This window comes from Castor canadensis, chromosome X, assembly GCF_047511655.1.
Source record: "Castor canadensis chromosome X, mCasCan1.hap1v2, whole genome shotgun sequence".
Classification (NCBI taxonomy): domain Eukaryota; kingdom Metazoa; phylum Chordata; class Mammalia; order Rodentia; family Castoridae; genus Castor; species Castor canadensis.
In genome coordinates, this window is record NC_133405.1 from 87,763,264 (window position 1) to 87,907,442 (window position 144,179).

A 144,179-nucleotide genomic window follows, 5' to 3' on the forward strand; every position below is an offset into this window, starting at 1 on the left:
TTAGTATGTGTTAAAAAATTTCAGAATACACATTACCTTATATGTTGTGTGTTTCATTTAACTCTGCTGTACTGTATATATTGTGTAATACTGGACAAATGAGTCCTAATTTTATAATATTTAGTCTCTAGATATTAAAGAGGCTGTCAATGTATGATTTATGTGTCCTTTTCAACCACTGATCTCTATAACTGGAAACAACAAAATCCGTCTTTTTCTAACAAGCCCCAGGGGCTTATCTCTCTTCTTGAGACTGTGTTTTTCACTCACCAGCCTACTTGGGATGATTGCCAACAGCTCTTACAGACTCTCTTCACAGCTGAAGAGCGAGACCACATTCAGCAGGAAGAAAAATGTCCTGGGCCCGGATGGGACCCCTACAGGGAATCAGGACATTCTAGGGACTGTTTTTCCCTTGGTCCGTCCTAACTGGGATCCAAATTCTTATGCAGGTAAGGAGGCTTTCACCAACTATCGCTGGATCCTTCTTAAAGGAGTCTGAGCTGCAGCCCAGAAACCCACAAATTTGTCTAAGGTGAGTGAGGTTATACAAAGCCCAGATGAGTCCCCTGCAGCATTCCTGGAGTGCCTCCTGGAGGCATATAGGACATACACTCCTATAAACCTAGAGGCAGCAGAAAATAGAAGGGCAATAAATATTACTTTTACTTCCCAGTCGGCCCTGGACATTAAAAAGAAATTACAAAAGCAGGAGGGATTTGAAGGAAAATTATTATCAGAATTAGTAAAAATAACACAACATGTCTATAATAATAGAGACATGCCAGAAGATAAACAGGCCAAAAGCCTTTCAAAGGTGATGGTGGCAGCTCTGCAAACTCCTGCCTCCAGGCCCTCAAGAAGTTCTGGGCCTCCTGCCAACAGGCAACTTGCAAGAAACTCAGAGCCCCACTGGAAAAAGACCAATATGCTTATTATAAGAAAAAGGGACACTGAAAAAATGAATGCCCTAAGAAAAAAGGGGGAACCAAAAGGTCCTCCAACTGCAGTGATGGGGACAGGGCTCCTTGCCACCACCCCCTCCGGAGCCTATGGTTACCCTTCAACTGGGGGGCAAGTCCGTCAAATTCTTATGTGATACTGGAGCAGTCTATTCAGTTATTACAAAACCAGAGGGCCCCTTATCTAAAGCAAAATTGTCTATTCAAGGGGCCACAGGAACTCAACAAAACTACCACTGGTCAGAAAGCCGAATTATTAACCTAGAAGGAGGGCCTATAACTTATTCTTTTCTGGTGATTCCTGACTGTCCCTACCCCTTGCTGGGCCGCAACCTCTTACACAAGTTACAAGCCACTATCTCCTTCCAAGAGGAGGGAACTTATTTGGACACCAAAGGCCAACCTCCTATCAAATTGTTATTGACTCATCCCTTAAGTGAAGATTATCTTCTGTCTATAACAGAACAAAACCCTCTAGAGACCCCCTACTTGTCTGAACTCAGAGAAAGGATTCCCCATGTATGGGCAGAATCTAACCCACTGGGGCTAGCTAATCATCATGCCCCAGTAGTGGTCCAACTCACGTCACAGGCAATGCCTATTCCAGTTAAACAGCACCCTATTAATGTAGAGGCATTGCCATCCACCTCAAAAGAGAAGTGGGAATCTTGGTTCCATGTCACTCACCATGGAACACACCTCATCCTGTGGTTTCCGATCCCTGTACTCTCCTCAGCCTCTTACCTCCTAGCCACCAAGTGTACATTGTCTTGGACTTAAAGGATGCCTTCTTCAGTCTCCTGCTCGCAGAGGTGAATCAACCCATTTTTACCCTTGAATGGACTGATCCAGAGGAGGGATTTTCTGGCCAATTAACCTGGACAAGACTGCCACATGGGTTCAAGAACTCCCCTACCCTGTTTGATGAAGCCCTCAGCCGATCTTACAGCATTCAGAGCAGAACACTCAGAGTTTTCGACCAGACCTTACTGATATTCCCTGGGATGAGCCAGATGAGGTACTGTTCACCAATGGCTCCAACTTTGTAACCAATGGAATAAGGTATGCAGGGGCAACAGTAGTCACCCTGGACTGGACCATCTAGGCCCAGGCACTTGGACATGGAACCTCAGCCCAAAAGGCTGAACTAATCGCCCTGACCCAAAGTCTAAGGTATGGACAAGATAAAGTTATTAATGTATATACAGACAGCCAGTATGCATTTGCAATGGCCCAGATATATGGAGCCCTATACAGGGAGAGAGGCTTCCTTACCTCCGAGGGTAAAAATATTAAAAATGCCCAGGAAATCCTAGCCCTCCTAGAGGCCCTCTGGCTTTGTAAAAAGATGGCCATCATTCACTGCCGGGGTCACCAAAAAGGGGACCATCCTGAGGCAAGGGGAAACCAAACAGCCAATCAAGCCACAAGGGCAATTGCCACAAAAGCAGTGGGGCCTCTCAAGATTTTGCTAAAATTAGGAGGGACCCTCCAACTAAAGACAAGCCCCTCTGGATGAAAAAAAACATTGCCAGATGGAAGGATATTTCTCCCCCAGTCTCTGGGACACACACATATAAAGGACCTTCATGACACCACTCACTTAGCTGGCTCGAGATCTCACTACAAGGTACAGTGTGTACCAACAGGTTAACCAAAAGGGACCACCCTTGACTGAGCCAGGAATGAAAATGTGAGGTTCCTTCCCTGTAGAACAATGGGAGATCGATTTCACCGAGATCAAGCCTGGCTTGTATGGATATAAATATTTGCTGGTAATGATCAAAACCTTCTCTGGATGGACTGAGGCTTTCCCTACAAAAACTGAAACAACTCAGATTACTATAAAAAACTCTTACAGGAGATGGTTCCCCGATTTGGCCTCCCCTTAATACTGGGGTCCAACAATGGCCCAGCTTTCACAGCTAAAATATCTAAATTAATAGCCAAAACATTACAGATCAAATGAAAGTTATACTGTGCTTATAGGCCTCAGAGTTCAGGACAGGTAGAAAGGATGAACCGGACTCTAAAAGAGCTGTTTACTAAGCTCTCCTTGGAAATGGGTGATGGCTGGGTGAACCTCCTTCCTGCAGCCCTATTAAGAGTTAGATATACCCCTTATAGACAGGGTTTCACTTCATTTGAGATCCTCTAAGGGCGACCACCTCGTATAATGCCCAGATTGGGGGAGGAAACCCTAACAAAAATTTCTAATCCTGATCTCCAGTCTCTCCAGACTCTTCAACAGACTCTCAAACAAATTCACTCAGCTGTCCAGCAAGCCCAAGAAACGGCAAAACCTGATGTCCCCCTTGGGACTCCTTATGAGCCAGGAGACCTAATGTGGGTAAAAAGACACCACCCTGACAACCTTGAGCTACACTGTGATCCTGTCCACTCCCATGGCCATCAAGGTAGCTGGAAAATGCCCATGGATTCATCATACTCAGCTTAAGAGAGCCTTCATGGAAAATTCTGACCAGCATTGGACAATTGCCAGACCTGAGGCTAATCAAGACCCCCTCAAGATAAGACCTAAACGTGTTCCTATTTAGTTGTCCTTTTTGTTCCTCAAATTGTTACTCCAGTATCTGTTTTTAACGGCCTTGCCCTTAAAATTACTCAGTACAATCTTTTCATTTTTTAATTCAAACTGTTTTGTTCAAAATAGGCTAACGTGTTAAATTACATTCTTAGGTAATATCCCCTTACCCCTAACATCTACATTCCCCTCATGTCTTTGTTAAATTGTATTTTAAGTGATGTCATAGACAGGATTGTTCAAATTTAGTTAACTCTCCATGATCTTCAGACTGTAATATTATGTAATTGTCTATTCTGCTCTGGTTTGTGTGAACTGGGATGTTGGGGATATTTATAGTTATCTTACCTGGGAAAGTTCTTATGTTTATCTTGCTTCTCATGTGTCTTTCTATAGACATATCTAAAGAAATGGATTAAGGGTGCTTCCAAGTGCTATTGTCACAGATAAAATTAACAGTATTAACCTTATACTAAAAGGACAAAGATAAAAACCATCACAATGTCACAATGCTTAGTTACAACTGTTAATATGTGACCTGCTGTTAGTGTACATATAAATACAAGGTGTCTTTAATTCCAACCAGATAAAATATAATATCAATACTGCTAAATCTACATTTCTTCTGTAACACTAATGGTCTTGAGAACTAAATTTGATCCTATCCAGTCAGAAGAGTCTAAGATTTGACTCTGTAAGTAAAAGCAGTGGGGAATGAAATGGTTAACAATTTAGCTGGAGGAAAGCCATTAATCAGGTGTAGAGGGGCGCTATTAATCAGGTGCTGCTTTTAATTTCCTTACTGAGGGAGGTTTAGGAGGGAGTCTGGTTCTCATAAAGTTAAAAGAACAGAAGGAACCAAACTAGGATATGGTCAAATGATTGTGTGGAGTGTGTTGATTGTGTTCATTCATACTCATAGATAATAACCATTGTCTCATTTCTGTACCTTAGCAAATAGCCATTGTCTTGCTTCTGTACCCAGGCTTGCTTGCTTCTCAAAGATTGCCAGGGATTTTTGCCTTATAAATCCTGCTAAATTTTGGAAGGGGGCTGCTCTCTGATACTGAACAACCTGTTGGTCAGAGCAGTCGCCAGCTGGCAAATAAAGACTCTCCTTTAAAATCTTTCTTGAGTTGTCAGGCTTCAGTTGACTCATAACACACCAACAACATGTGTTGGTGAGGATGTGAGGAAAAAGGGACCCTGGTACACTGCTGGTGGGAATGCAAGCTGGTGCAACCACTCTGGAAAAAAATTTGGAGGCTTCTTAAAAATCTAAACACAGACCTGCTATATGATCCAGCAATCTCACTCCTGGGCATATACCCAAAGGAATGCAACACAGGTTACTCCAGAGGCACCTGTACACCCATGTTTATTGCAGTGCTATTCACAATAGCCAAGTTATGGAAACAACCAAGATGTCCCACTACTGACGGATGGATCAAGAAAATGTGGTACTTGTACTCAGCCATGAAGAAGAATGAAATCTTATCATTTGCAGGTAAATGGATGGAACTGGAGAACATCATTCTGAGCAAGGTTAGCCAGGCTCAGAAGACCAAAAATCATATGTTCTCCCTCATATGCAGACTTTAGATCTAGGGCAAATGCAGCAACATGGTTGGACTTGGATCACATGACAAGGGGAGAGAACATATGAGAGATATAGGAATAGGTAGAAAACCCAAAACACGAAAGCGTTTGATGTCCCCACTGAGGAACTAATACAGAAACCTTAAATTGACAAAGGTTAACATGAGAAGGGGGTCAGGAACCAGTGTAAAAATAAGTTAGAGATGAATCAACTTGGGGTGTAATACATTTGTACACAAAAGCAATGCTAGGAATCTTTCTGTATAGCTATCCTTAACTCAACTAGCAAAAATGGTTTGTCTTCCTTATTATGCCTATGTCTTTTCTTCAACAAAATTAGAGATAAGGGCAGAAGAGGTTCTGCCTGGAAGTGAGGAGGAGAAGGGGAGAGAGGGTGGGGATAGGGGGTAAGGGGGAGAAATGACCCAAAATGCACATGTGCATTTATGCACATGTGAATAAATGAATAATTAAAAAAAAAAAGAATGCACCCCCTCAAAAAATACATGGAATAAAATAAAATAAAATAATATCTTAGCTGTATTGAGTTAAATAAGACATATTCCTAAAGTTAAGCTCACTTGTTTCTTTTTCTTCTTTTTCAATGTGTCTAATAGAATATTTAAAATTACATATGTAACCGGCAGTAAATGGAACAGAACTGCTATGGAGATTTTGACTCTGATTTTTACAAGCTGTTGAGGGGTATGTGTGTGTGTTTGTGTGTGTGTGTGTGTGAGAGAGAGAGAGATCGAGAAAGATAGCAGGGCCCTGGTGACTCACACCAGTAATCCTAGCTTCTCAGGAGGATTACAGTTGGAAGCTAGCCCGGGTAAATATTTCTTGAGACCCTATCTTGAAAAAACCTTCACAAAAATAGGACTGGTGGAGTGACTCAAGGTGAAGGCCCTGAGTTCAAGCCCTAGTACCAGAGAGAGAGAGAAAGAGAGATGGTATCCTGTTATTAACATAGTAGAGGGTTCACTATAATCCCTTCTCGTGGGGACTGGTCATAGGAGGGTCAGATAATCACTACAGCCTATTACTTGACCTCATCTTTATCACTTCTGCTTTTTCTCTCTCCAGATACCCCAGAGCTGCTAGTCATAAGCCAGATTGATGGTTACTTTTTTCAATTCTCTGCTTATCTCCTGCTCATCCATGCTTCCACTGACCAATAAAAAGATAAATGGTCAGAAAATTGAGCAACACCAGAAGGAAGAGGGGACAAGTATGTCTGCACCAATCACATTAGTCCCCTTATGTTTGTACCAATCATAGTCCAGTGCATTATGCAAATGAAAGATTGTGCTTGAACCAATCACAGGCCTTCTGTTGGGCTAAAACACTTCCTTCCTGCCCCCAGGGGCAGTTAGGGCAGTTGGTCTTCTGTTGTGCCAAAGAACCTCTTAAAAGGTGGTTGCAACAGCACCCAGCAAAAAAGTCTTATCACTAACAGTACTTTATCAATACTAAAAAAAAAAAGTGTGAAAAAAAAATGAGCTACAAATTGAAAAAAGAAAAAGCACCCTGAGGCATCCATACCCTGCAAAATCCCCACTCTGGAAATTCAATTTCTGCCTGATAAGTGAAACCAATTCCACTGGCAGAGCCCCATTCTGGAATCCCAGGAAGGCAACAGAAAAGTAAAAGACATTGTCCTCTAGGAGATTATAATCAAGTTGGGAAATACAACTAACATGTATGTAAAAATTTAGAAAAGAACACAGACTAGTTATATGAAATGTTGGACAGGATGTGATTAAATGTCAAGGAAATGGCTTAGACTGTCGTGCTTTAGGAGTTCAAATCAGGGATAACCTGAAGTATTGAGGCAGACAGAGAAAGCTTCCTGGAGGAGGTGGTACTTGAGTTGGTCCCGAATGATGTGTGTGACATTACAAAACTCTTGATTTTCAGAGCTTGAAGGACCCTGAAAGATATAGTGTAATTGTCATTGAACAGATAAGAAAACAGATCCAGAAAGAGCATGATTACTGGAAAAAGATGGGATTAAAGCCAAGATTTTATAGTTCCTAGTCCAATACATTCTTTACCAGGGGCTGAGAAGGGAGGGATGGTATTCCAGGTATAAAAAATGTAAAAAGAAAACAAGGCTAGATGTAGAGACTGTAGTCCCAGCTACTCAGAAGGTGGAGATTACGAAGATCATGATTCAAGACCAGCCCAAGCAAACAGCTAACTCTATCTGAAAAATAACCTAAAGCAAAAGGGCTGGAGACATGGCTCAGATGGTAAACTGTTTGCCTAGCAAGTACTAGGCCCTGAGGTCAAACTCTATAACCACCTAAAACAAAAAAGGAAACACCCTGCCCTGCAATAAAACCAAAAGCCTAGATGCCCAAATGCCTGAAGGAACTACTGGCTCTCTACAGTCTCCCCCCAGCCCTGCAATGTATACATCCCTTCTAACCTAGTCTGAGATCTCTTTTTTTTACTCAAGGACATGTTAATTTAGCACACAAAACACTGAATTCAAATTACAGGTCAAATACCAACTTGTTTTTATTTAGTTAGAAATGGGCCATGTGTTGAAGAATGGCCTCTCTAATGTAACCTGCCATCTCAAAAGCCTTGAGATTGAGAGGTCCACCTTCCGTTCCTTTCTGTCCCATGACCACAAGATACACAGACTCAACTTGAATTACTGTCACTGCCTGGCTGGCTCGACTCTGGCCTTTGGTGCGCAGATCCATGGTGTTGTTGCCCTTAGTGTACAGGTTGTCTCGAATCAACAAGCATTTGGTTCCAGCAAGGGTGATTCCCTGGAGAAAAAACTTCTCCCTCTCCTCCCGACTCAGTAAAGTCTGGATTTCTTCCTGGGTCAGCTGGAACAAGTTGCCTTGAGGATAAGAAGCCAATATCCGAGGTGGGGAATTGGTGATAATTGCTGCATCACAGCACATCTCAGTCTGCAGGAAGAGGGTGATACAGTCCTGCCAGACCTCTTTACTGATAACCCCCACGTGCTGCATGATTCAAGTGAGTTGTCTCTATAAGATGAATAAAGTCCTTTGTAGCAGGTTGGTCTTCAAAAAAAGCTTGTTGACAGTTGGCTCAAGAAGTCTGATCAACTGGGACTGAAATAAGGTAAAAATCCAGTCTTTTTATAGCACTCTCTCCAGCAGTAAGGTGGAGGAGGTCTTGGTGGCGTATGAAGTTATGCCCTAGCTGTGATTAAGTTACTTCTGAAGCAGGCATGAAGTCACAAAGGCCCTGTAGTTTTTATAATAGTCATCATCAACTACATCACTACTGACCTCTGACAGTAGCTTTCTAGGGCTGTGTCTATAGCTAGCAAGACAGTGAGGCAAAGGACATCTACTTACTTCCTTGGTTACCATGGGAAGAATACCAACCTCCAATAGGAAAGCACTAGAACATAAGCGTGCAATAATTGAGTTAGAAGCTTGATTGTAAAACAAGACAAGTGAGATTACTGTAACTAGTATCTCATATGTTTGCTAATCCTTTCTTTTTTCCTGGTTTCATTTTTTTCTTTCACTATCACAGATAATTCCCTTAATGTGCTTTGCGTCTAATGGGAAAAATAAACTTTAATGATTTCTAACTTAAAAAGTACTATGAAGGAGAAAAAGTGATAGGAGAATTTACAATGAAATGATCTAATCTTCCTGTTAGGCTTCTCTAAGAAAGTATTCCTTAGTCTGGAACCTGGAAGATAAATAACAGCTAGCAAAGAGTGCTCAAAGGAAGAAGAACAACAAAAAAGTTGAACTCCATACTTAGCTTAGAGAAAAGAGGCTTTTTTGGCAATCAAAGAGGAATTAGTTGTATTCTTGTATTTGTGTTAGTCAGTTTTTTATTGCCATGACAAATAGCTGAGAGAAACTAAAGCCTGATTTTTTTCCAGGCTCACAGTTTTAGAGGTTTCAGTCCATTATAATGGGGAAGGCAGTAGCAGAGCGGAGCAGCTCCCATCATGACAGGCAGAAAGCAGAGAGAGAATGCTAGTGTTCCATTGACTAGTTGTACTGAGCCCTGAGCTCCAGGTACAAAGTAAAAAAACAAAACAAAACAACTATCTCACCAGTTTACACCTTCTTTTGGGACAACCACAATAGCCTCCTAACTGGTTTCCTTGACTTCAAACTCCTTCTCTCTAATTTATCTTCTGGCCCACACTAACTTTGAATGTTCTCACTCATTTAATCATTCAGCAAATATCAAGCATTCACTATGCCAAGTGCTTTCCTAAGCACCTAGGTACAGTAGTGAAAAAAAGCAGAGACAAACCACTGCCCTCATGAAGCAGTTATTTTAATGGGGAGAGACAAATGATAGCTAAGTAATAATACCTTTTCACCCAAAATATTTTATGAGCCTAATACTTTCTTCTTCCAGATTTTCTTATTCATTCCCATGCTTTGCTACTTCTATGGGGGTTCATATTGTCTCATGACTCTTCTGTAACCTTTGATAACTCACTGTCTGTGTCTCAATTTCTTTTGAAATAACATCAGCCTGCCTTAATGAGGGAATGTTGCTAGGAATGACTAATGTTTATGGCGGGAAAATCTGAGATAGCTCTGAAAATTCATTTATTCAACAACTATTGGGTACCTACTGTGTGCCAGGCCTCTTCTAGATTTAGGAGATCTAGCAATGAGCAAAAATTCCCTGCCTTCGTGAAGTTGAGAAGTAGAAGGGAAAATAAATAACAGATGACAAATACATTTATAATATATCAAGTAGTATTGATAACTGACAAAAAAGGGTTAGGGAAGTTGAGAATGTTCGAGAAATGGTGATGGTTTTATTTTATATAAGGTGCTCAGGTAAGGATATCTGATACATTGACATTTGATCTGAGATCTGACAGAGAGGAAGGAGTGAATATGTAGTTATCTGGAAGAATAGCATTCTAGGCAAATGGGATAACTGAATAAACACCCTAGGCAGGAGCATGTCTGGTGTATTTAAGAAATAGCAAGGAGGTCAGTATGACTTGAGCAGAGAGAAAAGATCGATAGAAGATGTAGTCAGAGAGGTACTGGGGTTTGGCTTTTACTTTGAGAAAGGCAACCATTATAATGTTTTAAACAAGGCTGACATTGATTTAGAGTCTGGAAGATATTATATAGAGAATAAGTTCTAGGAAGACCAGGGACAAAACATGGAGACCAGTTAGGAGTCTGTGGCAATATCCAGGCAAAAAGATTAAAGGCTTGGACCAAGATACAAGATTGAAAAATGGTTAGATTCAGAGAATATTTCAGAGGAACAGCTGATAGGATTTGATGAATCAGGTATGAGATATAAGTGAAAGGGATTGCCTCCAAGGCTTTTGGCCTGAATAACTGTGCTATGGTTTAAATGTTTGTGTCCCTTCCAAAGTTCATGTTGAACCTCAATCTCAAATTCAACAATGTTAAAAGCAAGGCACGGTGGTTCATGCCTCTACTCCCAGAACGTCTAAGAAAGAAGGATTGTGAGTTTGAGGCCAGCCTGGGCTACATAGCAAGACTCTGTCTCAAAAAAAAAAAAAAGAAATTCAGAGGTGGGGCCCATAGGAGGTTATTAGGCTGACTATCATGAGGACTCTACTATCATGTATTGGCTTAATGCCTATCAAAGGGCTGAAGGGAACTAATTAGATATTTTTTCTTTTTCTATCCATTCAACCACATGAGGACACAATAGTCAAGATCCTATCTCGAAGCAGAGTGATCAGCCTTCACTGAACATGGAATCTGCTGGCACCGTGATCTTGGACTTCTAACCTCTAGAACAGTGATAAATAAACTGCTGGTCTTCATAAATTATTCAGTCTTGGGTATTTTGTTATAGCAATACAAACTAAGACAAATCAGAAGAATGGAGTTACTATTTCCTGATATGAGAAATACAGTGGAAAGTGCAGATGTGAGGAAGTGTGGCAGGAAGGCAGGGAAGGGGAAGAGAGATTAATGAGTGCTACAGTAAAACAAAGGAAAACCGGAGTTGGGGAATGTTACCCGGAGACCAGAGGAGGGGCACCTTTCTCCAGAGGTTAAAACAACCAATGAAATAACATGTGATTATGTATAAGACAACTGTACTTCCCCATTTCTGTAACCTGCTCTAAATGGTATATAAGGAAAGCCCCCTTTGTTCTTGGAGCTCAGACTTGGGATATGAGTCCACTGAGTCGCTGCTGGCTTGCTTAATAAACTTGCTTCCCGAAAGCTTTGGGGCCCTCTCAGTCTCTGTCTGAGCCTTCCTGCGACAGAAGCAGGTAAAAAAATCAAAAGTTCTATTTAGGACATGGTAAGTTTGAGTACTTCTAAGACATCTAATTAGACATGTCAGTAGTGATTTGGATAGTATGTAAATTTAGAGTTCAAAGGACAGATTGGGACTGGACATAAAACTTGGAGCGTTTTCCACAAATGGATGCTATTTAAAGCCACAGAACTGGATGAGAGTATCCAGGTAATAAGTGTACTTGTTGAAGAGAACCAAGGTCTGAGCCCTGTCAGTATCCCAACATGTAGAAATAGGTGAGGTGAGGGGAATGAGCAAAGGAGATTGGGAAAGAGAAGTAAGAGAAATAGGAGAGAGGTTGTATTCCTGAAGCCAAGTGAAGAAAATTTATAAAAGGAAAGGGAGTGATCAAATACTGCTAAGAGGACAAGAAGAGATTTGAGGATTAACTAATGGATATTTCAATGGGGAGATTACTGGCAACTTTGACAAGAGCAGTTTGATGGAATGATGGAGGCAAAGTCTGATTAAAATGGCTTCTAAGAGAGAATGGGGGGGCGGGGAGAAAAAGAAGTAGGGACATAGAATAATTAATTTAAGTAATTCTTTTGAGGAGTTTTGCTATAAAGTGAAACACAGAAATGGAGGGATGGTATGTGGAGACAGGAATGTGAGTCAAGAAAGAGCTTTTGTTAAGATTGGAAATATAGCATGTGTTTACACTAATCAAAGTGATCTGGTGAATTGGGAACATTTAATAATAAAGGAAAGGGAATGTGTTATTTCTAACTATTGCTACCATGACCAAATGCCTGAGAAAACCAACTTCAAAGTGGAAGGATTTATTTTGCTCTTGGGGTTTCAAGCCATCATGGTGGGGAGACGGTGGCAGAGGCAGAACATTTCACATCATGGCAGCAAGAAAGAAGAAAGCAAGAATGCCTGCCTGTGTTGCTGGCTTTCTCCTTTCCCCCTTTTATTTCATCCAGGCCCCCAACCTATGGCTACCCATACTCGGTGGGGGGGGAGTAGGGGAGAAGGAGAGAGAGAGAGAGAGAGAGAGAGAGAGAGAGATGCTTTACTAATCTTTTAGATGTTTCTCAATCCAATCAAGTTGGCAATCAAGATTAACCAGGGATAACTAAGCAAACTGGTGAGAGAGAATGAAACAAGTGGAAGAGTTGCCTTAGGATGGCTCAGGAACAGTTCCTTCGTTGAAGCAGATTATATGAGTTTATATTCAGGGCAGCAAGCAGATTTGGTTATGGGAGGACAAGGAAGTTCCCTTCTGATGGCATTTGTTTTATCAGTAAAATAGGAAGCAATATAATAATAGGAGAGACAGGAGAACAGAAGTATTAAATGATTGAGTTGAGGAGAGGAAGGTAACCACCGATATTCATTGTGCCTATGTCATGTTACTGGCATCTTACAATAACTTTATGGGAATGGGTTCACATGTGAGAACACTAAGACCCACAGAGATTATGTAATTTGCCCAGTGTCATGTATCACTAAGAAATAGCAGAGCCAAAATCAGAACATGGTCTGAGTCCACACATCCTTTTGACTATCCCAAACACCATGGAAATGATGTTTTGACTCAGAATAACCATGTATATGGTGGTAGGAATAGGGAAAAACTTGACAAACAGCAGCTGCCAGAAGTAAGAGAATGAAAAGGGCAGGAGAAGGATGTGAAGGGCAAGCAGTTTGTTTGGGGCCATAATGCCTTTAATGTGCATACATACATACTCTCAGGAACATACATACTCTCAGGAACTTACTCTCAGGGAGCAGTAAGTCTAAATTTGAGCTCTGGAGAAAAGTCACAGGATTTGAGATGTAAGGTTGGGAGTTCCCTACTAGGGGTTAAAAGTAAAACCTGTGGAAGAGTCAGTATTACCAAGGCAAAGGCAATAAAGAGAAAAATAATGAGAGGGCATCTGGCTGGGAAATGGCTTTACAAAAAGAACTAAGAGGAACTGAGGGAGAGAAGCAGAGAAGGAATAGTTAGGGATGCAGGCAATGAGTTTGCTCTATGACAGAGGCCAAAGGAAGAAAGAATGTTGAAAAGGAGTATCAATCAACAGTTTCAAATGTTGCAAAACACAGAACTAGTACTGAGAAGAGCTGCTGGATCCAGCAATCTGAGTTGAGAATGATGTAAAAGAGCCAACTGAAGGGAGTGGTCAGGAAGGAACAAGTTTGTTATGAAGAAGTAGAGATGATGATTAAGTAGATGGCTTTTTTTCAGATGTTTGGCATTCAAAGGACTGAAAGTGATAGAATGACAAATCAAGGGAAAACAGGGCATGTATTGAGGGAAAGACTTTTGAAGAAGGCAGAATTTGATGAATAATTTAATCAGCAAAAGTTATGGGCACTCAAAGAAAAAAGAAATCGCTTTGTAGGGGTAGAGAGATTCCAAACCATTGTTTACCATAACACTGTAATAAAATAACTAGAAACAACTCTAGAGATAATGGCCACTTTCCTCACTGTAACTTTTAGGTTATAACTTGAGGCCTAGAGAGGTGACATGATATGCCCAAGGTCACATAACAAGTTGGTGACAGTCCTGAGAGGAATAAAATCCAGGTTTTTCAACTCCCTGACTGTTCTTTTTTCCATAACAAATCTGATTCAGAGCATACCACTGAGGGCCTACATTTAATCTGCACCTTATCTTGAGAGCTGGTTCAGTGGATCCTTGATCCTCTTCCCACATGTATGATGACAAAAGTTATGAGGCTACTGCAGTAGTACAAGACTTAACTAGATTGATGGCAGTAACGGATGGAGAAGAATATACCTCTCTGTGTTTCCAAAAAAATTCTGCAAGGCCTCAGAGCTAGAAAGCGCTTCAGAAACCCAGCATGAGGCAGCCTCTGTAGGGGAGGTACCTTCTCTGTAACATTACAGTAGTGAAGTAATATCGGTGCTTAGAGCCCTTACAGCATCAAGGAATATAGAAAGTTGGCAAGGGTTGGCAATACTCTTCTCCGGGCCTTAACAACTGGGCCAAACCTGGAATCCGAACCCGGATAAACAACTACCGGAAGAAAAGGGCATTTGCCAGAAAGGAAGATGGCGAGAGTGGGCATGAGCGAAGTGTCGCGATAGTAGCCTCTGCGACGATTAGGTAACGAGAGTTTGATCCAGGACTAGGAGGGCGGGGGGAAAGAGCCATTGGGGCAGGCGGCGGCAGGAGTGGCGGTGGTAGTAGCGGCGGCAGTGGCAGTAGCCGGAGTAGCACTGAGAGATTCGGCTAGTGGGAGCTGCAGTCATGGACCATATCACTGTGCCCAAGGTAAAGAGGAGTTAGGCGAGACCGGGAGCCGCGGACTCCCTCTTGGTGTTCAGCTGGGAGTTCAGGCACAACCCCGCCTTCTCAAGATGCTCTTTGACGCCCCCTTCCCGCGTTGGGATCGTCGTTCGCTTTCTCAGTTCACACCCCCTTTCAACCAAACTGGAGCTCTCCACTTTAGGACCCAGCTGGGGGCGGCAGTGGAGCGGGGAAGGGTGATCTATGTTGCTACTCCCCACGCATCACCGTCTCAGCTCCCGGTATGAGTCTGTGAGTTCTTTCCTGCTTGGCTCTCCAACCCCAGCTCCTTCCCGCACCCCAGCACGTACTTCTCACTCATCTTTTCATCAGCGTCTTACACTCCTTGCACTCTCCAACCGCCTATCCTGAATACTCTCCTGGCATCGCCCCCTGGAGAGTTACTATCTTTATCCAATCTTTCCCCACCCTCCTGTCGGTGACTCCAACCCCTAACCTGCCTCGCCACAGCTTGCTTCTCCTTCCACCCCCCACCCCATGGTGTTTTCGGTGAGACCACATCTCTCCAGTCCTAGCCAAGCAATGAAAAAGGAAAGGGAGTGGGGGTGGCGGTGGGGGAAGGATAGAGCAGAGTAGACCTAGCCTAGTCGGCCTAGGAGAAGAAACCCCGAAGGTGGCATTACCAGGCCAGTTGCCACCTGTTTATAGCTGGCCCGCAGGTAGAGCTGCTTTTGCTTCATTTTCTCTCAGCTTTCCAGACCCTACTGTCTTCCTTCCCAAGGCCAGCCCCTTTACATTGCATCTTCCTACTGTTTTCTTCTCTTATTTGGGGTTGAGGAACAGTGAAGAGTTCACAACTAGTCTGTGGTTAAATTTTTCTATTGATTATAACAGATGTGGCCCAGGCTAACTGAAGTCCATGTAAAAGTCTAGCGTGTTTTAATGGAAAGAGCACGGATTTTGAAGTCAGGAGACTTTAGAGTGCTAGGCCCCACAAATATGAGCTGATGTCTTTGGACAAATTAACCTCTCTGAGCTTTGGTTTTTCTCACCTACCAAATAAGGATAATGAAACTTGCCCTGCTCATTTCATGGGGTGGTTGTGAGAATTAAATAAAAGGATGTGTGTGCAAGGTTTTGGTAACTAATAGTGTTTCTGCCCACTTGTTGGCTTCAGACCTTGATGTGCAAAGCAAGAACTCCGACCTTTAAACCTGTCTTTTCCTGACTGTCCCTCCTCAGGGCCTTGTAGCATCCAGCCTTATCTTTTTCTGCGTCCCCTCATTTCCAGGTCATATCATATATACCTGGTTACCCATCATGGTATGGAATGGTGGCACTATTAAAGCAAAGGCCTACTGCTATCCTGACTCCCTCTTCTCCCAACCCACCTAAGGCTGGGCTATTTTTTACTTGCCCAGGTCAAAACCAAGTAACCTGAATTCTTTTTTTGTTTTTTTGATACTAGGGTTTGAACTCAGGGCCTACACCTTGAGCCACTCCACCAGTCCTTTTTTGTGATTTTTTTTTTCTAAATAGGGGCTTGAGAACTATTTCCCTGGGCTGGCTTTGAACTGCAGTCCTCCTGATCTCTCCCTCCTGAGTAGCTAGGATTACAAGCCTGAGCCACCAGCACCCAGCTTTTTTTTTTTTTTTTTTTTTCATTTGACCTGGAAAGGGGGAGAGGCAAACTGACCTTGTCCTTGAGTGTAAAAAATATTAAAATTCACTTGTGGGGATTAAAGCTATAAACTAGTCTGACTGTATGGTAATTGGAAGGGAGAATAAACCACAGAAAAATAATAATACTAGGTTACACATATTGAATGTGGCAGGCACTGTGCAAAACCTGATGGAGATTCTACTATTATTCCCATAATTAAGATGAGGAAACTGAGACCCATTGAAGTAGAGTGACTTGCTTACTAATAAAGATGGGAATGCTAAGTTTCAGACTGGTGTGAGGATGGGAATTCATGTTCAAGAAAACTTAAACTGCCATTATGGCCAGACTCTAATTGTACTGCATTGCTGGTGTTGTGAGTGTTGAAATATGAATAAAAGCTCCAAATGAAGACTTAGTTCTTTAAAGAAAATTGACATTTCTTTTGGTGCCTGGCAGGATTGCGAGTGTCCGAAGGTAGTATACTGCTATCGATTTTTTTTTCTAAATTTCTGGGAAGGATTAGGCTTACACTAGTGGCTAGGTTAATCCCATTTTAATCAGTGACCTCCTGTTAACTCACTGTTTCCACAAAAGGGATAATTTTGAGTTTGTCAGTCATTAATTCTGCATGTCAAGTGCAAAAATGACTTATTTTTGGCTGTTGCTTGAGTCTTTCTTTTCAGGCAGACTATTTTTTTTTTAAATGTATTGAAGTGCAGTACACACATATATAATATATGACATGATATTCATAGATTATAAGTTTATGGCTCAGTGAATATTTACAAACTGGATATACTGAGGTAGCTAGCACCAAGATCAAGAAACACATACCCCCTTCCAGTCAAGTTCAGATTGTCTGAATTCAGATCCTAACTCTGCTACTTAATTAGCTTTGTAATCTTGGCAAGTATGTAACCTCTCAGTGCCTCAGTATTTTCTTCTGTAAATTGGTGGTAATAATCATACCTATCATATAGAGTTGTTATAAGGATTAAATGATTTAATGTTGAATTAATAATGAAAGACAGGACTATAAAATAGGTACAGTGGGAGGGACTTGTGGGAGGGGAGAGAGTGACTGGAGGAGATGAAGGTGAGGGAATATAGTTGATGGGCTTCATATATGAAATATAACAATGAAACCTTTTTCAATTGCTTTAAGTGGGGTGGGGAGGAGGGTTTGTGGGGGGAGATGGTGGGGGCAATCTAACCAATGTACAATGTAAGGCTATTTGAAATTGTCACAATGAATCCCCTCTGTACAATGAATTTATTCTAATAAAAGTGAAAAAAATGAGTTAATATTTATAAAAGTGCTTAGAACAGTGCCTGGCACAAAGTAGATGCTTAATTTAGCTATCAGTTACTATCATTGTCATTATTAGTTGTTATTATTTTCAGAATCTGCATTGAAAGTTGTTGAGGATACAAAGGTGGCTTAGATACAGCATCTGCCCTCTCATTCTCTGTCTCTCCTCTTAAAAAAATTTTATTTTATCATTTTTACATTTACTTATATGTGTGTCCATTATTTGGGCCACCTTCCCTTCCCCCTGCCCCAGTCTCTTAATTGAAGGGATGCAAGCATGAGATCTAAGAATGAAAGTAAGAACTTTCATGAGCAGGGCAAATGAGTTACCATTGGAATTTAAAGGCAAGTAATAAGGTCCAGTTCCAGATGAATATGAGGAGTGTGAAATGAGGCAAGCTTTATGGAGGGATGAGATTTAAACTGAATCTAAATAATAGATAAGATTTGATTGTTCAGGAACTTCAAGGACCTAAACTCACAGGATGGTAACTCATTAATGCAAGGTTGAAGGTACTTAGAAGTGGAATTGAATTGGAGAAAGAGGTTTTGTAGTCTGTAAAGGATCTTGAATGTTATACTGAGGATAAAGTAATGAAGAGCTCCTAAAGATTTGTAAGTCTAACTCCAGTACTGCAAAAAATGTCTAGAAATGTGGAAGTTACAAAGGATCTTTTAAAATATTATCTAAGTGAAGAATGAGAATGAGGTTTCTTTCTGTAGTGATAGAAATGTTCTAAAATTATATTATGTCAATGCTTGTGCTCTTGTAAATTTACTAAAAATCATTGACTTACACACTTCAAATGAGTGAAACTTAGCATATGTAAGTTATACTTGAATGGAGCTGCAAATAAATATGTAAAGATCATCTACTGGTAATAGAAGCCTCTTATTTCACAATGTGAATGCTGAGGCCCAGAGAACTAAAGTTTCTTGTCCAAGGTCAAACATTTAGCAAAGAGCAGAGCCAGCATTGTCTTTTAGTTATTTAGTATGCATGGCTGGTTCAGACTATGATAAACTGTGTGGAGTTATTATAGAAACCACAATAATTGGAATGTCAGTTGGGAATAGAATGCTATTCTAGATAGTAATTTTAAAAATAACACTTTGTAGTACTTTACAAAGTGCTTTTTCAGTCTACCCTACAAGCTCTCAAGGAGATTATACTTTATTCAAATCTTTCCTAAAAACAGATAAGTTTTGGCTTGACTTCTGGGAAGCTAAGACCAGATTTAATGTTCTTTCTTATTAACCACATTAGCCCTTGTATTTGCTTTCTTCTTTTCATGGCTTTGATTTTCTATTCTAATAACCTAATTGTAGTTCTGCCTTTTAGTATAAACCACCCCAAATTCATTTAGGAAAGAGGCAGGATCAAAATAAATATTAAGCTGGATGAAGAAGTGTTTTTCGTTTTCAAGGTGGGAATTGTACTCCCCTTCCAGTTCTCTCCCATGCTTTCTTTCTTTTTCCTTTCTCTTTTTTTTCTTTCTTTTCTTTTTTTTTTTTTTTTTGGTGTCACTGGGGTTGAACTCAGGGCCTCACACTTGCTAGGCAGATGCTCTTAGGGCTTGAGTCACTCTGCCAGCCCCCTTCCGGTTCTCAAAAGTCTAAATCCACTTGGCTTCACTTTGATTGTTTCATTCTAGGGAGTAGTGTGATGGAGTGGAAAAGAAGGAACAGCCAGCTGGATTTGAATTCTAGGTGTATTATTTATTAACTCTGGCTTCTTGGACAAATCACTGAAGTTCTCTTGAGTATTCATTTTCTTACTCATAAAGTGGGAATATTATCTACCTTTTGGGACTATGATGATTAAAATAAGGTATGATAAAGGCCTGGCATATATTAAGTATGGAATAACTATGTATTTCCTTCTCATTACATCAGGGACAAACAATGGTAGAGGCTTTAGTATATAATAATCCTGAGGGATCTGAAAATATAGCTTGTCTCAGAGGAAGATTTGCCTCTACAGTAATCTAGAAAGGCTTTTGCAAGGAAAGAAGCTACCCAGGAAACTCTGGTGGCAGTGGTCTTTGTTTTTGTCCTCTATTTTAGATATTGGAATAGTTTTCCTCACCACCAAAACCTCCTTTGATTTCAGCTTGTATTTTGGAAACCCCAATTAAACAGTTATTCCTAGAAATTATTAGGATTTGTTTTAGTGTTGTGTCTTTTCAGATATCATTTATGGTTTTGTGGTATAATACCTAAGTGTTTTAGAAAGATTTTTTGATAAATTCTAAAGAAATTCTCATTATTTGAAACTAATATTGGACAGCGAGTCAAGAGACCTGAGTTATAGCCTCAGTTTTCACTTTCCATGTGGTTAAAATAATATCTAGCATTTATAGAGCCTGTGTATGCCAGATATAATTCTAAGTGCTTTTCATACATACTACATATTTATGTACTTATTTAATCCTCATAACAATACTGTTATACTCATTTTAAAGATTAAAGAAATCACCCAGAAAACTTAAGCAATATGAAGCTAGTGGGCTGGCAGAGTGGCTCAAGTGGTATGAAGTGTGAGGCCCTGAGTTCAAATCCCAGTAACCACCCAGAAAAGAAGAGGTTATCAAGTGGTATGAGTGCCTGCCTAGCAAACATGAGCCCCTGAGTTCAAATCTCAGTGTCGTTAAAAAAAAATGAAGCTAGACTGTGACTCAAAAGTATGTGCTCTTAACACCTTCGTTATACTGCTTCAATAAAATGAACAGATTGGATTATAACAGCATATCCTAAACTATGTTCCTGATCAACACTAGTCCCACAAAATAATTTGTTTAAAAATGAAAAGGATTCTAAGGTAAAATATACTATACTACAAACACTAAAAACACTGTGCAGATTCATAATAAATGTTAAACCTCAAACATTTTGGTCTGAGGACCCCTTCTTACCCTTAAAAGATAAAAACAGTTCAAACTCAGTTTCTTCTGTATTCTCACAATGTACTTCTGACACCAGATAATTGTGGATTTATCATTTTGCAGTGGACATCAGCAACTGGATGTCCTCTAATTCTACCTAGTTCCTACACAGTTTACCTTGAGATAGCCTCAGATCCCACAGGTTGAAGACTCTACCCCCAAGATCATTTCAGATGCCAGTCACAAGCCCCATGACCAACTGACTATAAATCAGGGTTCCCATAACCTCTCCTCAGGCTCTATTATTTTGCTTGAGCAGCTCACAGGGAAGCACTTATGTTAACTGGTTTATTACAAAGGATATTAGCAAAATATATTGACAAAAAGATACATAGGTCAAGGCATGTGGGAAAAGGCATGGAGCTTCCAGGCCATCTCTGGCAAGCCATCTATCTGCCAGGAAACTCCATGTGTTTGGCTGTCTGGAAGCTGCTGAACCCTGTCCTGTTGAGGTTTTCTGAGGATTTCATTATATAAACATGATTAAAGCATGAACCTCCATATAGAAATGTAATTGGACAAAAAGGCTAACAGTCTGAGTGGGGAGACCCAGCAAGACCTGTCTGTGTAGATTCTTCCTGGTTTGTCTGTGCAGCACTCTGTTGTCAAGTATGGTGGAGAACTCTCCTGAAATGGGGGAGGGGTATCTTATGATCTACTGTTAGACAAGGTAGGTCAGAGAATTTTTTTTATGGCTAGTTCCAAGACAGAAAAGCAGGAACAGATCAGAGTTTCTAGGACCCTTTGCCTTGGGGAGGGAGTTATAAGTCTGGAACCCTGGACAACCCCCCCCATAATCTATCTCATAATACTACAAGAATTTTAAGAGTTTTGTAGGAGTTTTTTGGTGGTATCAGAACTCAGGGCCTTACACTTGTTAGGCAGGTGCTCTATTACTTGAGCCCCTCTGCCGGCCCTACAAGAGCTTTTATTTATGTGAGTTATATCTACTGATTTTTGTTACAATAGAGATTAAAATTGAGAAATGCAAAAATTTTCATTAATTCATTTAGAATATCAATAAACACATTAATAGAAATTACACATTTTTACAGAATATAATTTTATTTTCCACCATGTGCTTCTGAAAAATATGTAGTTGATAATCCAGGATAGTATATGTTTAGGAAATGTTTTCTGAATAAATATTTCAATTTTTTAAAATGGTAAAAAAAAAATAATAAATGTTAAACCTATTAAAGGTTCTGAGCTGGGTGCCAGTGGCTCATGCCTGTAAACCTAGTTACCCAGGAAGCAGAGATCAGGAAGATCACGGTTCGAAGCCAGCCTGGGCAAATAGTTCATGAGATCCTATCTCGAAAAAACCCATTAAAAAAAAAAAAGGACTTGGTGGAGTGGCTCAAGCTGTAGGTCCTGAGTTCAAGCCCCAGTACTGCAAAAAAATAAAAGGTTCTGAGAAGTCCTTCAATAAAGAAACCTGCTTTTATTTCTTTTACCCAGCATTTCCTTACCCAGACACAAATCTTTTTGTGTTGTGTGTATGTGTGTTTGTGTTTACATCTTAATAGTCTGTGGAACTAGGGTTTATAGAACATACTTTGAGAAATGCTGGTGTCAATCTGCAAGGCTCATTCTAACTCTTTTCACTTAATAATGATAGATGTGGAGAGTGTGAGATGCAGAATTCCTTTCCAAGTTTCAAATATGCTTTAATTGGAAGAGAACTGAAAAGTAAGATGTGGGGAGGCACAAGTTCAAGGCTAGTCTAGTTTTTAATAGTTGCTTCAAATGATCTTTGCATATATTAACACAAAAGACTTTATTTGCCCTCTACCTTTCCCTTTCTTTTCTCCCTCCCAATTTTATATTTTCTCAATTACTTTAAAAAATAGACCTAAACTAGATATGTTTGCCCTGAAAGCAAGAGAGAGCCTTGTTAGTAGGGCACAGGAGTTGTTTTCATAACAAATGCTATCTGCTATTGGAGGTGATGCCAATAGGGTCAGGACTTGCTTTGAACATGTGCAGCTGACGGGTATCATTGCACAATTGGTTCTCCAGAGCCAGATGTCTCATCTTTTATTTATTTTTGCAGTCTATCCAAGTTATTACTAATGATTATGGCAAATTAGGATAGTAAATGAATTCAGAGTCCTCAGAAGTATACTCGATTTCCTTTCTTCCTGGAAATAGAAAAAAAAAAAACAAAACAAAACACTGTTTATGGTCCATAGCTTTTCCAAGAGCAAAGATCTTATAAATGTCAGAGCACTGTATCTACAGCCCAGAACTACAAAACTAAGAAAACAGTTGGGTGGCCTGCATGGGACTTTACTCACCCTTTATTCTCTTCTTTCTACCTCATTTCTCTCCTCTTTACTCTTTTCCCTCTCTTCTCTTCTTTCCCTTTTTCACCCTTTTCCTTCTCTCTTCCCTTCTCCCTTTTCTTTCCTCTCCTCTAGTCTGTTCTTTCTCTTTCCTTCAATCACTTTTTTTTCCTTTCCTTCTCACTACACACACATGCACATAAAATAGAACCCAGGTTTCTTTTTTGGCAGTACTGGAGTTTGAACTCAGGGCTTTGGGCTTGCTAGGCAGGCACTCTACCACTTGAGCCACGTCTCCAGTCTAGGACCCAGGTTTCTGCTGGTCAAATTAGCACACCAGGTAGAGGAACACTCTTACCACAGTGTCTCAGAACCAGAGAGGGTTCCGGTTCCCATAAGTATAGAAAGAGAAGAAGGTCTGAGTAATTACAGGTCTTCTAGAAAGTTCTATCTGCTAATAGGCACATGTTCCCTCTCACATGGAACCCTATGGGAAGTCCAACGTGGACATCAACAGTTTCCCCTTCTGAGGCTTCCTCAACAACTAAGAACCTCCCTTGGCACACAGCACCCCTTGTACTTGGATAGTATAGCCTTTTGGTAGCTAGCTCCCTGGGCTTTAGCAGGAACTTCTGAGTGGCCAATTTCTGCCCTTGTTGATTATCTCAAGGATCTCTGGGACATGCAGGAGAGAGTTAAGATGCTTTACTATTTCAATTCCTATTTCCTACCTCTTGCCCATTGTCCTCAATTGTGACTTCTTTTCCTGACTGTGAGTGACCTCCTGCTCAGTTGACACTGATTTCTTTTATTAACCTAATTATAATATTCCTCTAGCAAGGACAAGTTTATTTTTCGTTTTAACTTTAAAGTCCTCATATGCTTTGACCAGACTACTCCCACCAAGTTTACAGATACTTCTGTATTCAAATTAGCACAGTGCCTCCCTGGGAAATATTTTTGCCTCCATGTTTCTCTTGCAGCAGGGCTTCGCAGGCTTTTGTAAGTGTTTTCTTTTCTGAGTATCTCCTGTCCTTTGTCTAAAGACTAGTGTTGATTCTTTTTTTCCCCCTTTCTCCATCTGGGTTTCTAGCCCTTAAGTGTCTCTTGGATTCTGAGAGTTTTCTTTAACTTACATTAGACCTTTGGGTTTTTTGATTAACTCTTTCTGATCTGGTCCCTCCTTCCTCCCTTCCTTTGTACTTAGCCACTTGTTGTTAACTTAATTCTCTCTTTTTTTTTACTTCAGCTACCTTAGAAATCATTGAAAGATAAAATTACAACAGATATAGCTATGGATCTAATTGGTTTCTATTTGCAGTTTATGAATGGAAGCAACTCAATGAGAGTTCCCACTGAGAAATACCATAACAGTAACTTTTGTATAATGGGAACAAGGAAACAGAATAAAAGAAAAAAAAGTGATTGGTTAACATAAGATTACTTAAAGTTGCTATTTTGGAAGAATTGAAGTAGAAGGGACTTCCATATTATTCTGACCCATGGTAACTGGAATATCCTGTTTTCAGGAAAAACTAGTCTGTTTTGGGGTCTATCAGCTTCCTTGAAGTTTCAGTTTAAGTGGTGTTTAGCATGAGAGACTCTGCTTTGGTTTAGTCAAGTCTGTTGGACCCTAGTGCAAGAGCTTAGTCCAAAATAGTGGCCTCCTATAACTGGACTCTGAGGTTTGTGCTGTTTGCCACTCTACAGAGTATCTGGGAGACAAATTGGTGGAAGGGAACAAGCAAGTTTATTCAAAGCTGGCCCTGAAAAAGACAAGAGATGCTCTATTTCATCTCTGTCTCTGGAGGTTTCAGGGCAAAAAGAGATATCATTGGACAAAACAAAGGGCTGGTACAATGTGACAATAGATAGGAAAAATATGCACCAGGTGGTGTCTTCATCATCCAGAGAGAACTGTTCTGCTTTTTTTCTGGCTAGAACATCACAATGGCCTTTGACCTCCTGCAGCTAGTTAGGTAAAACCTAAAGAAGGGTTTCTTTTTAGCAAAAAGGATTAGGCAGGGTAGAAGGCAAAATGGAAGGGAAGGGGAACAAGGGACCTTTTCAAATGAACCTTTGTTATACTTGCACAGTTTTGTTTAACAGTATATACTCCTGTAGCAAGGGCAGCTTTGTGCTGGAAATAAATGTTTCCTTAGCCTGTACAAGAAAATAAGATGTGTATTTCTTGGGATTGGAAAACAGTCCTAAGGATGACTTTGCAGGACAGAATCCATCAAAAGAGATCTTGTTTTCTCACTAACCTAACTACAGTAGTCTATAAGAAGAGTTAAAATGACATGTAAAGCTAATACTTGGTGCATAGCAATGTCTCTATTTTGTTATTGTAGTTGTTATTCTTGTATTTAGATGTGAACCTTGGAACCTATTCCTGGAAAATAAGGATAAATTTGTTATTCTAAGTCTCTGGTTCTCAACCTTGGCAGCATACTAGAATCACTTGAGGAACTTTTTCAAACTCTCATGATCACTAACATTAACATCAGAATAGAGGTGCAGACCCAGGCTTTAGTAATTTTATTTTTATTTTCAGTTGACACATAATAATTGTACATATTTATGGGGTACATTGTGATAATTTGATACACACACAATGTGTATGATCAAGTCAGGGTAATTAGCATTTCATTTAGTAAGTTCCCGATTCCAGTATTCAGCTAAGCACGAGAGCCATTGCCCTGCAGTTCTATTTTTCTTTTTAATGATTCTAGATTCCATGGGTTTTTCCAAGGAAAAAGTCTAGTTTTTCTTGACTCCAAATTTCATTTAGATATGATTCCTGGATTAATTTAGTACTTGTCAAAGATGGCTACACATTAGACTCCCCTTTAATAACTCACAATGCCCCACCTCAGACCAATTAAGTCTGTCTTTGGGGTGAGGCCCCAAGTGCCCATTGTGCTTTTTTTTCCCTTAAACTTCCCCTGGCATATAGTTTAGGTAGGACCACTGGTTTACATGAAAGGAGATTTGTGTTTATGAGGCTAAGCTACTGCAGAGTTTAATTGCTATAGGTGTAACATAATTCTTTAGTGAAAATTTTCGGTCACACTGTCCTATAACAATCACCTCTTGTGCTTTTACAAAGTGCAGTTAGATACATATGCATTTGATATCTGCAGTAATCTCATGTAACAGGCATAATTTCCTCAATTTTACTGATTAGAAAACTGTGGCAATGAAAAGTTGTATAAGTTCCCTAAGGTGGCAGAGTTGGAATTTATATCTAAGCCTTTTATGGCATAGTGTTGCCATGTAATTTCTTTCTATCTATCTATCTATCTATCTATCTATCTATCTATATAATGTTATATTTAACATTAAAGCTGCTGGGAGCTTTATCAGGACCTTCTTTGAACCATGGCTACAATAGCCTCTGAGCAATTGATGGCTGAGCACAGGGAAATGAATCCTGGGGAAACAATTCCCTAGGCAGCCCTGTGGGCTGGGCACACCAGGCTCTTCTCAAATGAAATCCTTGGAAAGAATTTAATAGGTTTGTATGTGTGTGTGTGTGTATCACATATTCTCCTTCTAATGTGAGTACATATTCTCTTTCAATCTTTCAACCAGTATAAGTAATCACCCAATTTGAGTAGAATCTTCTTCATTTTAGTGTTAATTGTTTTTTTTTTTGATAATGTCTTGCATTTTTGCCTGGGCTGGCCTCAGACCATGTTTCTTCTATGTATTCCTCCCAAGTGCTTGGGATTATAGATATATACCACCATGCGCAACTTATTTATTGAGATGGGGTCTTGCCAACTTTTTTTTTGCCTTGAACACCAATCCTCCTGATCTCTGCCTCTCAAGTAGTTCGGATTATAGGCGTGTGCCTCTATGCCCTGAGAGTAGAATTTTTTTGAGATTGCTTTTTTTTGTATATTCATTCACTTTATAATTCCCATTGATAATCTTTCTCATCTAAGAACAGGAAGAACATGGAAAAACAAGTTACAGAGTTGGCCCTGCTGTTAACTACCTGTGTGACTTTAGATAAGTCACCATCTTGTTGGGCCTCTCTACTACCATCTTTCCAATGAACAGGAGTCACCAGTGCATTCTGAGGAATCCAGAAGGGTGGAGTGCCGGAATCACAGAGGTCCTTGACCCACAAGGGCTCAGGGAAGGAATGCACAGACAAGACACATATCAAGAGGGCCATAAGGCTGATGACCAACTGGCAAATTTTTTTTAAGCAAGCTTTATACAAAAGAGGAAGAGACTTAAACATCAAAAACACTCTGACCTAGTTACAACCTTTCTGTTTTGGCCACCCTGCATTCTTACTGCCAGTGTCCTTAACTAAGTATAAACTTCTTTTTAGTCAAGGGGAACCGTTTAGTGTTCCTTCCCACTGTGATAGAGACATGGTACACCTGCAGATTCTGACCTTGTTGGAATGCTGCTAAGCCACAATGACCTTGGATTGCGGCTCATGGCTCCCAACAGTGGAGTGTCCTGGAAGTAAAATCTTAAAAATGGACTTCATAGAGGAAGGATTAATAACTTTGCCAAATGTTGCCAGTAGGTCCAAGTAGGGTGAGGACTGAGAAGTCAGTCCCTCCTTCCATTTTTTAAAAATTAATAGCCATTTGTTTTCTTTTTCAGTAATATTTTATTTCCATACTTTAATTTTGAAATCAGTTATCATACATTTCTACCAATTTTTTTTATTTCATTGTTCATATATCAGGAAATACTCAAAGTGAGATTAATTGGATGAAACATTTTCAGCAAATTTAGAACATAGTACTTCATCTTCAAATTCATCAAGTCCTCTAATAAGTTATTTCTTATTCATTGTTTTATAGCATTTATGCAATGATGGCTGGGCATGGTGGCACATACCCCTAATCCCAGCAACGTGGGAGGTAGAGGTAGGAGGGTTGTGAGTTTTATGCCAGCCTGGGCTACATTATGAGACCTTGTCTCCAAAAAGAAAAAAATAATTAAAAAAGACAGCATCACATGGATGAGGCCAGAGTCTGCTGTTGGTGTGAGCTTTACTAGGGCTCTCTTGGACAATGACTACAGTGGCCTCTAAGTATCTTGATGGCTGAACACAGGGAAATGAATCCTGGGGGAACAATTCCCTAGGCAGCTTGTGCAAGCAGGGCATCCTGGACTCTTAAGTGAAATCATGAGAAACAAGTTGATACTTTTCCACTTTTGAAGCATAACAGGTGGTGTTTTGCTGATTTTTGAGATACCCTGAAGGTATCTTTCCTGTTGTCCTGGTACAATACATATGGCCTCTTTTTTTTTTAATTTTTGAAACATTTTTATTAGTATATGATAGGTACACAGGGGGTTTCATTGTGACATTTCCATATGTACATGTATTATATCCTGGTTTGGTTCATCCCCTCCATTATTCTCCCTCCTATCCCCTTTCACTTCTTAAGGTGTGTTCAACAGGTTTCAATGTTCCATGCTTATGTTTGTATAGAAATTACGTCAACTATATTCACTTCCTTTACCCTCTTTATTTATCCTCCTCCTCCCAGTAGTACCTCCCCTTAACATGACCTCCTGTCATTCATTGTTTGTGTCTGTTCGCTGTTCAGCAGGGTTTTGCCTTAATGTTTTTACTTGTAAATATATCGTACTTTAATCGATCTAACATCCTCTATTACTCTTCCTTATCCTTTTCCCCCTACCCTATATTGTTCAACAGTTTTCAGTGTGTTTTGTTGTGTCTTGTTCCTACACAGATGTGATGTTATTTCATTATTATTCACTTTTTATCATTCTTTTCCTCTTCCCTTAGTCTTCTCTAACAGCCCCACTTTTAGAAACATGTTTTGTACATATTTACATGTATATATGATAATACTTCTATTTGTATTGGGTCTACCACATATGAGCAAAAACATGCAACCTTTGTCTTTCTGAACCTATTGGCCTCTTTTTAATGTCACTAATCTCTTTAGCAACTGCATGGTCTTTGGCAGCACCTTTAAATGTGCTCCTTTTCTGTTCAAACTACAAGTTTTACAATTTTTTTCCTCTGTTTTTCTTTGCTCCTGCTTCTCACTGTAGATCTGCCCAAACCAGCCAGTAATACCACTGCCTGAATGCTGTGCTGTCTTGACATTTCCTCTGCCATATAAACCAGCCTGTCACCTTTAACTCAGTTTTACACAGTCTTAGGACATGAGCAAAAAATGTAGCCAAGTTCTTTGCCAGAGTGTGTCACAGGTAGCCTCTAGTCCAGTTCCCAGAAGAGACCTTATTTCCATGTGGATGTTCGTCAGCATAGCCTTTACTATCTGCATTGCTATTAGCATCCTGGTCTTTGGCGCTACCGCCAGAATTTCCCATTAAACTCCAATTATTGCATTTTAGACTTTTTCTAGCCTATTCCTCCAAACATTTCCAAATCCTTCTGCAAACCAATTCCAAAAACTTATGAACCACATTGTCAGGTGTAGTCACAGTAACAAACTCACTTCTTAGTACTAATTTTCTGAAATTTATGGGAAGTTAGCTTTCCATACTGCGACAAAATACCAGAGATAATCAATTTAAAAGAAGGAAAGATTTATTTTGGCTCATAGTTTCAGTTAATATTGCCTGGTCCTGTTTTGGGCCTGTGGTAGCATAAGTGCATCATGGCAAGAACACATAGGAAAGGAGGCCTGTTTACCTCATGGCAGCCAGGAGACAGAGAGAGAGGGGAAGGGGCCCCAGTCCCCGGATCACCTTCAAAGGCACACTACCACTGACCTAACTTCTTCTAGACCTCAGCTCCTAAAGGTTCTACCATCTCCCAGTGGCACCACCACACACTGGGGACCAACCCTTCAACACATGAACCTTTGGAGAGCATTTCATGTTCATATTATAGCAATGGTCTTGATTATCTTTCCATATTGCTTTCTAAATGGGAAATAACATTATATTCATCAACAGTACCACAACTGTGCTAGCGTTGGGTGTATGGCAAATTTAACGAGGGTGAAATAGTGGCTCCATGTCATTTAAAATTTGCATTTGTCATTACCAGTGAAATTGAGCTTTTCATATTTTTATTTACCCTTGTGTGAATTATCTGTTCATGTTTCATTTGTATTGAGGTTGTGATGCTTTTCTTATAAATGTGAAGAAGTGACATGTGTATTAAAATATATAATAACTTATATTTATGATAATTGTTTTTATTGGAACACATTTAAAGTTGTAACAAAAAGCATCAGTAGATTAAATGAGACCTCTTTTCTTAAATGTTTCCAGGAAAAGAAATGATAGTATTTTTGTAATCTTTTTTAGCTATGTGTAATTTGCCTATGTAGTAATTTGTCACACTGACAGACTCCTGGATGTGAACATGTGAATATGTGAAATGAAAAGAGCATTGAACTGAGGATTTTATGTTCATTTGTGTTCAATGTGATCTCATATACTCTCTTTTACTCCCTTCGTAAATGAGAATCATGACACCTAAGAATGTTAGAACTGTGAGTTTAAATATGAGTCCAGATGAGTTAAAGAGACCAACATAATAGAATACCTTTTAAATATCTAAGATTATTTTCCATATTTTTAAAAAAGATGTTCAGGATTGAGTTCATTACATATGCCTCAATTCCTGGTACATTATTATCATTGGTCCATGCAAGTTAGCTCCCCGCCAACACCCCCGTACTGGGGCTTGAACTCAGGGACTTCACCTTGAGCCACTCCACCAGCCCAATTTTTTTGTGAGGATTTTTCAAGGTAGGGTATCGTGAACTATTTGCCCAGCTTGGCTTTGAACAGTGATCCTCCTGATCTCTGCCTCCTGAGTCGCTAGGATTACAGGCGTGAGCCACCGGCACCCAGCTAAGTTAGCTCTTATTTTTATTTAGTTAGCTCCCATCCCTTATGCTACTCTCCTATCATAGGAAAGTATTCTAATATAATTAATATGATATTTATATTTGAAAGTGGCCTTGAAAATATAATGGTTGTTTATATATATGCATCTTAATTTATGTGTATAGTTATGTCTTCAGTATATTGTTTGCACCAAGGCATATGTGTTTTCTTTTAGTCATACATGTTAGTATGTATATTTCTAATACATTGTTTCTAATAGTTGCATAATATTCCACCACTATTCTCAAAGTGATAAACATGTTCATCCTTGCATGTGTCTTCTTATGGACCTATATGAACTTAATTGCAGGGTCTTAGGGTATATGTTTTTTACTTTGAGTAGTACCAGATTGCCCTCTTGTGTGGCCCCACCTCAGTTGTAATGGATGAGGATTCCTATGTGCCTCCAACCCTACCAACTCATGGCATTTTTAGTTTTTTTTTTTGCCAGTCTCACATTGGGAAAGAAGGTTTTGAGCATCTTTTTATGGCTGTATGTATATGGGATTTTCTCTTAGTGACTTGCTTTGTCTATTTTTGTATTTGGACTTCTTTTTCCTATTGAGTTGTGGGAGTCCTTTGTATAATCTAAATAATTTCTTGTTAGTTTTAGACATTGCACACACTTTTTCCCATTCTGTTATCAGCCTTTAAAGTCTTTCTGTTCCTAGATCTAAGGTATTCTGTTATTTTTCTTAGTAACCTTATAGCTTTATGTTTTACATGCAGCTACATCTAGAGTCTACTTTTATGTGTGGTATTAGGTAGGTATATGGTTTTAACTTTCTCCATGTACTGGTATTGTTCCCCACAACACATTTAATAAATAACCGTATCTTTTGTCTATCAATTTATGCTATATTGGGTTTCTACTTATATATGAGAGCACCATTGATCCTCAGTCCTTTTCTACTAGTCAGTTTTTTTGTTGTAGTACTATAGGTTTTTTCTTACAGCTTTTAATGTGTTTTACACCCATTAGAGCAAATATTTCCCTGTGTATTCTTTTTTTAAACTTGGATTTAGTTATTTGTGGGGCTTATTCTTTCTTGTGAATTTACAATAAGTTTGTTGGAGAATACATGTTGAAATTTGATTGAAACTGCATTGAATTTATAGGTTAATTTGAGGGATAATTGCCATCTTTGGAATATGAAGTTGTCCCATCAAAGAGCACAGATATCTTTTCATTTCTTAGTCTATTTCTGTTGCTGTAACACAATACCTGAGACTATGTAATTTATTTAAAAAATTTATTACAGTTAGGGAGACTGGGAAGTCCAAGAACATGGTACTGATATCTGTTCAGTATCTGCTGAGGGCCTTCCTGCTTGGCCATGGCATTGCAGATGGTATCACATGGCAAAAACAGAGGAATATAGCCAGAGAAAGCTTGATGTCAAAGCTTTCTCAATAATTTATTAATCCATCAATCTGTGAATGAATTAATCCATTCATGAAAACAGAGCTGTCACGATCCTATCACCTCCCAAAGGTTCCACCTCTTAAACACCACTAACAGGAGCAGCCTGTCTGGAGATCCCTCAGATCTGTGCCTTCAACAGTGTTTGGATGCAACAAACCTGGCAATTCTCTCCTTTTAACCTTCAAATCTTCTGTACAGTCATAACCTCCAGGACCATCTTCTCACCCATCTCCTGCTTCCGGGACCAGCCAACACTGTTTCTGGTGGTTAATTTTGTTTCAAGGACCAGCCATGACCTCCCAGATTTGTCAGAATTGTTCCACAGAGGTGGAGGGTGCTGTCAATTGGTCAGTACTACGCAATGTGGCTCTGGAAGCATGGGCCACTTCTTCCACAAGTTGGCCAAAGAGAAGCACTAGGGCACTGAGCAACCAGTGCAGTGTCTATGTGCCCTTCCAGGATATGCAGCCTTCTCAAGATAATGGGATCAAACCCTGGACACCATGGAAGCCACTATGGCCCTGGGGAACTAAGGCAAGTTCTTTTGGATCTTCATGCCTTGGGTTCCTCCTGCACAGACCTCTGTCTTCCTGGAGAACTGTTTTCTAGGTGAAGAGGTAAAGATCATCAAGAAGATGGGTGACCACCTGACTAACCTCCACAGTCTGGGAGACACCCAGGCCAGGCTAGGCGATTATGTGTTCTAATGTCTTACCCTCAAGCATAGGAGGCCCAAGGGCCCAGGATCATTTCAGGGGCTCCTCTGCATCACCTGGCATTCAGTGCTTCATCCTTAGCCTCTCTCTCTAGCCATTAAGCAGCTACACTGGGGCTTGAACTCAGGGCCAATACCTTGAGCCACTCCACCAGCCCTTTTTTGTGACATGGGGTCTTTAACCACGATCTTCCTGATCTCTGCCTCCTGAGTAGCTAGGATTACAGGTGTGAGCCACTGGCGCCTGGCTCATTAAGCAGCTTTTTAAACCACCTAAGCCTTGAACCAAATGAAAATAAAGCTTTTTTTTTTTTTGCAGCAAAATGAAAACAAACAAAATCCCAGCATTAACATGTGACTTTGGGGATATATTCAAGCCACAGTAATTTCTTTTGATTATCGTCTACATTTATTTGAGTATTAACGTTTTCTCTGTAAAGGTTTTGTATATGCTTGGTTGAACTAATTTCAAAGTTCTGTATAGTTTTTTTAAGTTTTTATTAGTATTTATTAGTTGTACAGGAGGTTTTATTGTGACATTTCCATATATACATATATTGTACTCCGATTTGGTTCATCCCCTCCATTATTCTCTTGCTTCCCCTTCTCCTTTCTTAGATGACTTCCACAGGTTTCAGTATTTCATATTCATACATGTGTAGAAAATGCATCAACCTTGCTGACAAAATAGTTCAAGTGGTAGAGTGCTTGTATGAGACCCTGAGTTCAAACCCCAGTACCACCAACAAATAAGAAAATACATCAATCACATTTATATTTTACTTGCTTCATTTACTCTCCCCCTCTCATTAATACCCTCTCCTTAACATGACCTGTTTTACATTCCTGTCCTTCATTGTTGAATGGGGTTTAGCCTTGGTATTTTACCTATACATATGTTGTATGTTAATCAGTCTAGCCCCTTTATTACTCTTCCTTACCCTTTGCCCCCTACCCAATATTGTTCAAAAGTTTTCAGTGCATTTCATTGTGTCTTGTTCCTATGCAGATGTGGTGTATTTCAATATTATTCATTCTCTGTCATTCTCTTCTTTCCCTCCTCCCCTAGTCTTCTCTAACAGTCCCACTATTGGAAACATGTTCTGTGTATGTGTGTGTATGTTTATATGATAATGCTTGTATTTGTATTTGTATCTGTCTTCCACATATGAGAGAAAACATGTGACCTTTATCTTTCTGACTCTTGGTTTACTTCGCTTAATATGATGTTCTCCACTTCCATCCATTTACCCTGTGAATGACAAAATTTCAGTCTTCCATTGTCTATATAATGCCACGTTTTCTTAATCCATTTACCAGTTGCAGGGTATCTGGGCTGTTTCCATAGGTTGGTTGTTGTGAATAATGCTGCAATAAACATGAGTGTGCAAGTATTTATATTGTATCCTGAGTTACATTCCTTCAGATATATGCCCAGGACTAGTATCACTAGATCACATGGTGGTTCTATTTTTTTTATCCATATACTTACATGTTATTGAATTTGTTAATGTTACAGAGTTCTTGAAGTACCAAAACCATGCGTGAGAATCCAGAGAAAGAATTGGTACCATGGACAGCCTCATCCACCCATCATACAGTATATGAAAACATGATTTATGTGCATTTTGATAATTTCACACTCTTTTAAGAAATTATACTGAGAATTGAAATTTAAATCTGCTGCAGGTCTTCACATTTCTATTAAATAAACCCCTTCGTATTTGTCTTAGTTAATATCTCAGTAACATAACCCCCAGCAAAATTTTGTGGGAAAAATGCATACTTAAGGAAAGTATATGGCTCAAGGTCTAAGAGATTACCTGTTAAGGTTTTTGGTTCTCAGATGAAGTCTTCAGTTTAACCAACAATCTTTTATTTCTTGTCTAATCCAACCTGTTGGCTGATTCAGCTACTCACTGAACTACATCACACCCATGTACACCAGAAGGCAGACATTGTAATGTAATGCTACCTTAAGGAATGCCATTATTCCCTAGAAGTGGCTGCTGGTCTTCAGGAGACACTAGCCTCCTGGGAGCCTGATTCCTGCACTGGCACACTCATCACAACTGAACTCTTGTAGAAAAATGCTCCCACATGAGGAGAGTTTTACTCACCCATTTGCTTCACTTTTGCTAGTAGCAACGTGCATTTGGCAAAGGGACTCCAGAGAGACCTGGGACTCTACGTCAAATGGTCACATAGCACTATGGACTGTTACTATTGAACCAAAGACATACTACTTTCCATAGTGGTTGTAGTAATTTACATTTCCACCAACAATGTATGAGGGTTCTTTTTTCCCCTGCATCCTCGCCAGCATTTGTTATTGTTTGTGTTCTTGATGATAATCATGCTAACAGGAATGAGGTGGAATCTTAATGCTGTTTTGATTTGCATCTCCTTTATGGCCAGGGATAATGAGCATTTCTTCCCGTGTTTTTTTGACTGTGTTTTTTGGACTTCTTCCTTTGAAAAAGCTCTCTTCAGTTCATTTGCTCATTTCTTCATTGGATCATTGATTTTGGGGGAGTTTAGTTTTTGAGCAACCTGTATATTCTGGTTATTAATCCCTTGTCAGATATATGCCTGAAAAAGATTTTCTCCCATTCTGTGGGCTGCATCTTCAGACTGGTGACCATTTCTTTTGTTGTGCAGAAGCTTTTTAGTTTCATGTAGTTCATTTGCCAATCCTTTCTCTTAATTGCTGAGCTATTGGAGTTCTATTTAGGAAGTTATTGGCCTTATATTAAAGTCTTTGATTCACTTTAAAAATTCTATATAGTTTTTGCTGCCATTGTAAATTGTATTTTTAAAAATTATATCTCCTAAGTGATTATTGGTGGTATAGAAAATGCTATTGATCTTTGTAGGTTGACTTTCTGTTTGGTGTCCTTGCTGAACTATGACCATATTTGTTCTAATAGTTTCTTGATTCTTTTAATATTTGATTTTTTTCTAGGTTGATGACTATTCTCTCTGTAAATAGTGAATTCTTTCTATCTGCATAAGTGAAATGGGTCTGTATTTTCTTTTCTTATAATCAGTCTTTATTTGATTTTAGGACCAAGATTACATTATCTCATGAAGTGAACTAAGTAATCTTCATTCTTTCTCTAGTGACAGGAATCAGTTGGATAAGATAGTAATTAACTGTTTCTTGGAAATTTGGTAGAATTTTTGTAAAAAAATCACCTGGGACTGAGGTTTTTTTTTTTGTTTTTTTTTGGTAGGGGAACTCTTACTATTATTGCTATTTCATTTTTTCTTCAGATTTTTTAAAATTTCATGTAAGTTTTCCAAATTATTAGCATATTGTTATACATAATATTCATCTAAAAATTTTTAGTTTTTCTCCTTTTTTCATCATGTATTTTATTTATACTTTTCTCTTTTATATCAGAGACTTTTATTAACTTTTTCAAAGAGTCAAATTTTGATTTATTAATCTCTCTCTGTGTGTATAGTGTGTGTCTCTTGTGTATCTGTGGGAGAGGATTTTCTGCTTATTAATTATATTCTTTCATCATCTTCTCTCTGTTATTCTCCTATTTCCATTATGTTGAACGTTTAGCTAGTTTACTTTTAGTCTTTCTCATTTCATAATCAATGTATATAAAGCTATGCACTACCTTTTTAGTTATTTAGCTGTGTCCCATAAATTTTCATTTGTTGTGGTTTTATTATCATTCACTTAAAAAAGCTTAATTTCCTTAATGATTTCTTGTTAACCCAAAGCTAATTTAGTAATGTGCCTTTTTATTTTCAAACATATGCTAATTTTTGGTAATTATTTTGTTATTAAAGTATGTTACTTTGATGTGACTATGGATCATAGACTGTATGCTACAGAGCCTTTGGAAATTATTCTTTAACTTTTTTATTAGTATATTATAGTTATGCAAGTGGTTTCATCATGACATTTCCATATATATGTGTGTGTGTGTGTGTGTGTGTATCTGTATACATAAACATACAGACACACATATTGTGCCTGAGTTTGGTTCAGCCCCTCCCTCCATTAATCTCCCCTCTTCTCCCACTATCCTTCTTTCATTGGTTTCAATATTCCATATTCATATTTGTATAGAAAGTACCACAACAATATTTGCCCTCCTTTATCCTCTTCATTTACCCTCCTCCTACCACTAGTGCTTTTTCCTTAAACATGACCTGTTTTACCTTCCTGTCCTTCATTCTTTTAATGTCTGTTAATTGTTCAGTGGGGTTTTGCCTTGGTATTTTACCTATAAATAAATTGTGCTTAAATCAGTCTAACCCCCTATTATGCTTTCTTATTTTTTCTCCCTACCCTATATTATTTAATAGTTTTCAATGTACTTCATTGTGTCTTGTTCCTACAAAGATGTGATGTAATCAATATCTCCTTCTTTAGTCTCCTCTAACAGTCCTACTTTGGGAAATGTATTCTGCATATGTGTGTGTGTGTGTGTGTGTGTGTGTGTGTGTGTGTGTGTGTGTGTAAATGTTAATGCTTGTATTTGTATTTGGATCTATCTTCTATATATGAGAAAACACATGACCTTTGTCTTTCTGAACCTTGGCTTATTTCACTTAACATGATGTTCTCCAGTTCCATCCATTTACCTGTGAATGACAAAATTTCATTCTTCTTTATGGCTGAATAATATTATAAAATATATATGTACCACATTTTCTTAATCCATTCATTTGTTGTAGGACATCTGAACTGTTTCCATAGTTTGGCTATTGTGAATATGCTGCAATAAACATGGGTGTGCAGGTGTCTTTATTGTATCCTGACTTAACATTCTTTTGGATGTATGCCCAGGAGTGGTATAGCTGGATATGATAGTTCCATTTTTAGTTTTTTGAGGAGCCTCCATACTGTTTTCCATAGTAGTTGTACTAATTTATATCCCCACGAATAGCATATAAGGGTTCCTTTTTCCCCTGCAGCCTTGCCAACATTTGTTGTTGTTTGTTTTCTTGATGATAGCTATTCTAACTGGAGTAAGATGGAATCTTAATGTGGTTTTGATTTGCATTTCCTTTATGGCCAGGGATGTTGAGCATTTCTTCATGTGTTTTTTGACCATTTGGACTTCTTCCTTTGAAAAATTTCTGTTCAGCTCATTTGCCTCTTTCTTCATTGGGTCATTGATTCTTTGGGAGTTTTGTTTTTTAAGCTCCTGGTAAATTCTGTTTATTAATCTCTTGTTAAATGTATAGCTGGCAAAGATTTTCACCCATTCTGTGGACTGTCTTTTCAATCTGGCGACCATTTCCTTTGCTGTGCAGAAGCATTTTAGTTTCATGTAGTCCCATTTGTCAATTCTTTCTCTTAATTGCTGAGCTATTGGAGTTCTATTTAGGAAATTATTGCCTATGCCTGTATGTTCCAGTGTATTCCCTACTCTTTCCTGCAGTAGTTTTAAAGTTTTAGGCCTAACATTAAGGTCTTTAATTCATTTTCTTTTTTTTTCTTTATTCATATGTGCATACAATGTTTGGGTCATTTCTCCCCCTTTAATTCATTTTCAAATGACATTTGTACACGATAAAAGACATGGGTCTAGTTTTAGTCTTCTACATGCAGATATCCAGTTTTCCCAGCAACATTTGTTGAAGAGGTTGTCTTTTCTGCATCATATGTTTTGGGTTGTTTGTCAAAAATCAAGTGGCTGTAGCTGTGTGAATTTATGTCTGGATTTCCTATTCTGTTCCATTGCCTTCATGTTTGTTTTTGTGCCAGCACTATGCTGGGGTTTTTTGTTTGTTTACTTTGACTCTGTAGTATAGTTTGAAATCTGGTATATTGTTACCTCCAGCATTACTCTTTTTGCTCAGCATTGCTGTGGCTATTCACAGTCTTTTGTGCTTCCATATGAACTTTAGGGTTGATTTTTCAGTCTCTGTGAGGAATGTCATTGGAATTTTAATGTGGATTGCATTGGACATATAGATAGCATTTGATAATTAATTCTGCTGACCCATGAGCATGAGGGATATTTCCATCTTCTAAAATTTTCTTCAGTTTCTTTCTTTAGCGGTTAATAGTTTTCATTATAGAGGTCTTTCACTTCCTTTGTTAAGTTTAAGCCTAGGTATTTTTATTTTTTTGAGGCCATTATAAATGAAATTGTTTCCTAAATTCTTTTCAGTCTGTTTGTTGTTGGTGTATGGAAAAGCTATTGATTTTGTATATAGATTTTTTATGTCCTGCTATCTTGCTGAAGATGTTTATGATGTCTAGGAGTTTTTTGGTGGGGTTTTTAGGGTCTTTTATGTATAATATCTGCAAATGGGGATAGTCTGACTTCTTCCTTTCCTGTCTTATTGCTGTGGCTAGGAATTCCAAAACTATGTTTAGTAACATTAGAGAGAATAGACACCCTTGTCTTGTCCCTGTCTTTAGAGAAAATGATTTCAGTTTTTCCCCATGTAATATGATGTTGGCTATAAGTCTGTGGTATGTAAATGCTTGAGTTACCTTCCTTCTATTCCTAGTTTCATCAGCGCTTTTATCAAGAAAGAATGTTGAATTATGTCAAAGGTGTTTCTGCATCTCTTGAGATGATTTGTACTTGCTTCTGTCTATGTGCTCTCTTACATTTATTGAGTTGTATATGTTGAACCATTGCTGAATCTCCAGATTGAAACTGACTTGATCATGGTATATGATCTTTGTGATATGTTATTGAAATTGCTTTGCCAGTATTTTATTGAGAATTTTTGCATCTGTGTTCATTAAAGAGATTGGCCTATAGTTCTCTTTTTTGTTGTGTCATTGTCTGGTTTTGGGATGAATGTAATTCTGGCTTCACAGAATGAGTGTGGCAGTGTTCCTTCCCTTTCAATTTTATGGAAATGTTTGAGCAGTGTTGGTTTTAATTCTTCTTTAAAAGTCTGGTAGAATTTAGTAGTGAATCTCTCAGGTCCTGGACTTTTCTTCTTGGGGACACTGTTTCTTCTTCAATTTCATTAGTCATTATAGATCTATTTAGGTGATGTATATCCTCTTCAGTACAATTTTGGTTGGTCATATGCATCTAGAAATATTTCTATTTGTTCTAGATTGTCCAATTTATTTGAGATTTTTGCAGTATTCCCTAATGATCCTCTGGATTTCATTTATATTTGTTGCTATTCCCTCTTCATCTCTAATTTTATTAATTTGCATCTTTTTTCTTCTTGCTTTTAGTCACATTCACTGAGGGTTTTTCAATCTTATTTATCTTTTTGAAGTACCAACTTTTTTTCATTGATTCTTTATATCTTTTTTTTGGCCTCTGTTTTGTTGATTTTGACCATTCCTTTTAGCTTGTTTTTGTTTTTGTAGGAGTTTGAGATGCAGCATTAAGTCATTTATTTAGATCTCACTGTGTTTTTAATGTAGGTCCTCATAGCTATAAACTTTCCCCTTTGCACTGCCTTTCTGTATCCCATAGGTTCTGGTAGCTTGTGTTTTTATTTTCAATAGATTCCAGGAACTTTTTGATTCCCTCCTTATTTCTTTGATGACCTACTGGTTGTGCAGCAAAGTGTTATTTGGTCTCCAGGTATTTGTGTATTTTCTGCTGTTTCTTTTGTTGTTGATTTCTACTTTTATTCTGTTGTCATCAGACAGCATGCAGGGGGTTATTTCAGTTTTCTTATATTTGTTAAGACATGCTTTGTGTTCTAAAATATGATTGATTTATTTTAGAGAAAATTCCATGGGCAGCTGAGAAAAATGTGTATAAGTCTGTTTAGTCTATGGTGTCATTTAATGCTGAAGTTTCTTTTTTTTTATTATTCATATGTGCATACAATGCTTGGGTCATTTCTCCCCCCTGCCCCACCCCCTCCCTTACTACCCACTCCACCCCCTCCCTTACCCCACCCTTACCCCTCACTACCAGGCAGAACTTATTTTGCCCTTATCTCTAAATTGTTGAAGAGAGAGTATAAGCAATAATAGGAAGGACCAAGGGTTTTTGCTAGTTGAGATAAGGATAGCTATACAGAGAGTTGACTCGCATTGATTTCCTGTGCATGTGTGTTACCTTCTAGGTTAATTCTTCTTGATCTAACCTTTTCTCTAGTTCCTGGTCCCCTTCTCCTATTGGCCTCAGTTGCTTTTAAGGTATCTGCTTTAGTTTCTCTGCGTTGAGGGCAACAAATGCTAGCTAATTTTTTTAGGTGTCTTACCTATCCTCATATCTCCCTTGTGTGCACTCGCTTTTATCTTGTGATCAAAGTTCAATCCCCTTGTTGTGTTTGCCCTTGACCTAATGTCCGCATATGAGGGAGAACACACAATTTTTGGTCTTTTGGGCCAGGCTAACCTCACTCAGAATGATGTTCTCCAATTCCATCCTTTTATATCTTTGTTGATGATTTATCTATTGGTGCCAGTGGAGTATTGAAGTCCTACCACCATCATTATGTTGAGGTCTGTCTGTGTTTAATGAAGTTGGTTGTTCCAACATTGGGCGCAACAATTATTCTTTCCTCTTAATATATTGTTCCTTTTATTAATATGAAGTGACCTTCTTTGTCTCTTCTGGCTAGTTTTAAGTTTGAAGTTTACTTTGTCAGATATAGGTATAGCTACTCCTGTCTACTTGCGGGATCATTTGCTTAGAAAGTATTTTCTTCCCCCACCATTTTTATTAGGATATATTCATTGAACAGGGAAGATCCATTGTGATAATTCTGAATAGTCTTATATTGCACATTGGTTAGATTGGTACCACCAGCACCTCCCCTAACCTCCTCCCTACCCCACTTAAAACAATTGGAAGAGGTTTCATTGTTCTATTTCACATATGTAAATGAAGCCCATTAACTATATTTCATCTCTTTCATTCACCCTTCCCCCACAAGTACTCCCCATACACTGTACCTATTTTACAGTCCTGTCTTTCATTTTTAATTCCAAAGTCAGTGTTCAAAGGGGTTTTCTCAAAGTATCCCCTCTGCGAGTATACTTTACTTTGGTCAGTTCAACCCCTTCCATTACTCTTCCTTTACCCCTTCCCTCCCATCCCACATTATTCAACAGCTTTCAATGTATATCGTTACATCTTCTACCTGCATAGATGTTGTTTCTGTTGAGAAATCTGTTAATTTGATTGGCTATTTTATGTTTCTAATAGCCTTTGATATTCTTTCCTTGTTCTCTGTGCTTATTGTTTTAACTGTAATATGCCATGGAGAGGTTCTATGTCATGTCTGGTGTCCTAGAGGCCTCCTGTACCTGGATGGGCATCTCTTTCTTGAGATTTGGAAAGTTTCTGTTATTATTTTGTTGAATATGTTTCTTGTGCCTTTGGCTTGGACCTCTTTTCCATTTTTTTATTTTTTGGCAGCACTGGGGTTTAACAAAAGGGCCTTGCTAGGCAAGAGTTCTTCCTGCTTGAACCACTCTGTCAGCCCTCTTCTCTTTCAATGCCCATGATTCCTAGGTTTGGTTTTTTAATGGAATCACAGATTTCTTGCATATTCCTTTAATAATAATAGTTAATCATTTTTTATATATACTTCTGTTTTTTTTCTATTATATCTACTTCAATTCCTGAAATTCTGTGTTCTACTTGTACTAGTTTGCTGGAGTGGCCTTCAATTCTATTCTCTATTTGACTTAATAGAGAATTTTAATTTCCAGGGTGTCCATCTTGTCTTTTTTTTTTGAGACTTTCTATATCTTTATTAAATTCCCTTTTCACATCTTATATTGTCTTCCATATTTCATTTTTATCTCATTTTTGTGTCTTTGATTTCATTCAGATTTTTGTTTGTATCCTCTTTGAGTTAATTTAATTGCTTCTGTGCCTTCTTGAGCTGATTATCCATATTCTCTTGGGTTTCATTAATGGACTTGTTTTTGCATGTCCTCTTTAACCTCTTTAATTATTCTTATCATTTTTTTTAGCTTGAAGGCTGAGGTTTCATCCCCTTCACTATCCGCTGGATCCTTTGTTATGTGGTTGTTGATCTTTTGAGGAATCATATTCTCCTGGCTTTCCCCATGCTTCTGTTTTGAGATTTGCTCATTTGTTGTCAATTAGTTGGTTGGGGGGTTTAGTCACCTGAAGTATTTCCCTTGAATTACTTTCTATATTCTGGCAGGATTGGTTATTGCTAGGCTGTTGTGTCATTTCTGTCCACTGATCTATGGGTATAACTTAGCAATAACAAATTCACAAATTTAATACTGTAAGAAAAATGATCTTTTCTATCAAAGTATTTGTTATCCTTTTAGATTACTTAAGAATTCCTCAGGTCACCATCTTAGATGACTTCCATGTTTAAAGGGTCCTTACTTCTTCATCTGGATTCCTGTACAACTCCATTGCCTGCCAAACTGTATGTCCTAACCCATCCCCCAAGCCTTTTAGCCAATCGGGAATGATTGTGAACCTTTGACCTGGACAAATCCCAGGTGAGGGGCAGGTACAACTGCGTCAGGGATATAAAGAGGAGCCACTGTCAGCCATTTTGTGCTTGTGTGTTTGCTTAGCTGAGTGAGCACATGCTTACACCCTCTTGATTAAGAGAAATTGCCTTGTCAAGATTTTCTGTCTCTTGTGTCTGTTTTCGGCACTGGAGGGTTATTAATTCCAACAATTTGGGGGATTGGTCCAGGACTTTACATTCTGCCCAGGAAGGGGGTCCTGGCCCTTCCCCAGGGAGATGTGTCCTGCTGCCTGGTTGCAGTGGCCCTGAGTTTCGGCTGAGGGTGACAACTTTCTAGATCTGTGAATGAACTCAGACTGCAGGATTTCTTGACAATGTGGGTAAAAGAGCTCTGAAGACGGGGACTGTGGCAACCATCTAAGTTTTGTTAACAAACCAAGACAAGAAATGTCACTGGGGTGACCAAGTAATGTCTTGGTGGTCAGGATACTGGAGGCTGTGTAATGTATGAATGAGACATGTCAGGTGACACAAAGGAAAAGCAGAGTCCTAATCTACAGTTCTGAGGTGACCTCATACTGTTTAAGGTGGAATTAGATTCTTGAATCTAATACAGTTCAGCAGCTTGTACTGACCTGCCAGCTACCAAGAGGTGCTTCAAGCTCCCACGAGGGATGTGGCTAGAGACGGACAAAGTGAAAGAGAATCAGAGTGCAAGAAACCTTCAAGGCAAAGGTGGGGGTTTGAGATCCTGATAGACAGAGTACAGTTGACCAGAAGGGAGAAATGGGAAATAAAGGTAGCAAAGAGGGGAGACAGAAAACAAAGGCCCAGGATAAAATACCCTGAGAGCCCCCTAGGGAAGATGTTAAAATATTGGGATGATCACCCCCGTACTAAAGGGAAAAGAAACAAAGAATAGTTCAATACTGTTATTTTATCTGGACCAAAGAACCAATCTTAAAGCCTTTGGCTTTTTGGCTAAAATTTGGGTCTGACGAGGACTGGGTCTGTCAACTATTAATTGAGCATGTAAGCAACAAGAGCCCACCCACTCAAGAGGAGGTAGAATATGCCCTTTGTTGGAGACAGAGTCCTGTAGTCCTGTTTCCACTTAAAGAAAAGGAAAAAAGATAAAAAGAAAAAAAGACCCAAACCTCCTAACTGGGATTTACTCTCCTCCCTTTTCCCCCTGTAACCCTGTTGTTCCTCAGGCTCAGGCGCCAGAGCTAGCCCCTGCGCTGCCACCCCAGGCTTCCTCCTCTCCCCCTTCCCCTCCTAACCCTTCCACCTCCACCCCCCTTTAACTCCCTGCTTCCCCTCCCACTCCTTACCTGAAGCCCATCCCTACCCTGACTCCTAAAGGAGTTAGAGCAATGTTGTCAGGACATTGAGAATCTACCTTTTCCTCAGTCCCAAGGGGAAAGAACATACTCCCTCTTTCCTCTCAGAGAGGTCCCCTTGGAAGGGATGATATTGTGTATGTAAATGCCCCTCTTACCAGCTCTGAGGTCTGAAATTTTAAAAAGTAGTTGTGACCCCTTCTCGAGGATCCCTTCGGGGTCTCAGAACAGGTTGATCAATTTCTGGGCAGATATATACTTGGGCTGAGTTAATGACTATTTTGGGAATTCTCTTCTCAGGGGAGGGAAGAGCCATGATTCATAGAGTGGCAATGGCTATGTGGGAGTGTGAACATTCCCCAGACAAAATGGCCTGGTAGCTGATGTTAAGTCTCTTAATCAAGATCCCTGATGGGATAACAATACCCCAAGGCACTGAGGAAATATAAGAGACTTGAGAGATTTAATAATAAGGGAATAATCAGGGGGAAGTGATTAACACAACCATTAGCTTTATAAATTGCCTGGGAAGCCAGGGACTTCATATTTAAAAGAATAAGTTACAATTTGCTGAGACTGAAATAAAATATCTGGAACATTTAATCAGTAAGGGCCAATGAAGGATTGGTCCAGAAAGAATAGAAGGAACTACTGGTTTCCCTCTCCCAGGAATAAAATAACAATTGAGGAAGTTCCTTGGCTTAGTGGGATATTGCCATTTGTGGATAGACTCATATGCCCTTAAAACTAAATCTTTTTTTTTTATTATTCATATGTGCATACAATGCTTGGGTCATTTCTCCCCCCTGCCCCCACCCCCTCCCTTACCACCCACTCCGCCCCCTCCCTCTCCCCCCCACCCCCTCGCTACCTGGCAGAAACTATTTTGCCCTTATCTCTAATTTTTGTTGAAGAGAGAGTATAAGCAATAATAGGAAGGAACAAGGGTTTTTGCTAGTTGAGATAAGGATAGCTATACAGGGAGTTGACTCACATTAATTTCCTGTGCATGTGTGTTACCTTCTAGGTTAATTCTTTTTGATCTAACCTTTTCTCTAGTTCCTGGTCCCCTTCTCCTATTGGCCTCAGTTGCTTTTAAGGTATCTGCTTTAAACTAAATCTTTATAATTCAAAGTGACCTAAGAGAGACCAGACCCCCTTCTTTGGACCCCCGAGGAGATGAAACAAGTAGATGTGCTAAAACAAGCCCTTATCATAGCCCCGATGCTAGCCTTGCTGTCTCTTGAGCAGTGTTTTCACCTCTTTGTAAATGTAAACAAGGAGTTGCCCTTGGGGTGCTAACCCAAAAACATGGGAGTCATCATTAATGTGTGGATTAGAAATTCCTAGATCCTGTCACCTGAGGTTGGCCTGAGTACATTTCAGGGGAAATCTAATTATTAGCACTCCCCATCAAGTTAGAACAATCTTAAACCAGAAGGTGAGTAGATGGCTGACAGATTCTAGGATCCTAAAGTATGAGGCTGTCTTGCTAGAAAAGGATGACCTGACTCTAACTACTGATGAGGCCTTAAATCCAGCCACTTGGAAGGGGAAGCAAGAAGGAGGAGCCCCACACATAAATGTTTAGATATTACTGAATACCAAATGAAAGTAAGTCCAGAACTCAGGGAAACTCCTTTCCAGTTGGGGTTCCATTTCTTTGTGGGTGGATCTTCTCAGGTAATTGAGGGGAAAAGATACAATGGGTAGGCCTTGACTATAATAGAACCAGGCTGACTCCCTAACAGTTGGTCAGCACAGATTTGCTAATTGTTTACTCTAAATCAGACTCTTAAAAATCAGCCCACTAAATTAGCCTTAGAGACCAGATTACCTTGGATTAAATGCCTTCTCATAGCAGGATAAGGACGACCCCCTCGGAAGGACATTGGCCTCTCCCCTTATGAAGTGCTTTATGGGCTTCCTTACCTTAGCTCTGTTACTGATGTGCCTGCTTTTGAAACCAAAGACTGTTTCCTCAAAAATTATATACTTGGATTGTCCTCTATTTACTTTCTCTTAGGAAAAAGGGGTTGTTAGCACAGGCTCCTTCACTTGACTTTCCCATTCACCTGCACCAGCCTGGCGATTATGGGCTGATTAAGACCTGGAAAGAAATAAGCTTGAGCCAGCTTGGGAAGGATGCTTCCTGGTCCTGCTGACTGTGGAGCAGGGTGGACTCATCACACACGAGTAAAGAAGACACCCCCACCCGACCAGAAGGAACAATGGGCTGTGCTTCACAGGCAATACCAAAGTGACTTTAAAAAGACTATAGGGAAAATATTCTTTCTCTTTCATTTGGGAAATGGTATACTTATTATTAATGTAACTCAGAGTACCTTTCCCTTAATTATTGAAGTTGATGCATGCCAAATCCTTCCTTGTGGAGGCCTTATGTCCCAACTCCAGCTCCAAGGATATTCCTTTTATATGTGCCCCGTCCTGGGACCCACAGGGAAGCTGGTATCTATCCAGAGTGGACAGATGTGGGTTAGAACACTGGGCATAAAGGAGACACTTATCCCTTTTATGACAATCCTAAGGGCTGGACCAGACCCCGAGACATTGGTAAGACTCCAATTTCAACTATGCAGAACAATTGACTTTTAACAGACTACAGTAGGAATTAGAGCTGTTTCAGACACACCCCTCTCCTACTTGTAAAGATAAACAATGTAACCCACTTAGTCATAAAAAGACCTTGACATGAGAACCATTTATATTTCGTAGATGTGGGTTAGGGGCAGATGTCTCAGGGACAGACCCATTAGGTGCCTTTGAGCTCCATCTAGCTCCCAACCCCTTCCAGGTGACACCCAGTTCTACCTCCACTCCAATGTTACCTCCACATTTGTACAACGTTCGAACTCGGGTAACTGTAGTAGAAGTCAAGGACTTAAGACAAATTGTGGCTATTGAAATTGGGTACAGGGATACAAATGCTTGGATGGAATGGATAAAATATTCTGTCTGCACATTAAATAAGAGCTATTGCTATGTTTGTACTACTGGGAGACCAGAGTCTCAGGTGGTCCTGTTTTTGTTAGGATGGTCCTTTGATGGAATGTATTGCAGGTTGACTCTGTTTCAGGATGCCAAGGCTTGGGGTAACAAATCCTGCCAGACGCTATCGCTACTGTTCCCAGAGGTCAGAGGTCCTACGGGTCAGCCCCCGAGGACTATTAGGCCACCCGCCCTTGACGTCAGTTTTACCTCATGTCTCACCAGACAGGGGGGAACGATTGATAAATGTGGGAAACCTGATGGGATGCAGTGAAATCCAGTCCTTCAATAGCCTCACAAACCAGTCCACACTCTCAGTGGGCAGAGCCGATGTCTGGTGGTACTGTGGAGGACCTTTAATTGAGACTCTCCCAGGTAACTGGGTAGGCACCTGTGCTTTGGTGCAGTTGGCAGCCCCTTTCACCTGAGCATTTAGATCCCCTGCCCATGCTACAACATCTAGAAAAAGGAGAGACATAGACATAGACACTGCAGCCAACTGCGGAGGCTTCTTTGATCCCCGTGTTTACATTGATACCATTGGGGTTCCTAGGGAAGTGCCAAATGAATTCAAAGCCAGGAACCAAATTGCAGTGGGGTTTGAATCAGTACTCTTTTGGTGGTCCACTATAAATAAAAATGTAGATTGGATTAATTATATTTATTATAACCAACAAAGGTTTGTTAACTGTACCAGGGATGCTATTAAAGGAATAGCATAGCAATTGGGACCAACTAGCCAGATGACTTGGGACAACAGGCTAGCATTAGACATGATGTTGGCCAAAAAGGGAGGAGTTTGCATACCAAATAATACAGCCCCTGATGGAATTATTACTAAGGCCCTACAGGGATTAACTACCCTATCTAATGAGTTAGCTGAAAACTCAGGTATAAATGATCCCTTCACTGACTTAATGGAAAAATGGTTTGGAAGATGGAAGGGCTGGATGGCCTCAATCTTAACCTCCTTGATCGTAGTGGCTGGAGTTTTAATTCCTTGTGTCCAAGGACTAATACAGCAGTTAATTGAGACAGCACTCAACAAACAATCACCCCTGCCCTACCAAAATAACCCAAGTTTCTATTAGAAATGCAGAAACATGAGAGCCAATGGCTCCTAAATGAGTTTGAAGAAAAGAATTTAAATTAAAAGAGGGGGAAATTGTAAGAAAAATGATCTTTTCTATCAAAGTATTTGTTACCCTCTTAGATTACTTAAAAATTCCTCATGACACCATCTTAGGTGACTTCCATGTTTGAAGGGTCCTTGCTTCTTCATCTGGATTCCTGTACAACTCCATTGCCCACCAACTGTATGTCCTAACCCATCCCCCAAGCCTTTTAGCCAATCGGGAAAGATTATGAACGTTTGACTTGGACAAATCCCAGGTGAGGGGCAGGTACAACTGCGTCAGGGATATAAGGAAGAGCCATTTTGTGCTTGCGTATTTGCTTAGTTGAGTGAGCACATGCTTGCACCCTCTTCATCAAGAGAAATGCCTTGTCAAGATTTCCTGTCTCTTGTGTGTCTGTTTTCGGCACCAGAGGATTATTAATTCCAACAATACCAAACCAGGTATGTGTGAAATATAAAACTCTTGGTAGTATTAGCTATAAACAAGGGGTGTTGGAAAAATAAAGCTTGTTTGCATAGAGATTAAAACTTAGTAAAAATAATTGGAGTTGGAGAGGAGATTAGGCAGAAGGAGGATGGGAGAGGGGAGAAGAGGTGTGAGGTGTGGAGGGCTATAGGTTAATAAGGCCCTAATGTGTGTAGAGGTGCAGTTCTGTTGTTGTGGAAAAAGGTGCTATTGTCAGGGATTGTAGAAGGATAGGTAGGATGCCAGTAATATAAGAAGGTGGTAGAGTAAAATAGTAGTTTAGTGGTTTGTAAGGAAGACATAGGGAATGCGGGGATAAAAGAAGGAAGAAAAGAAGAGAAGGAAAAGGAAAAAGGGAAGAACTGATAAGTAAGGAGAAAAAATTTGGAATAATAGAGGGATAGACAAATTGAAACTTTAACAAAAAGAAAAAAAATTTTAAGTCTGAACTTCTTCCTTCATTAGGAGGTGAGTGGGTTTCTTCTGTGTTCAGTTGGTACACTGGGTGCTCCCCTCCAATTTCTGGTCCTCAGGTTTTTGTGTGCAGTTCTCTGGTTGAATTTACTTATGTGTTTATAAGTTGCGGCGGAACCTGGATGACCGAAGCCATAAAAGAATGGGGGGACTACTGAGTCCTGCTCAGTAGCCCCTTTAAGGAAGCATACTACTGCTTTTATAAACTCCTTTTACACAGACAGCATTTGGTCAGAAAAAGCATGTCAAGTATTACATGTCAAGGTTACATTAGTACAGGGAAGCACAGTTAAAATTAACTCTTTGTTTTGTCTCCTTTAAAACGGGAACAGAGAAGCAGGAGAAGCACACGGTCAGCATAACTTTCTTATTTACATCTGAAGGACACGAAGCCATCTGGGGAACCTTGAATACTGTTTTTCTGGATGTCTGGCTTTCTCACAAGGCCAGATACCAACTCACACAGACAAGGTCTGGTCTGAGACTTTTGCCTCCGTTCCTTGGAGCTTTCTCACAAGGCCAGATGCCAACTCACACACACACAGTCCGGTTCCAAGGCTTTTGCCTCAGTACCTTGGAGTTTTCTCACAAGGCCAGATACCAACTCACACACGCAAGGTCCCACTGCTGGCTCCGACATGAATTCCCTTAGGGCCCTGGATGGCCCAGGTGTGTTGAGGAGAGTGGTCTCTGGATTAAGGCAGCTTCTGGAGTGAGGTGGGGCAGCTTCAGGTGTGTGAGGTAGCTGTTGAGTCAGTCGTGGGTTCTCCAAACACAGCTAGTGGGTTAGAAAGCACTCTGCTGCTTCTGGAGCATGTGTTTTTGTCTATTCAGAGAGTTCAGTGGCTGTTTGTTTTGTGTTAGAGACTTGGATGCTGCATTTTAGCTAGCCTGCAGGACCCCTGCCCCTCCTGTGGTTAAGAGATGAGCTGGGTTTGGCAATAGGGCTAGGACCCTCCCCCATTGGGCAGGTCTGCAGGTGTGCTTTTGCCAGACTGGTGTGGGCACATTCTGTATCTCTTTTGCCAAAGGCCTTTTTTTGGGGGGGTCAGATTCAACTCATTTGGCCAGCAGACTTCTCTGGGATGGTCAAATGAGTTAACTTCCCTCAAGCTGAGTGGCTCATATCCTGTGGATAAGAGATAAGCTGGGCTTGGCTGCAGGGCTGTGTTCCTCTCCAGCCGGGCTAGTCTGCAGGTGCATTCTCTCTATCCCTTTGACCAAAGGCTTTTTTTGTGGGATTGCTATGCAGTCAGCTGAGTTGCCCTGTGCAGTAGACCTTGGGACTGATAGTGGCTAGCTCACCTGAATGGTTTACCCGTCATCTCTGCAGGAGTGCAGGTCACGGACTGTCTTTTGTCAGTTCAGGAACTGACCTGTTCTAGGATTTTAGCCCTGTTTGTTGATGTTGGTATGCCTGGTGGTCTTCGTGGACTGGAGGCAGCTCAGGTCCAGACAGGAGAAAAGGCAAAAGAAAAATAAATATATAAATAAATAAATACAAAATAAAACCCATACAACTCTGGCAGTTTTGGTGGTGTGGGATGGAGTGGATCCCTGCTGGGAATTGTTGACTGCTGTGGTGGATTTGCACTTTTGAAGTTTTATTTAGAGGTTGGTATCTCTAGCTACTGTTTATCTTTATGTTGGCTTTCTCTTTTTCAGGAAACTAACCTGAGAACCTACCCTAGTAGGCACGAACCTGGGGTTTTCTGTCAGGTTTGTGAGGACTGGGGGACATGGGTGATGTCAGCAATCCACCATCTTTCCCCAGCTCTCAGAATCTTTGGAATTTATTGAAGCTTCCTTTATAATCATAATCATAATCATGGGGTTCTTTTGAAAGTGTTCTTGTTTATTGTCTTGAATGATTCTGTATGTCATATTTGTTGTATTTAGAGTTCTATGCTATGTAGCTAATAGCTTGAACTTTTTAGTGATAATATGCAGGTGTTATCTCTACCTAATTTTTGTCTGCTTAATCTGTCAGTTCCTAAGAAGAATATTAAAATATACAAGTGCACTTGTTATTTTTCCCTCTGCAGTTCTACTAGTTACTTGATATATTTTGAAATTGTTTTGTAAGATGCACATCTATAATGCATATATCTTCTCCTGTTATTCTTTGTTGAGTAAATTCTACTTTTTGTCAGATATTGAGAATTCTAACCCAGCTTTATTTTGGCTCCATATTTGCCTAGTATACCTTCTTCCATCCTATTATTTTCAACTTGTTTCTGTCTTTTTTATTTTTATCTATTCTATTCTTTTTATCTATTCTAGACTGAATATTGTTGAATCTTTTAATAAAGTTTGTAACTTTTAATTGATAAGTTTAATTCATGTACATTTATTGTAATTATATTTGGACTTATTTCTGACATTTCATTTTATATTCTCTATTTATAGTACTTTCTTTTGTTTTTTGTTTTTCTTCTGCCCTGTTTTGATTTGTTCTTGCCCAGTAATTTTTTTTGCTTTGTTTTTTTTTGTTGTTGTTTTTAACCATAAATAAAATCACTTTATTAATCATCATTTCATTTTGGTTACTTACAATTTTCATTTTTCTAAATCTTTCCTTTGGCAAGTTGGATTGGATGACTTCCACCACTCCTCTATTAGTCTTTTTCCTGTTGCTATAAGAAAATATCTGAGACTAAGCACTTTATTTTTTTTACATCTTTATTATATTATTGGTACATTGTGACATTTACAATAGTTCTTACAATATATCATAGTTGAATTCACCCCTCCATCATTCATTCTCCTTTATCCCTCCTCCCCCTATTCCTGGAATAGTTTCCATCAGATCTCATTTTTCCATTTTTGCACAGTAAATTTTAAGATCTATCCTATCTTCCACTTCTTGTTGTTTTACACATTCAATAACTGCACCTTCCCTCCAAAAAGATTAAGTACCTTAGCAGGCTCTTAGACTCTATTTTCCACCCACATCTACAGCATCACATAAACATTGTCTACAATTTTTGTCTTTCCTAGATTACCCTCTTACTTTTGTAGTTTTCCCAAGGCTGATTTAGTAAAAGGAACTACAGATTATAGTAATTTGTCATCTTGGCAGGAAGCCTCAAAGAAAAATTTTGGTAGCATATTAACAGCATTTATGTTGCTTCAAATTGTCCCATTCTAATCACAGGTGGTGAGTTGATAACAGTATTTTTTCCTCAAATAACAGGTAGAAAACGTGAAACTACTGGATCGTTACATTGGTAAAAAGCCTGCTAATGGAATTCTTTACCTTACTGCAACCCACCTGATCTATGTAGAGGCTTCTGGTGCATCCCGGAAAGAAACATGGGTATGTTGATGAGAAGAAATATAAAAAGATCTTAAAGAATTGGGTGTATATGCTTTCTATATGGTGGTTTCATGAAATATCAAGTAGCATTAAATTGCTATAAAACTTGCTTCAAAGAGCTTATTCTAAGAGTTTTGATAAACTGAATCTTAGGACTCCTTTTCCCACAGGTTATTGACTATAGTCACTTTAGACTACATAGGAATGTTTGGTGTAGCTCAATTATTATTTGGCAGAGTAGTGTGGGCTTTTTTTTTTTTTCAGCGCTGGGGATCAAACCCAAGCCCTTGAGCATGCTAGGCAAGTTCTCTACCACTGAGGTACATCCACGGTCCTTGCCTTTTTTTTTTGAGACATGCTGGCCTCAAATTCATGCTCCTCCTGTCCCTACCTCCTGAGTGCTGGGATTATAGACATGCACTACCACACTCACCTTCTGCTCATTTTCTGAACCTAGTTAGTTGGTAAGTGTTTTGAGGTAATAAAGCCTTGCTACTCATAAAATGTGGTCTAAGAACCAGCAGTATCCGTACATCTGGGAGCTTGTTAAAAGTAAAAAAAAACAGAGACTCTCAAGCCTAAGGTTTTGGATTTCTTGCTTTTTTGGTTTTTTGGTGGTACTCTACCACTTGAGCTATGCTTCCAGTCCTTTATATTTTATTTTGTTTTGTTTTTGAGATAATGTCTCATTAACTTTGTCTGGGTTGGCCTGAAACACGTTATCCTCCTGCTTCTGCCTCCTGAAGTAGTTGGGATTGCAGGTGTGTACCACCACACCCAGATAAGGTTTTGAATTTCTAAAAGGTGCTCAGATGATGTTAATACTGAGGTCTCTGGAATACACCTGGGGCAATACTGATTTAAATCATCTCCATTGTGAGATCGGATTTCACCTGTGTGTGTATACATGCATGTGTGTGTGTGTGTGTGTGTGTGTGTGTGTGTGTGTGAGAGAGATTCTTCTTTAAACAATGTTTTCTAATTACCTTAGCACTCTTATTATCCCTTAATATTACTTTATGCCTTCCCTACCCTAAAGTAGCATTATAATTTAATCTTAACTTAATCATTAGCCAGATTTATACGTAGACCTTTTCATTTATAATAAGTACAACATGCTCCATATTTGTGGCATAGTATATGTAGAGATTAAGGCCCTAGACTTTAGAGCCAGTACGCTTAGGTTGAAATACTAACTTTAACATTTGTCACTTTTGCAACTTTGGGTAAAGTAGTTGATTTCTCTGTGCCTGACTTCCCTCACCTATAAAACAGTGATAATTAAAATACCTAGGCCAGGCATGGTGGTGCATGCTTATACTCCCAGTACTTGGGAGACTGCTACAGGAGAATTGTGAGTTTCAGGCCTGCCTGGGATACATAATGACACCCTTTCTCAAAAACAGTGCTAGTATATAATCAATCCTTTTACGTAAGTATAAAATAAATTGAATGTACATGGAAAAGAACTGTCTTAGTACTTTTTAAAAATCCCTTGATCGTTCCCTATATGAGATTGTATCTTGCCTCCTTTGCTGTGATGAAAAGAATGCCAAAAGAGGAATCTGGAGAGCTGATACTAACTGGCTATGTGATCTTGCACAAGTGGTTCTTCCTCCTCTGAGCTTGTTTCTTCATCTGTGAAATGAGGTACTTAGGTTACATAATTAATAAGTCCTCTTCCAGGCCTAACAGTTTAGGAGCCAGTTCTTTAGTGCTGTGCATGAACCTGTCTCCTGTCTACTACATTTATAGAGTACAGTTTACATGTCCTTAGATTTGTTTTGACCAGGCATTATTTCAAACCCAGTAGACTGGATCTGGAAGGGAAAACTTAAATTACTTATTTTGCTATGTCAAAGGAGAATTATTTACTCAATTAGTATTATTAATGAAGTTCTTCTCAGCCTTAGTCTGCCTCCCTTTCCTTTTCCAGTTTTACCACAATTGTTTGCCTGGTCCCTGATTTTGATGATAGTGTTTTACTATCAAAACACACATCTCTCATGTTGACTGGTGTGGCTTTGATTTTCTTGAGATTTTATACATTAATTCCTATTACATTATCTAGACATTTTTAAAATCCTTTTTTTGGCATTTCCAAAACTGCCACAGCAGGAATTGAGTTTAACAGAACAATTAAAATAGAAAACTTCTTCTTGGAATGTGAATGATCTCTGTACCTTCCCCATTCTTATGGAAGTGATTGAAAGATTTCATGGAAGAGATGACTTTTCTGAATAAATTGGGGGCTGAGGCATGGTGGGGGAGAAAAAGTAGTGTTGATCAGAAGGCCATTCAGGCACAGGGCAGAAGTCCAGAGAATGGAAAGAGCACATCCAGGCTGTATAGTTGTGGGAAATATTAATGACATGGAAGGAGAAAATCAAAGGCTAAAACACAAAACCACAGTTATATGGCTTTTAAAACCTATTAAGAGAATTGTATTATTTAGACACATTTTCTTTTATCAGTTTCTTTTCTATGCATCTATTTTTTTCTCTCATCAGTGCAGGTAGGAATAATCATTCTATATTCTTTGCTTTGTGATCAGTAGTGTCTAAAATGTAGAAGAGCATTTTCCTAGTTTCTAGTTACATCTTAATTCCAGATTTAGAGTTTTTAGAATTCTTAGAGAAAGAACCCTGGACCTATAGTTAGATTGTCAAGGCTCAAATCCTATTCGTGGCACTTCTTGGATGGTGAGGAATTCACTTCTCAGAGCTTTGATTTCTTCCTTCCTGAAATAGGGTGATTAAAAGCTTTTAATAGGGATTAAGTATTTAATAGTCATGGACTACCCTGTGAGTAATAAAGCACACTACTGATTATTAATCACTATTTTAATTAGTTATTTGGTAGAACAAAAAGAAGTTTTGTTCTACTGTGATTTTTGAATTCCATCATAGCGTGCTAGAAGTCATCTATTCTGACATGATCCACTAGACCTGTTAATCTTGTATCTCAAAGGAGAGAGAAATTTCATAACACTGTGATTTGCTTCTCATTGCTTTACCATTATTATGCTTTATTTATATTTGAGAGAACCTCCATTGCTGAAGTTGTGATTATATCTTGGTGATGCTGTTATCATTACTGAAATACAGATACATTGATAATCTGTATCTGCCTTTTTTCTCCCTTGTTTTGCAGATTGCACTCCATCATATTGCCACTGTGGAGAAGTTGCCCATTACTAGCACAGGTTGTCCCCTGATACTTCGCTGTAAGAACTTCCGGATAGCCCAGTTTGTTTTAGACTCTGATCTTGTGTGCCATGAGGTTTATATTTCGCTTCTCAAGCTTTCCCAGCCAGGTAGTTATGATTTTTATGTAAAACTTTTTTCCCAGAATGGCTTAATGCAAAGATCATGTGCTGTAGAGTTACAGTTTGAATCCAGGCTCTGCCACTTAATAGATCTGTGGTTTGGGGGCAAGTTACATAACTTCTGAACTCAGCTTACTTACTTGTAAAAGTAAGGAGAGTAAAAGCTCCCCAAGGGGGTTGTTTTGAGGCTTAAATGCATTCAGCATTTTACCGTGTACTTAGTATAGTAGTATATAGTAGATATTTCCTTGTTTCCTGTGGCCCTGTAGGCTTTATGTTTGGCTTTCTGTCCTACTCCTATTTTCAGTCCCAACTAGAAAACTAGGGCAGTTAATCAAAGTCCTTAATAATTCAGTAGTAATCCTTATTCTTTTGAGCCTCATCCTTTCTCTTATTCCCCAGCCTTTCCTCCTAGGCAGCTAACTTCTTCTGATTTTAGTCATTGGGATTTCCATGCTCTTAAGCCCCTCCCCCCATTTTCTTCCCCTCTTTCCCCAGAATAATTCCTCAGTATTTGATATTTTATTGACAGAGTTACCTGCCAAACAACCCAGCATTTTATAAGATGCTGATAGACTCCATTCATTTCTGGAAAGGTTATTGCCACTTAAATTGATTAAATGAACATATTAATTTATGTTAATATGTTGCATCTTGTGAAAGAAGGAAGCAGGACTGACAGGGAGAAGAGCAGAAATGGCCATTTTATCAGCCAGAAGCTAGTGTTAGGTAGAATGCAAGAACATTGTTAATGTTTGCAACATATTACAACAAGCAGTACAATTAGGACAGGGAAGCCAAGTTTAAAACTTTTGGTAAGGTCTACTTTCTTAATAAACTGTTTAGTTTATTATTCATCACTCTTTTTTATAGCAAACTAGGCAGAAAGTTCTCATTTTGTGTCAGTGTACAAAAGATTAAAATATTTTAAAAGATGAATCCAAAGCAATACTTCAGTTCTTATTCCTCATAAAGGCAAACATGTACATAAAGCACTGCCCTTTTCTGGAGTTGTTTGACAAACATTCCTTTTGGGAGAAGGAACTCTTTATATCGTTTGGTGATCTTTAAGTTTCATTTGTCATTATTTTGTTTCCATGCGTCTCTTCTCCAGCTTTATCTGAAGATCTTTATGCTTTTTCTTATAATCCCAAATCCTCAAAAGAGACAAGGGAAAATGGATGGAAACTGATTGACCCAATATCAGACTTTGGGCGAATGGGAATACCCAACAGGTACTGGACCATAACAGATGCCAACAGAAATTATGAGGTAATTTTGTGAGTGTTGCTATCCTTTAGGTGCATTATATTAAAATAGAAGCATATCAGCAAACGAGATTTTGAAAATGTGTGAGCAAATCCCTCATAATCCCTGCTTTTTTTCATTTAACATTCAGCCATTCAACAATCATTTATTGGGTACTTCCTATGCTCAAGGCACTGAGTCAGAACTGTCATGGTTTAAAGCATAGGGTTCTGTGGGAGCATAGATAAAGGATATGAAATCGGTCTGGTAAACCAAAAACAGCTTGATATTTTGGGGTATTGCCTTGTGAAGAAACTTTATCTTAATTTATGCAGGAGGACATGGAAGGAGTTAAGGAAATCATGAGACCAAATCATGAAGGGCTTCATGGCCAAATTAAGTTTAAACATTATCCTGAAGACAGTTGGGAGCCATGAATATATTTTTAAATTGGAAAGGAACTTGAATATATCTTTATTTTAGAAAAGATAACTTTGTTACTAGCATCAAGAGTTGGTTTGCTGGAGCTAAGAATGCTTGAGAGTGGTATGTGAAGTGATGAAAAACTGAACTGAGACAATGACTACAGATTGAGGGGAAGGGATGGATTTAAAAGGTATTATATTGTCAAATTGAAAGAATATGGTGACAGATTAAATACAGCTGGAAAAAGAGGAAGAATTTCATATGCATCCCAGTTTCCTGATTCCTGGCTTCAGTAACCAAGTGTGTAGGAATGTTATGTTAGCAAAGATGAGGACCACAAGAAGAGGAACAGCCAGTGTCTTAGTTTTAGACTTGCGTTCAAGGTGATTCAAAAGATACCATGTATTTGATATTGAGCATTTGGAACTGGATCTTAAGAAAAAGTTCTGGGTTGAGTATAGGGGTCTGGGATTATGTTGAAGGCCCTCAAAACCATCTTTTGGATTCTGTGTTCCACTAGGAAGACTCACAGGACTTGAAATATAGTCACCCTTTGATTATTATTATTACAGCAAAATTATAAAATCAGCAAAGGGAAAAGGAACAAGAGGTGAAATCTAGAGAAGACCAGGTACAAGCTTTTAGAATTCTTTCCCAGTGGAGTCACAAATCATACACTTAATTCCTCTAGCAACAAATTGTGACAAAACGTGAATTACTGTCTACCATGGAAGCTCATTAGAGACTCAGTGATTTTTATTGGGGGCTGTTCATGTGGACAACCTCACTTAATGTATACCAAAATTCCAGGTGTCCAGAAGGAAAGCAGATATTTAACATAAACCACATTGTTTGTACAAATAATTTAGGCACAGCGATCCACTCTTACCAATTAGGGAATGGTGGAAAACCTGCTGAAATCCAGGTGCCTAGACACTAACCAATGACCAACTTTGCAAGTAGGCCTTTATAAGGATAACAGGCCTTCTATGATAACTTTTGAGTCATTTGCATTTAAGTGATACCCCTGAGTTGTTGGATCTTTAAATTCTTTCCAGCTTTTGATTGTTATAATAATGAAGTGCAGTGACTTTCTGGTAACACAGCTTTAATGACCACTATGTATGAGGATTGATAAGCTGCCACTTAGGAGGGCCATCTGTTAGGTGGCTTGTTTGGGTTTTGCTTGACAAGAATGAGTCGAGATGGGGTGAATTCTGTGCAGCTCAATTATGTGTCTAAGTCTCCTGAATGAGGTTTGTATATCCAAGTTAGCCTTTTGAATGTGTATGGCCTTCTGAGCCAAAAGGGAAGCTGTATCTTTGTGTGATTTGCTTCTTTTAGAGTCCCAGGTAAAGGGATGGTAGAGACCTTTTTCAAATGGCCTGCATTCTGGGGTCATTCACTTTAATAGTGAGCTATGTAGAGCACTCTTTATCTGATCTACCTTTAAAAGTAATTTTGATCTGTTTTCAAATGTTTAGGAAATTTCTTAGGGGGCAATGATTAGAGTTAATTTTGCCACGTCAAGTCTGTACTGTGATAATATTTTGTAGCTGTCTCTTTAGAAAGATATATTTAATTAATCCCTGATAAATTTGAGAAAATGCATCAGTCTTTTTATAGAGCAAGTCATACCTACAGTGTCAATATCTTTAATCCCACTCCTAATGCCCTTCAGGTATACATATTAGGAACCCATTGTGCAATTTACAAAAGAGTAATTTTATTTCCTCTTCCTCTTCCACCTGTTTGCTTTACATTTGAGCCTATTTTTTTTTGGTGGTACTGGGGTTTGAACTCAGGGTCTCGCACTTGCTAGGTAGGTGCCTGCTCTATCACTTAAACCACTCTGCCAGCCCCTATTCATTTATTTATTAGTGTACATTAGTTGTACACTAATAAATTGTGATATTTCCATAGATTTGTAAAATGGACTTTGATCAAATTCACTCTCTCCATTGTACTGTCTTAACTCCTTTCCCTCCTCCTCCCCTTTTCAAACAATATTTAGTGGGTTTCATCATATGATCTTCCTATATATATGTAATATACTTTTATCATATTCACCCCAGCACCCTCTCCTTCCCCCCTCTCCCTCCTGTTGATGCCCCTCAAAGGCAGTCCCCCCCTTTATACTCATGTCCCTTTATCATTGTTATTTATCATTTTAGGTCTGTATTCCACATATGAGCAAAAAATGTGATATTTGGCTTTTTGAGCTTGGCTCAACATCATGATCTCCAGTTCTATTCATTTTTCTGCAAACAACATAATTTTATTCTTCTTTATGGCTGAATAATAATACTCCATTGTGTGTATATATAATCCATTTTCTTAATCTATTCATCAGTTGATGGATATGTAGATTGATTCCATAGCTTGGATATTGTGAATAGTGTGATAAACACAGGTGTTGACTCCTTAGGACATATGCCCAAGAGTATGATATAGTAGGGTCACAAGGTAGGTCTATTTTTAGCTTTTTGATGAACCTCCATACTGATTTACATAGTGGTTGCACTGATTTACATTCCTACTAACAGTGTGTATATAAGGGTTCCTTACCCCCATACTAATCCTTGCCAGCGTTTGTTGTTGTTTGTGTTCTTGATGATATCCATTCTAACAGGAATGGTAAGATGGAATCTCAATGCCATTTTGATTTGTACTTCCTTTATGAGAGTATTCATTTAAATTGTTTACCATCTCTATTGTAGGAATTTCAGAGTAAGGATATATATGTATTTCTGCCTACAATTTTAGTTACTATAAAGGTACATTTTGGAAAAACTTTTATACCATGGATATTTTTGTTCCCATTTCTGAGGAATTCGATGATAAATACAAGCCAGCTAATGCCTTCGTGATTGCAAATTCCATCCTGTTGCTAGCAAGTAAAAAATTATTAAAATATTTTTATTTTTTTTTAGATATGTAGTACCTACCCTCCTGAAATAGTGGTTCCTAGATCTATTACCTTGGGAACAGTGGTTGGAAGTTCAAAGTTCAGAAGTAAAGAACGTGTTCCTGTGCTCTCCTACCTCTACAAAGAGAACAATGTGAGTTAAGCAAACTTCTCTAATAAGAACTTAACTTGGCTGTAGAAGACATGGGTTAAAATGTTACCCTGACACTTAGTAACTAAATAACTAAATGACTTAGTAACTAAAGTCATTTAACTTCTCTGACCTTCAGTTCTTCGGGGTCACATGAGGGGAAAATATATGGGTACTTTATAAGTTGTAAAATGTCATACAGATATCAAGTGACATTTTTTAGTTTGTTAACTTGTTACTTTTCCCAGCTTGGTGAGAAGTTGCAGAAAGAAAAGGAGTTAGTCACATGAGAGTACACTTGGAGGCTGTGGCTTCCCACTAGAATAAAGATATCATTGATTCTTACTGTTTTTCATATAATTTAAGGTAGTAGGAAGAAAACACTCAACTCCTATGTTTGAATCCCCTTAAATAGGAAGCGTTGAGTTCTGGAGTTAGATAAATGGTCAAGTCTTCAAATGGACAACTGTTCAAGTGACAAGACTGGATTGAGAATCAACCATATGCCCAGTGGAGGAAAGAGGCTCATTCCAATGTCAGTGAAATGGCCTGGCTTTACAGCCACTTCTCTCTTTGTGTTGGACACTGTGTTGAGTTCATGCAGTTGCTTTCTATTCACCAACCTGGAGTCAGGGAAGATTTTTGACCATCTGTGGAAATGATGACTCAACTGACATACTTTTTCCTTATAGGCTGCCATTTGCCGCTGTAGCCAGCCTCTGTCTGGATTTTATACTCGCTGCGTAGATGACGAACTGTTGCTAGAGGCCATTAGCCAAACAAACCCTGGGAGCCAATTTATGTATGTTGTAGACACGAGACCAAAGGTATATATCAATGACTTCTCTGATATTCCTACTTGTTGCAATCCCTCCCCCAACATGCTGAGACTTGTATCATTATTGGGAAAGTTAGATTTGTGTATGTGAGTTTATAATGTCAGGCATCATGTGAAATCATCAGAGCAAGTCCCTTGGTATACATGAGGTTGTGAGAAGGTATTTTGAACAACCTAGCTTTGCCACCTCAATTTGACACCTTGAGTTAAAGGCTTATTCACATCTCCTCATCTTTTTCACTAAATTTTTTCCTTAACTAAAATTTTCACTCAAATTTAGGATCAGAGAAAGAACTTGAACTTAGACACTGGAAACTTAGTACTGCCAACATATCTTTCTGTAAATAATGTGTTAAAACCATAATTGGTTAATAATACTTTGGTGTCTGAGGAGAAGGGTTTTTTTCTCCACAAATTTAACTACTAATTTTTTTGATTAACAAAAAAAATTTCTTTGGCTCATGTAATGGTAACTACTTAAGCACCCAGCACTGTTAGCTGAGTGAATTTTCCCAGTTCAGGGAAGTGCATTTAAATCTTGGTCCCAAAGAATAAGAAAAGACCAGGGACATAAATTTGCCCTGAATATTACCAGTGGACATGGACCTACTGAAATCCTTTGATCTTCCTAAGAGGCTGGTGCTATGTGATTTGTTGTAACATGTTTTCTCAGATTTGTTTCCCTTCTAACTCTGAGTGTCACTGATCATGGAGTCCTTTAGATAAATCTAAGTATCAGCCTAAACTCTGTATTAACTCTTTGGCCTTCAATATTTTGTGTAGTTCTACAAAAATATTACAAAAGAATTCATTATTCCTCAAAAACCAAGTAAAAGACAGATTCTCTTTTCTTAAATGTTGTCCTTTTTTACAGAAAGCCTCAGAAAGAAATAATTTTTCTTATAATTTGACATGTGATGTGTAGCTGACTAGATTTCACTGCTAACCAGTGATTGCTAAAACCATCATTTAGAGCCAAGCCTGAGTCAGGTGATTGTGGCTTCAGAGTTGAGCAATTAGATATGCATGAAACCAGATAGTGGCCTTAGACAACTATGAGCCCCATTTTTGTGATCTCTCACTGGCTGTTCTCCACAGCTGCTTAGGACTGCTGAGCCCAGGAGAGAAAATTATTTCTTTCTGCTCAGGCAAAGTCCTTCAGTTTCTCAGAAGCTTGCCATAACTGTGTGTGACATTCTGAGACTGTATAGAGTATAATCAAGTCTATATTTTTTTGAGGGGGGAAGGGTTAGTAGTACTGGGGATTGAGCTCAGGGCCTTGTGTTTGCTAGGCAGTTGTTCTACCACTTGAACCATGCCTCCAGCCTGTTTTGCTTTGGGTGGTCTTGTACTTTTTGCCCAGGCTGGCTTTGGACTATGATCCTCCTATCTCCATAGCTTGGATTATAATAATGAACCACCACACCCAACTTGTTCTTGGCGATAGGGTCTTGCTAACTTTTTGCACGGGCTGACCTCAAACTGCAGTCTTCTGTCTCTGCCTCATAAGTAGTTGGGATTGTAGGTATGAACCACCATGCCCAGCAAGTCTGTATTTTTCATCAAGATCAAATAATCTTAAACCTTTGAAGAACTAAAAAGTTGTTGCCTTTTGCCCAAATCCAACACCAGAAAGTCTCTTTTAACAGGTTCAAGTTTCCTCTCTCAAATTCAAGAGAATCAAGTTATATGTGTATTTGTATGTTTCTTGTTTTTTTGTTTTTTTTCTTTCTCTCTCATAGTGCTGGGAATCTAACCCAGTACCATGGCATTCGAGGCAAGCACTCTAGCACTGAGCTACATACCAAGCAGATTCAAGCAAATTATGAAAGGCCTAGAAATATCTGGAGATTCCCCTTTTCTGGGTAGCTAGATCTATACTGTTAGAAGAAACTATATTGGAGCAACAAAATTTTGTTCTTAAAAGTTAAACAAACCTGGGGTCAAATCCTACCTTCAGCCTTTATCCGTATTATCCTAGACAAGTTGATTTACCTATTGGAACCTATTTTCTTTTTTTATTTTCAGGACTTTCTGTCGCCCTAATTTTATTTTATTTTTTTAAAGTTAAGTAATTTATTTATTTATTCATTTTTTAAAATATTTTTTATTATGCCAGGAGTACATTGTGGCATTTACAAAAGTTTTTACAATATATCAAATATATAATACTTAAATTCCTTCATTATTCTCCTTTATCCCCCTCTCCTCACATTCCTGGAATAGTTTCAACAGGTATCACTTTTCTATATTCATACAGTTATACACAGTATTTGCTCAATATTCACTCTTCTTCACCCTCCTACCCCTTTATTCCTCTGCCAACCTACCGGTACAACCTTCCCTCTCCCCCAACCCTCGCCAAAGACAGGACCTGTTCTGCCCTACTTTTCTCTGATTTTGATTTTTTAAAAAAAAGACACTTTTGTTTGTTTAAGAAGCTATACAGGAAGTCTCCATGTGACATTTTCATGTATGTATGTATTATAACCCAAATGGTGATAATAATAGTACCTACCTTGAGAAGCTATAGTGAAAATTAAATTAGATAATATATATAAAGAACCTAGCACAGTGTCTGGCATATACCAGGAGCTCAATAAATATTGTATCTCTTCTCCACCTAAATGTTGATATCCAACTGTTCTTCAGATCTGCAGACATATTTCCAAAAAGTACTGCCACAATGTTGATAGCTCTTTGCATTAGCTAACCTAACCCATGCCTGGGTAGGGACTTCTGTAATTACTGTTTTGTTTGGTAAAGCATTACTCATAGCAGACGTCTTGCTGTTAGCTCACTGTTGTTTGTACTTTCATGGGTGTTCCTTTGACATTTATCTTTAAAAGCCCAGTGACATTGTCAGTGTGAGAGAAGATAAAAATTACTGTCACATTTCTCCCTTTAGCATGTTGGCTACATGTGCTAATGTGAATAATTTGTGCTTTGTAGTTTTTGTGTTCCTTTCCATTAATACAAAAACTACACCCTGTCCACATGCATGTTCCTCCTGCCTTCTGAAATGCACAATACTGGGAGATGAGAAAACTTGCCCAGACAACAGAAAATAACTCAATTAGGAAGATGGTCATCATCATAGAAGGTATTTTGGCTGAATTGTAGTGATTTTATTCATATTTTCTTTCTGTAAATCTCATTTATTCTCTCCCTTGCCCAACATTCTGCATATGACCTAGAGATTCTGTGGTTACCACAGCTGAACATAGTGTTAAAAACAGCTCTTAGTATCTCTGTTTTATCTTTATTATTGAGAGTCACTTATTTTATGCAGTCATTTTAGATATTTTACTTCTTAGATGTCTTTGTAGAGTTTCTCAGTTGTAAAGATTTTTTAACTTGTTTTCTCAGCATAAAGTCCTTTCAGCTGAGAAAAAGACTTTTCATAGGCAGCTCAAAGTTATTATTTTAGTTCTCCAGATCAGTTATCATCATAGCTGCCATATTCTTCATCTCTTAAGCAGGGTTTTAGTAATAAAAACAATATGCTTACTCTCTTTCCCTATATGAGTCTATTACTTGAGGTACCTGATGTAAAAACCAGTGAAATTTTCTCCATCTGGGAATGTACCTTGTCTGATTCAACTTCATTTTAAATGGGTAGGATTTAAAACTTTAGAATGAGGCACTGAGAATGATCATCACCTGGCCCGTCTACTCCATTATGCCCTCCACTATTACAGCTGAATGCCATGGCCAACCGAGCAGCTGGGAAGGGGTATGAAAATGAAGACAATTATGCTAACATTCGCTTCAAGTTCATGGGCATTGAAAACATCCATGTGATGCGGAACAGCCTGCAGAAACTCTTGGAAGGTACAGGCAAGGCCAGAGGCCATAGCTTTGCATTATTATGTAAGCAAAAGGCATGCCTGATTTGGGATGGAATATAAAAGCAAGGAGGTGAGCAGAGTCAATAAATGATAAGGAGTTTGACTGTAATATGAACCTAGCTTACATAGTACTGAACTTTAGCAGTGTTGGTCTGATAGAGGGCCTAAGATATTTAGGTTCATAACCTAGTAAAGTACATCTGAGTCAAGTTGTTATGGAAATAATTTCTTTTTATAGAATTACAGAGGTGAGTCTTCAGGAGTGGGTAGACCAACATAAGTATTAATGAATTTGGGATTCATTTCATCATCCTCAAGGTAAGAAATCACCTCATCTAATCAGCTATAAGGAGTCAGTCTGATACTGTGCTGATGAAGAAGTTAAATTTAGAACTCAAAGGTATAAAGCTAATCCTAGACAATTTTGGTTGTCACTGCAAAATAATTGGGGTCAGAATGGGAGCAAGATGAGGACTCTTGGGTTTAGAACATTTTTCCTAAAACTATTACCTAGGATTCCATGATATGATATGCCAACTCAGAAAAAGATAATGAAAACCTGCTTTCTTTAGTAAACTCCCTGTTCTTTTCTGCATTTTTGTACTGATATAATTGGCCAGGTCCTCTCCCCTATACAACCCTTATTAGATCATGTCTCCTCAATCTGCATCCCTGTTATAATACTGAGTGTCCCTTTTCCTTGGATTGCTTCCTGCCTTCTTTTTGCCTCAGAATATTCTGTGGACAAAGAAAAATTTGTTTTACACATTTTTTGAGGGAAAATATTGCCCTCTGGTGGATAACAAAGACAAAAGTACATTGACATGGTTTTTTTAAACCTGTTGAGTCAGCACAGGACCACAAGGAAGTAGGTGGAGGTGTAGGAGTAGAGACAGATGTTAAAGGGCCGCAAAATTAGCATGAGTGGGTGGGATTAGGATGAGGATCAAATGTGTTTTCTAACCAGAAGGGTTGTGGGTATTTTCCCATAGTTGCTAACTCAGTCTTTTGGGTCTCCAGAGGTTTCTGAGGGCTTGGGGGTAGGTTCTATAACTCAAGAAAGCAAAGACCCATGCTGGGAAATCTGGTAGACTTTAACCTTAGTCCTGTCTCTGACTCACTGTATGGTTTCCAGATAATCATTTAACCTTTTTGTACTTTAGCTTCCTTATTTGCAAAGTAGGGCTCCATTTTCTTCCTTTCTTGATGAATAAACTGAGGTGATTGTCAGTTTCAATCTCTGCTTTTTCTGTCTTAGTTTGTGAATTGAAAACTCCAACAATGAGTGAATTTCTTAGTGGCCTGGAGAACTCAGGGTGGTTGAGGCACATTAAAGCTATTATGGATGCTGGAGTTTTCATTACAAAGGTAAGAATCAGGGCTTTTAAGAATTTGCACTAACTGAACTACACCTGCATGGTGAAAAACTTACTGAAACTGTATTGCATTTGAACTTGGAACACTTTGTGGTGTTTTTGTTTTGTTTTGTTTTTTTCCCCCTCTGATGAGACAATGACAGAACTACTTCTGAGGCACCATCTCCACGATTGAAGGCTGAGGGACTAACACCAAAATTTTTAAGACTGAAACTTTATTGCATTTGAACTTGGAGATTTTTTTTTTCAATCCTCACTCTGTCTCTCTAATGCCTGTTTAGCTTACTGTTGATTAGTATACTATCTCTCCCTGTTTATATCTTTCAAACTTTTTTTGTTTGTTTGTTTTGTTTTTACATGTTTGTTTGTTTTTCCCTTTTTCTTTAACTTCTTTGCTTTCCTTCTCCTCTCACCCTTCCATCCTAAATATCACCATTGTTAATATTACAAGCTAGAAAATACTTAATTGCACACAGTACAGGGACAATAACAACACCAAGGGAAATGATGGGAAGACAGAAAAAACAGGGAAACCAGTTTCCCCACAGCAAAAATTTAGTGCAGGAACCAGAGGGAAATGAAGAAAACAGATACTCAGATCCAGACTCCAACAAAATGAAGATAAACTATGCCAAAGATCCCAATGAAGCCCACAAGAATAATCTAAAAGAAGAAATCCTACAGGTAATCAATGAGAATTTCATAGAGATGATACTGGATATGGTCAACCAAAATGTACAGGAGACACTCAAGAAATTCCAAGACAACAAAAATTGAGAATTTGAGAAAGCACAAGAAGAAATAAAAGAAACCATAGAAGCACTGTATAAACACCAAAGTGAAACAAAGAACATGGTTAATAAGTGAACTCAGGACAAAAATAGACAATATTAAAGAGGAAGCGACTCAGGATATGGAAAACCTCAGAAAAAAGAACGAAACAGAATTGCAAAACAAAACGGAAGGCCAATCCAGTGGAATAGTACAAACAGAAGACAGAATCTCAGAACTTGAAGATGAAATGGTAATTAAAGGAAAAACTGAAGAAACTATTAGTTAAACAACTTAAGACCTGTGAAAAGAAAATGCAAGAACTCACTCCATCAAAAGACCAAACCTGAGAATCATGGGCATTGAAGAAGGAGAACAGTTGCAAGCAAAATGAATGAGTAATATATTCAACAAAATAATAACAGAAAATTTCCCAAATCTAGAGAAAGATATTCCCATACAGATACAAGAGGCCTCCAGAACACCAAACAGACCAGACTAAAATAGAACTACCCCATGGCATATTATCATTAAAACAACAAGTACAGAGACCCAGGAAAGAATATTGAAAGCTGTAAGAGAGAAAAACCAAATAACATGCAAAGGTAAACCCATCAAAATCACAGCAGACTTCTCAACAGAAACATTAAAAGCAAGAAGAGCATGGGGTGAGATCTTCTGGGCACTGAACGAAAATAACTTCAACCGAGGATGCTCTACCCAGCAAAACTATCATTCAAAATAGATGGAGCAATAAAAGTCTTCCATGATAAGCAGAAACTAAAACAATATGTGACCATAAAGCCACCACTACAAAAGATTCTTCAAGGGATTCTGCACACAAGAAAATGAAACCCAATATAACCATGAAAGGGCAGGCAGCACCAAACTACAGGAAAAGAAAAGGCAAGAAAGTAGATAGTAACCTCAACTTAGGTACACACAATCAAATCTTCAAACAACTGAAACAACTAAATGACAGGAATCACCACATACCTATCAGTACTAACACTTAGTGTTAATGGACTTAATTCACCCACCAAAAGGTGACAAAATGGATTAAAAAGGAAGACCAACAATTTGTTGCTTACAGGAGACCCATCTCACTGACAGAAATAAGCATAGGCTTAGGATGAAAGGCTGGAAGAACATTTACCAAGCCAGTGGCCCCTGAAAACAGGCAGGAGTAGCAATACTTGTCTCTGACAAAGTAGACTTCAAACCTACATTGATCAAACGAGATAAAGAAAGACATTCCATACTAATAACAGGGGAAATAGACCAAAAGAAAATGACAATTATCAACCTATATGCACCCAATGTCAACACACCCAGTTTCATCAAACATACCCTGAAGGACCTAAAAGCATATATTAACTCCAACACAGTGGTCGTGGGAGACTTTAACACCCCATTATCATCAATAGATAGGTCATCCAAACAAAAAATCAATAACGAAATCCTAGATCTAAAATATACCATAGATCATATGGACCTACTTAATGTCTACAGAACATTTCATCCAACTTCTACACAATATACATTCTTCTCAGCAGCCCATGGAACCTTCTCCAAAATAGATCATATCCTAGGGCACAAAGCAAGCCTCAGCAAATATAAGAAAATAGAAATTATACCATGTATTCTATCTGATCACAATGCAATAAAACTAGAAGGCAACAACAAAAGTAAAGACAAAAAACATGCAAGCAGCTGGAAACTGAATAACTCATTGCTTAATGAACAGTGGGTAATTGATGAAATAAAAGAGGAAATTAAAAAGTTCCTGGAAGTCAATGAAAATGAAAACACAACCTACCGGAACCTATGGGACACAGCAAGGGCAGTCCTGAGAGGAAAGTTTATAGCCATGAGTGCATATATTAAAAAGACTGAAAGATCCCAAATCAATGACCTAATGATACATCTCAAACTCCTAGAAAAACAAGAACAAGCAAATCCCAAAACAAATAGAAGGAGAGAAATTATAACAATAAAAGCTGAAATCAATGAAATAGAAACCAAAAAAACCATACAAAGAATTAATGAAATAAAAAGTTGGTTTTTTGAAAAAATAAACAAGATTGACAGACCTTGGCAAACCTGACTAAAATGAGGAGAGAAAAAACCCAAATTAGTAGAATCAGGAATGCAAAAGGGGAGATAACAACAAGAACCATGGAAGTCCAGGAAATCATCAGAGACTACTTCGAGAACCTATATTCAAATAAATTCGAAAATCTTAAAAAAATGGCCAGATTTCTAGATACATATGATCATCCAAAACTGAACCAAGAGGAAATTAATCACTTGAATAGATCTATAACACAAAATGAAATTGAAGCAGCAATCATGAGTCTCCCCAAAAGAAAAGTGCAGGATCTGATGGATTCTCTGCTGAATTCTATCAAACCTTTAAAGAAGAACTGATACCAACCGTCCTTAAACTGTTCCAAGAAATAGAAAGGGAAGGAAAACTGCCTAACACATTTTATGAAGCCAGTATTATACTTATCCCAAAACCAGGCAAAGACACCTCTAAAAAGGAGAACTATAGGACAATATCCTTAATGAACACTGATGCATAAATCCTCAACAAAATAATGGCAAATTAAATTCAACAACACATCAAAAAGATCATTCATCTTGACCAAGTAGGTTTCATCCCAGGAATGCAGGGGTGGTTCAACATATGAAAATCAATAAACGTAATAAACCACATTAACAGAAGCAAGACAAAAACCACTTGATCATCTCAATAGATGCAGAAAAAGCCTTTGACAAGATCCAACACCATTTCATGATAAAAGCTCTAAGAAAACTAGGAATAGAAGGAAAGTACCTCAACATTATAAAAGCTACATATGACTAACCTACAGCCTGCATTATACTTAATGGTGAAAAACTGAAACCATTCCCTCTAAAATCAGGAACCAGACAAGGATGCCCACTATCTCCACTCCTATTCAACATAGTACTGGAATTCCTAGCCATAGCAATTAGTCAAGAAGAAGGAATAAAAGGAATTCAAATAGGTAAAGAAACTTTCAAAATATCCCTATTTGCAGATGATATGATCCTATACCTTAAAGACCCAAAAAACTCTACTCAAAAGCTCCTAGACACCATCAATAGTTACAGCAAGGTAGCAGGATATAAAATCAACATAGAAAAATCATTAGTATTTCTATACACTAATAATGAACAAACTGAGAAAGAATATATGAAAACAATCCCATTTACAATAGCCTCAAAAAAAAATCAAATACCTAGGTGTAAACTTAAGAAAGGATGTGAATGACCTCTACAAGGAAAACTATACACTTCTGAAGAAAGAGATTGAGGAAGACTATAGAAAGTGGAGAGATCTCCCATGCTCATGGATTGGTAGAATCAACATAGTAAAAATGTCGATACTCCCTAAAGTAATCTATATGTTTAATGCAATTCCCATCAAAATTCCAATGACATTCATCACAGAGATTGAAAAATCTACCATTAAATTTATATGGAAACAAAACAGGCCACGAATAGCCAAGGCAATACTCAGTCAAAAGAACAATGCTGGAGGTATCACGATACCCTACTTCAAACTATATTACAAAGCAAAAACAATAAAAACAGCATGGTACTGGCACAAAAACAGACATGAAGACCAGCGGAACAGAATAGAGGACCCAGATATGAAGCCACACAACTATAACCAACTTGTCTTTGACAAAGGAACTAAAAATATAAGATGGAGAAGTAGCAGCCTCTTCAACAAAAACTGCTAGGAAAACTGGTTAGCAGTCTGCAAAAAACTGAAACTAGACCCATGTATATCACACTATACCAATATTAACTCAAAATGGATCAAACCCCAAACTCTAAAGTTGATACAGGAAAGAGTAGGAAATATTCTGGAATTAATAGGTATAGGCAAGAACTTTCTCAATGGAACCCCAGCAGCACAGCAACTAAGAGAGAGCATAGATAAATGGGACTTCATAAAACTAAAAGCTTCTGCTCAACAAAAGAAATAGCCTCTAAACTGAAGAGAACACCCACACAGTGGGAAGAAAATGTTTGTCAGCTACACATCAGACAAAGGACTGATAACCAGAATATATAGGGAACTTAAAAAACTAAATTCTCCCAAATTAATGAACCAATAAAGAAATAGGCAAGTGAACTAAACAGAACATTCTCAAAAGAAGAAATTCAATTGGCCAAAAAACACGTGAAAAAATGTTCACCATCTCTAGCAATAAAGGAAATGCAAATTAAAACCACACATAGATTCCACCTCACCCCTGTTAGAATAGCCATCATTAGCAACATCACTAACAACAGGTGTTGGCAAGGATGCGTGGAAAAAGGAACCCTCTTACACTGCTGGTGGGAATGTAAACTAGTACAACCACTCTGGAAAAAAATTTGGAGGCTTAAAAACCTAAACATTGATCTACCATATGATCCAGCAATACCACTCTTGGGGATATACCCAAAAGACTGTGATACAGGTTACTCCAGAGGCACCTGCACACCCATGTTTATTGTAGCACTATTCACAATGGCCTAGTTATGGAAACAGCCAAGATGCCCCACTACTGACGAATGGATTAAGAAAATGTGGTATTTATACACAGTGGAATTTTATTCAGCCATGAAGAAGAATGAAATGTTATCATTCGCTGGTAAATGGATGGAATTGGAGAACATCATTCTGAGTGAGGTTAGCCTGGCCCAAAAAACCAAAAATTGTATGTTCTCCCTCATATGCAGACATTAGCTCAAGGGCAAACACAAGGGGATTGGACTTAGATCACACGATAAAGCGAGAGCACACAAGAGAGATATGAGGATAGGTAAGACACCTAAAAAACTAGATAGCATTTGTTGCCCTCAATGCCAAGAAACTAAAGCAGATACCTTAAAGCAACTGAGGCCAACAGGAGAAGGGGACTAGGAACTAGAGAAAAGGTTAGTTGAAGAAGAATTAACTTAGAAGGTAACACACATGTACAGGAAATCAATGCGAGTCAACTCCCTGTATAGCTATCCTTATCTCAACCAGCAAAAACCCTTGGTCCTTCCTGTTATTACTTGTACTCTCTCTTCAACAATTTAGAGATAAGGGCAAAATATGTTCTGCTTGGTAGCGAGGGGAAAGGGGGGTTAAGGGAAGGGGCGGGGGGAAGGGGGGAGAAATGACCCAAACATTGTATGCCTTATGAATAAAATAAAACTTAAAAAAAAAAGAATTTGCACTGATGTTAATTACGGAATCTCATGAAGTAGTAGTGTGCTATAGTGGAAAAAATATTAAAAAGAAACACAGTTTTTGGAGTTATCTCTGCCACTAATTCAATGTGTGCCCTTAGATAAGTTTCTTTCCCTCTCTGGGTCTCGGTTTCTACATCTATAAAATAAAGTGGTTGGACTGTAATCCACTGTAGTTTTCAGGGGGGGGAGCACAGAACTCTTTTGGAATATGATTAATCCTCTTCTCACTGGAAAATGCACATGTAAGTATACTATAGAAAATGGACCTCAATTTCAGGGGGTCAACAGACCTGGGACCTCAGTTTAAAAACGCATAAGTAATTGATGCAGCTCAATTACTAATTTTTTGTGTATTGATTCTAAGGTATCAGCTGAAAGCAAGAGTGGATATGAAATAAATTTAAATCTTGTGTGTCTATGGATATTTGGGGCTCTGAGTACAGAGCAGATAATTTTTATGACTTCTTTTTATAGGTCTGCCTCTCACCGCATCTATGCAGGCTTTATTACCCTACATTTATGCTGAACCACTTATTTTCTAACCTCTAAACCCTGCCTCTGTTCCATTTGTTGTGTGATTTTTTTTAAGAAAAGGAAATTTAGAATATTCATTTTCTCATGTTGAAGTTTTGTTTTTATATATTCCTACATGGAAACTCTTCACTCCATCTTCATTTTTGATAGAAATAAAGAAAAGGAGAAAAATGACTTTTCATCCTTCTGCTTTCATTTTCTGTTGAAAACAATAGCTTTGGGCTTAAATGGTTTGAAGGGAATATGTGTAATTAGCTGTCTTAAATGTCTAGTGTTAATGCTTTTTGTTTCCCTAGTCCTATTGATTCTACTTCAAAAGCGTTTTTCAAATCTATCCTTTCTTCCCAGTCTCTGTTGCTCCTTACCTAATTAAGATAGTTGCTGTTCCTTCCCAAAGTACTATAATAACTTCCTAAGGTTGGCCCAAGTACTTGGGAGGCAGAGATTGGGAAGATCATGGTTTGAGACCAGCCCAAGCAAAAGTTTACAAGACCCCATCTCAACCAGTGACTTGGCATGGTAGTGCATACCTGTCATCCTAGCTACACAGGGAAACACAAATAGGAGGATCGTAAAGAGCTGGCATAGATCAAATGGGAGAGAACCTGCCTAGCAAGCATGAGGTCCTGAGTTCAACCCCTAGTACCACTTAAAAAAAAAAACCTTTCTTACTACTTTACTTTTCTCTGTAGTAGTCTCTCCCCAGTTTGGTGATCAAATTGCCTGAAAAGTCATTTTTCTAATATATCTTGATATGCTGTCATTTGAAGCTTGAAAATCTTCCAGTGGTTCCCCTATTCAATTTCCAATAAAACCCTGTTGTTTGATATTCAGTCTTCCACAGTCTTGCCCCAACTTGGCCATAGCAGACTTCTTGCTATTTTCTAATGCACTATGCTAACTTTTCCTTTCTCTTTTTTAAATCTTTATTTTTTCTCATTACATTAACAATACATGGAAATAATCAAAGAAGTAAACGTTTCAGAAATATATAGCATAAAATTTAAACATTTATTGTTTCACAACACATATATATTACTATTAATAGTTTAATGTTTATGCTTCTTGATCAGTACTGTTCATTTTAAATTTCTATGATGATGTGAATGTTTTATGTCTGTACTCTAACACAACAGCTACTATCCACATATGACAATTGAGTACTTGAAATGTGGCTAGTAACTACCATATTGGATAGCACAGCTCCAGAGTTTTTCAGCATATACTTGCGTGTATAATTTGTAAAAATACATATATATATATATATATATATGTAGGATTGTACTGTGCATATTCTTTTGTAACTGTCTTATTCTTCGTGTATAGTGAATATTTTTTAGTTCGGTTCAGTGAGTACTATCTCATTCTTTTCAGCAATTATATAATATTCTATTGTGGGAAGTCACCGTAGTCCTTGTTGATGGGAAAATTCAGTTTTTCCCAGTTGTTTTTAAAAATAATACAGACATTACTGCACCAAATAAACTTATCTTTATATGTGTAGATGTATGCATATTTTTTTAGTACTGAGGGTTGAACTCAGGGCCTTGTGCTTGAGCCATGTCCTCCCTCCCAGCAAAGTGACTCAGAAAAGTGGATTTTCTGAGTCACAGGGTATGAATATTTCACATTTTAATAGATGGGACCAAATTGCCCTCTAAATAGCTTGTAGTAGTTTACATTTCCCCCAACCATGCCTATTTTTCCACATTGCCAGTAATGGTTATCATCAATCTTTTTAGTCTTTGTTAGGGCAATTGGTGATAAATTTTACATCATGTTTTAATTTGTGCTTCTTTAATCATTAATGAATTTGATGTCTTTTCCCATCAACTTTTCATGCTATTTGGTTCTCTAAATAGAGTACACTTGCTACCATCAGGCCTCTAGCTGAATTGAAAAATTTTTAAAAAGGTTGAAAAACCTTTTCTGTATCTCTTTAATTTCTTTTTTACCTGCAATCTGACTACCCTCTGGGATTTCCATTTTTCTTGCATTGATACTACAGAAATTACTTTTCTTCCACACCCCATAAAACACATGACCCAGAGTTCTCCTTGCTCTTTGCAAAGCTCTTTCCTCCTTTCTGGTCTATTTCATTTAGCTTTATCACTCCTCCATTACTTCGGGAATTGCCACCTTCTTTTTCATCTTGATTCTTCTCATCTCAGGAGATTTGAAGATCCATGTCCAACCTTTTGGGCACTTATAGTTGTTTGAGTTTTTATACTCCAGCTCTCACACTCTTATTTTAGCTAGCATGGTTCGGCAATCTCATGGAGACCTGTACAGTTTTAACTCCTCTTTTTGTACCTTCTTCCTTGTTTACTAAGACTTAGTGGTGTAGAAACTTATCTGTTCTACCTTGCACCTTATCCTTTCATAACCCTGCCTGCCCTGTTAACCACAGTCATTTTCTGCTTTTACACCCTGACCACACAGCATTTCTGCAAAGAAATAAATCCCATACTCATGTCAATTGTACTATAACAGGTTGATGGTCTATAATCTTAGCTAAAGTCCTGGAGTCTTAGGGCCACTTAGCAGTTATTTTATGTGTCCTGTGTTGGGTCTCTGTCCTGTTCCACCAAGCAGATATTCCTAATCTGTGCCTTGCTTTCAAACTAGCTATACTACTGTTATTCCTCCTTCTATAAGCACATATTCAAACCTGTCTCCTGCTTCATGGAAAAATTAAGATGATACTTCATCTTCTCACTATTATCTTTGTCAAATTCTTATGTCTTCATCTTTGCTATCACAGAGGACATGCTGTCCCATCTTCTATGAAAGACTATACCCTCTACCTATATTCCAAATCCCATCTTCTCCTACTTCTTCAAGGAACCAACTCTATCAATTAATCCTTGTTTCTGCTAAATTTTCAACCTATTCTTTTTGACTAGCTTCAACCTACAGATGCTCAGATATTTTTCTGTCTCTAATGAAAAATTTTAATTTTTATTATCTTCTTCTAAGTATCACCCTCTGTGTTAGCTTTCTTTCACTGTAGTAAAATACTTGAAATTAACCTCTTTAGGCTCACAGTTTCAGAGGTTTCAGTCTGTGGTTGGTTGGTCCATTGTTTTGGGGTCTGGGGTAAGGCAGCACATGATTATGGGAGTGTATGCCAGAGCAAGATTCTTAACTCATGGCAGCTAGGAATCAAAGAGATGGAGATTGCAGGGGTTCAGCATCCCAATATCTCGTTCAATGACATACCCCCAAATGACCAAACTTCCTTTCACTAGGCCTTTCCTCACAGTTGTGCCACAGGCTAGGGACCAAGACTTCAAAATATGGGCCTTGGGGAACACTTTAAATCCAAACTGTAGCACCCTGTTTTCTTAGAGCATTCTTGGAAGGAGCCTTCCCTAATTGTCTTTTCCTCTTTGCTAATCTTTTGTGTTATTGTTGTATCTGGCATGGAATTTTATTGTTTTATTTACTATCAGTTTGTAGTCATTTGTTTTATGTTTCTAGTGCATTGTACTCACTCAGCAATTAATGCTGAAGGAAGGGAGAGAGTGCGAGAGGGAGGGAGGGAAGGAAGAAGGAAGGAACGACGGAAGGGAATTCTTGTCCTGCCTTACCTGATAGTCTTATTCTTTCATCAAGGCCCAATCTTCCCTGGCTCTTGCTACTATACATTACTCTATAGAAACAGTATTGTAATTACTTATTTACCTTTGTCCACCCTGACTAGGTTATGGACTATTCAAAGGCAGAAACTGAATTCTTGTCTTTGTATCTAGAGATAACCATCACATACGTAGCACATAGGGGTATACACTTAAGTGTTAGAATGAATAAGTGAAAGATCAATATTTACCTTGCCAAAACCACCCTAGTTGAATAGTTGCCCAAATTGTTACATTGTTCTGATTGTACAGAAACCAACCTAAGACAGGCAAATCCCTCCATCTTAAGTCGGAAGGATTTGTGTTAGTAAGACTAGATGGCTAGCTGGGCAGCAGTGGCTCACACCTGTAATCCTAGCTACTCAGGAGGCAGAGATCAGGAGGATCGTGGTTTGAAGCCAGCCTGAGCAAATAGTTCCATGAGACCCTATTTCGAAAAATCCATTCACAAAAAAGGCCTGGTAGAGTGGTTCAAGGTGTAGGCCCTGAGTTCCACAAAAAAAAAAAAAAAAGACTAGATGGCTAAAGGGAATCATTTTCAGATCTCAGACTAGAATGCAAAACTCTCCTGTGTTTTTGAGCATGAATTTCTCCTCCTACCCACTCCATTCGAGACTTGATCCTTTTCTCTTTCAGAAGTTCTGTGAATTTAGAACTTCCCCTTGTTTTTCTTTTTGTCCCACATCATGGGTTGGTTTTGATTTTCTTTTCCTTCTAGAAACTATCTCCTCTTGCACCCCATTATTTTTGTTTTCATTACCCATAGAGAGTTCTGATGTTATGAGAAGAAATTAATGTAGCCCAATAAGACTAGGTTCTCTGTGCTATAAGGATATTATGTGGCAACCCTATTTATTAACCCAGAATTCTGTGTAAATGTTACTTGTAGTACCTTTTGCCTCTTGTCTTCACAGGCAGTGAAGGTAGAAAAGGCCAATGTGTTAGTTCACTGTTCTGATGGGTGGGACCGCACTGCACAAGTCTGCTCAGTGGCAAGCATCCTCCTAGACCCATTTTATAGGACATTCAAAGGACTCATGGTAAGAGAGCAAGTGATTATATTTTACTTTGTATGGGAGACAGATTATGAATAAATCAAAAAGAACTCTAAACCAACTTGTTACAGCTACAAAACAGCTGTTTTCCAATATAGCTCCTTTCTATTAAACAAAGCATCTATAGTCTGTATACTTCCTATGGTACATTTAACATACTTTATTACCTATCAGAAGGTAAGCTTTATGTAATAGGCTGCTGTGAGAGGTAAGAAAGGCTCAGAAAGTTTGCAAAGGTGAATGGAGGAAAGTTAAATAGGCTACCTGATCTTTAACATGTCATCTGTGAGAATGTCAGACTCATGATTTTTTTTCTAGTGCTAAATCAAAGCCTCTTAGTTGGTATTTTTAAGAAACAGAACCCCAAATAAAAGCTTATCCTTATTTCTTTGGAATTTTTTTTTATGGTTGAAAATGGTTTTGTTCTTGGTATGAGCTCAAATGCTGCCTTTGAATTTCTGTTTTTCAGAGTTTGGATTTAATATGATTATCAACATTGCATTTAGTTATGGCTCCAAAGCTTGTCATGTATCATGTAAAAGCCAAAAGAAATGAGACACTAAATACAAATCCAGAATAATTTCTCCTGAGAGCATATGAAGTTTGATGGCAGCCTGTACAAGTCTATAATTGATATCCAGGTTGCTTACTTTGTTATCACTTGGGAAACTTATTATCAATTCAACCATTTTTGCATAGTGCTTTGATATTCATATGTGTGTGGTTAATTCATTCTATGACACTCCTAATGCAAACTCATCTTTTTTATTTAAAAATGAAGATCCTAATAGAAAAGGAATGGATATCTATGGGCCACAAGTTCTCCCAAAGGTAAAAATATCCTCATTTTGAAAGAGGGGCCTGAGGAGATTTCATTCAGGTAAGGTTTATTAAAATCCAAGTTTTTTGTGCATAGGAAGTAACAGGAAGTTGGACATGGCCTTAAATTTTTTTCCATCAAGAAATAAGTATTTTAGGGTGCTAAGGCTACAAAGGTGATCAGAATAGCACCTTTACTTCGAAGGAATGCAAGTAATCATATCAAATTGTTAAATATTTGAGGAAAGAAAAGTTATAATGGGCCACAGAGAGAGAATTGCTTAACTTCGCATAAAGAAGTCAGGGTAGACTTCAAAGAGTAAGCAGCATTTAAGGGTAAATTTTTAGAGCTGAATAGGAGTTTGATAGGTAAAACAGTGGGATGGAGGAGGGCAGTTAGGGAGAGGGACTAGTATCTAACATAATGTACGTTTTAACCTTTTGTAAGAAAAAAGACAGGTGCAGATTTCTATTCCTTAATGAGGACTGGGGCAAAGGCTACCATTACCTATTTTCTGGTATAAACAGCCTTACTAAGGTTTTAACTGTGTTATCAAATCAATAAATATTTGCCAAATACCTAGCAATATGCCTTATACCAAATCAGACACTAAGTCCCAAAGACAAATAAAATGTGAGTTTTAATTTCAAAGAAGTTACAGTTCAGGTCTTAATGCTCCCCCATTGATGTGCATCCACTTATTATTTTCATTCAGTTATCATTGGTTTGTTATTTGGGTCTGACCACTCATTCTTGCTTCATCAGCAAACATTGGGCTGATTTGTTAAATGTTGAGGAGATTGAATTGAGACAGATAGTGGCACCATCCCTTCTTTGAAAAAGTCAGTAATGACAGCATAGTATGATAAGTGCTAAGAAGAAGAAAACATAAACAGAGGGCAAAGAAGGCATCCTACAATAGGTCACAACTTCACTGAGCTTTACAGTATGAGTAGGAATTATTTAGAAAGGGGGAAAACATTCCAGAAATTATGTGTGTGAAACCAAAAAGGCATTAAACATGATGATGTAGTTGAGGAACTGAAAGCAATTCATTGTGGCTGGATCATAGGGTATATAGGGATAACAGAGGAAATGAGTCCAGGGAAGGAAAGCAAACAAGGCGAAGGTCATTCAAGGTTCTGATTTTTTTCTGTTTTCTCTTTTTTTAAGCTAGAAGATTTGAATGTTCTTATATACATAGTAAAGCTATATTAGAGGACTTTGAACCAGGGTAGTGATATGATTAGGCTTATATTTTAGAAATATCCCTGTGATATCATGTGGGAGATTGAGATTGGAGGCAATCAGAAGGCTATCAGAATTTATGAGTGTTTGAAAAATGATGGAGGCAATGGGATAGATACAAAGTTATTTGAGAAGGAGAAATGACAGAACCAGAAAATGAGAGGTAAAACTCTAGTAGAACTTGTAGTACTTGCCTAGTAGAACTTGTCTTTGCTTTAGGTAACTGGATTTACTGAAATTGAGAATGCAGAATGATGCAAGGCAGATATGGCAGGAAAGATAGTTCCAGTTTGGGACTTACGTGGCAAGGGGCATCCAAAAGGAGATGTCCAGTGAGGAAATTAGGACACTAGTTATGTATTGATAGGATTAGAGGTTTAAGAGTTATCTACATGTAAGTGGTAGCTTAAGCCATACATTTGGATAAGACCACTCAAAGTGTCTGTAGAGAAAGAAGAGCCAAAGGACAGGGAAAAACCTTGGATAACATTGACACCTGAAAGTTCAGTGAAAAAAGGAATCCATTGAAGATAATTGTGAAAGAGTTGTTAAGAGGGAACAATAAATCTACAGAAACAAAAGGAAAAAAATCTAGAGAGGAGAATTTCAAATGAAGTAGTCAGCAGTACCAAATGCTGCAGAATAACCCAACAGTAGACTTTGGCAACATGCATGATTGAATGATCCTTAGTGATAACCAGTTGAGTAAAGTGGTGGAAACAGAAGCCAAATAACAATGAATGGAGGTGTGGGTGAGAAATGAGGAAGTGGAATGTGAGTGTATAAATCTTTTCCTAGGAATTGTGATGCTGATGGATATTGAAGTGAAGGAGTGCCTAGATGGAATAAAAGTGTACTTCAAGACAGGAGAGATTTGAGCATTTTCTTGTACTAAGAAAAAAGAAACACTAGAGAAGAAGGCTGAAGATTTCAAACAGACAGTTTTTGGAAGAGTAAGACTCCTGAGGAGACAGAAATGGGTGAAAGCTCCAGTCCAAATGAAAAGATTAGCTGGAGCCACACTGAGGACTTCTTCCATGGAGACTACGGAAAGACAGGCAGAGAATGAACTGATTGTGGAAGTGTCAGAAGCACAAGTTAGACATTTTGTTTGTAGTGAATTATAGAAGCTGCTGAACTAGGCTTGAGGCTTGAGAAGTTAGTTAAAATTTGCAAGAACTTTAAGGGTAATGAGAAAATTACCCTTATAGTGTTAAGGACATAAAGATTATTTGGGAGCAGTTGAGTTCCAACTCAATGTAGAGATGTAATTTTAAATCATGTGAATTTATATGGTTTTATAATTTTCTCAAGCATCATTTATCAGTCAGGATATGGGAACAGAGATCATCGGGGTTTTTTAGGCTAATCTGTGGTTAGATTTTGGAGGAGAACAATGACAAGAAAGGCCAGAAAATAGGGAAAGAGTAATTGATTAGACCAATGAAGTCAAGGCTGGATAAAGAAGAATGGGAAGCCAATAGGAACCAGGTGGAGAGCTCCTGTGATAATTGGTAGGGGAGGTAAAAGCTTTTGGATCTGTAATATATGCTGGTCAGAGTGAGACAATGGGATTGAGATTTCAAAGATGGAGTAAGAACATCTAGGTGGTCCAGCCTATGGCATGGATTCAGGAGACTAATATAGAACAGAGGTAAAGATTAGTGAAGAAAATTGGATTTGAATTAGGTAAGGAACCTATTAGTTAGCCAGTGTAGTTCATCTGCATCAGCAACCAAGGTATATGCTTAAGACAGGCATCAAAATCTTCAGAGAATGTGGGAAGTAACTCAGAGGTTGGTAGAAGACAGCATCTAGGAAAGGAAAGGTAAATATGCTAGACAGCATGACCCATACTGGAAGTGTTTTTAAGAATATGAAAGGAGTAGTAGTTCGGATGCAACAGAAAGGACAGTATGAGCAAGAAAAAGCTGATCCCACCTTTGCCTTGTTTAGAATTATAGCATTCTCCATTTGGGCCCCAAGAAGAAGTCATGCCCTTGGTGAGCCAAGTTGCAGTTAATATTAGAAGATAGAGAGCATTCAGCATAGAAGTTGAGAGTGCTACATTTGTTTCTAGGGAAATATATTTTCCTATTGAAAAAGGGCATTATAAGGGAGGGAACATTATTCAGTTCTGGGATGAGGATTAGAAATTTTTTCTTAAATAACTGGCACTGTGGAGTAAACAGTTTAGATGCCGTCCTTGTTTACATTGAGCTAAATGTGGCTATTTAAATTTAAATTAGCTTAAGTTAAATATAACTAAAAATTCAGTTCCTCGGTCATGCTAGCAGCATTTCAAGTGCTTAATAGTTAATGACTGCCATATTGACAACACAGCTATAGAATGTTTTCATCATTGCAGAAAGTTGCTTTGGAAAGAAGGTATAAAAGAAAATAGACTAGATGACCAATAGGGAAGGATACCATTGGCTAAGAGGTCCACTGAGATTAACTAGCTTTGAGATTCTGACTGGTATTTTGGCATGAGATATTTCCTTGCTAAAGCCAACTCCAAACAGTATAATTCTTGATGCTAAGCATTGTCTTTACTTGCGTCTCTTAGGTGTGGCCACCTGGATGGGGATTCTAAAGAAGTGTCCCCCATCTTCACCCAGTTCCTAGACTGTATTTGGCAATTAATGCAACAGTTTCCTTGTGCCTTTGAGTTTAATGAAAAATTCCTGCTGGAGATCCATGACCATATTTTCTCCTGCCAGTTTGGAAACTTCCTTGGGAACTGCCAGAAGGATCGGGAAGATCTAAGGTAAATTCATATTGTGAGAAAACACTGAATATGGACAAGGGAGTCAGTGAAAAAAAGAATATACCCACCACACTGAATTTAGTACAGCAGTCAGAAAAGGGGAGGAGGTGATAATAATGAAAAGAAACCTCGATTCTCCTGATCTCTGCCTCCTGAGTAGCTAGGATTACAGGTGTGAGCAACCAGTGCCCAGCTGAAAAGAACTTTTTGAAGTATAAAGCACTCAGTATTTGCACAAGGATCTCAAATTCCTCATTTGTAAAATAGAGATAGTAATCACGAGGAGCCAATAAAATTATGGATGTACAGCTTTGTAAAAAATCAATTGCTGTGACATTTTCACTTGTATCTGAGATCACAAACTTGCAGCTCTTAGACTGATACTGGCCCAATAGGCATGGTTTGGTTAGCCTGTGGAATATTTTTGTTTCTTTGATATAGGGTCTCACTTTGTAGCCCAGGCTGCTTGGAATTTGCTGTATAGCTCAGACTGGCCTCAAATTCATGATCCTTCTGCATTGGGATTACAGGTATATATCACCACTTCCAGCTTAGAGTACTTTCTTAAACTGTAAATTTAGTTGTCAACATTTAAATATTAGAGGAGTTCACATAAAAACCCAGTTAATTTAGAAATTTTTCCCCTAAGTAGACAAGCCACTATACCAAGATATTCTGAAAAATCAAGATGTTATTGCCATATTGGACCTGAGTTTTCTCATGGCAATAATCAGCTAGAGCAAAAGAGCAGCTACTCCATTTAGATGAGGCAAGCTTACTCTCCTTGACACTTCCAAAGTTTATTCTAATGTTATATGTTTTGTAGGCAGTTGCATTTGTTGTGTTTTCACCCCTGACTTAAACTAACACCCCATAATATACAAAATGTAATTACTTTTTGAGGTTGACAAAATAGAGCACCTATGAACAGTATTCTCCTTACTTTAGAGAAAGAGAAAAGAAACAGATAGGAAAGTAGCTATTTTACAACCCAATTCTGTTTCACAGCTGGTGGCTGAGTTAGCAGTTAGTTCCACTTCTCGGGACCTTTTATGATACTGCCTAAATGACGTCACCTTTCTGTGATTTCATCTTCTTGTCAACACAGAGAACAGTGATGAGTCTTTCTGGTTTAACATTTGTACTTACTTGGTTGTTTCCATGCACATTTCTCTTTCTTTTTGCAATTACACCTTTGTTCCTCCCACCCCCAAATGCTTTTAGACACATTCACTCTGACTAGGCATTAAATCTCAAGATCTTTTCCATAATATTTCCCTCCCCCTTAGAATGAGATTAATGTATCCAGAGCTATTATCACATAAATCTGAATATCCATGTTGAAGTACAAGAGTTCACATTTTAACATATGTTAAAATAGTGATTACTTGAAACAGCAGAAGTGTCATTCACTCATGAATGGAAAAAGCATAAGCTTTGGAATCAGACAGACAGACCTAGATTCAAACTTTGACTCCATCACCTACTAGCTTGTGTTACTTTTAGCAAATTAATTTTGTGTCTCATTTTCTTATTAGTAATTTGAGGTTAAAACACCTTCATAGGATTTTATTATGAAAATTTGAGGAGGTATTTTTAGTAGAGTCTGCAACAATGTTTGACACATAGTAAATAAGTATCTTTTACCTCTAGAAGATTCCCTTCTATTTTTAACCAATAACAGATGAAAAAGTTGAATATTCAGAGCATGTTGCCTTATTGAAATGGTCTGAGGATTGTAACAGTTACAAGACAACAATTTTAGGGCCTACCACCTATACCACTTCTCTTCATTTTCCTTTAGCTTTCTTTGACAATATGTGCAAAAGAACTTCCTGTATTATTACACACAGCTCTCACTGGGAACCAGTGAATCCCACACATTTTAAGGTGTGAACTAAGGGATTTCCTTGCTGTTTGAGCAGGTTCTTCAGGGTCTCAACTAAAATACAAGAATAATTCTTGAATATAAATACTACAATCTTTGGTTTCCCACCTGGAATAACTTGTGAATATTTGCTTGTATAAATTGCCAATTATCTTTCACTGTCTTAAAACTTCTGAAGGGAGGAGAAACTGGCTTTAAATGAAAAGAAACATACAAGAGAATGTTTACCCTGTATAATTCCTGTCTCTTAATTTATAACTTTTTTCTTGGTGGTCCTGGGGATTGAATTTGGGGCATCAAAATGCTTGCTAGGCAAGTGCTGTACACCTCAGCCATGCCCCCAGTCCTTTTGCTTTTTAGGCTGTTTTTCAGATAGGGTCTCGAGCTGTTGCCCTGGCTTGCTTTAGATCACAGTCCTTCTACCTCCATGTCTCCCTCCCAAATAGCTGGATTAAAGGTGTACGCCACCATGCCTGGCTTTCACTGACCAGACTTTTGAAAAGAGTTCCAAATTTTTTTAAATCTAAAAAGATCATCAGTTCATAGAATGTTAGATTTGGAAGAGACCTTAGTAATCACATTGTGTAGACGAAGAAACAGTCCTAGAAAGAGCCAAGAAATTTTCTAAGATAACACAGTTACAATCCAGCAGAGACTTAGAATCTTTTGCTCTCTAGTAAGGAACGCTTTTTAATCTCATTTATTTTTAAACATGGATAAATTGAAGCTCAGATAATTATTACTGTACTAATGTTCATTAGCAACATATTTTTATGGTCCTTCTTTTTGTATCCATAACTCTTTTTTGAGTTGGTCACTGTTAAATTTGACTGGTTTTAAAGCTCAATAGTACTATTGAGATTACTTGTTCCTATTAAATTTTGGGCTTGTTTTTTCTTTTTTTTTTTTTAACAGAGTCTATGAAAAAACACATTCCGTGTGGCCTTTCTTGGTTCAGAGGAAACCAGACTTCAGGAATCCTCTCTATAAAGGCTTTACTACATACAGGGTACTCAATCCTAGTACTGTGCCCTACAACATTCAGTAAGTTTTTAATCTGTCTCTTCCATTTTTTTAGCTGACCACAAGGCCTCAGTTGCCTTACTCAAGTTGCCTTGGATAGCTGCCATCATCTGCATAAGCCCTGATTATGAAGCAGAATTCTCTGTCCCAACATCACCCATTCCTTTTCACCTCTGAAAATAACTCTTTTTGGTTTTCAAGGCTTTGCTATTACTTGCTATATTAGCCATCTTTCTGTCAATGAGGTAATTAACTTATAAAAAGAAATGGTTTATACTGGCTCATGGTTCTAGAGGTTCTAGTCCAAAATCAAATATCCTACTGCTTTGGGCTTCTAGAGAGGACAGTATTATCATGGTGGGAATACAAAGCAGAGCAAACTACTCACTTCATGAACAAGAGAGTAAAGAAAGAGGAAGAAAAGGTCAAGGTCCCACAGTGCCTTTTGATTGCATACCTTCAGTGACCTAAGAACCTCCCACTAGTTCCTGTACCTTCTAAAGGTCCCATCACCTCCCAAAAACACCACCTTGGGGACAAAACCTTCAAAACACGGACCTTTGGGGGGTACTTTTCAAGCCATAGCATTTGCTTAGGGAAATAAAGAAGAAATAATAATTGATTAGTAGGAATATAATCAGTTAGGATACAAGTTGTTTCATTCCTTTGGTCTGTCCCTTTATCTTCCTTTTCTTTCCTGTCCCTTTTCACAACAAAGAAAAACAAGAGAAACAGTATTGTTTGCTATATTTTTCCAGAACTTCTGTAGGCTAAAGTGCTCACTGACCACTAAAGGCGTTTAAGATAGAACTAAATATATTTATTAGCTTTAATAGTTTATTTGGGGGATTCTTTACTGTTCCATATATATATATGTGTGTGTGTGTGTGTACTATATCATTTCTAAATAGAAATAATTTTACTTTTTTCTTTTTAATATGCATGCCTTTTATTTTCTTGCCTGTCTTTTCTGGGTAGGACTTCCAGTATAATAGTCCATGAAAGTAATGAAAGCAGACAGCCTTGTCTTGTTCCTAATCTTAGGGGGGAAGCTCTCAGTCTCATTGTGTGTGATGTTATTTATTAGTTCTTCACAAACATCCTTTCTCATGTTTGGGACATTTCCTTTCATTCTAGTTTACTGAGTGCTTTTATGGTGAAAGGGTATTTCATTTTGTTGAGTACCTTTCCTGTACCAATTGAGGTGATTATGTGTTTTTACCCTTAGTTACATTGTTTTTATTTTCGTATGTTGAATTCCCCTTGCTCTCCTGGGATGGTAAATTCCACTTGTTCATGGTCGGTTATTATATTGTTGAGAATTGGTACATAAGGTTCATTATCTGTAGTTTTGTTTTCTTGAGATATCTTTAACTTTAGTATCAACGTAGTGCTAGCATCATAGAATGAGTCAGAAAGTCTTCCCTCCTATTTTATAGAAGAGTTTGAAAAGAATTCGTGCTAATTATTTTGTGGTTTTTTTTTTTTTCATGGTACTGGGGTTTGAACACAGGCCTTAGGCTTGCTAGGCAGGTGCTCTACCACTTGAACCATGCCCCTAGATCTTTTTGCTTTAGTAATTTTTGGGATAGAGTCTTGTTTTTGCTCTGGCCAGCCTGGACCATGATCCCCCTATTTATGCCTCCCACCATGCCCAGCTTATTGGTTGAGATGGGATCTTGCTAATTTTTTGCCTGGGCTGGCCTCAAGCTATCTTTCTGATCTCTGCCTCCTGAGTAGATAGGATTACAGGAGTAAGCCACCACACCCAGCCTAATAATTCTTTAAACATTTGTTAGAATTCATCAGTGAATTTGTAGTCCATGCTGGCCTCGGACTCACAATCTTTCTGCCTTTATTTCCTCTACCTTCCAAGTGTTGGGATTATATATCTGCATCACCATGCCTACGTAAGTCTTCTACTTCTTATTGTTCTTCTGTCTAGTTGTTCCATCCATTATAGAAAGTGGGAAGTTGAACTCTCCAGCTATTACTGTAAAATTATTTTTCCCTTTAATTCTTTTAAGTTTTGCTTTATATTCTTTGAACTCTGTTGTTAGATACATGTTTTTATAATTATCATATAAGCTTAATATTAACCCTTATGGATGTATAATGTCCTTCTTTGTTTCTTGTAACTTTTTTTTTTTTTTTTGTGGTACTGGGATTTGAGCTCAGGGCCTTGTGCTTGCTAGCAGGTGCTCTACCACTTGAGCTATGGCTCCAACCCTTTTGGCTTTATGTTCTTTGTCAAACAGGGTCTTGCTTTCTGCCTGGAGCTAGCGTTGGACCACAGTTCTCCTACTTACAGCCTCTACATAGCTAACATAATAGGAGTATGCTACCACACCTAGCTTGTTTTTATTGAGATGGGGCCTTTTTAAAAACCTTTTTACTAGTATATATTAGTATACAGGGGGTTTCATTCTGACATTTCCATATATGTGTACAATGTACCCTAGTTTGGTTTATCCCCCTCCACAATTCTCCCTCTTATCCTCCCTATTCTTAAAGTGACTTTGACAGGTTTCAGTGTTCCATATTCATACACATACAGAAAGTATAAGAGATGGGGTCTTGCCAACTTTTTTGCCCAGGCTGGCCTCAAACCACAATCCTCCTCATTTCCATCTTTAAGAACTGAGATTATAGGTGCTAGCCACTGTGCCTAGCCATCTATTAACAATTTTTGACTTAAAGTGTACTTTGTCTTTATTAGTACAGCCATACCAGCTCTTTTCTGGTTATTATTTTCATGGTGTATCTTTTTCCATCTGTTTACTTTTCTCACATTGAATCTAAAGTAGTTGTGAAGACAGCATTTAGTTGGATCACATTTGTTTTCTTAACTCATGTTACCAACCTCTGTCTATCAGTTAGACAACTTAATTCATTTACATTAAATAAGTTTTGCATTTTTATTATTTGTGTTCTAGATATCTTATAGCTTTTCTATTCTTTAATGTCTTTGTTACTACTTTCTTCTTGTTAAACTATTACATCATTTTGATCTCTTCTCTGTATATTTTTTATTTTCTTAGCAGCTTATCCTGGACTTGCAATTAACATCTTAAATTTATTATAATCCAATTATAAATAATACCAACTTTGTTTTAGTAGTATACAGAAATTGTCCTCCTATACAGCTCCATTCTCCCCACTTTCTGTTACACTCTCCCCACATTACATCATATACATTGTATGCCCATTAATGCATACCTAAAATTATTGTTTTATACATTTGCCTTTTAAACCTTTTTAAGACAAAAAAGAAAAATGACAAAAGTACAATAATGTTAGCTTTTATATTACCTACTTTTTTTTGTTGTTGTTGGTGGTGGTGGTGGTACTAACATTTTGAACTCAGGGCCTTGTGCATGCTAGACAAGCACTCTACCACTTGAGCCATGCCCCTCAACCCTGCTTTTTTTGCTTTAGCTATTTTTCAGATAGGGTCTTGTGTTTTTGCCCAGGCAGACCTTGGGTCACAATCCTCTTACCTATGCCTTCTGTGTAATTGGGATTACAGATGTGTACCATCACACCTGATTTGTTGGTTGAGTTTGGGTCTCACTAACTTTTTGCCTGGGCTGGCCTCAAACAACAATCTGTATCTCCAAGCAGCTTAGATTATTGATGGTGTGCCACCATGCCCAGCCGTAGCTTTATTAATGTTCTTTATATCTTTGTATGGCTTCAGTTATGGTCTTACTATCATTTCAGCCTGAAGGATACCTTTTAGTCTTTCCTATAGGGCAAGCCTACTAACGATGAACTCCCTTAGCTCTTGTTTCTTGGGAATGTCTCAATTTCACCTGCAATTTTGTGGAGCTCTTTTATGTGATGAGTCACTTATTTCTTGTTGCTTTCAAGAGTCTCTGGTCTTTTGACTTACTATAACATATATCATTGTGGATTTCTGAATTTGTCCTATTTGGAGGTCATTGAGCTTTTTAGTTATATAGGTTCATCTTTCATCAAATTTTGGATATTTTCAGTCATTATGTCTTGAAATATTCTTTCTACCTTTTCTTGTAACTCCTACTCTTCTAGGTAAGTCTCCCATTTTGTGTGTGTCTGTGTGTGTGGTGGTGGGGGTTGGTATGCTTGTCAGTGTCTCATGGGTCATTTGATTACTTTTTTTTTGTCCTACAACCTGGGTAATCTCAATGAATTGGCCTATCACCAACTTCATTAACTTTCTTTTCTACCTATTGAAATCTGTTGTGAGTTTTTTGGTTTAATAATTGTACTTACTCTTCATCTCCAGAATTTGTTTGGTTCCTTTTTGTAAATTCAGTCTCTTTAGTAATACTAAGTAATATTTGGTGAGATATATTTCTCCTGGCTTCCTTTGGTTATTTGTGCATGGTTTAAGTATATTTAAATTGATTGATTTAAATTCTTTGGCTAGTAAACTGAGCTTTCTCATGGGCAATTTCAATTAATTTTTTCCTATGAGTGGGTTATATTTTTTGTTTCTTTCTAATGAATCTTAGATTTTTTTGTCAAAAACTAGAAAATTTAATATTATAATGGGGGTAATTCTAGAAATCAGATTCTCACCTCTCCCTACAGTTTTTTGTTGTTAAAAGTTGTAATTGTTTGTTTAGTAGCTTTTATAAACAGTTTTATAAAGAGCGTATTCTTTGTCACATATATTTACTGAATTCTCTTTATGTGCCAGCTTAGTGGTCAGCTAGTGATTTTGACATAGATTCCTTTAAATGCCCCCCCTCCACAAGAAAGTCTTATGGTCATTATGCATCTGCTTTGTGTTAGTATATACGTTGTTTAGTCATGCCATTTATAACTCTGCCTTAGGCTGTATGTTTTGTTTATATGGATCCTAAAGCTCAACCATAGATGAAAGCATAGAGTCTTCTCAAATCTTTTTTGAACTTGTGTTCAGACCTGGACATGTGCCTCACCTATATTCCCTGGTATATGCAGAAACTTTTCAAAGCCCTTATTTTCCTCTATATCTCCTTTCTCAGCCTCTTCCTTTCCAGGGTTTTCATTCTGTTGGTTATTCCATTTATCATCCCTTACATTAGCTGGCTGTAGCAAGTATATAGCCTTTAAATACTTTCACCAAATACATATAGGTGGTGACTCTAGCTCTAAAAGTTCTGAGTTGGGAAAAACAAAACCAAGTCTTGAGCCCATCTCTCAGGGAGCTCCTAGACATATGAAAATAATATGACCGCAGTTTTTTTAGAGCACACTCTACACTGCCCCTCTGGCAGCAGAAATCTACATCAGTAACATAGACTGCCATCCCCATGGCCACCACTAAGCTGGAGAAAGAGAAATGGCAGGGAGATAAGCCAAAATGTTATAATATTCTCTTACCAAGATTTAGTAACCTGTTTTTCATTTACCATTCCCCTGGTTGTTTTAAATTTCTTTTATTAGATTCCAGAATTTTGAATAATGTGAATATTGCATATTTTACTTCCTTAATCATTGTTTTAGTGGAGGGATATAGTGTTGGACTTTGCTGCTTAACCATTTCCATCAGTGTCATCAATGATAGGTATTTTTCATTGTTGCCATTATTATTCTTAGCTTTGAGTGGGGATTTCTGTGTGAAGTAATGTAGTTTACATGTGCTTATCAGCAACTTTTAGTAATGCCAGAAACTATCCTGTATTTCTTTAAGTTATAAAGTTAAATATACATAAAGTTATAAATTTAAGTCGTAAAGTTAAATATATACAGTTATAGCGGAATATGCACTATACATATTTTCCCTACTCCTCCCACTAAATAAAACTTCAACTCCTGGACATCATAAAACAAATAAACTACTATAAAAGATGCAGAAGAGGAAAATTGACTAGGGTCCACAGGACTAAAGGAACAATATGATGATGAATTCCATGGTTTTCTTATTGTCTCATATTGCAAACTTGAAGCTAAAGAAACTGGCAGTCCAGAAGTGCCAAAGGTACCAAAACAAAAACCATCAAGAAGCCTGCTCTGTATAGCCAAAGAACCGGAAAAATGGACAGCATAGACAGAAAAGTTTAGATAATAATTGCTCTCCTCCTGTCAAAAACTACAGAAAAATCGGTGGCCCCATCCAGCCTATAAAGGCCAAGTCAGGAGTTTGATAAAAGATTTCTGCTTCCATCAAGCTGTAACAAAGCACCCAAATAGCTCCATGCTTCCCCCTAGAGTTGTGTTAGAGAAGACCAAATGGGGTGTTTGGATTTTCATCCTGCATAGATACTTCCCTCTTGTAGGACTAACAAACAGCATGTGGAGAGCCTGGATTTCCACATCTACTCAGCAGTAATATGATGCCTGCCTCCCTTCTCTCTTGGACAGTATCAAAGGAGGCCGACAAAGAGTCAGGATTCTCACCACCACCCAACATTAATGAAACCATACCCTATTAGTATCATTGAAAGTCACTTAAGGAGAAGTAAGAAGGCACATCTGTCAAACCTGGCTAGGGTGTTATCAGCATATGCCTAGTGGAAATCCTGAATTCCCATTCATCCAGTAGTACAATAGGGTTCCTTACAAACTCAAGTGTTAATGGAGACTAATTAGGGAACCTCAACTTATACTCACCTGGTAATAACAAGGTACCTTCATTCCTTTGTTATCTCTGCTAAAACAGAAGCTCTAAATAAGATCCAGAGACTCTTAACAACATTTCCAAAATGTCTGAGTTTGAAAATGTCGTCAGACCAAAAACAGGGAAAGTGTCAATCTAAATGATAAAGAGAGTCATCATATGCCAATACCAAGGTGATGGTGATGTTTAGAAAAATGTCAATGTTGTTAGAATTATGTGACAATTTGACAAAGATTGTAAACAGGTATCATTCAGATGATTCAAGAGGTGATTACAAACATGCTTGATACAAATGGAAAAAGCCTCAAAAGAAATCGGAGATATAAAACAACCAATTGGAAAGTATACAAGGGAAGAATACAATAACAGAAATGAAAATGCTGAATGAATGGGCTCAACAGCAGACTAGTAGAGAGAGAGGGAGAGAGAGAAATGAATCAGTGATATAGGAAAATAGAAACTAACCAATATAAGAGGAAATTGACAGGAAGAAATAAACAGAACCTTAGGGACCTGTGGGATAATAAAAGATCTAACACTTGTATCTTTGGAAGCATGGAAGGTAAGGGCAAAGGTGGAGAAGTTGAAAGAATACTCAAAGAAACACAGTTGTCTTTTTGTATCTGTGGGGCATTGATTCCAGAACCTACTGTAGATACCAAAATTCATGTATGCTCAAGACCTTTATATAAAATGGTATAGTATTTGCATATAACCTACACACATTCTGCTGAATGCTTTAAATCATCTCTAGATTATTTGTATTAACTAATACAATGTAAATGCTCTGTAAATAGTTGTACTATATTGTTTAGAGCATACTGACAAAGGTTTATACATGTTCAGTACAGATAAAATCATCATAGAGCTAACTACATTTTCGTAGCAGTTGGTTCAGTCTGCAGATGCAGAACCTGTGGATGTGGAGGCCAACTGAAAATAACCCCAGTATGGTAAAAGGCAGAAACCTTTAAGTTCAAGAATCTGAGTGAACATCAAATAGGATACACCTAAAACAAATTCATACCAAGACACATCATAGTCAAACTAATGAAAACTAGACAAAAAATCTTGAAAACAACAACAGAAAATGATACTTTATAGGAGAAAAACAATTCAAATGGCAGCAAATTTCTCATCAGGAATAGTGAAAGCCAGAAAGAAGTTGCACAGCATTTTAAATGCTTAAAGAAAAGACCTATCAGTGGAGAATTCAGAAAAATATCCTTCAGAATTGAAAAAGAAATGAATATATTCTCAGATGGAAGAGAATGAAGAATGTATTGCCATCAGACTTACCTTAAAAGAAAGAATTAAGATTAGTTCTCTAAAGGGAAAGGTAATGATTTTTTAAAAAAAGGAATCTTGGAACATCAGAAAGGAAGAAGTTGCTGATGGAGTGACTCAAGAGGTAGAACACCTTCCTAGGAAGCGTGAACCCCCTGAGTTCAAACCCCAGTACTGCCAAAAAAAAGAAAGGAAGAAGGAATAATGGAAAGAATAGAAATATGTATAAATACAGTATACTTTTTCCTCTTCTTATTTGTCTAAATTGTTTGACAAAAGCAGCAAAAATTATAACACTGTTGGATATGTTTCTAAATGCAAATAGAGGAAACATTTTAAATATTGTATGCAGGGGAACACAAAAAGATGTAAAGGGAAATAGGATTTGTATACTCTACTCATACTTTTAAAATAAGCCACACATACACAAAATATATATCATCTAGAAAAAACATCAAAAATCTATATAAAGAGATACATTCAAAACCACTTCAGATTAATCAAATCAAAATTTTTAAAAATATTTGAATAACCTATAGGAAAACAGGATAAGAAAACATGACAGAATGAACAATGAAAAATAATAATGTGGAAGAATTAAGCTCTAATGTAATTATATTACAATTAAGTATAAATGATGCAAGTATAGCAACTGAAAGACAAATAATCGGACTGCAGATAAAATTACCTCACTATATGCTGTTTGTAAGAAACTTCAAATATAATATAGGTAGGTTGAAAGTAAAAGGATGGAAAGAGATATATCATGAAAGAGTAAATGAAGCCAGGAGTGGCCATGTTAGTATCAGTTAAAGTAGACTTCCGAAGAAAGAGAATTGCCATAGATGAAGAGTCACTACATGGTGATAAAAGGGTCAATTCAAGAAGAATAAATGGCAACTTTGAATGTGTATTTGTCAAGCAACAGAAATGTAAGGTATGTGAAACAAACAGTGATAGAGCTGAAAACAGTTATAAGCGATCATGTTTGGCAGTTTATATGTATTAAATACATTTTGATTGATGGTGTTTTCAACTTCCATTGTGTTTACTGGGACATTGTCAAGATATTAGGAGCATCTGTCCATGCCACACAAATTTGATCATAGACAAATTTGAAGGATTCTTCAAAAAGCTCAAACTACCACACCTCACCCAATATGAAATGAATAATTAGAATATTATTTATTCTATTAAGGTAACTTAATTTGTGATTATTTTAGGTTTTATTTTTAATTAATTTTTATTATATTATTGTTGTACTGGGGGTACATTGTGACATTGACAAAGGTTTTACAATATACCACAGTTGAATTCATCCCCTCCATCATTCTCCTTTATCTCCCACTTCTCCCATTCCTGAAATAGTTTCAACATGGCTCATTTTTCCATTTTCATGCATGAGTATATGTAACAGTAATTCTGAGGGTTCTATCTTGATGACAGGATAGTGTAGCCATTGACAGAGAAAGGGAATGGAGGAGGAGAAGCACCCTAGCTGGTAAATAAATTATGATCTTGGTTCAGGCACATTGGGTCTTCAGATAGGAATGTCCACTGGGTAGGCAGACTACAGTTTGCCACCTGGAAAAGAAATTTCCACAGTACATATCTATTTCAGAGTTAATAGCATGTGCATTTTCATAATATCAGAAGCTGGAGATGGCCCTGGAAGAAGTGACATTGTCCAGAGAGAATATGAAAAGGAAAGAAGGGAGAGAACAAAAGGTGTTCAATAAAATGCTGTGCAACATCAGCATTTAGAGTGTATGTGTATTGGCAAAGGTCACGAAAGCAACTACTAAAAGAGGAAACTGTAAGGATAATTGAGAATATTTGAGGAAGTAAGAAATCCAGGAAAAAGTAATGTTCCAAAACATAAGGGAAGCTGTAAGCAAGAAGGGAATCATTAACAGTGGCAAGTTGTAGGAAACAGGAGTCAGAAATTCAGAGATAAACATTCTATTAGTTAATAGCTTTCTTTGTTTTAAACTTCATACTCCCTCACTAAACTGTACCATATAGTAAAAAAAGAAATGCAGCTCTCCTCCCTCTGACCTTACCAACTTGCTCAAATGATTACTACATTCTGGGAACTAAGCAAAAATATCTTAAAGACACTTCTCCTGGGAATAAAATGTTTAGTCAAATGATTCCTTTGATCACAAAAGTGTTTGCAAAGGCACAATATTTTTATCTTAAGAAATGGCAGCTTGTTTGAAAGGAGCATCTGATGAAATCTATCCTTTGTTTAAAGGGATGCTCAAGAAAAACAGACATCTTGTAGCATTCACAGTGTTGTGCATCTATCACCACTATCCACTTCCAGAACTCTTTCGTTATCCCAGAGAGAAAATCTATACTGATAACAAAGTAAATTCCCATATCCTGCTCCCTGAAGCCCCGGGCAACCTTCATTTTACTGTCTATCTGCGAATTTGCCTGTTCTGGGTTCCTCATATAATTGTAATCATACAATATTTATCCTTTTGTGATTCTTTTTTGGTAGTACTGTGGTTTGAACTTGGGGCCTCATATTTGCTAGGGAAAACACTCTACCACTTGAGCCACTCCCCCAGCCAAAAAGGGCTGCTTTTAGTCAGATAGGGCCTTGTGTTTTTGCCTGGAGCAGGCCTCAAACTATGATCCTCCTACATCTGCCTTCCATGTGGCTGTGATTACAGGTATGTACATCCATGCTTGGCTTGTTTTTTTGTTGAGATGGGGTCTTGCTAATATTTTGCCTAGACTGGCCTTGAACAGCACAGTGATCCTCCCAATCTCCACCTCCTAAATATCTGGAATTGTACGTGTGAGTCACCATGCCCAGCCCCCAGTTGTGATCAAGAGATCAGCCCTGGCTTGATATCTCTACCATCTCAGCTTATTTGCCTGCCACAGCAGTTCCTAGGCACAAGGACATTTTCTCATCTCAGAACACCCTAAATCACCAGATTAGCCACAAGGAGCCCTCCTACTATAGCCCATTACGAGGTCAGAAGTAACCCATCCATGGACCAGAGGTGTGTTCAGATTCACACACCTTAAAATATCCAATACCTGTCTAGTGGGGGAAACCAGATGGGTGGACTGAACTTCCCTGAATAACTTGGTGCCTCTGATCCCAAAAGTAAGTTCTAATGCCATCGGTTCACTCAAATCCTGATGCTACCTCTTGTCCAGGCTCATGAAAAAACCATAGGAAGAGACCACAAGTTATACAGTACAATATAGCACAGAACAATGTCATACCAAACTTAACACAGAAAAATGTTCCAGACTTTGAGTTCCAAACATGGAGGCCATCTAGTCCACTGAAAGCCCTAACAGTCGATCTTTCTACTGATTTGGCAGGCCCCATTTTGATTTTTTTAGTCATCACCAGAACACCACCCTTGTTTCTACCTACAGTGAGTTCATGTGATATCAAGATTATTCAAGGAAAAGATATGACCAGGAAGTTGCAATTGAACACAACTTTGTGTGTGTGTGTGTGTGTGTGATGTTGGGTCCAGTTTTTCAGAGTATGCAGGTCAAACAGGCTCTAAATGGCTAAAGAAATGCTTGTTTAGATGGATGAAAACTTGAGATTGGTCCTGGTGAGCTTTTGAACTAATGGATTCCAGTCTGTTATAAAGAAGTAAACAATAGGCCAGCTTGTTGGCTCACTATAATCCTAGCTACTCATGAGGTGGAGATCAGGAGGATTATGGTTTGAGGCCAGCCCAGGATCGGGGGGAAAACTTAGCAATACCACATCTGAAAAAATAAGCTTGGTTTGGTGGTGTATACCTGTCATCCCAGCTATTGTGGGAAGCTTAAATAGGAGTATCATGGTCCAGGCTGGCCCGGACACAAAAGCAAGATACTATTCAAAAAATAATTGAAGTTAAAAGGGCTGGTGGTCTGTCTTAGGTGTGAGAGCACTTAACTATCAAGTGCCATCCATGAGCTCAAACCCCAGTTCTGCCCACTGACATAGGGTCAATATACAGAGGCCATTTTCAGCTCATTGATATAATCAGAATTAAAACTAGTATGGCCACTATAAAAAAGTTTGTCAGTTTCCTGATAAAATATACAAACACATGCCACAACATTTGTACTAATTGAAATCCTGGACATATATCCCAGAAAAACGAAAACTTTTTGTTCACGTTAAAACCTATGTAACAGATATTCACCACAATTTTATTTATAACAGCCAAAAACTAAAAGCTACCCACATGTCCTTTGATAAGCAAATGAATGGTTAGACAAACTGTGTTACATATACTCCATGAGCTACTGCTCAACAATAAAGAAAAACAAACTTGACATTTGCAACATTTTAAAGGAATATTATAAATGATAAAAGCCAATAAAAAGAATTTTAAAAGAATTTAAAAGTATATTTACATAATTTTTATCATATTATTGTACTGGGGGTACATTGTGACATTTACAAAAGTGCTTACAACATATCTTAGTTAAATTCATTGCGATAGACTCTCAGTGTAGTTTTGATTGGCATTTCCTTTGTTTTCTTTTTAAAGATTTTCATTAACATATATTAGGGGTGTGGGGGGGTTCATTGTGACATTTCTATGTATGCTTACAATGTACCTTGGTTAGATTTGCCCTCTCCATCATTCTCTCTCATCCTCCCCTCCTTTTAAAACAGTTTTAACAGGTTTCATTGTTCTGTTTTCATACGAACATATAAAACGCATTGACCATATTCACCCTCCTTCACCCAGTCCGTTCACCCTCCTCTTGCCACTAGTATCCACCCCTAATATTTTGTATTACCGCCACTTATTTTTTAAAGTGTATATTCATTGTTAAAAGAGGTTTCATCATAGTATTTCGCACATGAGTATATTGTACTTTAATCAGATTAACCCCTTCTGTTACTTTCCCTTAGCCTTTCCTCCTACCCATTATTACTCAACAGTTTTCAGTGCATTTCCTTATGCCATCTTCCTACAGATAGGATGTATTTCAATATTATTCACTATCTTTCTTTTTTCCTTTTCCTCCTCCTCCTAGTACTCTCAAAAGTCACTATTACAGCCAGGTGCTGGTGGTTCACACCTGTGATCCTAGCTACTTGGGAGGTAGAGATCAGGAGGATTGTGGTTCAAAGCCAACCCCGGGCAAATAGTTCAAGAGACCCTATCTCGAAAAAACTCAACATAAAAAAGGGCTGGTGGAGTGGCTCAAGGTGTAGGCCCTGAGTTCAAACCCCAGCACTGCAAAAAAAGTCACTATAACAAACATGTTATAGATAGGTAGGTATGTAGGTAGATAGATGATAGAAAGATAGATAGATAGATAGAGTTTATCCTTTGAGTCCGTCTTCTGCATATGAGAGAAAATATGCCACCTTTGTATTTCTGTACCTGGCTTACTTTGCTTAAAATGTTCTCCAGTTCCGCCCATTCGCCTGCAATGAACATATATACATATATACCCCATTTCCTTAAACAATTCATCAGTTGTAGCTGTTTCCACAGCTTGACTATTGTGAATAGTGCCACAATAAACATGGGTATACAAGTGTCTTTATTGTGTCCTGACTTACATTCCTTCAGATATATGCCCAGGAGTAGTATCATAGTTCTGCTTTTAATTTTTGCAGACTCTCCATACTATTTTCAATAGTGGTTGCACTAAGGTACATTCCCACCAACAGTGTGTAAGGGTTCCTTTTTCTCTACATCCTCACCAACATTCATTGTTGTGTTTTTGATGATAGCCGTTCTAACTAGAATGAGGTGAAATCTCAACATAGTTTGATTTGCATTTCCTTTATGGTCGGGAATGTTGAGCATTCCTTCACATATTTTTTGGCCATTTGTACTTCTTCCTTTGAAAATTGCCTATTCAATTCATTTGGCCCATTTATTCATTGGGTTGTTGATTCTTTGGGAGGTTAGTTTTTTGAGCTCCCTGTAAATTCTGGTTATTAATCCCTTCAAATGTATAGCTGGCAAAGATTTTCTCCCATTCTGTGGGCTCTCTTCAGTCTAGTGATCGTTTCCTTTTTAGTTTGATGCCATCACATTTGTCAATCATTTTTTTCTTTAATTGTTGACGCATCAGAGTTCTATTTAGGAAGTTATTACCTATGCCTATAGGTTCCAGTGTTTTCCCTATTCTTTCCTGTAGTTTCAAATCTCATATTGAGATATTTGATCTATTTGAATTGATATTAATACATATTGAGAGACAGAGATCTAGTTTCAGTCTTCTACATGTGGACATCTAGTTTTCGCAGCACCATTTATTGAAGAGGCTGTGTTTTGTCCAGTGTATACTTTGTGCTCCATTGTTGAAAATTAAATGGATATAGCTGCCTGTATTTATCTCTGAGTCTTCTGTTCCACTGGTCTTCATATCTGTTTTTGTGCCATTACTATGCTATTTTTATTACTATGGCTCTGTAGTACCGTTCAAAGTCAGGTATTGTGTTATCTTCAGTGTTGCTTTTTTTACTCAGGATTGCTTTGCCTACTTGAGGTCTTTTGTGCTTCCCATGTGAACTTCAGGATGGATTTTTCTATATAATTTTGAGAATGTCATTGGAATTTTGATGGAGATTGAATTGAACGTGTATATTTCTTTTGGTAGTGTAGCCATTTTCATGATATTCTACCAATCCATAAGCATGGGAGATCTTTCCATCTTCTGATGTCATCTTCGATTTCTTTCTTTATGTGATTTATAGTTTTGTTGTAGAGGTCTTTTTCTTCCTTCATTAAATTTTTCCTATGTATTTTTGAGCTTTTGTCAATGGAATTGTTTTCCTGATTTCTTTTTCAGTCTTTTTGTTGGTGTATAGAAAAGCTATTGATTTTGGTATATTGATTTTACATCCTGCTACTTTGCTGAAAGTGTTTATAGTATGTAAGAGGTTTTTTTGGTATTTTTTAGGACTTTAGGTATAAGATCATATTATCTGCAAATAGGGATAATTTGCCTTCTTCCTTCTCTATCTGAATCCATTTTACTTCTTTCCCCTGTCTTATTGCTCTGGCTAGGAATTCCAATACTATATTGATAAGAGTGAGGAGAATAAATACCCTTGTCTCTTTCCTGACTTTAGAGGAAATGGTTTTAGTTTTTCCCTATTTAGTATGATGTTGACTATAGTTTTCATCATATATATCCTTTATTATGTTGAGATATGGTCCTTCTATTCCTAGTTTCTTCAGAGCTTTTATCATGAAAGGATGTTGAATTTTTTCAAAGGCTTTTTCTTTATTATTGAGATTATAACGTGATTTTGTACTTGATTATGTTTATATACTGTATTACATTTATTGATTTGTATATGTTGGACCATCCTGCATCCCTAGAATGAAACCACCTTGTTTTTTAAATTCAGTTTGCAGGTATTTTATTGAGAATTTTTGTGTCTGGTTTGAGAAAAAGATTGGCTTATAATTCTACTTTTTTTTATTGTTGTGTGTCCTTGTCTGGTTTTGGAATGAGTGTAATACTGGCTTCATAGAATGAGTTTGGTAGTGTTCCTTTCCTTTCTGTTTCATGAAAATATTTGAGAAGTATTGGTATTTGTTTTTCTTTAAAAGATTGGTAGAATTGTCAATCGGATTGAGAGCTTTTCTTTGTTGGGAGACTATTATTACTTCAATCTCATTGTTTGTTATCGGTCTATTTAGGTGGTTTGGGTCCTCTTGTTTCAGTTTTGATTGTTTAAATCCATCTAGAAATGTATCCATTTTGTCTAGATTTTCTAGTTCATTTAAGTATAGATTTTCGAAGTATTCCCTCATGATCCTCTGAACCTTATTGGTGCTTGTTGTGATACCCCTTTTTGTTTCTCTAATTTTATTAATTTGGGTCTTTCCCTCCTCCTTCTAGTCAGATTGATTAGGGTTTAGTAGTCTTGTTTATCTTTTCAAAGGACCAACTTCTTGTTTCATTGATTCTTTGTATAGGTATTTATTTATTTGTTTGTTTATTCATTCATTCATTTTGGTCTTATTGATTTCTGCCCTAATTTTTATTATTTCTTTCCATGTCCTAATTTTGGGTTTCGTTTGTTCTTGCTTTTCTAGGAGTGTGAGGTGGATCATTAGGCTATTTATTTGAAATCTCTTTTTATTTTTGAATGTAGGCACTAATAGCTATAAACTTTCCGCTTAGCACTGCCTTTGCTATATCCCATAGGCTCTGGTAGGTTGTATTTTCATTTTCATTAGATTCTAGGAACTTTTTGAGTTCCCCCCTTATTTCTTCAGTGACCCACTAGTCATTCAACAATGTGTTGTTTAGTCTTCATGTGTTTGAATATTTTCTATAGTTTCTTTTTTTTTTGTTGAGTTCTTGTTTCGTTCCATTGTGATCTGATAGAATACAGGGAGTTATTTCAGCTTTCTCATATTTGCTGAGACTTGAGTTGTGTCCTAACATGTGATCTACTTGTCCTAACAAGTTCCATAGACTGCTGAGAAGAATGTGGATTGTGCTGGTGTTCGATGAAATACTCTGTAGATGTCTCTTTAGTCCATTTGGTCTATAGTGTCATTTAATTTCTTTTTTTTTTCTGGCACTGAGGTTTGAACTCAGGGCCTCACACTTGGTAGGCAGGTACTTTTACCACTTGAGCCATTCTGGCAGCCCTTTTTTGTGATGGATTTTTTTCTAGATAGGGTCTCCGAACTATTTACCCAGGGGCTGGCTTCAAACTGTAATCCTCCTGAGCAGCTAGGATTATAGAGATTTCCTCTTGATGTATTTTGTTGCTGTCCTCTGTTCCAAAGTTCACCATTCAGACCCTTTAATCACATAGAGCACACAACTCTCACCCTGCACTCATGTACATCAGTGTCTGTGAAAAATCTAAATCCCCACCAGCTTTCTGTGTCCACACTGAGTCTAGTTGGTCTCTGTCTCACCAAGACCTAGTGCAGATGGACTTATGGGAGGTATGGACTTTTTCAGCAGCTGTTAATGCTGGCTTCCCATCCTCCCCACACCCAGGCCCTTTGCCTTAACTTGTTTTTGTGTCTTTAGTTCTCTTCCCCTCACCCAAGGAGGATTGAATCAGGCTTAAGACTTTACTTTTTCTTCTGATGCTTATAATTCTCCTTGCTTTTCTGGTGTCCTGCCACCTCTTTCATGAGTCCCAAAGCACTTCCTCCCTTTTTCTCTTCAAAATATAGTCTCTCCTTTGTTATCTGACTTTTCTCACTCACAGAGTCAGAGCAGAGGATGCTTTAAATCTGCCCACTTCTTTTTTGCATGTCTTTTTGGTTAAGGATAACGAACATGCCTTTGTGTATTTATTAACCATTTTTACTTCTGAGAACTGTTTGCCCATTTATTAATTAGAGTATTTGCCTTTTGGTGTTTAACTTTTTGAGCTCTTTATATATTCTGGATATTAATCCTTTATCTGATAAATAACTGGCAAAGATTTTCTCCCATTCTGTGCCTTATCTCATGATTCTGGTAATTGTTCCCTTTGATGTACAGAAGCTTTTTAATTTTATACACTCCCATTTGTCAATTCTTGCTCTTATTTTCTAGGCACTTGGAGTACTATTCAGAAAATAATTGGCTATGCCTTTATCTTCCAGAGTTTTCCCTATTTTTACCTATAATAGTTTTTAAATTTCAGGTCTTTCACATCCAGTTACTTTGTGTCTTTTTATTTTAGAGCTTAATCCATTTACATTTCAAGTATTGATAGGGAGGGATTTGCTACTGTTATTTTGTTGTTTTTTGTTTGCCTCATACTTCTTTTCTCTCTCTTTTTCTTCTCTTGCTATCTTCCTCTGTGTTTCAGGGTTTGACTTTTGTTGCTGCATTGGTATGCTTTGATTTGTTTTACTTTTTTATGCAACTTCTCTAGATATTTTCTTTGTGGTTATGATGGAGTTTACATAAAATATCTTGTAAGTGTATTTTAAGCAGATTACGACTGAACTTCAACCATATATATTCTATACCCTTCCTCTTCCCTTATGTAACTGATGTTACAATTTACATGTAAATTGTATAACCATTAACATATTTTATAGTTATTTTTATATGTTTTTTAACTTTATATTAGAATTAAAAGAGACATGTCCACCATCATTATAAAGAATGAAAATATAAGTTGAGGGGGACTATTTGGGGGTGGGAACAAACAGGATGGGGAGGGCAAAAGAAGAGGGTGAATGAGGGTGAATATGACCAAAGTACTTCATATGCGTGTATGAAAATAGAATAATGAAACCCATTGAAAATGTTTTAAAAGGGGAACAAGAAAGAGTAATAGAGGGTGTGATGGAAGTGTATTGTATTCATGTAAGGAAGTGTCACTGTTTTTGCACTAGTAAAAATAAATACTTACCCTTAACAAGTTTTACACTTTCTTATCCTGTTGTGTCGTTTTTTTAAATCATTCTTTTACATTAGTTCACATAATTTCCTTGAGCATTTTCTACAAGGCAAGTCTAGTGGTAATGAACTTCCTCATTTTATTTTTTCTATGTGTAAAAGTAATTTTCTCTTTCATTTTTGAAGGACAGTTTTATCCCTTATAGTATTCTTGGTTGGTATGGTTTGTTTTTTCTTTTACCACTTCATTTTTTTTGTGGTACTGAGTTTGAACTTAGGGCTTTGTGTTTGCTAGGCAGGTGCTCTACTGCTTGAGCATGCCACCAGCCCTCCTTTTAATTGTTTGAATTTATTATTCCATTCCCCTCTGACCTGCTAGTTTTTTTTAATTGTTGTGCTGGGCATACATTGTGGTATTTATGAAAGTTCTTACAGTGTATCAAATATATCATACTTGAATTCACCCCCTCCATCATTCTCTTTTATCTCCCCCTTCCCCCATTCCTGGAATAGTTTCAACAGATCTCATTTTTCCATTTACATACATGTGTACACAGTATTTGCACTGTATTCACCCTCTTATACCCTTTCCCCACATTCTCCTCCCTCACACTGGTGCCAGCCACTCCCACCCATAGTACCTATTCCACCTTGCTGTTCTCCAATTTTGTAAAAAAAAAAAAAAAAGACATTTTTGTTTCATTGTGATTTTCCATGTATATATGTATTATAATCCAAATTGGGTCATCTCCTCTGTTTTTCTTCCTTCTACCTTAGTCCCCTTCTTATGGTGATTTCACCATGTTTAAAAATTCTATATTCATTCCTGTACAGGAAGTACATCAGCCATATTCACTTTCTTAACTTCCTTCTTTTACCCTCCCTCTCTCATATGTGATCTCCCCTTAACATGAACTGTTTTTCATAATATTGCTTGTATTTGTGTTTGGTCTATATTCCACATATGAGAAAAAACATGTGACTTCTGGCCTTCTGAACGTGGCTAACTTCACTTATTATGATGTTCTCCAGTTCCTTCCATTTACCTGCAAGTGACAAAATTTCATTCTTCTTTGTGTCTGAATAAAATTCCATTGTATATAAATACCACATTTTCTTAATCCATTCATCAGTAGTGAGGCATCTTGGCTGTTTCTATAGCTTAGCTATTGTGCATAATGCTGCAGTAAACATGGGTGTGCACTGCCCTGCTAGGTTTTTGCTGAAAAGTTTTCTAGTAGTCTTATAGAAGCTTTCCTTATGTGTCACTTGCCTGCTGCTTTCAAAATTCTTTGACTTTTGACAATTTGGTTATCATGTGTCTCAGTGTGGATTTCTTTCAGTTCATCTTCTTTGGGTTTTTTGGGCTTCCTGGATCTGAATATCCATTTCCTTAGTCATATCTGGTGAATTTTCAACTATTATTTCCTTGGATAAACTTTCTTGCCCTTTCTCTCTTCTAAGATTCCTATAATGCATATATTGGTCTGCTTGATGATCTCCCATTTATCTGTCTTCCTCTTTTCTTCCTTCCTTCCTTCCTTCTTTCCTACCTTTTCTCCTTCCTCCCTCCCTCCCTCCCTTCCTCCCTCCCTCCCTGCCTTTCTCCCTCTCTCCCTCCCTCTCTCCCCCCTTTTTGGTGTTACCAGGGTTTGAAGGCAAGCTCTGTACCACTTGAGCCATTCCCCTAGACCTCCTTGTTTTTTCTTTTTTGCTCCTCTGACTGAATAATTTCAAATAATTTGTCTATGAGTTTGCTAATTCTTTCTTTTTCCTTTTTCTTATTAAACTGCTGTATTGAATTTTTTAGTTTAGTGATGATATTCTTTGACTATAAGAATTTTGGGTTTTTTTTTTTCAAATGCTCACTTTGTTCATTGAGCTCATTGTGCCTTTCTGTGATGATTATCTTGAAATCTCTGTCCAATAATTAATATGATTTCATTTAATTATAGTTAATCTCTAGAGTTTTAGACTTTTTCCTTTGTTTGGTTCATTTCCCCTTTTCTTCATTTTCCTTGACTTTCCCCTATGTTTGTATCTTCACATTAGGAAAAAGATGCCACCTCTCCTGTAATTGCCCTTATACAGGAGAAGAGCTTTAGCCATCATTTTGGCCAGAGTTTCTGTGGGCCTCTCAAGCCTTTGTGCTTATCTAAACTGTCTTTGTTCTTAGTGGCATCTGGGTATCTAGAGTGTGCCCAGTTTCATCAGTGATCCTAGCCAGAAGGTATAGATTCCATTCCTTTGGAAGTTCCTAAACAATTTTTAATGCTGGATGCATGGTTCAACTCTTTCCCTCCCCAAGGAGAAGCAGGGAGCCAGGATTTTCAGCTACTTCCTATTTGTTGAACCTAGGGCAAAGCACGCTAGTTCAAGCTGCCACTTTGTTGTCTGTCATTCCCTGGAGTTGATATTCCAGACTCAGTTCTCTAAGACAGATGAAAAAGAAGCCAGTGTCTTCTCCTGTAGCACCCAGAGAAGGTGTCCCCAGGATATGGTATTCCAGACCCTGTCAGCTTTCTGAGAAAGGTGAGAAAGAAGTCATTCTCTTCTTTAGTAGCACCTGGAGAAGTTGGGATATTAGATGTGTGTCCAATTCTTTCTGTTCTCAAGTAGAAGCTGAGACTTGGGATTCCCTCCTGATTCTGTGCCACTGTGCTATTGGTAGGGATTATGAATGGGTGTTTTCACTTTTCCTACTGGTTTGAATGTGTTTAGTTTCTACCCATACCAGGTACAAGAACCTTTCAATTAGTGTCTGGATTTCTCACAAAGGGAGTTGATCTTTGTTGCTGTTGAATCATTGTGGCCATGGAGGAGAGTCCAGGGCTTCTTATTTTTCCATCTTGCTAATGCACCACTCCTCCTTATTATTTCTTAAAACTACATGTGAATCTATAATTATCTCAAATTAAAAATTTAATTAGATTTTTAAAAAGGAAGCTCAAGTTTTCTCAAGCCCACAGTGTCCCCTTCCATGGAGCTCTTTCTGCTGGAAAATTATTCTTCAATTATTAACCTTTAATGTCATCAAAATTATATTACTTTTGAGATCTTACCATGTACCCGGTTAATATCTTCTTGATTAAAGTAAAATATTGGTAATCAGTTCTTGTAGCTAAACGAATCCACTAGCTCACTTTTTGTTTCTTTTTGTGTATTCAAGGTTCTGGTGTGGGATGTATAATCGCTTTGACAAAGGGCTGCAGCCCAAACAGAATATGCTTGAGAGCCTCCTGGAAATTAAGAAACAGAGAGCAATGCTAGAGGCAGATGTGCATGAATTACAAAAGGTGAGGAGAAAGGTCCCCAAAAGAGATTTTCTTGCTCTTTCTGGGTAGACACAGCCCATTTGGAGTTGAATTGGTACTTGTAAAAAAAACTTCCTCACTTAAAAAACTTGGCTTACTCTTTGGCTTCTAAGTATCCTGTGTCTACAAACACATTGCATAACTCCTTTTCATCCCACAGTGTAGTAAGTCTCATCCAGCTAGTTAAACATATGGATTGGATGGAATGAGTAGGAGGAACAAGAAGGAATGGCAGAGAAGCCACAATGGCATTTGTTATCTATAAAGTGAGTAAGTATAACACCTTGAATGAACTGATAAGAACAATGGAATGGATATATTTCCTACTAGAAAAACCTTATCAAGGAGCATTCTTACCTCCTTCCTATGTAGATTCAAAGTCTGCTCATTGAGTAGTCATACTGCTTGTTGATTTTGCATTATAACACCAGCAAAACCAGTTTGACACTTGTTTTAAATTACAGATTAAATAATCAACAAGAATTTCTTTTTAAAATATGGAAAAGGCTAAGCTGCTTTTTGAAATGTAGGGATACTTAAGGATTTATTTGAAGGACAGAGAAGTAATACTTCTTAGAAAGGAATTCTTGGAAAGGGCGTACTGTTTAGGAAATGAGTGTGAGCTCATTTTCAGCCAGAAGCAGCATATCTTTTTTTTGTTCCCTACAAGTAAATATCCTTTTGTGAAAATAAATGTGTTGTGATTATATCAGATCCCAAACTTAGAAATGTCCTCTTGAAAGGCCAGTTACTTGGCTCCATTAAAAAACAAAAAAGTATGTATGTGTTGGAGGTGGACTGAAACAAGCAGTCCTAGGAAAGTCCCAAGTCCAGCCCTATGCAGAATTGAGAAGTATGAAAACTTGGGTACTCTTGCCTCCTCTGTAGGTTTTAGCAACCTTTTCCACAATGCCCTATCTTCTAGACCTAGTCTTCTCAACTTATCCCTGCCTGATTCCTAATAGAGAATCAGATTAATTTCAGATAGACTCAAAGTACCTCTTGGAATTTTCATTTAGGCAAGGTGCTCTTTTTTGGTGGGACTAGAGCTTGAACTCAGGTCTTCACACTTACAAAGCAGGTGCTCTACTGCTTGAACCACACCTCCAGTCACCTGGAGTTTTCCTTTAAAGAAAAGCATTCACACATGTTTACATGTATACATACAAACAGATACATATATATATCTGTTATATATGCATGTATATATGTATGTTATTAACTTTCTTTTTTAATACAGAGAACAAAAAATTGCCTGTAATATTATCATACAGACAAATATGTTGATAGGGTTTTTTTTCTGAAAAAAAGAAATCTAAGTGTAAAGTTAGAAAATATAGAACACAGTAAACCAAAATGACAAGTTTAAGATACCCCCTGCCAATTACCCATCCAGTAGTTCTCTTCAAGGGTTATCACTATTTTTATCACTTATAAAGCACTATGATTTCATAATTTGAAGGAAAATTAAAATTATACACTAAGATAGGAACTCTTAATTGAAGTTCATGTACACATAGGTGGCCACAGAAGGACTTCCTGGCTCTTTAAACCCTCCTAAATTATGTAATAACTGTTTATGTGGACATGTGCAAAATATGAATATGCCTACAGTTTTTCTGAGAAGATCCATCATTGTCTTCATATTTTCAAAGGAGCCTATGATCCCAAAGAACCAGTGTTGTAAAGTATTAGTGAATCATTGTGTTATCCCTGAAAGTGAAAATATCCTTTGGAGGTAGCATGAGGTAGTAGATAGGTCATAGACTTTGGCATTAAGAAATTGCAGAGTCAGACCCACAGCCTTACACTTCCAGCTGTGCATCTGATCTTCATTTGTAAAATAAAGCTAATACCTAACTTCTTGATTCCTTATAAGGATAAAAGGAAATACTGTATGTAAAGTGCCTGGCACGTAGAGGTATTTAAAGTTAATGATCTTCAGTCACTAACAAGTGATTGCCCTTGCCCTCTTCAATTCCAATAATACAATTACATTTATCAGATAAGAAGACTTTTATAGATATAAGTCCTTTGACTGCTTTGAAGGTTTATTAATGGTAGGGCTTTCAAAGCACTAAGACAAGTGATGAAGAGAAGCTATTTGGGAGGTGGGTAGGGGCAAAAGGTAATTTGCTTCCATATAAATGACAGCAGCAGGATCCTTGCAGGTCATTGTGATATTTGCCTAGTTTTTTTTCCTGTGTCTAATTCTTTTTCAACCATTTCTTGTTCCCGAGACAGAAACTGAAAGCCCATGATGAGCCACCAGAAGATGTCTGTACCTGCTCTCAATTAGGAAATTTATTATCCCAGCATTTGGGAAGTCCTTTGACCAATCCTCTCAGCTTTATGGGTATTGATGGAGACCTAAATACCCTGATGGAGAATGGCACCCTGTCTAGGGAAGGAGGCCTCCGAGCTCAGATGGATCAAGCAAAAAGCCAATGTGAAGACCTCCACCATGACTGTTATGGACTCACCGACAGCCTTAGGTCTATAAATGTATCTGGGGATGTGGACATCTTTGGACCCATGGGTGTCTCTGGAGACACAGACATCTCTGAGGCTATGGGCATCCCTGATATTTCTAAGACCAGGGGCTTCTCTGAAGACATGCACATCTCTGAAGCCATGGACATTGTCGGGGACATGAGCATCTCTGAAGGCACAGTTATTTACAAAGCCAGCACCAAGGAGGCAGGCTGTGTCAAGCAACAGTGAGCTGTCTACTTACTTGCTTCTGTGCTAAGGGCACCTAAGACCAGCCACAATGATCTTTGTCTCAAACAGGGCTATGCTGCTCTTTCAGTTGGTTTAAATGTGTGACACCCTTCCCTCCACTTAAAGAGTCTGAAAGGGGATTTAGGGCCTTTACTGATTAAGTGACCAGGAGAAAAGAATATGTTATTGTTCTAAAATGAGATTTAATGTTAGAAACATTGCTGAGAAACAAGCTGAGATGTTTACTGGCCTGGTTCTACTGTCTGTTTTCCTTAATGAGTAACCTCCTCTACTTTTCTACCCACACTGTTCTAGCCTGAGAACAAAGTGAAAATAATTGTTGAAGAGATGGAAAGATTATATGCAGCGGGTAACTGAATTGCAGAATGTTGTAAAAGAAAATTTACTTTCAGGTGTGCTGAGACATGGAGTGTTAGCTAACATTATCAATAGAGATGCTCAGCATTTACCTGAGAAATAAATCAAAATGATGCTTAATGATCCTTGTTAGCATAGGTGCTTAGGGTATAAGTAAAATTTTCTTAAGTTACAACAATCACTCTCCCCAACCCACACCCCAGTTCAGTCTAGTCATAATACTCTTTTAGCCAATCCTCTTTTTTATAGCTAGCCCATAGGTAAACTTTAATCCACTATAGTCTAACATCAATTGCAAATTAGTGGGATCTTAATTAATATTGATTAATAGCATAATCAGCATCAGTTCAAGAAGCAACTGAAAATCTCAGTGCTCTGTCCCTGCCTGAGATATGGTCTGTGTGCTTATCCAGTTGGTTTTGTAAAACAAGTCCCTTCTTAGGAAGACCAGTGGTTTTGTTTATCTAGACATCCTATGAAGTTTGTGGATTTTTAGAGACAATCAGCACTACTTTTAAAACCCACTAGGTTTGTCATTTGTTCAAATGTACACTTTTTTAAAAAATTATTCTGATAAAGAGATCCCGATACTCCTGTAGGAAAGAATGCATTCTTGTTTAAACATGAGATTTTTTCACCTTGAAGTTGATACACTTGCTGATTTTTCATCTTTCCTATTGAATAGTCATCATTTTTTGACACTTGCACATGCTGGGGAAAGGGTTGACCTCAGGCAGTTTGGATCATGCTCTGTATATTGTCAGCATTTCTAGAAGTACCAATGCCAGCAGAATCTAGGTCCTCACCAATAATGTCTATTTCATATGCTGTATATCTGGTTTAAACTCAAAAATAAGATGACTTAAAGAACCATCTCTGTTAGCTATAACACCCAGTTGTGAACACAAATAATTAAAGGATCACCTTATTAGGTGCTTTTCTCTGAAAGAGGTGCTTTTTAACTTAGATGTATAATTTAAGTGTAAGAGAGGACAACCAGGATAGCTCTTTGATTTCTTACCCATAGCCAAATGATGAACCCAAAAATAACCTTTCTCTTTAGGGGGAGAATTATAAATCATCTTATTTGGTTGTCTTTTTTCATATGTAAATAGTAACCATTTTCTATTAAAATCCTTTTGGTAGCTGTTTTCATTCAGTTTTTAAAGAGCTAATTCATTTGGGTCTTTTTCATTCATAAACAGGGACCATTTTTCTTCTTACCTCTTTTTTTGTTTGTTTTCTTTGAGACAAGGTCTATGTAGCCCAAGCTGGGCTCAAATTCATGATCCTCCTGCTTCAGCCTCCCGAGTGCTGGAATTGCAGGCATTCATCAAGATGATCTCCTCGTGTGTCTTTTTTGATTTCTGTCTTTTCTACAATTTGGTCCTTGACTTATATAACCTACATCATCAGATATTGCCAATTGTCTGTTCGACTTCATACTGCTGGAAAAAAATGATATTTCTGTACATAATTTTATCTGAAGGTTACATCTAACTCTGGCTTTGTGAAGGAAGTTGTCAAAAAGTATGCCGGTATCAAGTCAACCACAAGTGAGTCTTGCTTTATACCCAGGGCTTTTCCCCATATTTCAACTTGTATTTTACTGTGCATAACTAGCATTATACTCCAGATACAGTGTGTTAAGAGGCTTTTTTGTGGGGGGGGGATAAAAATGGAAAATGGCAAAATAGAGTTTTTCAAATCCTATAAAAAGCTCATTTAAGATCTTATATTTTTCCCAAGGGCAAGTACACAGTACTCAACCTTATTTCTTAGATCCAAAACAAAATTAATCAATAGTGAAAGGGTTTTTTTCAATACAACTCTAAACTAGAAGTAGGGAACAGCAACTCTAGTGTTTCCAAAAGCAAAGCCTTAAAGAAAAAATTTAAACAGACTATCTTATTTTGTTGAGTATTTAAGGCCATGTAGTCAATTTTAGTGTCAGGATCTATGTGGTCGGTTTGTTCCCCAACGTGTCCCATTATTGCTTCTGTATAAGAAAACCTTGTAAAAGCATCATATTTATTTTCATTGCCAACCACCTCCCTGTTTTTACAGTCAGTTTTAAAAATCTGAGAGATGAAAAAGTTTCAGTGGGATCCCAATATTTATGCACTGGTAAAAGCTCTGTAGTTAGGAGCCCAGCAATAGAGAGGAGAGTCCTGAAGGAAAGTTGCCAGGAATAGTAGAAAAGATGATCTATTAATGGCTTTAATTTCATACTCATATAGCACCTATGCTATAAAAGAAATGTGACCCTTCCCCCAGTGCCCTATCCTTCCTGTTCCCCAAGCTGAAATTCCATTCTCATATGACTGCTCTACTTAAATAGGAAGGCATTTCACCACCTGCCACTGTCTCATCCACTAACCTGACCTCTGCCTATTTCCTATACAAGTTTCATAGGCATAGGTTCACTGCTTATTTTTTCTAAGTGTGAGTCAGGCTCTGTTCCTGTGCTAGTGGCCATGCTCAGGTTCTTCATGAACACCTTTTTAAAAAATTCATTAATTATTAACTTAGTTGATGGAATGAGAAATTTATCACAATATTAAGTAAAATTACCCTAAATAACAATCGTAAGTATCAGCTAACAGCCTAACTTTTTAAAGAAGAAATTCAGGTTTGCTATTTTGAAAGAAAACCTGAAATTATCTAGAACCATTGAGAATGTAAAGCTTATGGTGCATGTGTTGGGCACATGTATCTTTGGAAAGTCACCTTAGAAATTGCATTCACTTCACCAAGTCAGCTGTCATTGCCTGTCAGCATGTGTAGAACACCTTTTGTCTGAGATATATCTCATGCTTCACAGAAGTGAGACCTTGCCCTGTAGCCCAGGCTGACCTGAACTTATGGGTAGCCTGGGGTAGCTTCAAACTCTTGACCTCCTGCCTCAGCCTCCTGAGTGGTAGAATTATAGGAATGAACCACCATGCCTGGTCTGAATCCAAGTCTTTTTATTTATTTATTTTTTTTTCATTCAATATTTTATTTTATTTTTTTTTTCATTTTTCTTTTATTAGTCATATGTGCATACAAGGCTTGGTTCATTTCTCCCCCCTGCCCCCACCCCCTCCCTTACCACCCACTCCACCCCCTCCCGCTCCCCCCCTCAATACCCAGCAGAAACTATTTTGCCCTTATCTCTAATTTTGTTGTAGAGAGAGTATAAGCAATAATAGGAAGGAACAAGGGGTTTTGCTGGTTGAGATAAGGATAGCTATACAGGGCATTGACTCACATTGATTTCCTGTGCGTGGGTGTTACCTTCCAGGTTAATTCTTTTTGATCTAACCTTTTCTCTAGTTCCTGGTCCCCTTCTCCTATTGGCCTCAGTTGCTTTAAGGTACCTGCTTTAGTTTCTCTGCATTAAGGGCAACGAATGCTAGCTAGTTTTTTAGGTGTCTTACCTATCCTCACCCCTCCCTTGTGTGCTCTCGCTTTTATCATGTGCTCATAGTCCAATCCCCTTGTTGTGTTTGCCCTTGATCTAATGTCCACATATGAGGGAGAACATACGATTTTTGGTCTTTTGAGCCAGGCTAACCTCACTCAGAATGATGTTCTCCAATTCCATCCATTTACCAGCGAATGATAACATTTCGTTCTTCATGGCTGCATAAAATTCCATTGTGTATAGATACCACATTTTCTTAATCCATTCGTCAGTGCTGGGGCATCTTGGCTGTTTCCATAACTTGGCTATTGTGAATAGTGCCGCAATAAACATGGATGTGCAGGTGCCTCTGGAGTAACAGTCTTTTGGGTATATCCCCAAGAGTGGTATTGCTGGATCAAATGGTAGATCGATGTCCAGCTTTTTAAGTAGCCTCCAAATTTTTTTCCAGAGTGGTTGTACTAGTCTACATTCCCACCAACAGTGTAAGAGGGTTCCTTTTTCCCCGCATCCTCGCCAACACCTGTTGTTGGTGGTGTTGCTGATGATGGCTATTCTAACAGGGGTGAGGTGGAATCTTAGTGTGGTTTTAATTTGCATTTCCTTTATTGCTAGAGATGGTGAACATTTTTTCATGTGTTTTCTGGCCATTTGAATTTCTTCTTTTGAGAAAGTTCTGTTTAGTTCACATGCCCATCTCTTTATTGGTTCATTAGTTTTGGGAGAATTTAGTTTTTTAAGTTCCCTGTATATTCTGGTTATCAGTCCTTTGTCTGATGTATAATTGGCAAATATTTTCTCCCACTCTGTGGGCGTTCTCTTCAGTTTAGAGAGCATTTCTTTTGATGAACAGAAGCTTTTTAGTTTTATGAGGTCCCATTTATCTATGCTATCTCTTAGTTGCTGTGCTGCTGGGGTTTCATTGAGAAAGTTCTTACCTATACCTACTAACTCCAGAGTATTTCCTACTCTTTCTTGTATCAACTTAAGTGTTTGGGGTCTGATATTAAGATCCTTGATCCATTTTGAGTTAATCTCGGTATAGGGTGATATACATGGATCTAGTTTCAGTTTTTTGCAGACTGCTAACCAGTTTTCCCAGCAGTTTTTGTTGAAGAGGCTGCTATTTCTCCATCGTATATTTTTAGCTCCTTTGTCAAAGATAAGTTGCTCATAGTTGTGTGGCTTCATATCTGGATCCTCTGTTCTGTTCCACTGGTCTTCATGTCTGTTTTTGTGCCAGTACCATGCTGTTTTTATTGTTATTGCTTTGTAATATAGTTTGAAGTCAGGTATTGTGATACCTCCTGCATTGTTCTTTTGACTGAGTATTGCCTTGGCTATTCGTGGCCTCTTGTGTTTCCATATAAATTTCACAGTAGATTTTTCAATCTCTTTAATGAATGTCATTGGAATTTTGATGGGAATTGCATTAAACATGTAGATTACTTTAGGGAGTATCGACATTTTTACTATGTTGATTCTACCAATCCATGAGCATGCGAGATCTCTCCACTTTCTATAGTCTTCCTCAATCTCTTTCTTCAGAAGTGTATAGTTTTCCTTGTAGAGGTCTTTCACATCTTTTGTTAGGTTTACACCTAGGTATTTGATTTTTTTTGAGGCTATTGTAAATGGAATTGTTTTCATACATTCTTTTTCCGTTTGCTCATTGTTAGTGTATAGAAATGCTAATGATTTTTCTATGTTGATTTTATATCCTGCTACCTTGCTATAGCTATTGATGATGTCTAGAAGCTTCTGAGTAGAGTTTTTTGGGTCTTTAAGGTATAGGATCATGTCGTCTGCAAATAGGGATATTTTGACAGTTTCTTTACCTATTTGTATTCCTTTTATTCCTTCTTCTTGCCTAATTGCTCTGGCTAGGAATTCCAGTACTATGTTGAATAGGAGTGGAGATAGTGGGCATCCTTGTCTGGTTCCTGATTTTAGAGGGAATGGTTTCAGTTTTTCTCCGTTAAGTATAATGCTGGCTGTAGGTTTGTCATACATAGCTTTTATAATGTTGAGGAACTTTCCTTCTATTCCTAGTTTTCTTAGAGCTTTTATCATGAAATGATGTTGGATCTTATCAAAGGCTTTTTCTGCATCTATTGAGATGATTAAGTGGTTTTTGTCTTTGCTTCTGTCAATGTGGTTTATTACGTTTATTGATTTTCGTATGTTGAACCACCCCTGCATCCCTGGGATGAAGCCTACCTGGTCGTGGTGAATAATCTTTTTGATGTGTTGCTGAATTTGGTTTGCCATTATTTTGTTGAGGATTTTTGCATCAATGTTCATTAAGGAGATTGGCCTATAGTTCTCCTTTTTGGAGGTGTCTTTGCCTGGTTTTGGGATAAGTGTAATACTGGCTTCATAAAATGTGTTTGGCAGTTTTCCTTCCCTTTCTATTTCATGGAACAGTTTAAGGAGGGTTGGTATCAGTTCTTCTTTAAAGGTCTGATAGAATTCAGCAAAGAATCCATCAGGTCCTGGACTTTTCTTTTTGGGGAGACTCTTGATTGCTGCTTCAATTTCATTTTGTGTTATAGGTCTATTCAGGTGATTAATTTCCTCTTGGCTCAGTTTTGGATGATCATATGTATCTAGAAATCTGTCCATTTCTTTTAGATTTTCAAATTTATTTGAATATAGGTTCTCAAAGTAGTCTCTGATGATTTCCTGGACTTCCATGGTGTTTGTTGTTATCTCCCCTTTTGCATTCCTGATTCTACTAATTTGGGTTTTTTCTCTCCTCATTTTAGTCAGGTTTGCCAGGGGTCTATCGATCTTGTTTATTTTTTCAAAGAACCAACTTTTTGTTTCATTAATTCTTTGTATGGTTTTTTTGGTTTCTATTTCATTGATTTCAGCTCTTATTTTTATTATTTCTCTCCTTCTATTTGTTTTGGGATTTGCTTGTTCTTGTTTTTCTAGGAGTTTGAGATGTATCATTAGGTCATTGATTTGGGATCTTTCAATCTTTTTAATATATGCACTCATGGCTATAAACTTTCCTCTCAAGACTGCCTTAGCTGTGTCCCATAGGTTCCGGTAGGTTGTGTTTTCATTTTCATTGACTTCTAGGAACTTTTTAATTTCCTCTTTTATTGCATCGATGATCCATTCTTCATTAAGTAATGAGTTATTTAGTTTCCAGCTGTTTGCATGTTTTTTGTCTTTACTTTTGTTGTTGAGTTCTACTTTTACTGCATTGTGGTCAGATAGTATGCATGGTATTATTTCTATTTTCTTATATTTGCTGAGGCTTGCTTTGTGCCCTAGGATATGATCTATTTTGGAGAAGGTTCCATGGGCTGCTGAGAAGAATGTATATTGTGTAGAGGTTGGATGAAATGTTCTGTAGACATCTACTAGGTCCACTTGATCTATTGCATATTTTAGATCTTGGATTTCTTTATTGAGTTTTTGTTTGGATGACCTATCTATTGATGATAATGGAGTGTTAAAGTCTCCCACAACCACTGTGTTGGCGTTTATATATGCTTTTAGGTCTTTCAGGGTATGTTTGATGAAATTGGGTGCGTTGACATTGGGTGCGTACAGATTGATGATTATTATTTCCTTTTGGTCTATTTCCCCTTTTATTAGTATGGAATGTCCTTCTTTATCTCGTTTGATCAATGTAGGTTTGAAGTCTACTTTGTCAGAGATAAGTATTGCTACTCCTGCTTGTTTTCAGGGGCCGTTGGCTTGGTAAATCTTCTTCCAGCCTTTCATCCTAAGCATATGCTTATTTCTGTCGGTGAGATGAGTCTCCTGTAAGCAAGAAATTGTTGGATCTTCTTTTTTAATCCATTTTGTCAAACGGTGTCTTTTGATGGGTGAATTAAGTCCATTAACATTAAGTGTTAGTACTGATAGGTATGTGGTGATTCCTGCCATTTAGTTATCTTAGTTGTTTGAAGGTTTGATTGTGTGTACCTAACTTGATGTTACTCTCTACTGTCTTGCTTTTTCTTATCCTGTGGTTTGGTGCTGCCTGCCTTTTCATGGTTAAGTTGGGTGTCACTTTCTGTGTGCAGGATCCCTTGCAGAATCTTTTGTAATGGTGGCTTTGTGGTCACATATTGTTTTAGTTTCTGCTTATCATGGAAGACTTTTATTGCTCCATCTATTTTGAATGATAGCTTTGCTGGGTAGAGTATCCTGGGGTTGAAGTTATTTTCATTCAGTGCCCGGAAGATCTCACCCCATGCTCTTCTTGCTTTTAATGTTTCTGTTGAGAAGTCTGCTGTGATTTTGATGGGTTTACCTTTGTATGTTACTTGTTTTTTCTCTCTTGCAGCCTTCAATATTCTTTCCTTAGTTTCTGAACTTGTTGTTTTAATGATGATATGTCGTGGAGTAGTTCTATTTTGATCTGGTCTGTTTGGTGTCCTGGAGGCCTCTTGCATTTGTATGGGAATCTCTTTCTCTAGATTTGGGAAATTTTCCGTTATTATTTTGTTGAATATATTACGCATTACCTTTGCTTGCACCTCTTCTCCTTCTTCGATGCCCATGATTCTCAAGTTTGGTCTTTTGATGGAGTCAGTGAGTTCTTGCATTTTCTTTTCACAGCTCTTGAGTTGTTTAATTAATAGTTCTTCAGTTTTTCCTTTAATTACCATTTCATCTTCAAGTTCTGAGATTCTGTCTTCTGTTTGTTCTATTCTGCTGGATTGGCCTTCCGTTTTGTTTTGCAGTTCTGTTTCGTTCTTTTTTCTGAGGTTTTCCATATCCTGGCTGTTTTCTTCTTTACTGTTGTCTATTTTTGTCCTGAGTTCATTTATCCATTTATTCATTGTGTTCTCTCTTTCACTTTGGTGTTTATACAGTGCTTCTATGGTTTCCTTTATTTCTTCTTTTGCTTTTTCAAATTCTCTATTTTTATTGTCTTGGAATTTCTTGAGTGTCTCCTGTACATTTTGGTTGACCCTATCCAGTATCATCGCTATAAAATTCTCATTGAGTACTTGTAGTATGTCTTCTTTTAAATTATTCTTGTGGGCTTCATTGGGTCCTTTGGCATAGTTTATCTTCATTTTGTTGGAGTCTGGATCTGAATTTCTGTTCTCTTCATTCCCCTCTGGTTCCTGTACTAATTTTTTGCTGTGGGGAAACTGGTTTCCTTGTTTTTTCTGTCTTCCTGTCATTGTCCTTGGTGTTGTTACTGTCCCTGTACTGTGTGTAATTAAGTATTTTCTAGCTTGTAATAATAACAATGGTAATATTGAGAATGGAAGAGTGAGCTGAGATGGAAAGCAAGAAGTTAAAGAAAAGGGGAAAACAAATATACAGACAAGAGGGAGAAAGCAGAACAAGGTATCTGACAAGAGAGTTTCAAAGGTATAAATAGGGAGTGTTAGTGTACTCATCGACAGTAAGCTGAACAGACAATAGAGAGACAGAGAGAGGATTGAAAATCAAAGATAAAAAAAATAAAAAATAAGTATATGAAAGTAATATCTATTTATAAAAATGAATTAAAATAAAATGGAAAATAGAAAATTAAAAAAAAAAACCAAAAAACTTCCAAGTTTATATGAAATGCAATTTCAGTCTTAATAATTTGGATGTCCGTCTCAATCTCCAGTCCTGGAGTTGGTGCCTCAGATGTTGTTCTGTAGTTGTCTCATCAAAGGGGATGCATAAAGTAGAACAAAACTACACTCACACACACACAGAAGAAAAAAAAAAAAAAAAGCCCCACCAAGTGTCCCCAGTTCAAATGCAATACAGTTTCAGTAAGCTTTTCGGCTTGCAGGTGTAATTCGGTTGTTCTCTCATCAAAGGTAGTGAGAAAAAGAAAAAAAAAGCGTCTGGAGACAGTTCTGAGAGTGGTATCTGCAACTGTGGCTTGCCTGCCTGCTGCTCTCAGCCTGTAGCTGGCGGCGTTATTTATGCAGATCTCTGGGGTGAGCTAGCACTCACCTGGTCCCACAGGCTTTGTTTGCTCAGAGTTCTCCTGTGCAAAGCTACAGGCTTTCCCCTTTCCAAGCACTGGGAAAGGTGCCACTGCCCCGCGTTGTCAGGCCTGCGTGTTTATTTACAGTTCACGTGGGAAGTGGGTCTTTCCTCCTCTCACAAGTGTCCCCGCTCCTGGTTGCTGGGCGCGCCCCGCTCCCGCCAGAGCCTCTCCGGCCCGCCCGGCTCGTTTATTTACAGTCCCGGGAAGGAGTCCCTTCCCCCAATCTTCAGCGCTCAGGGCGCCCCACCCTCTTTCCAGCGTGTCTTAACTGTTCTTATTGCTTAGTACTCAGTTTCTCTTTTTTTCCCGGGTGGAGGTCAGTCTGTCCAGGGGGCTATGCTGCTCTGGCCCAGGCTTGTCTGTGGGGGAACCGCGGTACCGCGAAGCTCACCTGGTCCGCGTCTTCCCAAGCCGAATGGGCGTCGGCCACTGGCGGCCCCGGGGGCCTCCTCGGTTCTCCGTTTAACGTGAAGTGGAGATTCTCTGCGCCGGCTGGAGATGTGGAGGGGTCAAAGTTATGCCTTTTCTCGGTGATTATGCCTGCTAAGTGTGTCTCCAGCGTCTCTCCAAGATTTCACTATAGGAGGCTCGCTTTCTGCTTCCTCCCTCTAGCCGCCATCTTGGAATTCTCCCAAGTCTTTTTAAAAGATGCTTTTCAAACTAAATTAAGCTTGGCCTGAATTTAGCAGAAGAAGATGTTTAAGTATACTCATGTCAGGTCTTTGTGACCTGCTGGCTTTTATTAAACACACAAAATCTTCTCTTGATGCTGTTAGGCTTTAATTTGGAAATCCTTCTCTGACAGTGTTTTATAAAGTGGCCTTTTGGAAACAGTTATGTAGGAAAATGTAAACTACCTTTAAGAAAAATAGTTTTTTCAAAAGGTGTTTACTTGTTCTACATTGGTTTATGCTTGGAAAGATTGATGACACTTTCACTTAGTTCCCAATGATAGTAATACCGCTACCAAAACCTTCCCAAGTCCTCAGGCCTTTCCCTCTCATAATTCTATGATACTGTATATATGATTCCAGTCAAATCTGGGTGCTTTCTCCTAAGTTCCAAATCTAGACCTGGATTTTAATATAAACATTTAAAAATAAAAAACTAGACATGATTTAAGCCTTAAATTTCTTCTTAGGAGTGGAAAATTTATATAATATGAAGAAATGGCTGACTTGTCAGGTGATACCAAATAGACAAAGGACAAGGGGAAAGATTAGGTATCATAAAGGATTCTTATTATCCTTGTTTGGTGGCAGGATAGAAGCTTTTCCAAGACAAAAATTATTTTTCAAGCCTTATAGAACATGTCGTCTCTGGTTCTTTGGTTGTGGAACTGACAGTCTGTGCTTTCCCTTTGAATAAGAAGTATTGGGCCAGGTGCTGGTGGCTTACACCTGTTATCCTAGCTACTTGGGAGACAGAGATCAGGGGAATTGCAGTTTGAGGCCAGCCTAGGCAAATAGTTGGACCCTATTTCAAAATACCCAACACTGAAAAGGGCTGGTAGAATGACTCAAGTGGTAGAGTACCTGCTTAGTAAGCACAAGGCCCTGAGTTCAAATCTTAGTACTGACAAAAAAAAGTATTGGTAGTATCACCAATCATGGCAGCCTATCTCTCTAGATGTCAATCCAAGTAAAAGTATGTTACATGCCCTGTTATTTGTGACTTGTTTTCACAAAAGACAAGAGTGCTTTAAAAACAGCTGTCTAATTTAGGCCTGTGTGTCTTATTCGAGCTGAACAAAAACATTTTCAGAAGTTGGCATGTATGAAACCAACAACTTCCATTGACCTGTCCGTTGGTGCTTTCTAAAGTTTTGGGAGTGAACTGAAAGTTTCCTTCTCTTCCAAAGCTTTTGTTGCCTTTTAACTAACCATTTTCATGGCTTTGTACTTTTACTTTAGAGGGCCATACATCAGCCCTCCAGAATCCTAGTTGTGGAAAAGATAGCAGGTGGGAAGAGAGGATAATACAGAAATAACATTAGTTAGGATTTCATGTGCTTATTGAAATTAAATTATTCACAAGACCAAAAAAGGTCTTGTCACAGGAAGTACTGCGACTGACATATTTTCTTTCAAATCTTTTACATTGGTAAAAACTTGCCTCAAGAATGTTATGTGTATTTTCTTTGTCAATGAGTCCTGAGCCCTTTCTTTGCTTCTGTAGCTGAAACATCACTGGACCCCTAACCAGTCAGGTGAAAATAGTACACCAAAATCACTAGATGATCAGTATTCAAAGAGCAAAATTTCTAGTCCCACCTCACATGTAATTGGACACATCAGTTCACATAAGGTATCCTCAGGTCTCCACCTCACTCACATTTGCAGACAGGGTAGGTTTCTATGTTTTATGAGTGCCAATGGAAATGTAGAATACATATGCTAGTTGTGAAACACTGCACGTTCTGTATTTTAGTTTAACTGTGCCTCAGGCTTAAGAACAGCTAACAAGTTTAGTCCAGAATATAACACATAGTAAAAATATTTGTATATGTATGTGTTTACTGTAACTTTGGTAGCATCTGCACTCATTTGGGCATTTAGATGAAGAGAATTTGTTCAAGATTAAAAAAAAAAACTTTGATATTCTCCAGCAAAATGCCATGAGGACTTGGGACATGCTAAGCCAGAAAAACGAACCAAAGTGAAGTAATTGGATTTTTCTCTGGGATGTATAGATGAGGCAGCTATAGAAGTAATATTTAAATATATGATCAGTATTATCTGTAGTATGTGTTAATGTCAGCTACAGACCTGTATGGACGTTGTGCAACTGATACGTAATTCAAAATCCTAACTGTAGTTTCTCTGAGAACATGACTTTTCATTAGCTCTAGGCTTACAAAATGTCACTGTCAACAGCAGCTCAAGTCTGAATTTGCCAAGATATAGTAGTGTAAATGATTGGTTTTAAAATTCCCATTGGTTGTGTTACCTTAAGCATGTCACACCACTGGGGTATGGATATGTTACCTAGTCAGGATATTCACTGCCAGTTGTTTTGTCCACTGCCACAGAGTTCATTGATACCCTTCTGCAATTGTGTTCTAGTTTGAGAATGTTTGGTTCATTGATACTTTTGTTAAAATTAAAAATTCTCAATCTTTTGTGTATGTGAGTTTGCTGCATGTTAGCTACAAATACAAAGAAAGGTAGCAAACCTCCTCAAGATGGCACCTTGACCTAGCCTCAACAGATCGATCATGTTACAAAGACAGAATCTGCAAGTAGGTTAAATATGGTCTGTTAATGTTAAAATAAGACAGGTATCAGAGAGACACCTTGTTCTGAACAGCACTGTAGAGTGCAAGTTCTGTTGGTGACCAGCTTGAGGACAAGACCAACACCAACTTAATTCACAAAAGTGGGCTGATGGAATACCAGGTTTTTCATTCACACTGGGGACAGATCTGTTTAGTGACTAGGCTTGTTTAGTGAACAGGCTCTTCATCCCTCTCTCAGGCTCCCTCATCAGCCTGCCCCCCACCCCAGCAAGAATTCTCACACATGAACCCTAATGGACTCCTGAATTATTTCCTCCAGACCTCAAAAGAGTTCCCACAGTAGAGCCTTTCTCTCTGGAAACCATCTGTATATGACTTTCAGTACATGGAAGGCAGAGAGACTTAGGTTTTAGTCCTGACTGTGCCATTTACTAGTTTTATGGCTTTATGCAAGTTACTTCCTGTCTATAAGCCTTAGAGGCCACATCTATAAAATGGGACTAACAGTTGTACCTACCACACAGAACATTTGTGTAAATTAACGAAGCTAACATGTAAAGCTACCTTGTGAAGTTCCCAATACATAAAAATCATTAGTCAGCCTCTTTCTACTTTTCATCTCTGATGCTGACGAAACTGAAAAACTCTTCTCTTCAGCTTTCTTTTTCCTGGCTCCATTTAGCCCCCTTCCTGCTCTTGTGACATTGTCTTTAAACAGTGAGGTTATAATACAGTATGGTTACAATACATTGGATTGGTTAGGCTATGACTCTTACAACTAATCAAGAAATCTTTATTCACTGTAGTAAACCCAAAAGAGGCATCATAATTCCTCTATGCAGTGACAAATCTGCATGTACGTATAGGGAACAAAAATATTATCTAACTACACAATCCTATGTAATAATCTAACTTAATATTGAACACCTTTCCATTTCAATAAATATGTCTCATTTTTAATGCCCACATCGTATTTTACTATATGAACTATAGTTTATTCAGTTATTACCATATAGTTGATCAGGCTCCAGCTCTCAAATTCAAATTTCAAACTTGTCTTTCCAAACTATGCTCTATTTCCCTTGATTGGAATTCAGCAAACTCCTTTCTGACTTGAAATATCCCCTTGCCTAAGATGACCTAAACAGATGGATGATTTCATCATGATGGGAGGATTTTTTTGAGACAGGTTCTTGCTGTGGAGCCCAGTCTGACCTTAAACTCACAATCCTCATGCCTTAGCCTCTCAAAGTGTTGTGAGTACAGGTGTGTACCACCACACCTCCTCTGGGAGGATATTCTTAAAAAAACCAAAAAACTCATAAGGGTAATTTGAACCACCACATGCACATATCTTTCTCCAAGTCCACCATCTAGATGCCTGGCTGGGCTCCCTGGTCACAGCTTCCACCATTCCAAAAAACAGCCACTTTAAAAAGCAGCTGAAGTGACTTTAAACAGAACAGATACTTTATTTTTTTTAAAGAGCAATCAGTTTACCTATTTTTAAAAATTAAATCTAGTCCACCTTGCTGACCTTGCAGTGATGAATGCCCTGCCCAGCAAGGCCTAGGGCGGTCCTTTGTGGGACATGAAGCCTGCAGTGGGTGCCCCAGACCACAACTGGCTTCTTGTGCCTTAGAGACCTCCCTGCCTCGTGGCTGCAGGATCACTACAGGCACTTGGGGACACTACCTGGGGTCTTGCTCCTCCCATAGTATCATATGCCCCACATTGGGTTGGAGCCAAGGCTGACTGACCCTCTCCCTTTTAATCAAGTGATGTGATTCTCCCAGAGTCCCTAGCTGTCCAACCCACTACTCCTCCCCTCTCAGAGGTCTCCAGCCCACAACCTCCTTAGCTGTGGAGCCTCTCCTAACCTTTATATTATACTCTGCTGCAGTCGCAGATCAATATTTGCCAAATACCCTAAACTTTTTTCATTTATGTGCAAGAGGCATAGTTTTTTTTTCTTTTATTCATATGTGCATACAACGTTTGGGTCATTTCTCCCCTCTTGCTATAAAAAGTTACTTAAAACTTTTTATAGCAAGATGATACAATGGTATGAGTGTAATCTAAGCTTCCTCCTTGTGGTATTACCTTGAATGCTGTATTTCATATGCTGTTCCTTTTTTTATTTTTATTTCTTTTAATGTATGAAGAACAGATTTATTTCTTAGAATTTATTTCTTAGAATTTCTTAGATTTATTTCTGGAGGCTGGAAAGTCTGAGCCTACATGTGGTAAGGGCTGCATTACTCCACTGCATCCCATGGCAGAGAGTGCACTTGAGAGAAAGAGGGAAGAGGGCCAAATTGATCCTTCTGTCAAGAGCCCACTTCTATGGCAGAGCTCTCATGGCCTATCACCTCCTAAACGTCCCGCCTCCCATCATTGTTGTAACAGGGATTAAGTTTCCAACACATGAGCCAACTTTCAGACCATAGCAGTGGATCACACTCCAGGTCACATGGTGAATCACACATGGATATTACCCTAGATCATGTGTATTTGGAATCACAGCTTGTAGTGCCAAGAACAGAAATTCCTTTCCCTTCTATGAATGCAATCCTGGCCTTTAGAGCTGCCCTTCTATTGGAATCTTTGCTGTGGCCTATTATACCTTGATTGGTGGGTGTCCAAGGTGCTATTTATGGCCCAGGGTCTTAGGGTGGAGGATGAGAACAATGAGGAGTGGGTCCCAGGGTGACTAATGAGCAGTAATGACAGACACACACACACCCCACCCAACCCTGCCATGTTAGCATGCCAAGATGCTGTACTTCTACCAAGTCACAGGTAAAAGGGCAGACTCAGGTCTGGCTCTGGCCTGACGTTCCAGGGAGAGGCTCTCCAGCCATCTGGCTTGCTCACTGGCTCCCCCATTTCCTGGAATCAGTCACACAGCCTGCTGTAGGATCTTTGGAACACTACTTCCTATATTTTCTTGGTTCTTCTCTTCCTTAATATTAGTAGTTCCTTATCAAAGCTTGCTCCCAAATGGGATAATATACTTATTCCTATAAATTAATGGGGTGAAAGATTAATTCCATTACATAATTTTTAAAACTTTAATTGCTTTTTTTGAGTTACTTGATGTATACAAAATTGCATCTATTTATACAATTTGATTCATGTTGACATGTATACACTCATGAAGCCATCATCAAAATCAAGGCAATAAACATATCCACCACCTCCAAAAGTTTCCTCCTGCCCCTTTGTTTCATTTTGTTTACTGTGATAACAATACTTAACATGAGATATACCTTCTTAAATTTTAAGTGTATGATACGCTACTGTTTTTTTTCTTTATTCATATATTCATATGTGCATACATTGTTTGTGTCATTTCTCCCCCCTACCCCTGCCCCCCCACTCACCTTGCTCCCAAGCAGAACCTGTTCTGCCCTTTTCTCCAATTTTGTTGAAGAGTAGACATAAGCAATAATAAGAAAGACAAAGCGTTTTTGCTAGTTGAGATAAGGATAGCTATACACAGAGATTCCTACCATTGCTTCCATGCACAAGTGTATTACAACCCAAATTGATTTATGTCTACCTGACCACTACTTCCCAGTCACCTTTCCATATTGACCTCTGTTGCTTTAAAGTTACTGTATTATCTCCTTTTAAAAGGAGCTTTCAACTCTTTCAAGTTTTGAGTTTCCTTCCTATCCCCATTATTCCCGTATGTGCTCTCCCTTTAGTGTGTGACCCAAGTCCAACAACATTGCTGCATTTGCTCTAGATCTAAAGTCTGCATATGAGGGAGAACATATGATTTTTGGTCTTCTGAGCCTGGCTAACCTCACTGAGGATGATGTTCTCCAGTTCCATCCATTTACTTGTGACTGATAAGATTTCATTCTTCTTCATGACTGAGTAAAACTCCATTGTGTATAAATACCACATTTTCTTAATCCATTCATCAATGGTGGGGCATCTTGGCTGTTTCCACAACTTGGCTATTGTGAATAGTGCTGCAATAAACATGGGTGTGCAGGTGCCTCTGGAGTAACCTGAGTCACATTCCTTTGGGTATATCCCTAGGAGTGGGATTGCTGGATCATATGGCAGATCTATGTTTAGTTTTTTAGTTTCTTTTTAAGAAGTCTCCATAGTGTTTTCCAGAGTTGGTTGCACTAGCTTACATTCCCACCAGCAGTGTATGAGGGTTCCTTTTTCCCCACATCATCGCCAACACCTGTTGGTGGTGGTGTTTTTGATGATAGCTATTCTAACAGGGCTGAGGTGGAATCTTAGTATGGTTTTGATTTGCATTTCCTTTCTGGCTAGAGCTGGTGAGCACTTTTTCATGTGTTTTTTGGCATTTGAATTTCTTCTTCTGAAAAAGTTCTGTTTAGTTCAGCTACCCATTTCTTTATTGGTTCATTGATTTTGGGAGAGTTTAGTTTTTTTAACTCTCTCTATTCTGGTTATCAGTCCTTTGTCTGATGTATAGCCAGAGAATATTTTCTCCCACTCTGTGGGTGGTCTCTTCAGTTTAAAGACCATTTCTTTTGTTGTGCAGAAGCTTTTTAATTTTATGTAGTCCCATTTGTCCATCCTTTCTCTTAGTTGTTGAGCTGCTGGGGTTCTATTGAGGAAGTCCTTGCTTATACCTATTGCTTCCAGAGTATTCCGTGCTCTTTCCTGTACTAACTTCAGAGTTTCGGGTCTGATATTAAGGTCCTTGATCCATTTTGAGTTGATACTAGTACAGGGTGATAAACATGAGTCAAGTTTCAGTTTTTTGCAGGCAGATAACCACTTTTCCCAGCAACATTTGTTGAAGAGGCTGTCTTTTCTCCATCATATGTCTTTGGCACTTTTGTCAAAAATAAGGTGGGCATAGCTGTGTGGATTCATATCTGTTCCCTCTATTCTGTTCCACTGGTCTTCATATCTGTTTTTGTGCCAGTACTATGCTGGTTTTGTTGCTATTTCTTTGTAATATAGTTTGAAGTCAGGTATTGTGATACCTCCAGCATTGCTCTTTTTGCTGAGTATTGCCTTGGCTATTTGTGGTCTCTTGTGTTTCCAAATGAACTTTAGGGTAGATTTTTCAATCTCTGTGATGAATGTCATTGGGATTTTGATGGGAATTGCAGTAAACATATAGATTGCCTTTGGTAGTGTAGCCATTTTTGCTATGTTGATTCTACCGATCTATGAGCACCAGAGATCAACCTTCTTTAGTCTTCCTTGATCTCATTCTTCAGGGGTTTGTAGTTCTCCTTGTAGAGATCATTCACATCCTTTGTTAAGTTTACTCCTAGGTATTTAATTTTTTTTGAGGCTATTGTAAGTGGAATTGTTTCCATATATTCTTTTCTCTATTTTGGCTGGAGGAATACCATGGGACTCTTGGTGCTCACCTGTTGGTCTGCTGAATGTCTCCCAAGCAGGTTTGGAGCCAGCATGTGGCAGTATGGCAGCCCTCCTGTTTTCTCAGTGTAACATGGTGTGGAGAAGCTTTCCACGGGCTAGTGATTCAGGATGTCAAAGTATTGATTCTCCTTGCTGCTCTATTTCCATCAAGTGTGGCTCCAGCATCTCAGCGGGGTTTTGGAGTCACAGAGCTCATGCTGTCTGCTTCTGTGCCCTAGTCACCATCTTGGATCTCTCCCTCTGTTCCTTTTAGTAAGTCACAGGCAGGATGCAGGCCTCAGGAGCAGGTGGCTGGCTCTTGCAGGTGCAGGGAGCCTGGTCTTCAGTCTGACTTCTCGCTGAGTCTCCAGTTGCCTTACCCCAGCCTGCACTTGCAATTTGTCTTGAAAAACAAGCTCTGAAACTTTCAGGGTTTTTCCCTTCAAATTGTGGACCAAAGTTTTGTTTGTTGTTTGCCTCTGATATTGGGGTCCCAGGTGGTGGGACTGACGTCTTGGTCTTCAATGCTCTGCAAGTCAACCTGTCTCAAGCAAAGAGGGGTGTCCTTTGATCCCAAGGTTCCATAAAGGAGTGTAGTAAGAGTGTAAATATTTATAATTTTTTATAGCTGTTGTAAGATGTGGAGGCAGCACATCACAGTTTTTTATGATGACATGTATATTTTGATACCAGCAATTACTGGCTCAGTATTGTCCTGGGGGCCAACAGAGGCCACAGCACATTACACTCCCATCCCAGATGGCTTGTAATGCAGAAAGAGCTCGATTAAATCTGTTTTATAACAAAAAAAACCTGAAGTGTAATTTGAACTCCAAGTTTTTGTGGTATTTTATATAGAATATAAACCTGAACTTGGAATCCATTCACTGTATAGTCCCAATGTGATCCACTGTGTTAACTGTGGCAGAGAGCATGGCAAGCTGTCTATCCTCAAATCACCTATGTTTACAGTCTTCTGTCATCCAGTAAAGGCCCAGTTTCACTTGAGAAGAGGTGTCAAAAGAATGCCTTGAATGAGGAATCACTTCTGGATGAGTTTCAGGCTCCCTGCTTATATGTTTCCTTATTTATAAAAGAACAGTCTCTACCCTGCTAGTGATTGCAACAACCTGGTGAAGTCATAACTATAAAATCACGTTGCAAATTTGGAGGGTGCTTTTCAGATCTAAATTTGTGCTATTAGTTTCAATCTTCATGTTCTGTCCAACTGAACCAAAATTACCATACAGAAGTAAGAAACCAAATAATCAAGAATTAGAAGAGAGAGACTTTGGAAAAAAATGTCACTTGGGTATATGTGAGTTACAGTATATTTGGAAGACTCCCTCATTTCTCTAGATCTTTGTTGCCTTATTTTTTTTAATTAGTTCGAGCTAGATGTTTTCTAGGAAAATATATTGGCTTCCTATTGAGTGTTTTATCTGTGCCAGGCTTTGAGCTAGGGGCTTTACATAGATTTCATATGGCTGCAATAGCCAAAGTCCTGTATTAAAGTCACTATGCTAGTATGTAGATATTTGGAATCCAGGACTGACTAAAATATTATCTCTCCTCAGAATTTCATACTATAAAGTTCTATTAATTGAACTTTTGGTACAGACAGGATGGTATAGATTTGCTTATCACTTCTTCCAATAAAATACAATTATAAATTCTGAAAATAATTCAAGGGGCAATAAAGGAGAACTCTGAAAAATGATAAGAACTGGTTTGGGACCCTAGGATTGGAGGAACAACACAGCAGTAGGGTACCTTATATCTTTTATCCAACAGAAAAAGGTATGGGTATTTCCTGACCCCAAGCCTAACAGAAGAAAGAACCCCGCTCCCAAATCAAAGATTTATTCCATACCTAGATAAATTATGCATCCCCCAACAGGAGGTGAGCCTGGCAGCATCAGCAAAGGGGATTGACCAAGACCTCCATGACACCCCACTAGTAATAATCAGCCAGGTGAAGGGTTTTCCATCTCTACCACAGACTTTCTCACCCAGTGAGTGACATGGTGCAGTCAGGAGACATCAGCCAGAGGCTCTGCTGCAATAAGCATTCATCCAGGAACTCTCCATATCCACAGGCTGTCAAAACAAAGGACCAGGCAGGGAAGCCTCTTTGTCCTGCAGTACTGAGCATCTCATCCCTGACTAAAAGACATAAGAGGTAGGGAAAGTTCTTCCAACCCTCAAGTAGCACAAACAGAAAACAGAAGAGCCCCAGTGGAACCAGATAAAGAAATCTGACAAAAATAGCACAAAAAAGGCTGTAAAAACTTAACTTCCATTGGAACCACAGCTGACAAAAGCAGTTTTATAAATCATATTTGATAATCAAAGCAAAAATTGTAATATCATCTGATACTCAAGACAATGGTATTTAAAAAGTGATGAAGACCTAGAAGCCCACAAGAAACACAGAAGAAATGCCGAGATCCCAGATTCTAAGGAGTGGTTGTGGTAGTAAGAACAGACCCCAGTTAACCAAGGGAGGACATTCAGAAATACTGAGCAGACCACAGCCTACACAGTGGTACAAGATATCTCCTACTTACACGAGGTTGGGTCACTCCTATGGGCTAAATGTTTGTGTCATTCCCAAATTCAGATATTGAAACCCTGACCCCCAAGATGAGGAGTTAGGAGGAGGTGGGACCTTTGGGGATGATTAGGCTGTAAGGGAGGAGCCCCATGAATGGAATCAGTGACCTCATAGAAGATACCTCTGCTCCTTCAGCCACGTGATGACACAGTGAAAAGACAGGAAGCAGCCCTCACCAAGCACTAAATGTGCCTTCACATTGATCTTGAGCTTCCATCCTCCAGACTGTGAGAAGTAACCTGTCATTTGTAAGGCTCCTAGTCTATAGTATTTTATTATAGCAGCCTGAGTACACTAAGGTGGAGACTCAGAGACTCAAAGGAGCCCATCAGGAAACCCATGGGCCATCTATAAAAGGAGTCAGGGATGGTAGAAGGAAAAAAAACAATGTTAAGGACCTTTTGATACAGGAGATTCTGTGGTTTTCCCACCCATATGTGTTCCTATTTCTTCATAGTAATGAAGAAGAAACTCCTAGAAACAGGTAGTATTCCCTCTATAGAGACAGCATGAGGGCTAGAGAGGTGGCTCAAGTGTTAGAGCACCAGCCTAGCATGCCTAACAAACATGAGGTCCTGAGTTGAGGCCCTGAGTTCAAGCCCCAGTACTGCCAAAAAGAAAAAAAAAGAGATAGCATGAAAGATTTTCTCACTGTGCATTTCCCTCTTATAGACATTACTGCTTCTGGGAGAGTTTTCTCCATTACTCTGGAATTTTCAGGGAGAATGTTTGATTGCTGTTAGAAGAGGTGATAGCTGGAGCTGCCTTTGCCATGTTTTGATTATGAGGTGATGAGTCTAAAGACAAATAGCAAAAGGCATAAGAAAATAAAAGGGCAGAAACATGGACGAGAACTGAGTTCCTGATAAGATCATCTGTTCACTGAGTTAATCAACCTGCCTCATGTTAGATGTGAGTTGGTGAGAGCCTTTCATTTTTAAATGAAAAGCTGAAGTACTCCTTTAGCCCAAGGCACATTCTACATCAATGCCTCCAAAGGAGAATTTGGCACCTTGCAAGGCAAGTGAGGGGCTGCAGGTAAAGCCTGTGTCCTCCCCAGACCTAGAGGATAGGTCCCATTAGTGACAGTCCTGCTGTAGTGGCTCAGACTTTTTCTAAAAAGTTTTATTTTTAAATGTTTTTAAAAAAGACTTTCTTTTTTTAATTTGAAACAAGTATTCTCCAAGAATAGTACTTCACCCAGAAATCATAAGAACTGAAAGGACCTAAGTAAGATAAAAGAAATCTCAGTGTATAAATGCCAAAGAAGCAATTGAGGAAAGACATACATGATGAGAAAAGGCCCCAAACATGGAATTTGTGCTTGTGGAATACAAAATTTTTCTAAGATTAAAAAAAAATTGGTGAAAATAAAGGGACCTAAATGGATGTAAGGTTTCCACACTTTGAAGAGTGGTATTATAGGTCATATCATATAAGCACATATATATTTTAGTATCACTTTGCAACAACTACAAAGTGATACAAAGATATATACTAAAAATAACACTGTAAATCATCAAGAGGGAATCCCAAAGTTATTCATGTAATCCATAAGCAGTCAAAAGCAAGAACAGTTATCAATAATTACCTTAAATATAATAGCATACACCAAAAGAAATTAGCAGAGTTAATTAAAAACACAACCATACTGTACAGAAGAAACTCATTTCAAACTCAACAACATAGGTATACTGAAAATAAAGGAGTAAAAAAAGATTTGTCTATATTAATATGTAATAAAATATACTTTAGAGAAAAGAAAATTGCTATAAAGAGGGACATAACATAATGACTATGGGATCAGTCCAACAGGAAGACATAAGGATCCTAAGTGAGTAAAACCCAAGCAACAGAAATTTAAAATAATAAAACAGAAACTGACAGAAGTGAAATGAGAAATAAAAAACCCCAAAATTATACTTAGGGACTTCAATATCCACCTTTCAAGTAAATGATGAAAGTAATAGACAAAATCAGCAAGAACATACAATTGAAAAATACTCCAAGAAGATCTAATTGATATATATTATGAACTACACCCAACAACAGAATATATATAATCTTCAAGCTCTGATAGAATGTACACCTTAAAACAGTCTCAAAAGATTTAAAGGCATGTTATTTATGAATACTGTGCATTCTGATCACGATGTAATAAAACCAGAAATTGATAATAGATAACAGTACAAGTGTCTAAACACTTTGATATTAAATAACACATTTCTATATAATCCATGAGATCACAAAGGAAATTTAAAAACACATCAAATGATTTTCTGTTTGTAGTCTAGCATGTAAAAATTTCCTATTCAAATAAGAAAAGAACTAAGCAAACAAAATTGACAACTTTCCTTAAATCCATTAGAGAAGTGAATTCACCGAGCAAAATATTGCCCCCAAATTAGAGACAGACAAGTCAATAAAAATAATCAAAATTTACCAGAGCAGAAACACATGAGCAGAACCCTTCAACATGAACCAGTGCTACAGTAGAAAAACTTTAATAGATTAGTGGAGGCATAGTGTGGACAAATTGAATAATTGAAAAACAAAACTGTTCAAGAGGTCTATTGTATAACATTGTGACTACAGTTAATGATGTTATAACAGATTTTTTAAAAAAACACAGAGAATAATTGTTAGGAAAAACGCCACTCTCAAAGACAGCTCATGAGAAAAGTCTCATGTCCATAGAGCAAAGTTTAAAGGCAGGCTCAAACTACCAGGCTGGCTGGGGAAAAGATGGCGCAGCCCTGAGTGTGGGCAAACAGTGGCTTTTATAGAAGGGGGAGGGTAAGGAAGTTAGTACATGGCAGTAGTCTCTGGTAGGGGTAGGGCTGTCTCAGAGCATGGGAATTTAAGGGTGGGGCTGCCATTTTGACTGATTCACAAAATGGCAACATTATTATTCTATCATTCCCCCATTTTTCTTTAATAATGATGAGGGTAGGGGCTGAGGATCAGGAATTGGGGTGAAGCATCGGTCTCTTTAGCTGCTTCCTGCTGGCAGGGGGCATTGTATGGGGCAGGATCCTCAGGCTCCTGTGTCCTGTGGGGGCCCTCATATGAGTCCTCTGGACAGTTTTGGAGAGGTTGGTATCCCTGGAGGTACAACTGGTTAAATTTTTGATTAGCAATAGCAGACATGTAGTATGATACAAGGGAGGAAGCTTAAGAATAGGAGAGCAAGAACATAGGCATTAGGATGGGCATTGGCCAGGAGAACCACTGTGAAATGTTGTTCCCTAGACAATTTCAAGAGTCCTCCAATTCTCTTCTCCATTTTTCTAATTGTTTCTTGAGAGGTGCCACCATTGGGGGAACCCATTGAGCTTGACAGCAGTGGGTGTCATGAGAATGACCAGATGAGGGCTGGTCCATCGAAGTCCCAATGGAGAGGGTAGAAGATCCTTTTTGGAGAACAAGATGACCTGGTTTAACAGAAAATGTTATAGGGTGGGCAGGATCTGGTTTGCATGCTCTCTGAGAAGTTCCCTGAGAAGGCAGGTTGTCAGCCAGAGGAGCAGAGTCTGTTGGAGGCAAGTTTTGTAAGAGAAATGGGTGGCCATACATTATCTAAGACCCAAATAGGAATATTAGGAGGAGCATAAAAAGGTGTCTGCTCAGGGACTGCATACCTAGGGATCTAAATTCTGCAAAATCTTACAACCGCCAGGAAAGCTGTAAGCTGTCTTGTGGTATGGGGGTTGGGAAACAGAAGATTGGGTTGATGCATTTATGACTCAGGGAGTGAGTCTGTCCCTTTAAGGCCAAACCTAGGTAGGTGACCTATGGGAAGCAGGGGCTGTCAGCATTTAAATGAAACACTCTTGGATAAAAGAGAGCTTTAGCTCATTATTTTATATAAATTGACATTTTTAACTTTTTAAATGTTTGTACCATATTTAGATAAAGTATAACATAACACTGTTACAAGGTAGTCATTTAAGACACATAAGCAAATATGTAAATGAACTCTGATTTAGTAGTACTTAAAGCTTGACAAGATCAGCCGAAAACACAAATAATTTCTTGATAAAATATTTCTCTGTAATCTTTTTTGTAGATGTTACTCAGAGCAAAACAATATTAAGATAACCTTGTTATTTTATAGACATAGTGGATTTGATTTTAGTTTGACATGACCCTAAAAATCTTTTAGGCAACTCTTAGATTATATTTATTCAACTTTAATTTTATCACACATCGAAGTTTTTTATTATACACTTTTAAAACTTACTTAGACCTTTATATAACATACTAAACCCTTTGACGGCTTGTTTTTTTCCCTCCTATTTTAAACAATCTTTAGGATAAACCCTTTTTTACAAAATCCTTTCTCATCCAAAAACATGTCTTTTTCTTTTAACTTCTCAAAAAATACATTTATTACCTATCTATGTCCTTTCCAGTTGTTTACTTTGTAACTTGTATTTTAAAATTAACTTTTATAAGAATTTTAAATTTATTATAGGGGCTGAAGCAACTAATTAGTAGCCTCTGTTGTTTTAAGGAATTGATGATAGGCATAAGGACTCATCAGGCTTGAGGGGATATTGTTTTGGGTGTGGAAACTGTGAGGGATTTTTGGGTTTTATTTGAATAGGGAGGGCCATCCTGGTCCACCCTACACTCATCATATCAGTCCACACTGTGGAATCTCCTTGTTCCTGAAGGAGGGGGCAGCAGAAATAGCTGCCTGGGGGGAGGAGAATTTGAGCTTTTAATTGAGATAGTAAATCCCATCCCAGCAGGGACACTGGAGTTTCAAGTACTATGAGGAAAGAGGAGGTCTCCCCAAGAGCAGGCCAGAGGCCAGGTAAACTAGCGCTCCAGGGGCTTGCCAGATTTGCCCCGAATGATAACTTTTGTCATTGGACCGGGGACCAAGGAGAAAAAGGTAAAACAGAGAAACGGGCTCCACTGTCTAGGAGGAAAATGACCTTTTGTTTTTCTGCCATTATGGCTCCTCAACATTGATGCCAAGAAGCGGAGTGTGGACAGGAGGCTGGGACCCATCAAGCCATAGGAGGTGGCACCTCACCTTCCATCTGGTGATGGGGGCACTTAGACCTCCAGTGGTTACCCTTGCAGAGAGGGCAGGGTCCCAGTTGGGGGTGGGGCTGTCTCCCAGGCTGTCCCCCTTTAAACATTCTCTGCAGAAGTGCCCCTCCTGTCCACCATGGTAGCAAGTTCAGGATGCAGGCCCCAGTTGGGTGGGGCCCTCTCTGAGAGCCACAATGAGGCCATGGTGTCTCTTATCTTTTTCCCTCCTGTTAGTAAGGTCCCAGACATACAGACATAGCTATCAATGCAGACATGGCTAGCTGTATTACTTGGCTCAACGACTTTTTCCCTTCAGCCACAGTCTGAGTTTTTTACAGATATCTGGGGCTGATTGTTAGAAATTTATCTTTGAGGAGAACCTCTCTCATCTGTGACTCTGAGTCCACCGTGGTATGCTTTCTGATAGTGTCCTTAAGATGTTGTAGAAAGATAAGAGGATTTTTTTTAGGTTGTTGCTGTAAAGTAAAGTTGTTATTTTACATTGACACCTGACACTCTGGAGAGCAGGTCTCTGAACTGTTCTGGGCCTCAGTTTCCTCACTTGAAGAATGAGGGATCTGGTCTAGGTAACCTACGTTTTTCAACTATGAGATGGCTGAAGTGACATTAATGCCACTTATCTTCTTTACCATTTTTTACTTTTTTAGTCATACTGGAGAATTGAATCCAGGGCTTTGCACACGCTGGGCAGACATTCTCCCACTGAGCTACTTCCTCAGCCCCAAATATTATTATTATTTTTTTTTACTTTGGCTGTACTGGGCTTGAACTCAGGACTTTCTGCTTGTAAAGTGGCACTCTACTGCTTGAGCCATATAATCATTTCCAACCTGAGTGGCCTGGGCCAGAACCCATTGCTTTTTTAATGAGATAAGAGTCTGGTCTAGTAGAAGCATAATATCCTTTTATGTCAGTTGAAAGGTTTGGATCACAGAGATAAAGGCTTGAATGTATTTGTCTGGACATCACTACAGCTGTTTAGATGTTTTTAATTTCCCTTAGATCTGATAACTCGAAGGGGACATATGACTTGCCCTCTTCCTACCATTGCCTGTTGAAGAGGGAAGCACTCGTTGAGAGGATCTGAGTATTGGAGTAGCTTAGAAGGTAGAAATTTGCATAGGGGACCTCAGTTTACGTTTTTACTTTTATAGAAAATGTCTAATTGGAGTATGGTTTATAATTTAAGGAACCCTGCAAAGGCCACTTCTCTTGGTCACCCAAGGCATACTGAGACCAAGCCTCAGTACAAAGCTTCTAACATCTACCAGCCAGAAGACTGGAAGATGCAGATCCCATCTAGAAAGAACAAAATGTTAGGATCCTGTCTTTTAGCTAACAGCAGGCAGCCTCTTCAATAAAGGCTGCCTTTTTAACAAAGAAATCATTGTGAAGTTAGAGAAGGGCATTCAGAGGGCATTTCAGGCCAATAACTGTACCATATGGGACAACTAGTGTTAATATTTGGAAGGAAAAATTTATGTTGAGGCCAAAGGTATAGAAAATTCTAAATGAGAAGTTTAGAGAGCACAGTAATGTCCATTTTGTTATTTCTGGAACTATAACCTTGAGCTAACAATTTGCTTACAAGGGCTGGGTCTGATGCCCTGAGGTGTGAGGTGGGGCTGGGAGCAGGACTTGTGCAAGGCGCCACTCCCTTCACACACACCTGGGACAAATGACCCTGACTGCCTAGGCCTGATCCTGTGGCCTGTCGCCCTTCCCCTCTTCCTGTGTACTCTGCGTGCATTTATTCTAGGGGAGGTGGCAGCAGGCTGCAGCCATCACCACGTGTGGCTGGTGGCCCAGGATGTACTGGGTCCTCTCTATGGATTTTCTTAGCTATGGCAGGCATTTTTGCTGTGTCCAGGAGCTGGCATCCTGTGCATGAGTGCGCCTGTTTGTTTTCCCTCCTCCCCTTGTGGAGGCAGAGTTATGGCATGAGCATGGCAGCCACAGTTTTTTGTAAGCACTTTTTGTAAAGCAGCTGACTTAAAGTTACTTTAGACTGAGAAGCCTGGCAAACTAGTTGGAATAACTTAAGTCATAAGGTACCATGCTACAAGTTTTTCATGGGAGGCAGGGTCCCAGTAAGCCCAAGGAGGGGAGGCAGACAGAGACAAAGGATACGTGGTGAGACCATGGAGGTGGCAGAAAGGTGTCCTGACATCTTAGGTAAGGGAGGGGAAGGCAGAGCCTGGAGGCATGACACATGCCTGAGGGATTAGCCATCACCTGTACCTCTAGGTCGCTCCCATTGACTGGTACTGGCATACTTTCAGCAAAATGAAACCTCCACTCTCCAGTCGCTGTCTCAGGAAAAAGGGACATCAGATGGGGGGGCGGGGAAGAGAAGCAGTCGTCAGATGCCATAATCAAACAGAACTCCGCCAATGTAGCATGAGGCGTACCCGAATAAACCTGGAGCTTGGTCTCAACCCACAGGAAGGGAGCATGAGCTCTCCCAGAGCTGGAACTGCCTTGAGGCCAGAATTGGTAAGGAGTGGCTTGCTTAACTCCATGACAGGGAAAGTTTTTCAGGAAGATACGAGGAGATAGGTATGGTAAACAGTGCAAGAAGTCTGTTTACATGGGGCAGGAGGAGGTTTGGGAGAGGAATTGGCTGATTTAGAAACTGGTTTACAGGCTAATAGAATCTGTGCAGGGGAACAGAAAGTACAGAGGGAAGGTTTGATGCAGAGATAGGGAAAGGATTGGATGTAGGAAAGTTCCTTCCATTTACCAGCACGCTCACAGAGATTGCATAAATCCCTTAAAATATTGGGATTGAAAGTGCCATTAAGTGGCCATTTGGAGGCATTGTCCAATGGATATTGGGGGCCAGGCCTGATTACAGAGAAAAATGAGCTTTCATGGCTTAAGATTAGGCATTAGGTGGAGGGGCCCAAGGTTGGCCAGGAGACATCCCAGTGGGGGAGTCTGAAGGAATTTGGGACAGTTCAACTCCCATGGTGAAGGCCTGACCTGAGGAGAGATATGGCGGGCATCCCCGAAATAGCAGATCTGCAGGAGAGAGAGAGAAATGTGGAACACAATGCCCAGAGGGGACGTCTTCACCACGGGGATGTCTTCCCTAGTGGGGAACCCAGTTCCCAGAGACAGAGCGAGCTGTGACCTAGCGCTAGGGTTTTTGAGGAAATGAGAGAGAGAGACCACAGCTCAGTGTGCAAGGAGGACTCACCAAGGGAGAGAGGACCTTGAGGGAAGATTAGCCAGTGGTGGATAGCAGTTGGAGGCACCCTGGGGCGGAGGAACTTCCCTGTGAGCTAGTGAGAGATTGGCTCTTTTTAGGATTGGGGGTCCCAGTAAAGTAGCTCAGATCCTGGAGGAAAGCTGGGAGAGCAAGGCCAGTGCCAGGAACTCAACCCGATCCCGGGTCTTGGCACCAAATGTTAGGAAAAATGCCGCTCACAAAGAAAGCTCACGAGAAAAGTCTCACGTCCATAGAGCAAAGTTTAATGGCAGGCCCAAACTGACAGGCTGGCCAGGGAAAGATGGCACAGTCCCGAGTCTGGGCAAGCAGTGGCTTTTATAGAAGGGGGAGGGTAAGGAAGTTAGTACATGTGCAGTAGTCTCTGGTAGGGGTGGGGCTGTCTCAGAGCATGGGAATTTAAGGGCAGGGCTGCCATTTTGGCTGATTCACAAAATGGTGACATTATTGTTCTATCAATGTTGTTAATCATTCTCACTACAAAAATAATAACTAAGGACTGGAGGGGTAGCTCAGTGGTAGAGTGCATGCTTAGCATGCACAAGACCCTGAATTCAATCTTCATCACACAAAAAATAACTGTTCTTTTGGTGTTTAATATTTTCAGTTCTTTATATATTCCAGATATTAATCTCATGTCAAATGAATAGCTGCCAAAGTAAATTAGTTCAGCTCCTATGGAATGCATTATGGAGTTTCCTCAAAAAACTAAAAACTACAACTAATATATGAACCAGTAATTCCACTCCTTGATACATACCCAAAGGAATCAAAATCAGCATACAGTAGAGATACCTTCACACCCATGCTTATTGCAGCAGTATTCACAATAGCCAAGTTATAGAATTAGTCTAAGTGCCCATTAATGGATGAATGGATAAAAAAATGTATATTATTCAGCTAAAATGAAGAATGAAATTACATTGTTTGGAAAAACACTGTAGATCATCATGACAAGTGAAATAAGTTAATCTCACAAAGACAAGTATCACATTGTTATGTGCCAGTTTGAAGTGTTGTGGGCAGGTGTTGAGGATCCTTGTCTTTACAGGTCAAAGAACTGGCTTGTAAGGCAGCTTATTGATGAGCCAAAGCCAGTATACAAAGTAGGATTTATTACTAAGAAAGGAAAGGCTACAGCTAGAACCGTGCAATGGAGCCTGGAAACCTGTAGCTCCCTGCTCAGGTAAAGGCTGGGGGTTTTTTGGATGTTTTAACTCTGGGTTAGGTGAGTTCTTTGCATTGGCCATGGATTCCTGGCCTTTCTTAGGTGAACTGGTTTGTTTTGCCCCTTATTGGGGGAAGGAATACAATCTTGAGAGCATTTTGCTCATCAGCCCTGTGGCAGATCTATCAGACCTGGTAGCTCCTCTTCAGGACGCAAGAATGCAGATTTACAACTCCTTTTCAGGATGTAGGAATGCAGATTTCAGGATGCAGGAATGATAGTGCTCTCCAAGGGGAGTGGGGGTGGTATACTTACTCATCTGCCTTTGGTCTCCAGATGCAACAACATGTTTTCTCTCATATATGGAACTTAGAATAAAAAGGATATGAAAGTAAAGAAGGGACTATTAGGGATATAGGAGGTGAAAGGGGGAAAGGAAGGGGGAATAGAGCTGGTACTAGAGGAAGTGAATAACATCAAAGTACATTATATGTGTAATGTACTACCAAATAAAGACCATGCCATGTGTGGAAAAGAAAGATTTATTGGAACCAGACCGTAGGACTGTCACTCTTTTGGGTTCAGAGTGTAGTGGCTTGGCTGAAAATGGGTAGTGGGTTTTATAGGAGGGGCCAAGCCATGGGGGAGGGAGAGAGTCTCTGGTCTCTGATTATCCGTGATCACCAGATGGAACAGGTCGACCTGTCTGGCTAGTTGAGTAACTGGAAATTCCTGAGTAGTTTTGCAAGCCAAGAAATAATCAGGCAGGGAAACAAGCAGGGGAGAAACAAGTGGTCATAAATCAGGGGGTCTGGTTTTGGTGCTAGCCTCGGGACATTCCGCGCATCCCAAGAATGCCAGAAACCTAACAATATGCATTATGAAAATGTTATAATGAAACACATTACTCTGCACAATTAATATTTGCTAATAAATATTTTAAAAAGATAACTGTGACATAATGCATTTGTTAATTAGCTATATTTAATCATTCCAATATTAAAATATCATGATGTTTTAACAAACATCATGAAAACCCTCCAAGGGACTCAGTCTTAGAGGTGAGTCCACAGTTTTGTGACTCTTTTTAATCAGGAGCCCTACCCAGTTTCTCATGATGGAGAATAAAGTAAAATATCTTCATGCTTCCAGTCTGAGAGGTAGTCTTTTTTAAATACATAGAAAGTATTCTGTCTTTAAGGCCTGCCCTCAAAAGAAACCCTTTCACCAGAACTTAACTGGGATTTTGCTTAGAGTCTAACTGCACTGGGAGAAGGAAAACATCCAACTTCAGCCTTCTAGATAGGAGAAAGTTAATACCTAACTCTAGCTCTCTTTACTCCTTCATATGTGGGGAAGGAAGGCACACAACTCCAGTCCTCTGTAGAGTTCCTGTTTCTGCAAAGGATGTGGGGAAGAATGAAAAGCATTTCTGAAAGTCACAGCTCAGGGGCATATGCTTACTGAAACACTGAGACCTAATCATAGGACAAAAGAACATCACTATTCCTTCCATATCTTAACTCCACCTCAATTATGATCCTGTATAACAACAGGGGAATACAATTGCATGTCACAGACTTTATTTAAAAACAAGTCTCTAGAAAACCCCCAAAGAAAACAGAGAAGAAAAAGCAAGGACATAAGAGGAAAAGTTAGCCTCTGACACCTAAAACTGTATGAAACAGTAAACACAGCATAACCCTAGCTAAGATGAAAATAAAACCTCACAGTAAGGGATTATTTACCTCAGTTCCTTTTACCCAGCACACCATGCCTCACATTCTAGCAAAAATTACTATGTGTTCTAAAAAAGTAAACTTCTATAAAAACCAGTGTGAAGAGACTGGGAAGCTTCAGAACCAGACTCAGTGTGGCAGAGTTGTCAGAATATCAGATTACGAATTTAAAAGAACTGTGATTAGTATACTTAATATATTAAGAATGCTAATGATAAAATGGGCAATGTGCAAGAACAGATGAGTAATCTACATGAAGAAATGGGAACTCTAGGAAATGATGAAAATGAAATGTTGGTCAGACTTTTCATTGCTGTGATAAAGTACCTGAGAGAAAGAACTTAAAGGAGGAAAGATTTGTTTTACCTCATGATTTCAGAGGATTCAGTCTATAGTCTGTTACTTCTGGATCCATGGTGAGGCAGATCATGACAACAGAAGTATGTGGTAGAGGTTGCTCAACTCATGATGTACAGGAAAGAGAGACAGAGATATAAGGAGAGAGAATATGCTGTGCTTGGGACTTTCTCCTTTTTTTCCCCTTTTCCTCTTTTATTCCATCCAGACCCCCAGCCTATGGGATGGTGCTGCCCACATTTAGGGCAGGTCTTCTCTCCTGAGTTAATCCTCTCTGGAGATGTCCCCACAGATACACCCAGAAATATGCTTTACTAACTAGGTGCTCAATCCAATCAAGTTGACAACCAAGATTAATCAACACATCTAACTTTTGCCCTGGTACAGTGGTACACAGCTGTAATCCCAGCACTTAAGAGGCTGAGGCAGGAGGATCATGAATTTGAGGCCATCCCAGGCTACATAGTGAGTTCAAGTACAGTTGAGCTACCTAGAAAGACCATATGTCAAAAAACACTCAAAAAAAGAAAATAAGGGATGCTAGATCCTAGGGGATAAGACAACAAAATACAAGCTTTCCTCCATGTGATTCCATGAACAAGAAGAGTCAGGATAAAAAAGGGCAGATTTATTTCAAAGGGAAAAAGAGAGAAAGAGCGTCAAAAATTATGAAAGAGGTGGCAGGACTGCTGAAAATTCAAAGAAAAACAGAAAGTTCACCTAGAGAAAAGTGAAATAGCTCACAGCACCAATCACAGTTCCTGGGTAAGGAAGGAAAGCCAAAGTTGCAAGATAAGCCAGGTAGCAGGGCAAACCAATAGTTCTCACAAATCTTAAATCCAGTGCAGGGATTTGGTGCAACAGTGACTCCTGTGTGTCAGGCTAGCATTAAGGAAGAAATCCATTTTGTCACTTCCCATATCTTAAAGAGCTATAGCCAGGAGCCATTTGAGAGAGGACCTTGTGTCTGAGACTGAGCTACTCTGGGGTCCTGAAAACAAGGAATAATCACAGTCAGAGAGCCTGTGAAAACTCCCCACAGTGTTTGGTGGGCCACAGCTAGGATTGATGGTCATGGGGAGAGGGAGAGTCAAACATGGACCCAATGGGAAATCTGGGCAGCAGGGAGATTGGGCTATGGAGGGTGTGGGGGTTGGAAACTCTGCCCTCTGAGGCAAGGAGCAAACTCCATCATCCGAGAAATCTAAGCCTAAGCTCT

At 38.5% G+C, this 144,179-nt stretch overlaps 2 protein-coding genes across 8 annotated transcripts; one reads left to right on the forward strand and one right to left on the reverse strand.

Annotated features, from left to right (window-relative positions):
• Window positions 1-7,640: 7,640 nt before the first annotated feature.
• Window positions 7,641-8,102, reverse strand: LOC109675600 (profilin-2-like). Its single transcript, XM_020152275.1, has one exon. It carries the CDS (start codon window positions 8,100-8,102, stop codon window positions 7,641-7,643), a length of 462 nt encoding a protein of 153 aa, XP_020007864.1.
• Window positions 8,103-14,512: 6,410 nt separating this feature from the next.
• Window positions 14,513-111,932, forward strand: Mtmr8 (myotubularin related protein 8). 7 transcript variants are annotated; one of them, XR_012444625.1, is made up of 15 exons: window positions 14,656-14,904; window positions 52,878-53,000; window positions 56,154-56,316; window positions 57,443-57,600; window positions 60,936-61,064; window positions 61,754-61,888; window positions 65,601-65,733; window positions 67,009-67,118; window positions 78,255-78,380; window positions 79,177-79,226; window positions 83,033-83,233; window positions 86,037-86,165; window positions 107,531-107,657; window positions 107,836-107,941; window positions 109,920-110,046. XR_012444625.1 is itself a non-coding variant. In XM_074064100.1 (14 exons), exons 1-14 carry the CDS (start codon window positions 14,624-14,626, stop codon window positions 110,397-110,399), a joined length of 2,088 nt encoding a protein of 695 aa, XP_073920201.1. In that variant the 5' UTR covers window positions 14,513-14,623; the 3' UTR covers window positions 110,400-111,932. The 7 variants fall into 7 exon arrangements, 6 of the variants coding, with proteins under 6 accessions (XP_073920201.1, XP_073920200.1, XP_073920202.1 ...); XM_074064100.1 differs by lacking the exons at window positions 14,656-14,904; window positions 107,836-107,941 and adding an exon at window positions 14,513-14,647 and having other exon boundaries at window positions 109,920-111,932; XM_074064097.1 differs by lacking the exon at window positions 107,836-107,941 and having other exon boundaries at window positions 14,666-14,904; window positions 57,494-57,600; window positions 109,920-111,932.
• Window positions 111,933-144,179: the final 32,247 nt, after the last annotated feature.

Coding starts and splice junctions, on each gene's coding strand:
- LOC109675600 (XM_020152275.1), bottom strand. CDS start 8,102: ATGCAGCACGTGGGGGTTATCAGTAAAGAGGTCTGGCAGGACTGTATC.
- Mtmr8 (XM_074064095.1), top strand. CDS start 14,734: ATGCTCTTTGACGCCCCCTTCCCGCGTTGGGATCGTCGTTCGCTTTCT. Junction 65,734..67,008: donor CCTGCAGAAACTCTTGGAAG/GTACAGGCAAGG, acceptor TTTCTGTCTTAG/TTTGTGAATTGAAAACTCCA. Junction 67,119..78,254: donor CTGGAGTTTTCATTACAAAG/GTAAGAATCAGG, acceptor TTGTCTTCACAG/GCAGTGAAGGTAGAAAAGGC.